This window comes from Amia ocellicauda, unplaced genomic scaffold (assembly GCF_036373705.1).
Source record: "Amia ocellicauda isolate fAmiCal2 unplaced genomic scaffold, fAmiCal2.hap1 HAP1_SCAFFOLD_99, whole genome shotgun sequence".
NCBI classification, from domain to species: domain Eukaryota; kingdom Metazoa; phylum Chordata; class Actinopteri; order Amiiformes; family Amiidae; genus Amia; species Amia ocellicauda.
Genome location: NW_027103024.1, coordinates 1 through 123722, shown reverse-complemented (window position 1 = coordinate 123722; position 123722 = coordinate 1). Strand labels below are relative to the sequence as shown.

The following is a 123722-nucleotide window of genomic DNA, read 5'->3' as shown; positions in this document are numbered from 1 at the left end:
AAATCAGGCAGATTTGGACTCAAACATATCTTTGCTTCACAACCACACATCAGCAGCGGAAAATCCCATATCAAGCAACATTATATATGCAAACTGGACGCGGTGCCGGTGGGTGTGATGGAAACGTGTCGCTGCTGAAACGCGTCTGCACTGAAATCCGCTGTGTCCGCCGCTGCCGGACGAGTTTCTAGGTGAACACAAGCTATGGCACCGTGACCCCCGGTCGTGTGCGCACTTTTATATTTTAGAGGCGAGGTTGACAATGTCCAATTTTAGCTGCTTATGTATAGAAATCAGCAAAACCCAATAGCTGTTTTTGTGTTGTTTTTGACAGTACAAAGTGCCGCTGTTGCCCAGTGCAACTCACTGACTGACTCCCTAACAGCAGCTCTATACAGGACATCCCATATTAACACTCACATCCTATTGGCTAATAACCAGGAATTGCTGTGACTTGGTTCCACACAATAACAAGCACTGAGTGCAACAAACCTCCGTACAAATGTTCACTCTTTCGGGCGCCCCTAGCATTTGCCTATTCCGATAGGGCCGGCCTTGGCTTCGCATGTAATACTCCTGTAAAGGATCATTTTAATGAAGACAAAAAAACGGACTTTGGCTACAGGCATGTGCAATGCCGTGTTTATGTGAGAGCTGTGACGCGCTGTAGCAGCAACTACATGTTTTCTACATCTCATCTCTAATGTGAGACAATAAATACATGCATGTGCAAATAGTGCTACATGTTCAATGAATCGCCAACATTGGAATCGGCAGGGACATGTATCTATGTATTTAATATTCGTTTAGTTATTTATTCCTGTAGTGTAAAATAAAAACCGCAAGAGTAGAAAAAGCATTTTTGCACGACCACGGTGTATTTCTGGACTCGATCATTGTAGCAGTGAATGACGTCATACAAACCCGCTGTGTCAATCACAGCCAATGGGCGGTGTCCAGTGCGCTTATTGGCCGACATTATACTTCAGCGTTTAGTGTCACCGTCTCACAAACACTGAAACCCCAGAGGAGATGAGATGTAGTAAACATGTAGTTGCTGCTACAGCGCGTCACAGCTCTCACATAAACACGGCATTGCAGGAGATGAGTGACGGCAGAAACAGCGCACAGTTAATAGCGCCCTTCCGCGCTGATGTTCCGTTGCCGGAGTAGCTCAGCTGGAGAGCAGCAGGGTGACGATCCGGAGGATCCGGGTTCGAGGTCTGGCCCGGCAATGTGTGACTTGACATCCAGCCAATGTTTTTTTATTTGCAGGACGATGTCAAGCAGCGACCATGATTGCACTGCGCTGTATAAGTCATGCTCGCACTGTCCCGGGCCTTTGCTTTTGTATGCAGGATAATCCATGCCAGAATTAAAAATGAATACACAGAGAAAATCATCAATGAATCAATACATGTTGAAATAAATAAATGAATACATCAATAAATAAATAGACATTTAGACAATAGACATAGGTCAATATGCAGCGGCTCGTTTGGAAAACCGAGCTCAACATCCTTCCCCAACAAATAGGCCACGACTTGCCGCAGCCCTGTAGACGGGGCGTCCATTTTCCACATGAATTTACTAGCTAAGAGTTGTATTGTTGTGCAGAAGCTATTTTTGACTTTGTTCTGAATCGCACTGTCTGTTACACGTGGCTCGAAGCCCAATGTTTGCGCTACAATGTTAACGTTCATATTTCACACTTTCTATTTTTGTCTTTTTTTTAGCCCAAGTGTCCAGGCTTTTCGCGCATGTAGACGATGTGCAAAAAGAAGCGCACTTTCCCGCTCCAGCGCCACGCTGTTATGTCATGCTGTAAATATAGTAGTACTGTGATGAGCCAGTCGGCTCTGTCACTGATTGAATTGGCTCTTATTAACCCTAATTGGACTGAGCATTGCGACCAATCACGGGATGTCATACCGGGAGCAGATGGGGATATAAGCAGTGCTCAGAAGACACAAGAGAGACTCTTTCTATGGCTAGCATTGCTTGTGTTGGTTTGTGTGCAGATAATAGGGGGCTGCTTGTTTTTACATGTGCAGTGTGCAGTGTGCAGTGTGCGCCAAATGCTGGGGAGCTGTTCAGTTGACGGGAGCTCTCTGACTCTATTTTAAATCTATATGTATTTGTTTGTGGGATTATGTGTATTTGATTACATGTTTTCATTGTTTAAACTTGATTTTATACAAGTCCTTGCCCATAGTAATAGTTTCTTTGCTTTAATTTATGAATTTATGGTTAGACTTAAACATACTGCTATTAATCAGTCTGTGTAACAGGGCCAAGTGAGTGAGTGATTGATTGATTGGATTGTGCTGATCCTATTAGCTATATTCCAATCAATTGATCTAAAACAACAATTAACCCGTTTTTTATTTTTTTTTGGCTTGTTGTGAATTTTGGCTTTACATTGAAGAGTTTGTATTGTGTTCCTTTTTTAGTTGAAATTGCTGTTGGAAGATCGTATTTTTTTTTCGCCACACTGCTCGGCCGCACCACTCGCACTGACTGAATCTTGTGTTGAGGTGTGTGTGCTGCACCAAACGGGAGCACCGGGACAATGTCATCATACGCAGCACATCAACACAACATTCATACTTTTTTTCTGTCTTGTATTCATTTATAAGAAATAAAAACATAAGAACAGACATCCTTTCTCAGACGGGACCCGGCACATTCGCGAACGACATCACTATTCTGTCCCTGTGCGCCGTGTTGATCTGGGTCCTGCTCCCAGGTCTGCCACCTCCCCTCCTGTCTGCTGTAGTCCACTTTCCAATGTGGGAGGTCTCTGCGGCTCGTATCAGACGCTCCCTCCTCTCCTCTCCCAGGGCAGGGTGATTAAGTGGGGACGCGTGTGAAGAGTGCAGGTGGACCCAGGTGAGTTGTGCGGTGGTGATTGGCTCAAAGAAACACAAATAATAAGGCACGCGTGCAAACAATCAAAATAATACTAAGTGAATAACAAATTAAACAATAAAGTGAAAGATAATCAACACACAAAATAATGGCAATATAGAACCAAACAAAATACACAAGCCATATTGCATAAAGTGAAGTGAAATATAAATATAATAAGTAATGGTGATTAAGGAGCTAATTAACACCGTCCGTGACATTTACATTGGTTGGGTGTGTGGATACCAGTAATAATTTTTGTTTTATTGAAATACAAAATAATTCTATTTTTCCGAAGTGCTGAACTTTAATACAGTCTAGAAAGATTAATATTTTTTGTCTTGGGCTATATTATTATTACCATAGTTTTTCTATTGTATAAGTATCTTGGAGTAGGGGCATCTCACCTGTCCTGTCCTGTAAGATTTGGGAGGGTAGGAATAGTGTAGTTATTTTCTCTGTTTACTTGTTGTGTGCCCCATTACTGTTAGTTCAGGTAGCCACTGTGAATTTAAATCCTGAACCCTACTTTGCCAAATAAGGTCACAGCTTTACTTTGGTATGTAAAAAAAAAAAGAAATAAGAAAAAAAAGAAAACGCAGGATAGGCACATACCTCAAATTTGGCACATACCCCCTGTGGCCCCCCTAACTGGCACCGTGGACAAAACACTGTCAGCACCCCCCCCACCACTAACATCATGGACAATACACCCCCCCGATGATGGCCCCGCTACGATTACAACTGGCCCCAGCCATGCCCCCCGAGATGAAAGGGGCTAGAACCACCGCTGAATGGCTTGTTAGTGAGTTTGACTTAGGATCATGTTTTTAGTGGTTTAATATCTGCAATATGAATAGCCTACAATCATTACACATAAGTTTGATTTAAAATAACTAATTAAAGGTTAGATATACTGTATAACTTTGAATACTATTCTATACGGAGACATTATGTATTCTTACCATGGCAACTTCGATATTCTTGTTTCTATTAACTTTTGCATGTAAAGATTACATATTGTGGTTATGGGATACTTCGTTGCATTTTTTGGCATGTTGTTGTCTTCTTTCATGTGTGACTTTTAACTTCATACCCTATAGGATCCAATAACTTTAAACAGTATAACAATAATAATATTATAAGAGAAGAACAGCTAATGTATTGTTTACATGCAAAACCTTGGAAAAACATACTATAGTAAGCAAATGTAAACTATGAGGAAATATAATATTTGCACCCACAGTATAATGGACTGGGGGATAATCAGTATTTAAAAACTTTAAACTTTCAATATTTCCTTAAGTGACATTACGTGTACATCTAGATTGGTGATTGTTTCGTTACTCTGTAGTATTTCCTTCTTTGTGTCATCCTGCCGAGCTCATGAATTCTTGCCAAGGATGTTTTTCCTTGACTCCTTTATTCTCCGCAGTGAGGCTGACTGGGACGAAGTATGGCTGTGGAGATGGGGGTGTGGGGCCTGCACGGTCATGGTCTCGCAATACCAGCCCCAGTCCAAGAGGATACTGTATATTTTCTGTGACATCTTCCGAGGAACAGTGCCTTCATTGAAACTGTGGCGACATAGAAACTAAAGCAATCTTCTGTCCTGTCTCGAAGCAGTACAAGGAGAAGCTGACATGGGAGACGTCAAACAGCAGCTAGATTATTTATTATTATTTGTAAACCTAATAAACTGCCTGGCTTGAAATGTCTCTATGGTGACATAGTGAAAAAAGGTGTTACGAGTTGGACGCCATGGCGTAACAAACTGAAAAAAACAGTTTTCGGCTAGAGAACATTTGACAGTACCTGATATTATGGCAACTGCCCTGTTTTGGAAATTACAACATTTAATATCTTTGGTTTATATTTACAATAGGGCTATTTAGAAACATTAAGGCAGATTGCATGCTTCTCCTGAAACCTCCGAAGTTTGCTTACTAATTACAGACTATAAAACATTTTTCACGACTTCAAAATCAATCAACAACTTTCGTTCAACAAACACAATACATTTTATTTAGCTTCATTGAGAGATTGACTAAAGTTAATCAAAGTAAAAACATTTCTGTGTGAATCTCAATTGTCAGATATAAGAGTAAAGTGGGTTACAGATAATCATATCATTATGTTATCTTTCAAGTCGGAAGCACTGCCCAAGGGGGAGGGGTTTCTGCGCACTTCCGTAGGAACCCGATCGAAACATCACTCTATCAAAGCTGGCATTGGCACCTGCGCGCGTCACTCAGAACAGGTCCCTTCCCACTTCCTGTTCTATAAAATGTGACGTCAGCGGAGGTTCATCCTCTTTTGCCTCTTCGCTGGACTCAGGAATGTAAGCTCTCTGTGTTTGTAATAAACATTCAAACTGCGTATTTCATCTGGCTAGCTGGCTCACTTCATAGTGTTGTTCACCACCGTTTTTCACTACACATAGTCTCTGTCTGGTGTGTGTTTAGTTATTATTGATAGCTAATCCCAATTCTGCCCCTTTCGGTTTCAGTTTCGTTCACAAGAAGACCGTTTAAAAAATAATAGTCGTATTTATATAGTTCTATATATATTCCGACTGCTTGCTGTGTTGGTTGTTTGTCCACAGGGCTTTTTCCTCCACAGCAGGAGTGCTAGCAGCGGCAGTAAAATCCATGAAGGTCTTCCTGTCATGCGATATGTTTATATTGTATATTGTTCAGCTCGGCTACTCTGCTGATTAGCCAGCTATGTATTATATTGTATTTTTCTCATTGGGTCTGTGACCCGCTCCTATTGGATCAGGGGTCCACTGCCATGATATTGCACGGAGGCCGCACAAGTGCTTGATTGCCTACACCAGACATTGTGCAAGTAGATTACGGCCTCGCTCCTAGCTGCACTAGTAGAGCAGCCGGCCTTGTTCTTGTAAGTGGAGGGCATAAGAGTTAACCTCTGTAGCCCCGCTTTGTATATGCTGATAGCAGACAGCTCCCGGTAGAGCGTGACTATGGTCCTCGCTCCTGGACGGCTCAGGTGCGGCCCTACGGGATCCCTGAGGTAACTGTCTGGAGTTGTGTTGCCTAGGCACACTTGCGGTGCACCTCGTGGCAGGCTCCCTTATCAGCTCGCTGCCTCTGCCCCTGCGACAGCTTTGTTATACAGCAACCCCTCCCCCTTGGGCAGTGCTTCCGACTTGAAAGATAACGATAGGTTGCGTATGCAATACAGTACACACAAACCATTATTTGAATAGGCACACAAAGCGCCAACTAAGCATGAATGATAGTATAAATGAAAAACACTTGTGGCTTTTGCTTTTTCATGTACAGGGCATAGCAGTTTGCAATAAAGTTTATTCATACATGTAGTAAACACACATACACACAGGCATCCAAATGTGTAAAGTATGCTTCCAACAAGGCCGACTTCATCTCCGCCTTCGCCTCCCACCACTCTCTGGATTTCCTTGCTCTCACTGAGACATGGATTTCCCCGGAGAACTCATCCACCCCTGCTGCCTTATCCTCTGTGTTTGTCCTGTCCCACTCCCCCTGTCTTACTGGGTGGGGGGGGAATAGGGCTCCTGATCTCCCCTTCTCTGCTCTTCTCTGTGCCACCCCCTTCTCTCTCCTCTATCGCCTCCAACAGCTTTGAATTCCCTCTCACCTCTTTCTTCTAGTTCTCTACTGTCCTCCTGGTCCACTCACCACCTTCCTGGATGAACTCGACTTTCTTCTCTCCTCCCTCCCCTCGCTGTCCTCACCTACCATCCTCTCCAAACCCTCCCACTCTGCCGGATTTCTTCCTCTCTTTTACTCCTTTAACTTCTCTCTTCGTCTCCACCCACTCACAGTGCAGGTTGCCAGTTAGACCTCATCTTGTCTAGAGGCTGTTCCCCTTCGCAACTCTTCGTGACACCCCTGGACATCTCAGACTCAGAATCACCACCGAGACGGCTCTCCTGGCAGTCACTGACTCCCCCCGGTGTGCTCGGGCGGCCTCCCTCTCCTCAGTCCTCATCCTCCTTGATCTCTCTGCAGCATTTGACACTGTCGATCACTCCATCCTCCTCTCCTACCTTGCTGACCTCGGTATCTCTGGAACTGCTCTCACCTGGATCTCCTCCTACCTCAACGACTGGACCTACCAAGTGACATGGCAAGGTTCCTCATCCACCCCCCAACCTCTCCTCATAGACGTACCCCAAGGCTCCATCCTGGGCCCGCTCCTGTTCTCTCTCTACACTCGCTCCCTGGGCCCCCTCATCGCATCCCATGGTTTCTCCTACCACTTCTATGCAGATGATGCCCAGATCTTCCTGTCTTTTCCCTCTTCTTACCCTCTCATCCCTTCTCGCATCTCTTCCTGTTTGTCTGCTATCTCCGCCTGGATGCAGTCACACCACCTCAAGCTCAACCTCTCTAAATCGGATCTCCTCTTTTTCCCCCACTCTTCCTCACCTTCTGCTGATCTCCCCATCTCAATCCCCTTGGAATCCACCACACTTTCTCCTGCTTCTTCCGCTAAAAATCTAGGAGTCATCCTTGATCCTGCGCTCTCCTACACCCAGCACATCACCACACTGACAGGCACCTGCAGATTCTTCCTGAGCAACATACGCCGAATCCGTCCCTTCCGCACCAACTTCTTGACTCAGCTGCTCGTCCAGTCACTGGTCCTCTCCCGCCTGGACTACTGCAACTCCCTCCTGGCCGGCCTGCCTGCAACTACTACCCGCTGCTCCAGCTCATCCAGAACTCTGCGGCTCACCTGGTAATCTCTTTCCCTCGCACACACTACTCCACTGCTCCGCTCCCGCCACTGGCTCCCGATACCGACACAATATTATTATTATTTTTTTTATTTCTTGGCAGACGCCCTTATCCAGGGCGACTTACAAAATAAGTGCAATACAAAGTGCAAGAATACAGTTAAATACAAGGCATCAAACATTACAGATTCAAATTTACATTAAACAAAGCAATTCAAGATATAATACATTTTACAACTTCCAATTTATACAGTTAAGTGCAGTAAGTGCGGACATACATCCTGGAAAGTAAAGCTAAGTGCTGTCAAGATGTAAGGTACAGTCAAGGGTTACGGGAAAGGGAGCAAGGAGGAAAATCAATCAATAATCCAAGAAGCATGACAAAATGCTATGAAGTGCTATCTAACGGGGATTAAAGGGACTAATATTACAAGTACTGTCTGAAAAGATGTCTTGAGTTAGCGCCGGAAGGATATATTAGTTGTAATATTAGTCCCTTTACTCTCCTGTAAGGTAGCACTTCACAACATTTTACCATGCTTCTTGCCTTGTATTACTAATACTTGTATTATTGATTTCCCCCTTGCTCCCTTTCCCGTAGCCCTTGACTGGGACCTAACATCTTGACAGCACTTAGCTTTCACTTTCCAGGATGTATGACTTTACTTATTGTATTTACTTGTGTAAATTGGAAGTTGTAAAATGTATTATGTTTTGAATTGCCTTGTATAATGTAAATTTTAATTTGTAATGGTTGATGCCTTGTACTGAATTGTATTCTTGCACTTTGTATTGCGCTTCTATTTTGTAAGTCGCCCTGGATAAGGGCGTCTGCCAAGAAAAAAAAATAATACTAATAATGTGTATTCCGAACATACAGTGAGGGGAAAAAAGTATTTGATCCCCTGCTGATTTTGTACGTTTGCCCACTGACAAAAAAATGATCAGTCTATAATTTTAATGGTAGGTGTATTTTAACAGTGAGAGACAGAATAACAACAAAAAAATCCAGAAAAACGCATTTCAAAAAGTTATAAATTGATTTGCATGTTAATGAGGGAAATAAGTATTTGATCCCCTATCAATCAGCAAGATTTCTGGCTCCCAGGTGTCTTTAATACAGGTAATGAGCTGAGGTTAGGAGCACTCTCTTAAAGGGAGCACTCTCTTAAACGTACAAAATCAGCAGGGAATCAAATACTTTTTTCCCTCACTGTAACCCATTATCAATACAAATAAGGGGAATGTTTTTTTTTCTTTCTCTCAATGTTATAACACTCCTCAAACAACAAAAATGCAGTAGAAGAAAAGACATTTGTGCTAGGAAAAAGAACAGAAAAAATTAGTCTACATCTCACCTTCTTTGTGGGTCTGGCCATAAGACTTCATCCACATCACATGCGATGTTGTCTTGAGCCAGGCAGCATGGAAAGTATCACTTGGAGTGCCATATCCAGGCCTGGCATGACCCCTGATCGAGGTCTCCACAAGCCTCCTCCATTGCCTGTAGAAGGGGTATGCGTTGGTGGGGCTGGCGATCATACACCTTCCAACGTCATACAGAGAAGAATTCTTCAATAGGATTCAAGAACGCAGATTATGGGGGCGATTGAGTGTGATGAAAAGTGGGTGACCTGTGAACCAATTGCGGACCACAGCAGCCCGGTGGAAACTAACATTGTCCCAGATGATAACGTACCTGGGCTGTTCTGGCACCCAGTCATTAGGGATTAGTCTGTTTGTGGAGGGTGTCCAGAAATGTGATGATGTGTGCAGTGTTGTATGGGCCAAGGATTGCATGATGGTGAAGGACCGCACACATTGTTACGTTGCCACCACATTGTCCTGGGATGTTGATGATTGCACGGTGTCCGATGATATTTCTGCCGTGGCCGCTTGTTTTTGCAAGGTTGAAACCTGCCTCGTCCACATATATTAGCTCACGATGCACTGAATCTGCTTCTAGCTCCATGACAAAACAATGTAGCACAGTATGAAAAGACAGGGATCAGTCAATATGATGTAGCACCATGCACTTCCAGATCCAGTACCAATGATAGGATAGTATATCTTACGTGCAGATATTCATATCTCAGTTGTTTTACACGGTCTGAGTTTTGTTCAAAAGGAACTCTGTATAGCTGCTTCATCCCAATTCTATTAAGTTTCAGTAGACGAGAGAGTGCAGAGAGACTCACTCTGTTGATGTTGTGGAATGTGTGTTATCTGCCATTATGTGGTCCTGCAGTTCTCTGAGTGTGATGCAGTTATTTTATATTTACAATGTGCGTCTCCTGCTCTGGGGTGAACAGTCGACCAGATACTGGTTTTCTTGCAGTCCTCTAAAAACATTTGAATGGTTTTATAGTTTTTCCCAATTGCATACACACTATTATACCACAATACTCCTAAACTGTTAACACAATGCCCATAATAAAAAGTCACATCTGCTAAACACACAGAGGGGAAAATTCTGGCCTAAAAACTATATACACAGCCCTCAAAATCAAAGAATTGGGTCAGAATCACACACACATACATCATATCTGTTTCTCACACTGAGCATTAAGAATACACTGTGTTTAGAAAAATAAAACTCTCTCCTCAAAATGGAAGATTCATGTAGGAAAACAAAAAGAATCCATCAACACAGACAGTAAAGAACTTTATATTATACAATGTTTGATCCTGGCCAGGCGTGGCACAGTGGTGTGTTGCCTTACAGCTCTAGGGGTCCCAGGTTCAAGACCCAGCTTGGGTTGCCTGTCTGTATGGAGTTTGCATGTTTTCCCCGGGTACATGTGGGTTTCCTCCCACCGTCCAACGACATGTGGGTTAGCTTAATTGGCCATACTAAATTGCCCTGTATGTGTGTGTTGCCCAGTGCTGGCCTGGCATCCTGCCCTGGGTGTGTTCCTGCCTTGCACCCTATGTGTGCTAGGATCAGCTCCAGCTTCCCTGCGACCCTAAGTGGTTTTGAAAATGGATGGATGCATGGATGATCCTGCCTACCCAAAAATTATCAATGTATTTATATATAACAAGCATAAAAATGCAATGACTGATAGCAGCCCACATGGTTATGTTTCCACCCCTTTGGCCAGGGACCTGCTCGCTGGCCAATGATGTTCCTTCCCCAGCACTGCCTCTTGAATCCTACCTCGTCCACATAGATGAACTCAATGTGGTCATCGCTGGCATCAAGCTTGAGTATTCTCTGACCATGTAGGAACAGTGATTAGAACATGGTGCATTACTGCACTTCCTGGACCTCTGTCTCTTCCAAGTGCACAATAGTACTGGAAACAGTTTCATACTCACTTGCATGTAAAAGTAGCACATCTCTTTCACACGATCAGAGTTCCTCTCAAATGGTACACGATATATTTGCTTCATGCTCATCCTGTGCCTTCTCAGCAAACGATCAATAGTGGATATTGAAACATGGTCTATGTTCTGAAACATCCCATTGTCCTCTATTATACACGTTTGGATTTCTCTGAGTCTAATCGCATTTTTTGCCAACACCATGTTGACTATTTCAGCCTCGTTTCTCCCACCAGCAGCTGGTCTTCTCAGCCCTGTATGCAAACAATACAATGTGATGTACAGACTTGCAGTACTCTTGTTGATATATGAAATCCAAATATTGTGCATGGTAAATTTATACCCACTCACCGGTTCGTAGTCCTGAATGTCCTGATGATTCCAGCCACAGTAAAGAGGCTCAAATTGGGCTGCACTCACTGCCCAGCTTTTCGCATACTCATCCCATGGTTGATTACACTATCAACCAGTGTGGCTCTTATTTCATTCAATATATTCCGTCGCCTTCATCGTCCTCTGTGTCTTCCCCTCCCTCTTCCCCTTTCTGCTCTTTGTGGCTCCATTTTTCTTGTACAATCATGAGTCCTCGTGTGACCTTTTTATATACTTGAGAGAACGAGGACAACTGAGTGAACAATTTGGTTAATTGGGTTTGCACAGGGTGGTGCGGTGGTTAGTGCTGCTACCTCACAACTCCATGGGTCATGGGATCTAGTCTGTTTGGAGTTTACATGTTCTCCCCGTGTCCGTGTGGGTTTTCTCCAGGCTCTGCAGTTTCCTCCCACTGTCCAAAGACATGCAGTTTAGGTTATGTTAAATTGCTGTGTATATGTTGCCCAGCGATGGCCTGGCATCCTGTCCTGGTTGTATTCCTGCCTTGTGCCCTATCACTGCCGGGATCGGCTCTGGCTGCCCCGCGACCCTCACAGGAATTGTGTGTTTTGAAAATGGATGGATGGGTTTGCAGACGTGAAGTGTGTTGTAGTACATTAGCACTTTGAGTTTTGTCTGATGACTCATGTATTGCACAAAAGGTACAGGTGTTTTCTCAATGACAATTGTGCCAACACATTGAGAGTTGCGAGTAATGTTTTGCAACATGAGTGAACTGGACTCACCAATTGAGTTGAAGCAAGGTGAAGGTGTGCATAGTCCTGCAGAAGTGGTTCTGGGATGTTAGCTTGAACCTCGGATCACTCTGTGCATGCTTTCGGTCACAGTGTATAAACGACTGAGAAACTGTAGTGAGAGATCCTTCTCATTATGAAAGTACAGTACATATTACTGTACCAGTAAGACTACAGCACTTACCGGTTTCCATCTCAAAATATCCCAATTATACCTGCAACAGTATAACAGCTCATATTTGATTGAACCCATTGCTCACTTGTTAAATACATTGCCTAAAAGTGTTAATTATTTCAGAGATAGTACTTCAAGAATCACTGTTAGTGTTTAAGCATTCAGAAAAACCTGAAAATTGTCACGAGTGGCAGTGAACAGTGGGTCCAGGGGTGTCGCAAATGGGAAACCCCACCATGCTCTCCCTGGCTTCACCATCAGGATTTATTTTGCCTGGGGCCCCCACATACCCTAGAATCACCTCTGACTGGGTCGCATGAAGTCTCGCTATGCCATCCCAACTGAGTTACACTCACTTATTTCCCCCTGCAGGTAAGGTCCCAGGACAGACGCCACCAGTAAATAAGAAAGGTCTTATTCTAGTCCATTAAATAAAATTCACCATGTACAATACAACAGGGGCAACTAGCAGGGCACCGTTCCCTCGATGTTTTTTTTACAATTAAAATTGCCTTTAATCACCTGGGCAAAAATAAAAATACAGAAACCTATACAAAAGCTGAAAATATAATAAACTATACTAAATTCCCAAATAAAACTAAGCCCAGACAATACCCCCTATATTCACAATCAAAAAACGTATGTATGAAACGATGGAGAATGGCGAGAGAATGGTCTCAATTACACAGTCCCAACCCGGCTCGGCCTCCGGTTCCGTCCCAGGCTAGAGATCCTCACAAACGAGCAGCTCGTCCGCACAAGCAGCCCCAATCCAGGACAAAGAGCAGTCTCAGGAGGAGGACACGCTCGCTCACTGGCAAGTGCTGCGATCACAAGCTCACAGGGATATTGAGTGCGTCCCTCTCACCCGTCCGCTATGTGCTTCTCCCTCCGGCTGCTGGTCCGGAGCCCCAAAGTGCCGTCTATCGCCGAGAAGCTGGAAACCGCAGAACCAAGAAGGCAAGTCCAGGAATACAGTCTTGTAGAAGCCAAGTCAATGTCTCTGGCCAGTAATAGTTCCTTAGATCCTCTTGTCGCTGTCGAGTCACTGCGTCCAGCGGCTAATGTTTCTCCAGGCAGCTCCCGATCTGCAGGGACCCGCTCCGACCCTGCGAGGAGTTAGTGCCTACCGGCTGGCACCCTCACAGCCGATATCCTCTCCTCTGTAACCCGTCCCGCAGTCACTGTCCCTGCTGGTGCTCCGCCGTGCCCCTTTGTTCTGGCAGGGCAGCCTTTATCTCCAGCTGAGTGTCCACAGGTGTAGTGGCCGTGAGGGAAGGCGGCCGCTGCTCAGTGATACAGGTGCGCCGCATCGGGGATCAAAGCTTCTGCCTGTTCAATAATAGTGAATATCAATAAAAGTCAATCAATCAGTGAATACAATCAATGAAAACAAACAATTTGAGAACATGACTCAATCAGTGAATAATTAAAATTAAATCAAATAAACAATAATAACAGTATAAGTGCAATAAAGAATCACATGGAGCCTTGGTACAGTCTGTGATTAATGCAACACTGTGGAGTAGTGCTTAGGGCTCTGGACTCATATTGTGGGTTTTGGGTTCAAATCCCAGGTGGGGCAGTGCTGTTGTACCCTTGAGCAAGGTACTTCACTTAGATTGCTCCAGTAAAATACCCAGTTGTATAGACCAACTCTGCCTCCTCCAGAACCGCTCCTTCTCATCCCTGGCACCTAAATGGTGGAACGACCTGCCCACCGAAGTCAAAACAGCAGAGTCCTTGACCTCATTCCGGCACTTACTCAAGACGCATCTCTTCCGACAGCACTTGTAATATTAGTCCTCTATCCCTGCTAGATAGCACTTCACAGTTTTATTATGCTTCTCGCGTTCTTGATTGTTTTACTCCTTGCTCCCTTTCCCGTAGCCCTTGACTGTGACCCTACATCTTGACAGCACTTAGCTTTCACTGTCAAGGATGTAGGAAGTCACTTACTGTACTTGTGTAAATTGTAAATTGAAATTTGTAAAATGTATTATTTTGAATTGCTGTTTTAGCTAAATTTAATTTGTAATGATTGATTGCCTTGTAGGAGGAGTAGAATTAGACACACGGAAAGGAACATAGAAACTCGCTGCCTAAATCCCACTGCTATTTATAAAATCACTATCCTCTTGCCAAATGCTAGCTTTATCAAAAGAAGGATCTGCAGATGAATTATTAAATAATTTCAACAATACACTAAGCACTGCTTTAGTAGCCCCATTAAGGACACGACAAATAAAAACCAACAAAACACTCACCGTGGTTCGACGAACAACCCGCGTTTTCTTTTTAATACAATAGCGACACTTACTAACCAGAAGGTAAAGCCTTCAGAGGTCATCCCCCCCAATTTCACCTGTAGTGACTTCGTGGATCATTTCAATAGCAAAGTTAACAGCATTAGAAAACAGATAGAACAGGAAACATACACAGATTTTATAGCTGACACATGCAGTCCTTCACAGCCCCTGCCTACCTTGGACTCGTTTAACGTAGTAAATCACCAGGAATTGGTCTCCTTAATTACTAAAATGAAAACAACAACCTGCGCACTAGACCCTATACGCACTAAACTGCTAAAACAATCTCTGCCATGAATTATTCACAGAATACACAATATTATCAATGTCTCTTTATTCTCAGGATCTGTTCCTGAATCATTTAAAATAGCTGTAATTAAACCACTTCTTAAGAAACCCAGTGTCGACCCTAACCAACTTAAACACTATCGACCTATCTCAAACCTTCCCTTCCTTTCTAAGGTTCTAGAGAAAGTAGTTGCAAACCAACTGCAAGCTTTTTTAACCGATAATCACCTTTATGAAGAATTTCAATCAGGCTTCCGTTCCGGCCTGAGTACAGAAACGGCCCTGTTAAAAGTATTGAATGACGTGTTTCAGTCCTCCAATGTAGGGCACACCAGTGTTATTATTTTATTAGACTTAAGTGCGGCTTTTGACACAATCGACCACAAAATCTTGATACACCGCTTAGAAAACCGTATTGGCCTATCTCGCAATGTGCTTTCATGGTTTAAATCATATCTGTCAAACAGACTCCAATATGCACAGATTAACGAGAACCACTCAAATTTAACTGAGGTTAAGTACGGAGTCCCACAGGGCTCAGTCCTCGGACCTGTACTTTTTTCATTGTACATGCTCCCTTTAGGTGATATCATTCGACGACATAATATTAACTTTCACAGTTACGCAGACGACACACAATTATATCTGTCAGTAAATCCTAACAACACCATAGACCTAGAAAAATGAATCTGCTGTCTGTCTGAGATTAAAACATGGATGACAAAAAAAATTCTTATGCTTAATTCTGACAAAACAGAAGTCATAATTTTAGGAGACAAAAATCGAACTGTTCATCATTCACTAACAAAACTGAGTAATGATAACTTTAATTTCTCCCCTAAGGGGATGGCATGAAACCTGGGTGTCATCTGTGATCATAATCTATCTTTTGAATCACACATTCAGAATGTGTCGAGATCTTCCTTCCTCCAGCTTAGAAACATTGCTAGACTAAGACAATTCCTCTCGTTACAGGACACTGAGAAATTGATACACGCATTTGTTACATCTAGATTGGACTACTGTAATGCCATTCTGTCAGGCAGCACAAACAGAGCTATTTGTGCACTTCAGTCCAAAATGCTGCTGCAAGAATCCTAACAAAAACATAAAAACATGAACACATCACTCCAGTATTGGCTTCTCTTCACTGGCTGCCCGTGCACTACAGGATAGACTTTAAAGTGCTCTTATTAACATGTAAAGCACTAAAGGGACTGGCACCTCCCTACCTGTCTGATGAGGCACAACCCATCCCAGAAGCACCTCACAATGGAGGGTCAACGGGGCATCCACACCCAAGGTTTGATGAGCCATCGCAACCCAAAGCCTGTTGATGGTCCAAACCCTCCACCCCCGATGGCCAGCGAGAGGCCTCCTCCACAGGGAAGACCACAGCCAGCAGCACCGATAAAGAACTTTCTGATCTCCTTGCTGCTGTAATAAGTATACTGCCTGGAGGGGAGGCAACCATTAGGCCTAGGCCCTAGGCCGTGGACCCCCAGAGATTCATTTTCTCCTACATGCCATTCTTAGGAGTTTTCTTGTTTTTCTCTCCTCCGTTCCTAAATGCTTTATTTACTTAAATGTTCACTCACTTTATTCTAGATCATGTAAAATGTTTACAGGTCTATATTTGATTTTATTGTATTTATGTTTTTTATTTTGCTGTACGTTTGTTGTATGTTTACCAGTCTGTAAAGCACTCTGTGGCTACCCTGCGAAGGTCGCTATACAAATAAAAATTGATTGATTGATTGATTGATTGATTGTACTTCACTGTATTTTTGCAGTTATGTTGTAAGTCGCCCTGGATAAGGGCGTCTGCCAAGAAATAAAAATATTAATAATAATAATAATAATAATAAATGGGTACAAATGTAAGTCGCCCTGGATAAGAGCGTCTGCTAAATGACAAATAATGTAATGTAAACTCTGCCACCTACTGTTTGACATGTTAAATAGATAAATTCTGTGATCAAATTGCATTTCAACGATACAAACCAAGACCAGTTAGGGGAATTAAGAATTAAATATTTGAGACCCAAAGAAAGTAGAGATTAACTTTAAAGCTTTCCTTTTATACAAGTTAAAATGGTATTTCCACAACACAGTCCTTAATTCCTGTCATTTCTTTGGGGATTGTGTGCTGGAAATAAATCACATTGACCATTTATAATGTGCTCTTTTTAGGGGTTTTAACAACTGATACAGAAAACATTGTCAATAATGTATAATATCCTTACAAAAATGAATTATCTATAGCTGTACTTTAAGATTTACTTGCTTATTTATTTGGTGATCCTATTTTTGAACCCAGAAACATTGTGGAAATATCTCAGGTTCATGTTTAACTTACAGTTTCTCTGCTGTTCCTATGGATGTTTTACACCATCCCCCTTAAAGTATTCTTTATTTATTAATATGCTGTAAATGCATTGTTTGCTAGGGCTGTTAAGAGGGACATGAAGTCTTTGAAAATTGATATGTTTCACTGACTATTCAAAATGTATCAACACTATTTTCCTGGAAATTACACAAAATTAAAGGTGAAAAATGCACGTTACTGAGACTAATGTGTTAATATATTTCTATATTGGATAATAATAATCATAGTAATGCAGTAAACTAGGTATTTTGAATAGATGAGTAATGCATTACATGCATTTGCTGGCAGTTTGTAATAGCAGGACTTTCTTTATGTTTGTACACTTATGTCCTCATTACTGGCATATTCCACTGAGGAGCTGTTTCCAATTGTCAACGGTGACTGTTGGGGTAAAATTGCCTCCTATGTATTGTATATACCCACTGTATAACTGTTAGAAAATATAGGAAACTTTCCAGTAAGTTACTAGTTAGGAACTGTGAGTTATTCATAACTTTACTTATTATCTATGTCTTATGCACACTGCTGAAATAGCTTGCAGAACTGCTTGTAATCCAAGCAGCTGTGGCAGACACAAAACATGTTGTTCGTACAGTATGTGCTACATTTTCCCCTTCCCGAAACACAAATATATTATGGGTTACACACATCCTCGGACAATAACATTCCCACGAGGCATGACATGTGCACCTGCTTGTGGGAACACTGCAAAATCAGTACTATTATGGTGTGTAACTACATATCGGGACTGCCCCGTAACTATCACTGAAGATGTTTGTTAGACTGTATAAAGGCTGTGTGAAACTTTCAATAAACTGAAGATAAACGAACAGACTACTTCTGTGTCTGTGCATTTTTCTTCCCGAGCGCTCGTCTCCTGCTGAAAAGTCTCCCCTGTAGCTGAAATGCTGACTGACCTGACTGCCCGATTCACTGGGATCCGAAGGGCTGCTTCAACTGAAGCGTTGTACCTTAACAGTGACCTTGACAGATTTCCCTTCAAATAACCGAGATGTTTGATAGAGTCAGTGGGACATTAGTTATAGAATCAATAGCAAACTGTGATCACAATATGGTCATCTTTGAGGCATTCTTTCTAGAAACAAGGCCCAAGTCTAAAGCAATGGTCTACAATTTTGGTCTACCTTGAAGGTATGAGGCGACACTTGGAAGAGGTAGACTGGAGCACACTGGATCAGATTCAGTTGAAAATGGATGGGTATATTTAAGAATATACTACTTGAGGCTCAGGAGAAATTTATACCAAAACTTAGCAAATTGAGGACCAAAAAACATTGGCCAAAATGGTTTAATGGAAGTATGCAAAAAAATTTGAAGAGAGAGAAAATGTGGTATAGCGCATACAAAAGGGATAGAGACTAAACAAAATACAAAGAATATGTTGAACTGCAAATAGATCTTAAGAAAGGGATCAGGAAAGCAAAGAGGGAAATAGAAAGAAACATAGCTCTATAACTAATGCAAAGAGCTTTTTTCAATACTACAACAGCAAGAGGTCAATAAAGGATGAAGTGAAACAGATAGAGGGCAAAAATTGAAGTATTTTGGAAAATGAACAAGATATGGTAAATGTTCTAAATGAGTATTTTAGAGGTTTTTACAAAAGAAAAAACAGATAACATGCCACAGGATAATAACCAGTCCAGTCAAACCCTAAGAGAGATCAGGAAAAATGAGGTGGAGGTACTACAGGGACTAGCAGAATTAAAAACAAACAAATCACCTAGGCCAGATGGTATATTTCCAACAGTACTTAAAGAAATGTGGGAAATTATTTACAGGCCGCTAACTCAAATATTCCAAAAGACACTTAGAACAGGGGATGTGCCAACTGACTGGAAGATAGCAAATGTCATACCAATCCACAAGAAAGGGGACAAAACTGAGCCAGGAAATTACAGACCAATCAGTCTCACCTGCATTACTTGTAAAATGTTGGAAAAAATGATTAGACAGAAATAGAGGAGCATTTTAATGAAAACCATATTCTTGGAGATAGTCAACATGGGTTTAGACGAGGCAGATCATGTCTTACAAATGTATTAGAGTTTTTTGAACATGCAACTGCAGCTGTAGATCATGTGAAAACACATGATATGATATACGTACATTTTCAAAAAGCTTCTGATAAGGTTCCACACCAAAGACTGATCCTCAAATTGGAAGCTGTAGGCATTCAGGGTAATGTAAGTAGTAGATTATGAACTGGTTGATGTAGAGGAAACAGAGGGTGTCGATTAGAGGAGTTGCTTCTATCTGGAGTGAGGTTGTTAGTGGAGATCCACAGGGATCAGTGTTAGGGCCATTGCTTTTAAATCAAGGGCAGTGATGTTCAGACTGTACGATGCACTAGTTAGAGCTGATGTCCTACTGAGATGTCCTACTGAGAGACTGAGGAACTGAACCTTTTCACCCTGGAACAGAGGAGACTACATGGGGACTTGATTCAAGTCTTCAAAATCATGAAAGGCATCGACCACATCAAACCAGAGGAGCTTTTCCAGATCAGCAGAGACACAAAAAGAAATTGGGCTTCAAAGCATTCAAGACGGAAAACAGGAGACACTTCTTCACACATAGAGTTGTCACAATCTGGAACAAACTCCCCAGTAGGGTTTCCAAAATCGGGGGAAAATTCCAGGCCAGGGTTTTTGGAGTTTAAATTTCATAAACCCTGGGTCCCCGGGGCATCTGTGATTGAAGCCAGATTATCTCATAGGCATATAAATTGAATAAATAATCAAAATGGAAACAAAATTAAATAAATAAAAAACACACTGTTAGACACATCAAACGTATGCTTGAACTCCTCGGATCTTAGTTTTCCCCCTTATTTTAATCATTAAACTACAACCTGGCCATATCATCAATGTTATTCTAAATAAGTAAAATAATACATGTCATTTTTGTGTCTGTATTTTATGTGAAGCTAAAATTAAACACGAACTCAGTTCATTCACAGAGTTATTATGTATTGATCATTTGTATGAACTGAAGTGACCTTGTAGAGCCCCCAGCTGTTTGCAATACGTTGTTTGCATACTTTTTGCATTTGTAGGAAGTAGAACCAAACCGAGCTTGGATCAGAACATTTTTTTTGAACTCCTCGTATTTTGCAACAGTGCTCAATTATATTGTAGGTTACGGAATGAACATCAATCTTCTCACCGAATGAAAAAACACAAGAGCTCACTGAGGCTCTGTGCACGCAAGTATGATTTTTGTTGGTTTGTTTCTCAGCCCCGGTTTTATACCCATGCCAAACCCGGGCTTGTGAGATTGACAAATCGTCCGGGTTGCCCGGGTTTTCGGTACCACGGGTCCCCGGGCTGGAAACACTACTCCCCAGTGATGTGGTTGAAGCTGAAAATTTGGGAACAATTAAAATCAGACTGGATAGGATCCTTGGATCACTTAGTTATTAATGGACACCAAACGAGCACGATGTGGCAAATGACCTCCTCTCGTTTGTAAACTTTCTTATGTTGTTATGTTAAATATTTGAAAAAGATTTGGAAATGCTTGTGCTCTGTGCAACGGAAATGATAACAGTGCTACTCTTGGGACAAGAAAAGGTTCACATATATGTCGCTTATGCTCACAATGTATTTAATTTACCAGCAATTCAATGAATTGTGCACTGTGCGGTAGATATACCAGATCACAGAGTGTGGAGGGGGTGATGTGGGGAAGTGTGGGCCCCTGCTTTGGACCCTGGGGCCCTGCAGAGGTCTGCGGCCCGGTGTGGGTGCCTAGGCTGGTGTTGGTGCCTGCTGACCACTGTCCACCCTTGACCAGGAGACGGCGCTACAATCAGGCCCTATTTAATGCATGGGATTACCGGCGCAGTTCTGTCCTATCAGAGTTGGTTTCTCTGCTTGAAGGTGGGACTAAGCAGACTGACAATCCAGAGAGCCTTTCACGGGTTCAATTACTGTAAAGACAAAGCGGGGGAAAGTAATAGCGAAGTTTGGAAACAGGACGGACATCAGCTCTCATCTCAAGAACCCCGATCCTGTGCTGTTGCTTCAGAGGAAACACTGCGCTGATCTAAGAGGATTTCACAGACGCAATGTCTCATTTCAAGGGATATATCAAAACTGCAAGCGCCTTGCTTCAGTCACTGCGTGAAAGAAGCTGCAATCTGTGGCCCGAAGGTGGACATTGCATTGCGCATATATGTCACTTTCCCAGTTGCGTGGCTGTGCAGGTCGCTCTGTGTGTAACCCGGCCTGTGCAGAACAGGGCGCCTCTACAGTGGGGCTGACAGACTGAGCGCTCACTCTGAAGCCCTTAAAGCACCACCTGGGTTTTGGTGACATCATCAAAGACTTGGCTTCCTGAAAATCCAGAGGAAAACACATGTAAGGTAGGCCCTCTCTCTAGACTTACAGCCTTGTATTGATGAATAGGGTTGTTCCGCTCATTTTACAGGAGGGGGTGCCAGCCTACTAGCTCTGCTGTTGATCGGGAGTTACAGGCCACTCGTGTGTGTTGTGGACTTGGACTGAGGGACACTTGTGCTGCTCGTTGCTTGTTGTGTTGGCGCTGATGTGATAAGCCATGCAGATCAAATGTTGATCCTTAATGATCAGTAGTGCGACTCTTCACCAGCAAAAGACAGCATCCAGGGAAAGCCACGCTGCCCGCCTCTCAGACTCGGGTCGGGTTGTAAAAGTGCGCAGTGTGAGCCTGGCTGAGGGACTGATTCTTTTGTGAGGCGATGCGAACCGATTGAGTGACTCGATTCAGTGTGTTTGGACACAAATGGAAATTGGGCTTCAAGCCATTCAAGACAGAAAACAGGAGACACTTGTTCACACAGAGAGTTATTACAATCTGGAACAGACTCCCCAGCGATGTGGTTGAAGCCACAATTTGGGAACATTCAGAAATAGACTGGATGTGATCCTTGGATCATTTAGTTATTAATGGACACCAAACGAGCTGATGGGTCGAGTGGCCTCTCGTTTCTGAACTGTATTATGTTGTTCTGATATGTGTTGGGTATGACGTCAGTTGTTGTCAGTTGCATACGTAACAGTTGCTGGAATTCGATTCTGTTTGCTCTGTGGATATTGCCTAATTAGAGCTGATAGTGTGTTTGGAGACGGAGTCGTACGGTTGATTGATTTTACCTCTGAGTAATTTCAGTGTTCCCGAGAGCCTTTTGGTTGTATTGAATTCAAAAGCATGGCAGCGATTGCAAACTTCAAGTTTTGTCTTGAAGACTCCGCAAGATTCAGGTAGGCCGTTTCATTAATCTATCTTTTTCTTTTCATTGCAGCAGGGTATGTATAGCCTACATTTTTTTAAATGACATATTGTGAATAATAATGTTCTTCACCAGTACAAGATCGTGTGAATTGCTCCTAAGCATAGGTGTGTAGCTACAAATTGAACCATTATTCTCGTTTATTGATTACTGTATGAGAGGATGTGAATATGGTGAACTGGATATGGTATAAATACAAAATAAACCTGGGTCATTTCAACGCCGAATGGTAGGGATTTTGAGCCGACGTCTAAAATGTATTGCTTTCATTATTTCGTAATCCTCGGCACAACCAAGACTCCTGTGGAAATGTTGTTGCTTTCAAATTATGTTGCAGGTGTAATTATGTCCCTGATGAGAAGGAGAAAAATGAGCGTCAGTTCCTGCTGGACTTAGAGTTCATCTGTGACAGGCTGCAGAAACTCCGCATTAGCGATGTGGTCCTGGCTAAGGTATGCAGCCCCCTGCTTGTCTAGGAGACCCTAGAGTTTTATTTTCATGTTTTTATATATAAATCCTTCTGATTGAGATGGTTACCTGCATTGTTCTGATGGATCTGTTTAATGCTGATCTTGGACATTTGTCTCATTTGTACTTTTTGTCAACTGCTGTCTAATTGCGATTGTTATTTAGATGACTGTATGTGTGTTACCTGCCTACAATTAAGAAGGCTCCCACAGTGGGTGATGACCCCGAGGTCATTAAGACCCAGGTATGTAGGAGCAGAGGACACGGTTCATGTTTGGGGGGGTGGGAATAATAATTTGCTAGTCTAGTAAAGGGGATTGTGGGTAAAATTTGAGCCCCACTGATGATCTATTTGTAGTGCATTGGTGTCTGGGCCACTGACCTCTACTGATGGAGAAGATGAACTGAGGGGCTGAGTACGCTCACATGCACCCACCTCTCCAGAACAAATAAAAACACGGACTTGGCCGAGGTTTGCAGAACTAACTCTTTTTCCTTCCTTCCCTCCTCCCCCCTTTCCCCTTCAACAGGAGCTCTTCCGCAGGGTGAGTGGTATTCTGAACAAGCTGACCCCACAGATGTTCCAGCCGTGGATGCGTCAAGTGAACGAGCTGACCATCGACACGGAGCAGCGACTCCAGGGTGTCATGGAGCTCATCTTCGAGAAGGCCGTCTCCGAACCCAACTTCTCCGCCTCATACGCCAATATGTGCCAGTGCCTTCTGAGGGTGAGAGAAGGAGGGTGACGGGGAGAGTGAAGTGAAAGAGGGAGGGAGGGAATGGTAGAGGATTGTGAAGATGCTATTTGTGTAAATTTGAACTTGTAAAATGTATTACGACTTGAACTGCTCTGTATTATTGCACTTTGTATTGCTCTTATATTGGACAAGGACATCTGCTAGGAAATAAATAATAATAATAATAATAATAATAATAATAATAATAATAATAATAATAATAATAATAATAATACATGGATCAGATTTGTTTAGCTCTGGAATTGTAATTTGTGGGAGTTCAGTTTTGAATGGACTAGCAGATGCCTGTCTTGTGATGCGCATATCAAGAGTTTTCACTCCGATACCTATTAAAGCTGGAAGCCAGCCTAGCACACCATCTTGCTTAGGGTTTATGTTGTTCCTGCTCCCCTTTCTGTAGCTCAAAGTCCCAGCCGTTGACAAGCCGGGAGAGACGGTGCCTTTCCGCTCTCTGCTTTTGAACCGCTGCCAGAAGGAGTTTGAGACGGAGGAGGATGGAGACGAGGTCTTGGAGAAGAAGCAGAAGTTGCTGGATGCATCCTTGGTGGTAGGAACATTTGAACGTATTTTTAGGGCTGCCTCGATTAATCAATTAATCGGGTCTATGAATCAACTAATTGAATTGACGATCAACATTTTTTCTATTTAATCGAGCTGATTTAAAAAACAAAAATGTCATAATAGTGATATACGGTTAACAGTAGAATCACAGAGTTTTTGAACCACCTACAACAGCCGATAGCTCTTTAAATGCTGTGGTATAATGAAAGGCAAACAATCAAATAAAACTAGCATAAGTAGTATTTACATTTAAATATGAACATAAAACATTCAAATGATTGGTATAAATAAGATCAAAGCACTTTGTTTTCTGAAGGCGTCCACAGCACAATCAAAACTAAAGAAACAAGTGTTTAATCACTCAATCTGACTACACCTGTAATGCTATACAATGCGTGTGTTTTTCAAGCACATGAAAGACTGTAGACTGTAGGTGAGGTAGAGATCGTGACAGCTAAAACGCTTCTTAGGCATATTTGATACATATATTTAGTAAAAGTAAAGAACGGGTCTGCACAGAGTATTCAGGAACCCAGAGTAATTAACATTAAATCAGTCAAACTGAGCAGCCCTGCGCTTGTATAGTGTTAATTATAATGATTTAGTGTTTTTTATTTAATATTCATTTATATATTTTTCTCCTTTCCCATTCAGCATTGTTCTACTGTATTATCAATGACTAGTATTTATTAAAGTATAACTGTGTGGCACAACCACTTAAAGACTGTAACACTTATTGTAATTTGAATCGACTGACAACCCAAGTATTTATTTTAAATATAAACAGGGTTTGTACGCTAGTCTGGATGTCTGGAAAAAGTCTGAAAAAAAAAAACTGATTTCCAGTGCTTGAAAATGCTTGTAGAATCATGCCTCTGTTATGATAGTATGTAATTAAGTGCCGTGTGTGCGCAGGGTGAGGAGTGGCAGCGTCTACGTGACGAGCTGCAGGAGGCCAAGTGCAAGGCCCAGCAGCGCTCACTAGGCAACATCAGGTTCATTGGGGAGCTGTTCAAGGTGAAGATGCTGATAAAGACCACCATGCACAATTGCATCGTCAAGCTGTTGAAGAACCACGAAGAGTCCCTGGAGTGCCTGTGCCTACTCCTCTCCACTATCGGCAAAGACCTGGACTTGGAAACCGCCAAGGTAAGGCAGTTCCGGCCGTCGTGCCAGACTGAGCCCTGGCTAAACATCCAGCAACGTGATGAGGCCTATTGACAGTGGTCTGAATAAGTGTTTCTGAGCATCTGCAGACGCCTTCTTGAAGGAATGCTGCTTCACTTGGTGGTATAAAGTTACTTTTGTACCTGCTGTCTGCTCAGTTTTCTAATCGACCTTTTCACCAGCCCCGCATGGACCAGTACTTCAGCCAGATGGAGCAGATCATCAAAGAAAGGAAGACCTCCTCTTGAATCCGCTTCATGCTGCAGGACGTCTTGGACCTGAGAAGAGTAAGTCATGAGTGTTGGGAGAATAGAAACCTTCCTTGCTTTCAGCTTCCCAGCCCCCCAATCCCTGTCTGCCTCTCGTTCTCTCTCTCTACCATGGTCACTGACTCTTTCTCCTCTTCTTCAGGATAACTGGGTGCCCAGGAGGGGTGACCAGGGTCCTAAGACAATCGACCAGGTCCACAAGGATGCAGAGCAGGAGGTGCACCGTGAGCAGATCAAGGTGCAGCAGAAGCTCATGATCAAGATGTACAACCGACGTGAAGTGAACTCCAGCGAAAGTGTCCTGTCACGCGTCGGTCAGGCCTGAGCAGAGCAGGCCAGGAAGAGAGGGCCTTTTGTGAAAGCACTAGAAATAGAAGCACCAGTCCTTCTCTGGCGAAGATGAAAGCATCAACATACAATCATTACATTTCTTTCCCTTCTCTGTCTAATCTACAAAATAAAATGAAAATGGATATCTATATCTATACTATATTGAATGGTGGTGCACTGTAGATCAGAGTGTGGAGGGAGGACTGTCTTCACAGCACCAGCTGCTGGTGGGTCAATCCTGTTTAAAATAATCTCGGTACAAAGAAGTACGTGGGGAGTGAAATATGTGTTATAATGTGGAGTTATTTCAAGTACAACAACGTTTCAGATACAAGCAGGCTACATATGTAGTTCAGACTACAGGACTTGCAGAAATAGTGTGATGATCACTGGCCAGAGATGTAAACTCAGTTTCACCGACCTCGGTTAGCACTAGTCTCGGAGTTCTCTACCTCATATAAAATCTGATAGTCAGAGACAAGTACTAAACTGTGTTTGTGAAGCCACCGGTAAGAAATTGTGAGCAGAAGCTCAATAGATGTACAGGGGGACAGGAACTGCTACAAATTAGAAAAAGGATGTTTTAAGACCAATTCAAATAGTATCTAATGAATGTAAGCAGTTCAGCATGTTAAATGCCTTTTAAATAATTGTAGCTTCAAAGCAGCTTTATAGCTTTTTTCTGGAAGGATTTATGAGAGGACTTTGAATTTGAGCTGACAGGAAGGTCAAAGGTCATCAGAAAGGGCATTTTCAGGTACATACATGGGTTCCTATATGTGCTCCATTGTAAGTATGAGCCTAAGTGCACTATGAAAGGAGTTATGAGTTAGTTCTCACTTTGATCTTAAGTAGAGGTCAATGGTCACAGTGGAGGACATTTGTGAACAGACCTCATATGAGTTACTATCTGAGTTCTGTAGCAATCATCAGCCTAAAGGAAGGGTCAAAGTTCAAGCATTTATTCAGAAGAACATATTTGGCACTTTATGACATGTATGATGACTGTGATGACTTTTGAAAGCTGTAAGCCAAAAATCAAAAAATCACCTTTGACCTGAAAGGAAAGGTCGGAGGTGAAGTTGAAGGTTGAAGAGCCGTTATTAATATTTTATATAAACTGTATTATGTTTTATATTAATAATAATATGCAGACAAGCAAAGTAAATGTATTATGGTAGCAACAACCATTTTGTAAGTTGTTCAGGGCATACCCTCTAGACATTCCTGTCAATAATAGAAAAGATCAAACTGCAGAGAGAGAGGGCCCACAGATGTTTGTTAAAAGTCTGTGGACTTAATCTTTTCTCCAGATAGGCAGGAACTGTTTTTGTTAATGAACGATTGACAGTTGTTAAATAAGATCCGTGGGATCGGACCTTTCCTAGTATATCAAAGGAAGACATCTGTTCTTTGAATCCCACACCTCTACCAAGGAAGACTACCATGAACATTACAAGGGTCAGAAATCTGACCTCAAGATAACACTCTGGCAAACCCCCAGTGACAGACTCCGGCCACAGACCCACATGTCCTGCAATGTATATAAGGCTGACCACTTGTGCTGTTCAATAAGTCTCTGCTGAGGTAGAGTGCTTCCATGCTGGGCCCCTTTCAGGCCTGGCATGTTAAATAAATAAATGTACCATCTATGCATCCAGACTGGGTTCTTCAAAGGTCATGCTTGGAAAGAGCCCATCTGGTTACATATATGTGTTCTATAGTGACAAACATTATATCTGCCACCCGTAAAGCGTTATAGGCTGTCAAATGTCAAAAAATTTTTTTTTACAGTATCCCATGATCCTTAGCTCCGATAGCAAGCTAGATAGCATTTTTGGAAGCTTCATACACACTTTTCTATCTATGTTCCATTCATATTACTCTTAAATGCATGCTGGAAGGAGAAATGAGATGTTCAACATCTGAAAACAAGTTCTAACATAAACAGCATGCAGTACTTGGCTCTCAGTGGGTCAAAGGATAGATATATATTCAGAAAGATAATCTATGGTTTACTATTAGTGTTAAATTGTAAGTATGGTGCTAAAAGTAAGCTATCAGCAGTTATTAGATGTAAAAAATGTTAGGGTCCTTGGGGGCCTCAAGAGGATCTGGACCTGGAGCAATAGCATACATTCTCAGATATTGTACAAAAAGTGTTTATCGTGATGTTTGAAAAACTGAAGGAGGAGACGCGTTTAAAAAAGTGGTCAGAAACGAGAAGACGGAAAAATTATTAAGAAACCAAGAAAGAACGAGATAACTAACTTAAATCCAATAACTATAACTAAATACAACTAGGATCAAAAATCGTTAACTATTAGTGTAACTATCCGAAAACCCATAACTAAACAACACTGCCCCTTACCAGGGGATTGAGAATGACTGGATGAAACCCAAGACAGCCTCCCAGGACCAGGATTGTGTGACAGCTGTTTCCTCTGAATCTGTCAGCATGACACATGTTAAAAAAAAGAGACTCATCCTGAGTTTTTGCTTTCCCTCACAGGAAAAGCACTGTAACTTCGAAGGTCACCTGGGATGGATTTCCTGGTATCACTCAACTTGAAGAGTGTAATTTTAGGACAGAATTGACCCATGTCTAAGGAGGTGTTCAGGCTGGCTTGTCCCCCACTAGGATGTCCAGAGTAAGGGATCCTGGCTCCTGCAGATGAGGAGGAGAGAATCAGGACAGTCAGGACCTCACACAGACGTCCAGAGGCCCAGAGTGGCCAACATGCTCTGTTGTGCACATCTGCCTTAAGCACAGAGAGCAGTCTTACACATCGCAGCTGTCTGGAATCAAGATACGGACCTGCCCTCCGCAAATCACCAAACCTCTTTGCTGGAATTTTTGTTTGGTGATGTTCCAATCCTGCAAAATATAAAAACATAGAAGCACTGAATGTCATTGCCAGAAATGATGGGACAGATGGGACTTCTCATTCCTGACGTTTAAATTACTAGACTAGATGGGGCGCTGTTGAGCATGGTTTCGGTGTAGACGTGTGAAGAGAGCTCCTGCGATATTTAGATTTTTTTTTCCAGCAAACAGGTTATTTTCTTTTATTTATTTTAAGCAATAAGCTGCAGTATATTATAAGTGTATTATTGTTTTAAAAACATGTCTAAACAAAAGAGCAAGAAGGGGCCAGCGACAGAGGCAACTCAACCCGAGTTAGATTCAGGCCTGACAGGGGGTGGCAATCCCTCACCAGAGAGTGGCGGAGACCTGGCCTTTCTTGTCGCAGCGGTGAGCAAAATACAGAGCTCCATTAAATCGTTTCAATCTGAGACGCGAGAGTCTATTGCTACTCTTCAGGGCTCCGTCGATTCGTATGGCAGCCGACTGCAGGAGGTAGAGAGATCTCTGAGCGACTGAAGACTCTGTATAGGAAGTTGAAGAAAGTGTGTTGTGATTATTATATAATGTTTTATATTAATACTAGCATTAGAAGTAGTTTTGTATACAGACTGAGCAGATTCGATTTAGCAGGACAAGTAAAGGGTCAACAAGGTCGATTTGTTAGAAACTCCTGTCAGTAATGAAAGATCACACAGTGCCGAAATAGCCTACAGCTGTCTGCTGAGAATTTGTTTATGACTTAATCGTTTCTCCAGATAGGCAGGAATTGTTTCTGTTAACGAGCGATTGACATTAGGTAAATGACGACCGTGGGATCGCATCTTCCTAGTGCACATCAAAGACGGACATCTGCTTTGGATCCATCACCTCTTCAGGGGAGAACAGATCATAAAACGGACCCGGACATGTATCTTCTGATTGGATGAACGGCCATAAGATGTTACGTCATTTTCCTATAAAGTTGTACTCATGTTTGTAAACATTAAGTCTCACTGAAGGAATTATTTCTGACGTGGAGCTTCCGAGCGGCTCGATTAAAGTTCTATTTGCTTTATCTCCACGACTTCTCCACTTATTTCCCATACGGTTCTACACATACATATATATATAACAGATCGGGCTTTTTTCTGGAAAACCATAACTCTGGTCTTGTCCAGATTGACTGCCAGGGCCCATTTCTGACAGTACTGCTCTAGTAGCGCCAGGTTCTGCTAAAGCCCCTGCTCTGTGGGCGACAGCAGCACCAGGTCGTCTGCGTAGAGCAGGAACTTGATCTCTGTGTCATGGAGAGTTAGGCCGTGGGCGTCAGACTGCTCCAACACTGTGGCCAACTCATTGATGTAGATGTTGCAGCCCTGTCTCACTCCCCGCCCCTGAGTGAAGAACTCTGTTCTTGAGTTGCCAATTTGAACTCTGCATTTGTTTTCAGAAAACATTGATTTAATGATGTCATAAACTTGACCCCCTACACCACTCTGTAGAAGTTTATAAAATAGTCCTTTGTGCCAGATTGAGTCAAATGCCTTTCTAAAGTCTACAAAACAGGCAAATATTTTTCCTTTATTGTTTTGGGTATATATATACATATATATATACGTATATATGTATATATACATATATATATATATATATATATATATACATATATATATATATATATATATATATATATATATATATATTATATATACATACATACATTCATACATGCTAGAAAGTCATTACTATGTTATCTTAAAGGCTAACTAAGCAGAACATATATCATTATAGAACAGAGTTCATAGGTCTACACATGGTTTTAGGGAACAGGCACGTAGGTCATACCGTTTGACATTGTCTCCAAGGTTCTCATCGTTAAAATAACAAAGTGAAATCAAACTACCTTATGGCCTCCTGACCTTCTAGCTTGACCTTATCTTTCTGGAGTATGCAAGAGAGAAAAACAGGTGTGAGAAAAGAATTTCTAACTTTCCTTCCATATATACATACATACATACATACATACATACATACATACATACATACATACATACACATACATACATACAGAAAATAAATAATAGAATTATGAATCACAATAAGATGTAATGAAGTACAGAAAAAGAAAATGTAATAAAAGGTGATCTTTAATACATACAAATAAAGAAAATAGGTTTACTATTTCCAGATTCCTTTTTTGAAATACAATGACATGCATTACAAACGAGTATTTACATTATAATTACAGCCGGTGCTCATGTGTCACTGTGTCCCTCAGGCTGTGGTAGGCGCTGACATATTGGGCAGCCAGGGTGGCTGTGTGTCCCTCCCCCAGGAGGACTGAGCGTTTTTCTTTTTTCTCAGTTTTGTCACAGGTTGGGTGGGCATCCATTATGTTGTTACAGAATGTGTCCCTTATTTTGGGCTAAAGTTTTCCGTGGAGGGGAACGTGAATCAGTTTGTACCATTTTTGGGAGGATCTGCCTTGTTGGGGCGGAGCTGTGATCCAGGTGAACAGCAGATCGGGCATAGGTGGGCATGTGGGCAGAGGAGTAGGAAGGCCGGTCAACCAAATAAGCTTGCTAAGGTACGCAGAAGCAGCAAACAGCCCCCCCATCCAGCCAGCCAGCCACTCTGGCTGGCAGTGACTGAGTGGTTGACAGACGGCAAGCAACGGAATGTACGTGCTCTGTGATGTCATAGCAGTCAGCTGAGAGAGGCTCGTGATGTCATCGCTGAGCTGGCTGGCTGGCGGGCTGGCTGGCTCTGTGTTTGTGTGTGTGTGTGTGTGTGTGTGTGTGTGTGTGTCTGTCTGTCTGTCTGTCAATTCATTTCAATTCAATTCAAAGGTGCTTTAATGGCATGATCTATCACAATATTGCCAAAGCAGATACAAATGTTCTATCAAACAAGACAAAACATTGCAATACAAGATTCAGTGGAACAAATATCAAACACATTGAAATAAAATTACGTAGAATATAAACCATATTTGTTGTTTGTATCAAAATTTGTGTCATGACATCAGAAAAATCACTGTTTTTATTTTGTTTTGCAAATGGAGTCCCACAGGCTGGTGTCTACACACTATCTCGCAGGCTGTGGCAGGTGGATACATATTGTGCTGCTAAGATGGCAGTGCGCTCCTCCTCTCCCAGCAGGACGGGGAGTTTGCAGCAATCGGGGATCATGTTGAACTCAGGGATTTGCATTTTGAATATTTTAAAGTATGTCTCCCTGATTTTTGTGTATTTAGGGCAGGACAGCAGGAAATGCGCCTCTGTTTCGACCTCCCCTAGGTCACACTGGCTGCACAGCCGCTCTTCTCTGGCAACCCAGAATTTTCTGTTGCGGCCTTTTTCAATGGCGAGGCTGTGGTCAGTGAGCCTGTATTTAGTTAGATTTTGTCTCTCTTTTATATTTTGGATTTTTAAGTATTCAGCCAATGTAATGTTTCTATTCTGGGCCCGGTAGCATTCTAATTTGTTTTGTAATTCTAATTCGTGTCTCCATTCTTTTGTGTATTTGCTTTTCAGGTACATGTCAATTTTCCCAATTGTTGTTGTTTTGGTCATTGTGTGTTCGGGCTCTGTGAGCCTCAGAGCCAGCCGGCCAAGGGGGTCCTTGTCTGGGGAGAGGTGGTTGCTCAGTGGAGCCTTGTATTGTTAGGACTGGGTCTCTGCTGTGTTTAGGTGCAGCCAGAACTTGGCTGCTCTTTCTTGTGCAGAGTGAAGAGTCCTAATTCGGCTCTGCAGGCGATGTTGGGGGCGTTTCTGTGTACGTGTAAGATGTTTTTAATAAATTCTAGGTGGAATATTTCCATGGGGCTTTTGTCCCAATTTTTGTTATTGAGGTTCATGAGGGGACCCCACACTTCGCTCCCATATAGCAGGATTGGTTAGATGATGGAGTTGAATATTTTAATCCAAATAGTTATTGGTATTGTTGTTTTCCCAAATCGTGTCTTTATGGCATAAAATGCCCGTCGTGCCTTGTCTTTTAATGCGTTTATATCCAGGCTGAAGCTCCCTGACACACTGATGGTCAGGCCAAGGTAGTTGTATCTGGTGCAGTGCTCAAATACAGTGCTGCCCAGAGTGAAGCAGTACCTGTTTCCCTGAGATCGGGCTTTTTTCTGGAAAACCATAACTCTGGTCTTGTCCAGATTGACTGCCAGGGCCCATTTCTGACAGTACTGCTCTAGCAGAGCCAGGTTCTGCTGAAGCCCCTGCTCTGTGGGCGACAGCAGCACCAGGTCGTCTGCGTAGAGCAGGAACTTGATCTCTGTGTCGTGGAGAGTGAGGCCGGGGGCGTCAGACTGCTCCAACACTGTGGCCAACTCGATGATGTAGATGTTGAACAGTGTTGGACTCAGACTGCAGCCCTGTCTCACTCCCCGCCTCTGAGTGAAGAACTCTGTTCTTGAGTTGCCAATTTGAACTCCGCATTTGTTTTCAGAATACATTGATTTAATGATGTCATAAACTATACCCCCTACACCACTCTGTAGAAGTTTATAAAATAGTCCTTTGTGCCAGATTGAGTCAAATGCCTTTCTAAAGTCTACAAAACAGGCAAATATTTTTCCTTTATTGTTTTGGGTATATTTATTTATGAGGGAGTGTAGAGTGTAAATATGATCGGTTGTGCGGTGTATTGGTAGGAAGCCAATCTGACTCTTATTCAGGACACTGTGCTCGGTAAGGAAGGCCAGTATCCGGGCGTTGATGATACTGCAGAACACCTTCCCCAGGTTACTGCTCACACAGATGCCCCGGTAGTTATTGGGGTCTAATTTGTCTCCACTTTTAAAAATCGGGGTGATCAATCCTTGATTCCAGACCTCAGGGAAACACCCGGCTCTCAGCACCAGGTTAAAGCGTTTGAGCAGAACCTCCTGCAGCTGCGGGCTGCTGTGCTTCAGCATCTCAGGGCTGATGCTGTCGGGGCCGCTGGCTTTCCTGGGTTTGAGGATTTTGAGTTGATGTTTTAGGTCCTGTATTTTGTAATTGGGTTATCTAAGGGATTTTGATTATTCTTAATGATTTCTTCCAATTTATTTAGGTTTTTTAATATTTTAACCTGTTCTGGGTTTGGATTGTTTTCAACATTTTGGTAAAGTTTTTCAAAGTGTGTTTTCCAGATTTCTCCATTTTGAATTGGTATTTCATTTTTTGTTTTTGGGGTATTTATTCTGCCCATATAGTGGTCTTTTTTCTTCCTGAAGAGTTGCTTGTAGTGCCGCAGGGCCTGGCAGTAGCTGGCCTGGTTGTCGGGCTCTCTGTGTTTAGTGTTGGAGAGATGTCTCAGGTGTTTCCTAGAAGTTTCACACTCCTGGTCACACCACTGTTCTTTTTTTCTTTTAGACGATTTTATATTTTGGTTTTTAATTGTTTTAATGTTTCATTTTAAAGCCAGTCTTTCAAATATTTCATTCAATGTTTTGGTGGCTGAGTTTATTCCGTTTTGGTTTATTTGATAGTGTGAGGATTGATATCTGTCTAACATGTTTTCAATCTCATCACTATTCAGGGCTCTTGTGTAGTTCTCTGTGCTGGGCTCTGACCATCTGTAACTGGGGGGCAGGGAGACCAGTTTTGTGGGAAGTTTGGCTCTGATTTGTGGCTGCGCTGATCTTTTTAGGTAAAGTGTTATTTGGCTGTGGTCTGATAGTGGAGATTGTTGTCTGACTATAAACGCATTGATGGCTTGTGGGTCCAGGTCACTTATGGCGTAGTCCACCACACTTCTGCCCAGAGCCGAGCAGTATGTGAATCTCCCCAGAGAGTCCCCCCTGGTCCTGCCATTGATGATATATAGACCCAGGCTTTTACATAGGCGCACTACCTGCTTCCCGCTCTTGTTTACCACGCTGTCCTGGCTGTGTCTCAGTGTGGAGGTGTGTGTGTGGCACAGCGGGGAGTCTCAGAACAGGTGTGTGTTCCCCTCTGCATTGATGTAGTCCATCTCTCTGCCAGTCCTGGCATTGAGATCGCCACACAGCAGTACAGAGCCCAGGGTCTGGAAGTGGCAGATTTCTTTTTGAATCTCTTGAAAGCCTTCCTCATTATAGTAGGGGGAGTCTGCGGGTGGCATATAAATTGCACATAGGTATATATCTGTGTTATTTTGTAGGGTGTCTTTTCTGATTTTCAACCGCAGGTGTGTGTCTCCTCTCTGTACTGGGCATAGGGCTGCTCGGAGCTCCTCCCTGTACCACACGATAATCCCCCCCGAGGCCCTGCCACACCTGACTTTGGGTTTTTTATAGGAGGGCACAATCAGCTCCCTGTATACATTGGGACAGGATGTAGACATATCTGCACAGCACCAAGTCTCTACAAGAATGAAAACATCTGAACTATTTACAGTGTTGATCAGTTCAGGGTTGATCAGTTCAGGGTCTGTGCTCTTCATTCCAAAAGTTGAGGAGCGTAAACCCTGGATATTCCAACTGCTTATTTTAAAGGACATGTTAATATATTTTATTATACTTGTCTCTTCTACATAAGAAAGTTTAATTTGTGGTCTACAACTGATATTATATTACTATTAATAATTATATATGGATATACATAATGTATAGAATTCTATTATTATTATTGGTAGCGTTATCACTCACAGATTTAATCTTTGCATCAAAATATCAGAATAATTAAATTACATTTTTTCTTACTCTCCATCTCCACAACCATATATATGTGTGTTGAGGCTCAGTTAACTCAGCAGTGTGGTACAGATGACACTGAGGAGTTGCCTTATCTGGGCCAGCTGGGCGGCATTGGGCCTCCAGGCTCTGGAAGCCGCTGCTGCGTGGCTGTGTGGCTGTGCTGGTCCCCGGCTGTCCGCTCTGCTGTGCTGGACGGGCCCTCTGGGGATGGGGGGTGGGGCCGCGGGGTCTCAGGGGCTGGGGCTGGAGTGGGGCCGGTGGCTGGGGATGCGGCCGGGGGCTGGGGGGTTTGCTCCTGGTCTCGAGGTGGGGGTGTGTGGGGTTTCGGCACAGGGTTGTGTCCTTGAGGACCTTTGCGAAGATCCTCACACCCGTCTTGTTGAGGTGGTCGTGGTCATACAGGTGATGTGGCTGGATGTCTCAGTGGTGTGCCAGGTGTACATTGGGGAGGAGGGCACATCTTCGGGACACATCTGCGTTGATGGCCTGGATGATGTGCAGGGGCATGTCTGTGCGCGGCAGCAGTGTGGAGATGGTGATTTTGGCAGTTGGGAATTCCTCTGTGGCTTTCGTTGCCACCTGTCTCAGGGCTGAGGCCACATCGCCCATGCGGGCACTCAGGTCGTTAGTGCCGGTGTGGATGAGGATGTGTTTGACCTGGCACAGCCTCCTCTTGGAGAGCAGCTCCAGGGCTCTCTGTGCTGTCGGGCACCAAAGCTTTTTCACTTTTCACCCAGGGAAGAGGCACCTCTCATCCAGGAACTTCCCATTGGAGTCGCTCAGAATGACCACCTCTGTGTTGACCTGCCACTCCGGGTTTGCGTCGGAAGTGGTGGGGGCAGCGGGTGTGTTTTGGGGGAGTGGCGTTTCAGGGGTTTGTGTATTAGTGGCAGGTCTGGTGATAGTGGGGGTGTCAGGAGTGGTGGGGAGTGTGGGTGGATCAGTGGGTGTGTCAGTGTTGGAGGTGTCAGGGGTTGGAGGTGTTGTGGGGTCAGTGCAGTGTAGTCTCTGTGCTCCAGTGATGTGTAGCTCCTCTCTTAGCTCCTCCAGCTGGCTCTGCAGGCTCCTTAGCTGGCTGTGCTGGGGTGTCCTGGTCAGCTCCTCCCTCGCTCTGCACAGCTCCGTCCTCAGGGTTTGACTCTGCTCCTCCAGGTCTCTCACTGCTGCTCTCAGCTCATGGATCTCAGCCTTGTGCTGCATCTTTAGTCTGTGCATCTCATCCCGGAGCTGCGCAAACTCCAGCTCCAGCACTGATAGGCATTCCTTTAGTGTTTTAATGTTGCTGGAGAGTTTTGGGTAGACAGGAGGGCAGTCTGTGGGAGATTGGGCACTGTCTGGCTCCGTGTGGCTGGGGGCAGACTGCAGGGTGGCCGGCTCTGGCACTTGTTTCTCTACCTCAGTCTGCTGCTTTGAGGTGTGGAAGCCGAGAGATAATTGGTCCAGGCTGCTCTCGCTGCCCTGCACCATGATGGTCCCATTGTGGTATACATTAAAAGTGAGCATCACACTGTCTGTGTCTTTCTCTACCAGCACTGAGATCTGCCTGCCTCTGCTAATGCCCCTCTTGTTGTTATTGGGGTATGTCTGGCACAGGGTTTTGTGAAAGGCGGTGTAGAACAGTAGATTGTTCTTGACCCTGTTTTCTCCTTTACCGGTGTAGTCTAGGATGAGGGTCTCAGGAGATGCTCTCATCACAGCTTGTTTGTAGTCCTTCTTAGCCTGTGTAGAGCGAATGTCTTCAGGGTATCGGATTTCAAAAGGCAGCTCTGCAGTCAGACTGCTGTTCGATAGATTTGTATCAGTCTCAGTGGCAGTTGGGCTCTCTCCTACTGTCACTCTATTCAAAGTGAGCTCTGCATTTTCATTAGCTGAGTCAACTACTGAGAATGCTTATTTATTTTATTTATATATATTGTTTTGTTTAATAATTTGTGTCTATAGGTGAAAGGTCTTACCTCCAATTCTTGTCTTCAGCTTTTCTTTTCTGACTTTTCTTCCTGAACTGTCTCTCTGCTTTCTACTTTTTGTGTTTTTATTAAAATTATTATTTTTTGAATACTTTTTCTTCTGAATTTCTATTCCATGTCTTCTGTGTATGTTTATAGTGCTATATATTCATTTGTAAATGACAAATTAAATCTGCTTATGTATAAAAACAAATGTTTTTTAGGAGCTCATATTCCTCTCTCTCTCTCTCTCTCTCTCTCTTTCTCTCTCTCCCTCTCAATTCAATTCATTTGTATTGTCAAAGCAATTGGACATACATACATATACATATATATATATATATATATATATATATATATATATATATATATATATATATATACACACATACATACATACATATATACATATACACGGAAAATGAATAATAGAATTATGAATCACGTAATCAAGTACAGAAAAAGAAAATGTAATAAAATGTGATCTTTAATACATACAAATAAAGAAAATAGGTTTACTATTTCCAGATTCCTTTTTTGAAATACAACGACATGCATTACAAACGAGTATTTACATTATATTTACAGTCGGTGCTCGTGTGTCACTGTGTCCCTCAGGCTGTGGTAGGCGCTGACATATTGGGCAGCCAGGGTGGCTGTGTGTCCCTACCCCAGGAGGACTGAGCGTTTTTCTTTTTTCTCAGTTTTGTCACAGGTTGGGTGGGCATCCATTATGTTGTTACAGAATGTGTCCCTTATTTTGGGCTAAAGTTTTCCGTGGAGGGGAACGTGAATCAGTTTGTACCATTTTTGGGAGGATCTGCCTTGTTGGGGCGGAGCTGTGATCCAGGTGAACAGCAGATCGGGCATAGGTGGGCATGTGGGCAGAGGAGTAGGAAGGCCGGTCAAGCAAATAAGCTTGCTAAGGTACGCAGAAGCAGCAAGCAGCCCCCCCATCCAGCCAGCCAGCCAGTCTGGCTGGCAGTGACTGGGTGGTTGACAGACGGCAAGCAATGGAATGTACGTGCTCTGTGATGTCATAGAAGTCAGCTGAGAGAGGCTCGTGATGTCATCGCTGAGCTGGCTGGCTGGCTGGCTCTGTGTGTGTGTGTGTGTGTGTGTCTGTGTCTGTCTGTTTTTCTGTTTGTCAGTCTGTCTGTTTGTCTCTCTCTCTCTCTCCCTCTCAATTCTATTCATTTGTATTGTCAAAGCAATTGGACATACATACATTCATACATATATATATATATATATATATATATATATATATATATATATATATATATACATACATACATACATGCTAGAAAGTCATTACTATGTTATCTTAAAGGCTAACTAAGCAGAACATATATCATTATAGAACAGAGTTCATAGGTCTACACATGGTATTAGGGAACAGGCACGTAGGTCATTCTGTTTGACATTGTCTCCAAGGTTCTCATTGTAAATAACAAAGAGAAATCAAACTACCTTATGGCCTCCTGACCTTCTAGCTTGACCTTATCTTTCTTAAGTATACAAGAAAGAAAAACAGTTGTGAGAAAAGAAATTCTAACTTTCCTTCCACACATACATACATACATACATACATACATACATACAAACCAGAGGCATGCAAAAAAATATAAAGAGGAAGAAAATGTTGTATAGCACATACAAAAGGGATGGTGATGAAACAAAATACATAGAATATGTTGAGCTGCAAAGAGATCTTAAGAAAGGGATCAGGAAAGCAAAGAGGGAAATAGAAAGAAACATAGCTCTTGGAGCTACAACCAATGCAATGAGCTTTTTTCAAAATTACAACAGCAAGCGGTCAATTAAGGAGGAGGTGAAACAGATAAAGAGCAAAAATGGAGGTATCTTGGAAAACGAACAAGATGTGTCAAATATTCTAAATGAGTATTTCACAGAGGTTTTTAGAAAAGAAGAAACAGATGACATGCCACAGGTTGACAATCAATCCAGTCAAACCCTAAGAGAGATCAGGATAAATGAGGAGGAGGTACTAAAGGGACTAGCAGAATTAAAATCAAACAAATCACCTGGGCCAGATGGGATATTTCCAACAGTACTTAAAGAAATGAGGGAAATTATGTATAGGCTGCTAACTCGATTATTCCAAATGACACTTAGAACAGGGGATGTTCCCACTGACTGGAAGACAGCAAATTTCATACCAATCCACAAGAAAGGGGACAAAACTGAGCCAGGAAATTACAGACCAATCAGTCTCACCTGCATCACCTGTAAAATGTTGGAAAAAATGATTAGACAGAAAATAAGAGGAGCATCTCAATGAAAACCATATTCTTGGAGATAGTCAACTTGGGTTTAGACGAGGCAGATCATGTCTTACTTACTTAATAAATTTTTTTGAACATGCAACTGCAGCTGTAGATCACGTGAAAGCATATGATATGATATACTTAGATTTCCAAAAAGCTTTTGATAAGGTTCCACACCAAAGACTGATCCTCAAATTGGAAGCTGTAGGCATTCAGGGTAATGTAAGTAGATGGATTATGAACTGGTTGATGTATAGGAAACAGATTAGAGGAGTCACTTCTAACTGGAGTGAGGTTGTTAGTGGAGTTCCACAGGGATCAGTACTAGGGCCTTTGCTTTTTCTAATCTATATTAATGATCTGGACTCTGGGATACTTAGCAACCTTGTCAAATTTGCAGATGATACTAAAATAGGTGGCTCAGCAGATACAATCTTGGCAGCACATGCTATTCAGAGGAACTTAGATAAATTCAGTTGTGGGCTGACACCTCGCAAATGAAATTCAATGTGGACAAGTGCAAGGTAATACATGCAGGAAACAAAAATGTCCACTATAATTACACTATGGGAGGTACAGATCTAGATGAAGTAATGCATGAGAAAGACCTAGGAATCTATGTGGATTCACTTTCTCCATCCAAACAATGTGGGGAAGCAATACAAAAGGCATACAGAATGCTAGGGTATATCGTCAAAAGTGTAGAATTTAAAACAAGGGAAGTAATGTTAAGACTGTACAATGCGCTAGTTAAACCTCATCTGGAATACTGTGTACAGTTCTGGGCACCACACTTCAAGAAGGATATTGCTGCTTTAGAGGCAGTTCAGAGGAGAGCAACCAGACTTATTCCAGATCTGAAGGGAAAGTCCTACTCGGAGAGACTGAGGGAACTGAACCTTTTCACCCTGGAACAGAGGAGATTACGTGGGGACTTGATCCAAGTCTTCAAAATCATGAAAGGTTCCTCAAACCAGAGGAGCTTTTCCAGATCAGCAGGGACACACACACCAGGGGAGAACAAATGGAAATTGGGCTTCAAGGCATTCAAGATGGAAAGTGGTAGAAGCTGAAAGTTTGGGAACATTTAAAAATAGACTGGATAGGATCCATGGATCACTTAGATATTAATGGACACCAAACGAGCATGATGGGTCGAATGGCCTCCTCTCGTTTGTAAACTTTCTTATGTTCTTATGTTCTTATGTTCTTATGAATGTTCCCTAAGCATGTTTCAAATGTTCCCTAATTTATGTTACAAATGTGCCTTAGCACCTCTCTCTCTCTGTCTCTCTCTCTCTCTCTCTCTCTCTCTCTCTCTCTCTCTCTCTGTCTCAATTCAGTGCATTTGTATTGTCAAAGCAATTGGACATGCATACATACATACATACATATATATGGAAAATAAACAATATGTGTACATCTCTGCATTAATGGTGCCCTAACAGATGTGCAAGTTACATGACAGACAGACAGACAAACACTCACACACACTTTCACACACACACACACACACACACACTTTCACAGACAGACAGACAGACAGACAGACAGACACACACACACACTATCACAGACAGACACACACACTTACAGACACACACACAGACACACTTTCACACACACACAGGGGAATAGGCACCCCACCCTGACACGTATAGAAGACTGGATAGGGAGATATAAATAGCAACGGGGAGACTCTTGTACTTGGTGTGGCTCTATCCATATAGTGGGGCCAGCAGCCACTTAGCAGGTGTAGCAATAGAAGCTCAGCCTGGGGAGACTGGATTTAGCATTTCCTCTCCATTTTGATAAGTATCCTTAATCATTTCTGCAAAATACTTCTATGATACCTATGTATGTTTTTTACTTGTACTATATTATACTATCAAGTATCAGTGTACACATACAATGTGACCTGTTACATTAATACAGAGGCCATGGAAGGCCAGATCAGTAATAGCCACTGTCCCCTGATATTACACTTTTTTACAATCACTTTGGCACTCATTTCAGAACCTTGATGTCATTTTTCAAAACTCTAGACACAAAACTCACACCCAATGATCAAAATGCACATTTTTCAATTGCTTGGATACAATACACATCAACCTCAGATCATTTGTTCATTGAACTAAAATGACACAACTTAACATCAAAGAATTACCATTTCAAAATGCAATTCACACATTACATCTGAGATCACTGTCTATTCATTTCATTACAAAGATCTAACTATCAATTGATACAGCTGCTCAAAATGATAAGTGACTGTTGCATTACTCTTAATTCATAGTTTTATGGAAACTGACGAAGAGTATTCCATGTTTCGATAATGAAAGTTTCAGGATAATGAGATCCATTGACACCAATAACCGAGGAGCATGAACCAGTTGGACTACATTATCTATGGATGTAATATTTCATCATCATTCATCATCATGTAGCACTTTTCCACACCATGTTTTCAGTGTGGAAGGAAAGTTGGAAATTCTTTCTCTAATACCTGTTTTTCTTTCTTGTATACTTAAGAAAGATAAGGTCAAGCTAGAAGGTCAGGCCAGAAGGTAGTTTGATTTCTGTTTTTTATTTACGATGAGAATCTTGGAGACAATGTCAAACAGTATGATTGAAGTGCCTGCTCCCTAATCCATGTGTTGATCTATGAACTCTGTCCTATAATGATATAAATTCTGCTTAGCTAACTTTTAAGATAACATAGTAATGACTTTCTGATTATAACCAGCTCTTTGATTTTTGTGTATAAAAGCTCTGACTGTTAAAATGAAGGCAGAGTGACTTTGGGATCTTCTTGAGTCACTGTTCCTCTCCACGCTGCGTGTATTAAAGGCATTGCAACTAACGCTCCAACCTGGTTGAAGATGATTGTTCTTCCACATCAGATTTGACATTACTGTATGTATGCAGGCCCTTGTAATTGCTTTTCCAATACTGCCAACTGGTTATTGATGATTGATTTCACATTGTGGTACGAGTATCGAGTGAAATGAGTGCTATCCACCCCAGCAACACAGTGATAACATGGAGCCGGCAGGTCATCCAGGTCACAATAGAGGTAAAGCAGTGGGAGGAGGAAGACGTGGTGGTCAAAGGAATGGAAGGGGACATGCACCCCTTCTGAGAGGTGGTCATGGGCCTCGTCATAGAGGAGGGCTTAGGGCTCACCAGAGAGGCAGCCATGGGCCTCATTTGAGAGGTGTTGGGGGAACGTGGTAGAGGACAAGGCCACGGACCAGACAGCGGCAGCAACAGCAAATAGTGTCCAGTGAAATCCGAGAAATAGTTGTAGAGCATGTTGTAAATCATGGCATGACCATGACTGAGGCAGCTACAATGATTCAATCAAACCTCAGAATCAACTCAGGATCAACTGTGGCCTCAATCATCAGAAATTTCCGTACTGAGAAGCGGCAAGTCTTCAGCATGCACAAAACATTAGGCTACTCTCAATTGTCAAATGACTGTATACTGCATACCAATGTGTAGCACAGAGTATAGTGTGCCTTTTGAAAGAAATGCAGACAGAGTGAAGCAGCTGATGACTGAATATGTTCAGGTATGTTCAGTTTCAAGATGCCTCTTGTGAAAAATGGTTGTGAGAACCTGAACCTGAACACAGGGCTGATGGAAATTTAGAAGTACGGTAATCAATCCTTTGTTTTGCTTTTTACACTAAGCCAGGTGAGGAACACTGCAGTTGACATTTTACTGTAGTTTTGTTCTTTTTTGTAGCTAATTATTGTTGCATGGATTCAAAGAAACCTATGGTGTGATTTGATTGTATTGTATTGTATTGTATTTCAGATTTTGTTCAATGATTCCACTGTGTCTGTAGTATTCTCTCTACTAGTCCTTTTACAGTGATGTATTTATGTGTAGTACCATAATGAAACATGTATCACATATTTTGTACTACAATATTTAATGATTGTACGAACAACTACACAGTGAAACTATCGGTATCTTCTGTTTTACTATGTTACTATGGTATTTCATGATAAATGAGTTATTTGAACCAACAAGTCTGCAAGTGCAAGGTTTCTTTAAAGATATGAATGCACAATGCAATGTCTTGAACATTGGACAGCCTGTGTTACAAGTGATGACCGTTTTGAGTTTTGTGTCTAGAGTTTTGAAAAATGACATCAAGGTTCTGAAATTAGTGACAAAGTGATTGTAAAAAACTGTATATTCATCCTATTTAATGTGCTCTTTTAAAATGTACTTTTCTTTTTTATGTTGCCATTTCTGTTCTACCAATGTTTCAGTTGTTAGCCAAAGATTGACAGAGTACATCTCATACACACAGGCCAGACAGCAAGGATTTCTTTTTGAAATTCAATTAAAAATGCTGCATGAACTCATCAATACGATTAGAGCTCCTGAAAGCAATATAACTAACTCACTCTACAGCATCTCATTAGCAGTGAAAAGAAACCAAGAAAGTTGGGACAGTCGACTGTTTACCACTATGTAACATCACCTTTTCTTTTAATAACACTTATTAAGCACTTGGGCACTGAAGACACCACTTGGTTAAGTTTAGCAAGCGGGATTTTCCCCCATTCATCCATTATGCATTTCCTCAGCTGCGCAACTGCACAGGGCCTTCGTTGTCTTAATTTGCACTAGTGCGCCACACATTCTCAATTTGGAGACAGGTCAGGACTGCAGGCAGGCCATGCTAGCACCCGCACTCTCTGCCTATGCAACCATGCGCTTGAAATCTGGGCAGAATGTGGTTTGGCGTTATCCTGTATGTATGTGTGTGTGTGTGTGTGTCTGTCTCTGTGTGAAAGTTAGTGTGTGTGTCTGTACGTGTGTGTGCCTGTCTCTGTGTGAAAGTGAGTGTGTGTGTGTGTATGTCTCTCTGTGAAAGTGTGTGTGTGTGGGGGTGTGACAGTGTGTGTGAGTGTCTGTCTGTCTGTCTGTCTGTTTGTCTGTCATATAACTCGCACATCTGTGAGGGCACCATTTTTGCAGAAGAGATGTACACATTTTGGAGCAACATATGCTGCCATCCAGACCTCATCTTTTCCAGTGACGTCCCTGCATTTTCAAAAAGATCACATTTTATTACATTTTGTTTATCTGTACTTTATTACATCTTATTGTGATTTATACTTGTAATGTTTCTTTTCCATATATATGTATGTACAGTGGGGGAAAAAAGTATTTGATCCCATGCTGATTTTGTACGTTTGCCCACTGACAAAGAAATGATCAGTCTATAATTTTAATGGTAGGTGTATTTTAACAGTGAGAGACAGAATAACAGCCAAAAAATCCAGAAAAATGCATTTCAAAAAAGTTATAAATTGATTTGCATGTTAATGAAGGAAATAAGTATTTGATCCCCTATCAATCAGCAAGATTTCTGGCTCCCAGGTGTCTTTCATACTCTGTTGAAGTGCTCCTAATCTCAGCTCGTTACCTGTATAAAAGACACCTGTCCACAGAAGCAATCAATCAATCAGATTCCAAACTCTCCACCATGGCCAAGACCAAAGAGCTGTCCAAGGATGTCAGGGACAAGATTGTAGACCTACACAAGGCTGGAATGGGCTACAAGACCATCACCAAGCAGCTTGGTGAGAAGGTGACAACAGTTGGTGCGATTATTCGCAAATGGAAGAAACACAAAATAACTGTCAGTCTCCCTCAGTCTGGGGCTCCATGCAAGATCTCACCTCGTGGAGTTTCAATGATCATGAGAACGGTGAGGAATCAGCCCAGAACTACATGGGAGGATCTTGTTAATGATCTCAAGGTAGCTGGGACCATAGTCACCAAGAAAACAATTGGTAACACACTATGCCATGAAGGACTGAAATCCTGCAGCGCCCGCAAGGTCCCCCTGCTCAAGAAAGCACATATACAGGCCCGTCTGAAGTTTGCCAATGAACATCTGAATGATTCAGAGGAGAACTGGGTGAAAGTGGTCTCAGATGAGACCAAAATCAAGCTCTTTGCCATCAACTCAACTCGCCGTGTTTGGAGGAGGAGGAATGACCCCAAGAACACCATTCCCACCATCAAACATGGAGGTGGAAACATTATGCTTTGGGGCTGTTTGTCTGCTAAGGGGACAGGACAACTGCACCGCATCAAAGGGACGATGGACGGGGCCATGTACCGTCAAATCATGGGTGAGAACCTCCTTCCCTAAGCCAGGGCATTGAAAATGGGTCAAATACTTATTTCCCTCATTAACATGCAAATCAATTTATAACTTTTTTGAAATGCATTTTTCTGGATTTTCTTGTTGTTATTCTGTCTCTCACTGCTAAAATACACCTACCATTAAAATTATAGACTGATCATTTCTTTGTCAGTGGGCAAACGTACAAAATCAGCAGGGGATCAAATACTTTTTTCCCCCACTGTACATACATATATATGGAAAAGAAACATTACAAGTATAAATCACAATAAGATGTAATAAAGTACAGATAAACAAAATGTAATAAAATGTGATCTTTTTGAAAATGCAGGGACGTCACTGGAAAAGATGAGGTCTGGATGGCAGCATATGTTGCTCCAAAATGTGTACATCTCTTCTGCAAAAATGGTGCCCTCACAGATGTGCGAGTTATATGACAGACAACAAGACAGACAGACAGACAGACACTCACACACACTGTCACACCCCCACACACACACACTTTCACAGAGAGACATACACACACACACACTCACTTTCACACAGAGACAGGCACACACACGTACAGACACACACACTAACTTTCACACAGAGACAGACACACACACACACACATACATACATACATACATATGGAAAAGAAACAATACATTTATAAATCACAATAAGATGTAATAAAGTACAGAAAAACTAAATGTAAGAAAATGTGATCTTTAATACACACAAATATGTATGGCTGGTCGGATGCGTCTTGGACTCGGGTTCCTCTTCATTACGTATAACGCTTTTGCCTTTTGCTAAAGCTTTCCGTGGAGGGGATCGTGGGTGAGTTTGTACCATTTTTGGGAGGCTCTGCCTTGTTGGGGCGGAGCTGTGATCCAGGTGAACAGCAGATCGGGCATAGGTGGGCATGTGGGCGGAGGAGGAAGGCCGGTCAAGCAAATAAGCTTGCTAAGGTACGCAGCAGCAGCAAGCAGCCCCCCCATCCAGCCAGCCAGCCAGTCTGGCTGGCAGTGACTGAGTGGTTGACAGACGGCAAGCAACGGAATGTACATGCTCTGTGATGTCATAGCAGTCAGCTGAGAGAGGCTCGTGATGTCATCGCTGAGCTGGCTGGCTGGCTGGCTCTGTGTGTGTGTGTGTGTGTGTGTGTATCTGTGTCTGTCTGTTTTTCTGTTTGTCAGTCTGTCTGTCTGTCTGTCTCTCTCTCAATTCAATTCATTTGTATTGTCAAAGCAATTGGACATACATACATACATATATATATATATGTAGCGTAAGGTACACTTATAAATTTCAATTAAAGAAGTGAATTCATAGTATCACCTTATCACGAATCCTGGAGTCTTTTAGAACTCAATTTCTGTAATAATTGGACGCAGACACCAATTCCAAAGATATAAATTGTCAAATTTATTTAAAAACAAAGACTAAATGTAGCACTACACTAATTATACAAAAGGGAAAAACTAATTAAAATTCAACTCTAGATCAACAAATCAAAGACAAATCACTTCCGTGACCAAATCAAAGACCATGGGATCACATAGGATAACACACAAATCGTTAAACAAAAAAGGTTATAAACACATTGACTACAATACCGGTTAGTAATTCTAGGAATCACTAAGAAACAGTTGAAAGTGCTAAATTGCAGTTTCAGAAGATGAAAAAAAACTGTAACTGATGGGATATGTAGTACTTTATACTCGAGTGGTCTATGCGATTACACCCTGTTGGTGTTATTAAGAACGCCAAGTACCAGAATGCAGAGCGGGACTGTTTTTTGTGCCGTGACTTGTCGGGGGAAAAACGCGCAGAAAAAACGGATGAGAAGGTGAAGGTAGTATGGCGGTGATGCACGCGTTGGTGAAGTGGGAAAGCGGGGTCGACAAAGACTCTTACAGCGTGATTCCCACTGCTTGCTTTCGCAATTTTGATTTATTCAGCATTGCTGATGATGACGAAGAGACGACTCGAAACTTCAGAGCAGAGTGGAGAGACATGAACAAACCTCCAAAAGGTGGATGGCCTGTCCATGAAGCGCAGATCATTATGACTGGTAAAAATGTTTATTTAAAAAAAAAAAACATTAAAGTCTTTACATGCTATTTGATATATACAATCACAGTATATTTGAAATGAATGTTTAAGTTATTAATGTGTTGTACTTCTAACATACTCTTATAACATGGTAGGTGGTGGTGAGGGCACTAAAAACTCGTCATACTTGACTGGCATTTGTAAGAACGATTTATTGTGTGTTGTGCTTTACAATAAAATCCCCCAAATCACAAAATAAATTAAACCAGATATAATTTAACTTCAGTTTTGATTCAGTGTTGGCTGTTCATCTTAATTTGTATGGTCAAAGCACAGTATTTTTATGACAAATAAATATAATCCCCAAATATCTGTGGACATAATGCAGGGTTTTATTTATTTTATTTTTATTTTAGGAAAAGAAGGTGAACTAAGAAGAAAACTTAATGACCTAACAAAAATGCCCTCTCCTAAAATGAAGAGAGTACCTAAAACAAACAAAAAACTTCAAATTTCAGATGATAGTGACCTTGATGAACCACAGTTACCGGTGAGATAATTACTGCAAATATTAAATAAATGTATTGCAGGATTGTTTTTTTTTAATCATTTTCATATATATATATATATATATATATATATATATATATATCATTTTAAACTCTTTTTCTCTCTGAATACAGCACAAAATAAGAAAGAAAACCGATGGAGCTTCAAGAATTAGATCCCATCACATTCTACAGACATTTAAAGAGTCCAGTGAAGTTGAGCTACAGCAAAAAGTTAAGCAGCTCGAAAAGGAAAACACAAGACTTAAAAATGAAAACCAATGTCTTCGAAACCGTATGGTTGATGGTAAGTTTTTTTATTTATAGCAAATAATTCCTTACCTTGATAAATGTTATTCTTAAGTAATTTAGATTCCAGAGTAATGTATTATAGTTGATCATACTGAAGTAATCTAGAACCACAATACAGACTCGTAATGTGCACTGTCTAATAGTTTAATAATACTGATTATTAAATAAAGTTTTTCAACATAACTTCATAATCCTACATTAATGACTATATGCATTACATTAGACCTGGTAATTGTTGTATTTTATCTTTTTTATTTTTTTCGTAGCTAATGTTAATGACCCACAAAAAGGTCAGTTTGCCAATAACATAGAGCAAGTCTCTCAAGTATAATTGCAGGCATTGATGGTTTTGTTTTCACTTTGTATTAAATATATTACTAGAAATGATTATCAATCAATTTTGGACAATCTGAAAAAAATTGTAACAAAAGCCACATTTATCAGCAATGAAGACAAAAGTGTGTCACCATCAAGTGGTTCTGACAGCCCCACAGCAAATTGTTCTGAATCTGACAAAGAATCACCAAAACAGGTGTAACACTCTTGGTCTACAATATTACAAAGACAAGGTAAAAATATATATATTGAAAACAAATATTGGTTGTAAACAATCTAATGATGCTACATTATCAGGTATATTCATAGTTATAGTTGATAATAAGAATGTAATTGAATTATGGGTGTCACAGATTCACTGACTTTATTATGTCTGTAAATTAATAAACTTAGAATTGAGACATACTGTGGTCTTTAATAACACATTTCTGTAACAAAATCACAGCCTCACTGATAATGTCTGAGTATTCCACTTAACATAATATAAGAATAGTTTGGGGATAAACTTGTTTTTTTACCATTGTCTTTTAGGTGGAAATATTCCCAGGCACTGGAGTTTACATTGACAAACTGTCCTGGATCCTTGCAGAGAGGTGCAGCACGAATACGTCATATGCAAGAACCCTGACGGTTGCTGTCTTTGACTTTCCAACATTACTAAAGAGCAATCTTCGTGGTGGTGGCAGAAAGAGAGATCCAACTTCGGAGACATTAAGATCCTCATTGATGTTATTGAGGATCATATACAGCTGCCTTCGGAAGGACACGACGTGTTTCAGTTGCGGGGCTTTGCAGCCCAGCGGGACCCTCTTAATGCCGGACATCAGCTGCCCGAGCCGGTGCGGATGAACAGAGGGACGTTAGACAGCGTTACCTTCCGGGCAGGAGCAGCGAGCGGCAACACCGGGGTGAAAGTGTCGTCTAACACTGTGCCATTAGCCACTAGCTGATTGAGCAGATCAGTGGTTTTTAAGAAGATAACAATGGCAGCAGACTTGATATTTTCACACCCTGCTACCTCCCCAACCGCTAACACACACTGCTCTAGGGGGCAGAACTGCACCGGAGCGATCTTGACTCCATGGCGTCGGGTCAGTTTTTCTTATCAAAGACGCATTCAGGGGGTCCGACCCCCCGACCCGGGAAGAACTACCGGTACTCCCCCCTCCCCTCCCCTGTTCCCCCACAATAAGAAAAGCACTGAAAACAGAAGACAAAATAAACAAACTGAAAAAAGTAAAGCAACAAAAAAACGCAGCCAAAGGACAGAGCTCTCAGCAGCACTCCCGCTCACTGCAGACCCCTCCCACACACTCCCAGCTGAGAGAGAGAGAGAGAGAGAGTGTTAGTGTCTGTCTGTCTCTCTCTCTCTGTAGATGCATCATAGGGAACATATGTAACAATCTCTCTTTTTGTTTACCAAAAATGAGAATTAATGTATTTCAAGTGGGTGTTGCCTTGGTTGGAAACGTTTTAAGATTATTTATGAAGTGTAAAGTGGATTTGTCTCAGTTCTCTGTAGTTTTCAATGTATGTGCCATTCAGTAGCGTTCATGTTACAGATATGCCCTATGCAGTGGTAGGGTCAATAAAATGTCAGTAAAACTTTATTTTAGCAATTATGGAGGGGAAGAACTGCAAATAGAGGGTCCCCACTAATTATCTAACTTACCAACAACGTTTAAAATTAGGTCTTGCGAAGCTGCCAAATAATGCTGTATAATCGTATGTGTCTTCATACAACGGCTGCTATAGTCTGATAGCTTTGATTATATATATATATATATATATATATTTTCTTGTGAACCACAAATGCTATTTGCTTGATTTTTACAGAGTATGTTATAAATACCATTCTTATGAAGCCTGACAAATTGTATGCTGTAATTATGAATATTTTCAAATCATTTGTTTGTTTTTCCTAACATGTTACAAATGTTCCCTATGTGAAAGATGCATTATATCTTAATAATGTCTAAACAATTAAAGATATACAGATTATTATTTTTGGTAAAGTTATAATACATTGCTATTAACTATGTGTGTCAGTAAAAGTTTAAATTTCCTAAAGGATTTTTATTGATCTTGCAAAATAAGTGTTTAGGGAACATTTGTAACATAGAGGTGGGTTAGCCACCGAGTAAGGGCAGCGGCTCCGGCTCCAGCACCATCACCATGTCGCTGGAAAAGCACTAAGTGAGCTCACAGTGAGCTCAGTGTAATGTCTGCTCTGGTGAGCTCACAGTGTGACCTAGTCGTGAGTTCACGTCTTCACTGGGTAGTCCTTGACAACTTAATTGACTCAAATCTTGGGCTTAATTGGTCAAAATGACCATTGGTTGAAGGTACTCAGGGACTGATGTGTAGAGAGACTTATTAAACCTGCAGGATTGTGGTTTTCCCAGATCAGAATTAACCAGATCACCACAAAGGAACATGGTAGGTGCTATTGCAACACACATTACACAAATACATTGAAATCCAAGTTTGCAGTGGTCCTTGGGCCATTGTGTGGTGATCCAGATCACTTCAGCAGGAATTTTGCAGCGGTCTGGACTACCTCTCTCTCTCTCTCTCTCTCAATTCAGTGCATTTGTATTGTCAAAGCAATTGGACATGCATACATACATACATACGTCTGATGAGTCTCGATTTCAGAGTCAGAATTTGGTGTATACAGAATGAGAACATGGATCCATCATGCCTTGTTACCACTGTGCAGGCTGGTGGTGGTGGTGTAATGGTGTGGGGGATGTTTTCTTGGCACACTTTAGGCCCCTTAGTGCCAATCGGGCATCGTTTAAATGCCACGGCCCATTGTTTCTGACCATGTCCATCCCTTTATGACCACCATGTACCCGTCCTCTGATGGCTACTTCCAGCAGGATAATGCACCATGTCACAAAGGTCGAATCATTTCAAATTGGTTTCTTGAACATGACAATGAGTTCACTGTACTAAACTGGCAACCACAGTCACCAGATCTCAACCCAATAGAGCATCTTTGGGATGTGGTGTGTAGCGTTATGTTGGGTGTATTTGGATAAGAGTATTTGGGCTCTGAGCTGAAGCACGGATCTAAAGAAGACCTCTCCCCCCCAAAGTTATCAGATTTCCTTAGCGCATCAGCTTGGAACTGGTTTGCATCAAAGTGACAGTTTTGGGGAGGATGGCACCGAGAAGAGGCCAAATAGTTTGTTATTCTGCTATGAGATGTCTGGAGAAAGGGGCCTGTTGGTGATAAAAACTCTTTGAAGTGGATGAGAGCTGAAATCCCGACATAGAGCTACGAACCCAGGCCAACCGGCATTTCCAAAAGATGGCATGGATTGACATCAGTCATAAATCAAGCCCCCCTCCAATAGGACACTGGGGGCTGAAACCGAAATCCAATCTCAAGAACTCAGGAACCAATCACCTGTTGATCTGACAGACTATAAAGGACAAACACGGCCTTTCTTTCTCTCTCTCTCTCACCTGAACCAGTAACTCGCTGCCACAGCATAACCTGTAGCTCTGTTGCCAGAACCGGAATCAGAAACCAACCAAGTCTTTGCCGGCAACAGAAGAGTTAAACTGGGAGAAGGAGATTGAGCCGTACGAAGAATTCTTTTAAAGGACTTTATTAAATAAAGAACTTTACAGACTGCACTGCCCGCCTGTGCCCACCTGATCAGTGGAGTTTTACAGCTGGACAATTGACTAAGTCGACTGAATACGAAAGTGTCAGTCATTTAAATAGCTATTTGAGTCTTAAGAAACTTGACCCTTGGAACAAACAGGGCCCTGCTTTCCTCAAAGACTTCATCTTCAAGTAACTACGGTGGAACCCCAGCTTACAAAGAAGATTTTGTGCACAACCTTGGAGCCTTCAAACCAGTGGAAAATCTGTTTGGAAACGACTCTACTTTCGCGAAACCCCAACTTCCAGGTGCATCGACTGAGTGGAAGTTCTTGGACAAAGCCGAACCGGACTGCCTTTGTTCCAACCACACGGAACTCGTGCCGTGTGCTGTTATCTGAGCCGGAAGCCAGAGAGGCCTATCTGCGACGAAGTTCACATAAGTTTAACAGTTTGGAGTTCATGATTCATGACATTTGAGAAATCAATTAGAAATGTTAATCTGTGATTCATAACTCTAGAATGTGTAATATCATTTAGTTTTCTTAAATATAAATGTGTGTTGCATTAAACTGTTTTGTTGATAATTTTAGAAATAAAATCTGTCAACGCCGAGAAATATCTTCTCATTCCTGTTTTACTGTTTATTCTGAAATTGACACAAGTTAATAGACATTAGATTAGTGGTGGCCCTGCCTATCCTTAATCATTGAATAATAATCAGTTAAGGGAAATTGTGGTAACAAGTAATGATAGGATCTTTCTTGGCACCTAAACGTAAATGAGACTGATATATATATATATATATATATATATATATATATATATATATATATATATATATATAATGAGAAGTTACCTGACATAAATACTAACCTGCGTAGTTATTTAATGTGTGACTAATAATACTAACGAGAGACTCACCTTCGTCTTACTAACCGGTATTGTAGTCAATGTGTTTATAACCTTTTTTGTTTAACGATTTGTGTGTTATCATATGCGATCCCATGGTCTTTGATTTGGTCACGGAAGTGATTTGTCTTTGATTTGTTGATCTAGAGTTGAATTTTAATTAGTTTTTCCCTTTTGTATAATTAGTGTAGTGCTACATTTAGTCTTTGTTTTGAATAAATTTGACAATTTATATCTTTGGAAATGGTGTCTGCGTCAAATTATTACAGAAATTGAGTTCTACAAGATTCCAGGATTCGTGATAAGGTGATACTATAAATACACTTCTATAATTGAAATTTATAAGTGTACCTTACGCTACATAATTGGTGCCCCGTGAGAGGAATCTTAGACTGAAAAGAACTAAGTTCTGTAATAGTTATTGGAGAGCTTTGTCCAGAAATCCAGATTCCAAAGGTTAGTAACAAGAAAACTTTTGTAGGCACGATACACTGTTTGTACTCTAGGGGACGCTCTAGAATTGCCCACGTGGTATGTGTATTTTTCTTTTTTTTTTTTTTTTTGCTGGAAGTTCTGTCAATACCCTCCAGCCTTTAAGAGACATCATGCAGCCAGGCCTCTTGGCTTGCGGCCACACCGTTCTGAACGCGCCCGATTTCATCAGATCTCGGAAGCTAAATGGAGCAGCGCCTGATCAGTACTTGGATGGGAGACCTCCTGGAAATACCAGGTACTGCAAGCTTTTTACGTCTCCTGGGTAACTTCATCGTAGATCTTAATACTCTCTTTCTGTCTGGAGGAGATATAATTGATGAAATGTACACGTACCCGGCTACTTTCAACACCCTTTGCTGCACTGATATTTTTTCCTCCATTATTCTTTTTCTTTTTTCTTTTTTCTGGAAGTTCCGTCAATATCCGCCAGCCTTTAAGAGACATCATGCAACCAGGCCTCTCGGCTTGCGGACACACAGTCCTGAACGCGCCCGATCTCGTCAGATCTCGGAAACTAAACGGGGCAGGACCTGGTCAGTACTTGGATGGGAGATCTCCAGGAAATACCAGGTGCTGCCAGCTTTTTACGTCTCCTGGGGAACTTCATCGTAGCTCTTAATACTCTCTTTCTGTCTGGAGAAGATATAATTGAAGAATTGTACACGTACCCGGCTACTTTCAACACCCTTTGCTGCACTGGTATTTTTCCCTCTATTTTTCTTTTTTTTTTTGCTGGAAGTTCCGTCAATACCCGCCAGCCTTTAAGAGACATCATGCAGCCAGGCATCTTGGCTTGCGGCCACACCATCCTGAACGCGACCGATCTCGTCAGATCTCGGAAGCTAAACGGGGCAGGACCTGGTCAGTACTTGAATGTGAGACCTCCTGGAAATACCTGGTGCTGCAAGCTTTTACGTCTCCTGGGAAACTTCATCGTAGCTCTTAATACTCTCTTTCTGTCTGGAGAAGATATAATTGAAGAATTGTACACGTACCCGGCTACTTTCAACACCCTTTGCTGCACTGGTATTTTTCCCTCTATTTTTCTTTTTTTTTTTGCTGGAAGTTCCGTCAATACCCGCCAGCCTTTAAGAGATATCATGCAGCCAGCCCTCTTGGCTTGCGTCCACACCGTCCTGAACGCGCCCGATCTCGACAGATCTCGGAAGCTAAACGGGGCAGGGCCTGGTCAGTACTTTGATGGGTGATCTCCTGGAAATACCAGGTGCTGCCAGCTTTTTACGTCTCCTGGGAAACTTCATCGTAGCTCTTAATACTCTCTTTCTGTCTGGAGGTGTTATAATTTAGGAATTGTACACGTACCCGGCTACTATCAACAGCCTTTGCTGCACTGATATTTTTCCCTCCATTTTTCTTTATTTTTATTTTTTTTTGCTGGAAGTTCCGTCAATACCCGCCAGCCTTTAAGAGACATCATGCAGCCTGGCCTCTTTGCTTGCGGCCACACTGTCCTGAACGCGCCCAATCTTGTGAGATCTTGGAAGCAAATCGTGGCAGGGCCTGGTCAGTATTTGGATGGGTGACCTCCTGGAAATACCAGGTACTGCAAACTTTTTACGTCTCCTGGGTTACTTCATCGTAGTTCTTAATTCTCTCTTTCTGTCAGGAGGAGATATAATTGAAGAATTGTACACGTACCCGGCTACTGTCAACACCCTTTGCTGCACTGATATTTTTCCCTCCATTTTTCATTTTTTTTTTTTTTTTGCTGGAAGTTACGTCAATACCCGCCAGCCATTAAGAGACATCATGCAGCCTGGCCTCTTGGCTTGCGGCCTCACCGTCCTGAACACGCCCGATCTCATCAGATCTCGGAAGCTAAACGGGGCAGGGCCTGATCAGTACTTGCATGGGAGACCTCCTGGAAATACCAGGTACTGCAAGCTTTTTACGTCTCCTGGGTAACTTCATTGTAGCTCTTAATTCTCTCTTTCTGTCTGGAGGAGATATAATTGAAGAATTGTACACGTACCCGGCTTCTTTCAACACCCTTTGCTGCACTGATATTTTTCCATCCATTTTTCTTTTTTTTTTTTTTTTTTTTGCTGGAAGTTCCGTCAATACCCGCCAGCCTTTAAGAGACATCATGCAGCCAGGCGTCTCGGCTTGCGGCCTCACCGTCCTGAACGCTACCGATCTTGTCAGATCTCGGAAGCTAAACGGGGCAGGGCCTGGTCAGTACTTGGATGGGTGACCTCCTGGAAATACCAGGTGCTGCAAGCTTTTTATGTCTCCTGGGTAACTTCATTGTAGCTCTTAATTCTCTCTTTCTGTCTGGAGGAGATATAATTGAAGAAATGTACACGTACCCGGCTACTTTCAACACCCTTTGCTGAACTGATATTTTTCCCTCCATTTTTCTTTTTTTATTTGCTGGAAGTTCCGTCAACACCCGTCTGCCTTAAAGAGACATCATGCAGCCAGGCCTCTCGGCTTGCGGCTACACCGTCCTGGACGCACCCCGTCTCGTCAGATCTCGGAACTTAAACGGGTCAGGGCCTGGTCAGTACTTGGATGGGAGACCTCCTGGAAATACCAGGTGCTGCAAGCTTTTTACGTCACTTGGGTAACTTCATCGTAGCTCTTAATACTCTCTTTCTGTCTGGAGGAGATATAATTGAAGAATTTTACACGTACCCCGCTACTTACAACACCCTTTGCTGCACTGATATTGTTCCCTCCATTTTTTTTTTTTTTTTTTTTTTTTTTGCTGGAAGTTCCGTCAATACCCACCAGCCTTTAAGCGACATCATGCAGCCAGGCCTCTCTGCTTTTGGCCACACCATCCTGAACGCGCCCGATCTCGTCAGATCTCGGAAGCTAAACGGGGCAGGCGACCGATTGTCATTTCTCACTACTTCTTTCTTAGCAGACGCCCTCTTCCTGTGCGACTTGCCAAGGCACAAGAGATTTTTATAATGGTGCAATTCAGAATCAAATTACCCACCAAGGCTTAGTACCAATGACGTGTTCAAGACGTTACACAGGTGCAGTGGAGAAATCTACAGGTCACGCACGTCCTGCAGCCCACATTGTGAGCTAATCATTGCAGACCAGGTATGGAGTCATCGTTAATGGCTCAGGGGAGGGGGGCTGTAAGGGAACATCAAGATACGATACGATACGATACGATACACCTCACCTCACCAGCGCAGCCCCGGCCGCTCCGCCTGGCGGCTGGCAGGGGGGAAGCATCTCTGCCCACTACTTCGGCGTATCGGGGATTGTAGTGGATTTCTGCTCCGTTTTCCAATGACACTTGGGATTACGGTTGATTGATTACCTCTCCGGATTTGCACATTCCCCCAGCATGCCTCTGCCCGGCATGGGGATGGGGTGAAGTGTCCCTGTCTGCCATGGTGGTACGGACGTTTGGTGAAAGAGAGGCGCTAGAGTCTCTCCAGGGAAGGCCCCCGGCCTCACCGCCAACGAGCAGGGAGTGGGACAGGCTTCCCGGCCCCAAACAGCGAGTCGCCTCGCTCCCCCGGCCCACCTGGGTACAAAGGCGGGTGCTCTCTAACCCAGCCCTTGTGTTCGCGACGGCAATACGTATAATAAAACTGGAACGATACAGAGAAGATTTGCATGGCCCCTGTGCAAGGATGACACGCAAATTCGTGAAGCGTTCCATATCTTGGTCAGTTTCTCGGTAGCGCGCCGGTTCCCATTGTCCTTGCGGGCATCTGGTGCTTGCGTCGCGGGCGGTTTCTCACACCGTGGGTATCTCTCCCTCTCGCGCCCGTGCTCGGTGGTGTCGAGTCCTCTCGCACTCCTGCGTCACAGCGGATCTCTCGACCCCGTTCGGCGCAAGCGAATTTTCCCTCCGTTTTTGTTCTTTCCACTGCTAGCGCTGCCTCTGTGAAGGCGGATGGTGCTTGTGAGAAGTCAACAGCGTGTCCACCGAAAAGGGTGTCTGACTCCTGGTTTTGGATCCGGAAGGGTTGATAACAGACCGAAACGGTTACAATATGATACTGCTTAGATTAATTGTGAATATGTATTGTGATCGTGCTCGGCTCAGGTGTGCGTTCAGTCCGCACACAAAACATTTCGGTCGCGAAACGTCTAATCAAATCGAATAAAATGGCGGGGATAGCATGTTTGATCCGTGTGCTATTGTTTTTCAACAATTGTAATGCCCTTTGTAACGTTTAACCACTTCGTTACATACAGCTTGTTATAGGATATTTTGAACTGAACCTATTTTGCTGTGAATTTATATTTACTGCGAATAGTTTATTGTGGCTGGTCTTGGTCTGTCTGCACTAAATAAATGATTTGTATCAAGGGATTATTTAGTTTGTCTGTGTACTTTTTTACCTAACCACTAAAGGCCACTCCTTGCACTTCACACATTTGCCCTTTTAATTACTCCCTTACTGACATACATTAACATGCAATGTGCGTGTGATAATAGTTTTAGCAGCCTGTTGCCATTCAGCTGAGACAATAACTAGTAAATCCTTTTATTTATTTTTTCATGTTGGTGCGCCGCGAAGGTTTTTGGTCTCAGCAAAGTGTGCCGTGGCATTACAACGCTTGGGAACCACTGGCTTGGCTTGTTGGGCATCCAGGTATGCACTGAGATTACGATCGGCACGATGATTGTCGTTCTCAGGAGAATTGTGTTTCTTTGCTGATCACGTTCTCTGTCGCTTTTTACACAGTTCTTACAAGTGGCACATTGGGGATGAGGAGCAGAGCATGCTGACACGCATAGCTGTGGACTTCTGCATGGCATGGGGCCACAGGTCATTCCAAGTATTTCAAGACGCCTGCAAATGTGTGGACACGTTGTGTTGGCCCAACCCTCACAGATTGTGCCAAGTCAAGTAGAGATGCATGTTGTGCTGTTCTAAAGTGACACGTCGTCAACGGCAAAAACATCTCTCAGAGTTCCTGGCTTGACTTGCCTCTGGAAGACAACAGGCTGGATATTTGCCGAAAGAAGCAAAGAGGACTAGACACCTCGCCTAGACGCAACTGCAGATTTCATTGTCATTTTACCATCATGGCCCTCGGTCAACAAGGCACCCAAACAGGGACTTGAACCCTGGACCCTCGGATTAAAAGTCTGATGCTCTACCGGCTGAACTACCCGGGCTTCAGTGAGGTGCTTCACAATGTGTTGGCTTCATGATATTTCCAGACCGCTTTCTGGACGGTTTAGAAAACTGGGCTCAGGGTGAAAAGGGTCACATGCATATGAGATGTGTGGGCAATGCGAGTTCTCCACAACAAATCCGAATTTCCGGGGTTTTTTCCTTGTCCTCATGCAATTCCAATGGCTTGACATTTGGGAGCTCGTCCAAAACCGATGTCAAACCATAATCACGCCTTTCTTCGAGCCGGAATTGAACCAGCGACCTAAGGAAGCCCGCTGCCTGAAACCTACAGTCCTCCACTCTACCAACTGAGCTATCAAAGGGAAGCTTCTCACCGTCTTCCTCTGGAAGTCTCTGTGGCCGTGCAAAGCCAAGAAGCACCGTGGCTTGGCTCAGTGGTTTTCAACCCGTGTACCGTGAGTACTACCCAATTGTGTCGTGAGATTTTTATCCCCTGAAAAATATTATGTCATTTTGTTTGGTCAACTTCATAAATCTTGTATCAAATCAAACTTATTCAAATGTGTGAAAATATTACATTTATACATCACCTGTAGAAAGCGTTTCATAACTGAAATGTTGTGTTTGCCGGACTGAACGCACACCTACACTGAGTTGCAGTGCTATCAGTTGTATCGTAAGGTACACTTATAAATTTCAATTTAAGAAGTGAATTTATAGTATCACCTTATCACGAATCCTGGAATCTTGTAGAACTCAATTTCTGTAATAATTGGACACAGACACCAATTCCAAAGATATAAATTGTTAAATTTATTCAAAACCAAAGACTAAATGTAGCACTACACTAATTATACAAAAGGGAAAAGCTAATTAAAATTCAACTCTAGATCAACAAATCAAAGACAAATCACTTCCGTGACCAAATCAAAGACCATGGGATCGCATATGATAACACACAAATCGTTAAACAAAAAAGGTTATAAACACATTAACTACAATACCGGTTAGTAAGACGAAGGTGAGTCTCTCGTTAGTATTGTTAGTCAGACATTAAATAACTACGCAGGTTAGTATTTATGTCAGGTAACTTCTCGTGATATATATATCAGTCTCATTTACGTTTAGGTGCCGAGAAAGATCCTATCATTACTTGTTACCACAATTTCCCTTAACTGATTATTATTCAATGATCAAGGATAGGCAGGGCCACCAATAATCTAACGTCTATTGACTTGTGTCAATTTCAGACTAAACAGTTAAACAGGAATGAGAAGATATTTCTCGGGGTTGACAGATTTTATTTCTAAAATTATCAACAAAACAGTTTAATGCATCACACATTTATATTTAAGAAAACTAAATGATATTACACATTCAAGAGTTATGAATCACAGAATAACATTTCTAATTGATTTCTCAAATGTCATGAATCATGAACTCCAAACTGTTAAACTTATCTGAACTTCGTCGCAGAGAGGCCTCTCTGTCTTCGGGCTCAGATCACAGCACACGGCACATGGTCCGTGTGGTTTGGAACAAAGGCAGTGCGGTTCGGCTTTGTCCAAGAACTTCCACTCAGTCGATGCACCTGGAAGTTGGGGTTTCGCGAAATTAGAGTCTTTTCCAAACAGATTTTCCACTGGTTTGAAGGCTCCAAGGTTGTGCACAAAATCTTCTTTGTAAGCAGGGTTCCACCGTAGTTACTTGAAGACAAAGTCTTTGAGGAAAGCAGGGCCCTGTTCGTTCCAAGGGTCAAGTTTCTTAAGACTCAAATAGCTATTTAAATGACTGAACACTTTCATATACATTCGACTTACTCAATTGTCCAGCTGTAAAACTCCACTGATCAGGTGGGCACAGGCGGGCATGCGCAGTCTGTAAAGTTCTTTATTTAATAAAGTCCTTTAAAAGAATTCTTCGTACGGCTCAATCTCCTTCTCCCAGTTTAACTCTTCTGTTGCTGGCAAAGACTTGGTTGGTTTCTGGTTCCGGTTCGGGCAACAGAGCTACAGGTTGAGCTGTGGCAGCGAGTTACTGGTTCAGGTGAGAGAGAAAGAGAGAGAGAGAGAGAGAGAGAGAGAGAGAGAGACTGTGCACTGTTCCTTATAGTCTGTCAGATCAATAGGTGATTGGTTCTTGAGTTCTTGAGATTGGATTTCGGTTTCAGCCCCCAGTGTCCTAATGGAGGGGGGCTTGATTTATGACTGATGTCAATCCATGCCATCTTTTGGAAATGCCGGTTGGCCCGGGTTCGTAGCTCTATGTCGGGATTTCGGCTCTCGTCCACTTCAAAGAGTTTTTATCACCTACAGGCCCCTTTCTCCAGACATCTCATAGCAGGTTTCAACCTATTTGGCCTCTTCTCGGTGCCATCCTCCCCAAAACTGTCACTTTGTCTCATTTGGCTTTGGTTTCCCCCCTCTGTGTTGAATAATCGGGCTCTAAATAGCCCCGGCGTTTCTCCTGCAGTTCTTCGTTCTTTCCACTGCTAGTGCTGCCTTTGTGAAGGCAGATGGTGCTTGTGAGAAGTCAACAGCGTGTCCACCGAAAAGGGTGTCTGACTCCTGGTTTTGGATCCGGAAGGGTTGATAACAGACCGAAACGGTTACAATATGATACTGCTTAGATTAACTGTGGATATGTATTGTGATCGTGCTCGGCTCAGGTGTGCATTCAGTCTGCACACAAAACATTTCGGTCGCGAAACGTCTAATCAAATCGAATAAAACGGCGGGGATAGCATGTTTGATCCGTGTGCTATTGTTTTTCAACAATTGTAATGCCCTTTGTAACGTTTAACCACTTCGTTAAATACAGCTTGTTATAGGATATTGTGAACTGAACCTATTTTGCTGTGAATTTATATTTACTGCGAATAGTTTATTGTGGCTGGTCTTGGTCTGTCTGCACTAAATAAATGATTTGTATCAAGGGATTATTTAGTTTGTCTGTGTACTATTTTACCTAACCACTAAGGGCCACTCCTTGCACTTCACACATTTGCCCTTTTAATTACTCCCTTACTGACATACTTTAACATGCAATGTGCATGTGATAATAGTTTTAGCAGCCTGTTGCCATTCAGGTGAGACAATACCTAGTAAATCCTTTTTTTTTTTTTTCATGTTGGTGCGCCGCGAAGGTTTTTGGTCTCAGCAAAGTGTGCCGTGGCATTACAACGCTTGGGAACCACTGGCTTGGCTTGTTGGGCATCCAGGTATGCACTGAGATTACGATCGGCACGATGATTGTCGTTCTCAGGAGAATTGTGTTTCTTTGCTGATCACGTTCTCTGTCGCTTTTTACACAGTTCTTACAAGTGGCACATTGGGGATGAGGAGCAGAGCATGCTGACACGCATAGCTGTGGACTTCTGCATGGCATGGGGCCACAGGTCATTCCAAGTATTTCAAGACGCCTGCAAATGTGTGGACACGTTGTGTTGGCCCAACCCTCACAGATTGTGCCAAGTCAAGTAGAGATGCATGTTGTGCTGTTCTAAAGTGACACGTCGTCAACGGCAAAAACATCTCTAAGAGTTCCTGGCTTGACTTGCCTCTGGAAGACAACACTTGCCCAGGCTGGATATTGAAAAGGGTCACATGCATATGAGATGTTTGGCCAATGCGAGTTTTCCACAGCAAATCCGAATTTCCGGTGTTTTCTCCTTGTCCTCATGCAATTCCAATGGCTTGACATTTGGGAGCTCGTCAAAAAACCGATGTCAAACCATAATCACGCCTTCCTTCGAGCAGGAATTGAACCAGCGACCTAAGGATGCCCGCTGCCTGAAACCTACAGTCCTCCACTCTACCAACTGAGCTATCAAAGGGAAGCTTCTCACTGTCTTCCCCTGGCAGTCTCAGTGGCCGTGCAACGCCAAGAAGCACCGTGGCTTTGCTCAGTGGTTTTCAACCCGTGTGCCGTGAGGACTACCCAATTGTGTCGTGAGATTTTTATCCCCTGAAAAATATTATGTCATTTTGTTTGGTCAACTTCATAAATCTTGTATCAAATCAAACTTATTCAAATGTGTGAAAATATTACATTTATACATCACCTGTAGAAAGCGTTTCATAACTGAAATTTTGTGTTTGCCGGACTGAACGCACACCTACACTGAGTTGCAGTGCTATCAGTTGTATCGTAAGGTACACTTATAAATTTCAATTTAAGAAGTGAATTTATAGTATCACCTTATCACGAATCCTGGAATCTTGTAGAACTCAATTTCTGTAATAATTGGACACAGACACCAATTCCAACGATATAAATTGTTAAATTTATTCAAAACCAAAGACTAAATGTAGCACTACACTAATTATACAAAAGGGAAAAGCTAATTAAAATTCAACTCTAGATCAACAAATCAAAGACAAATCACTTCCGTGACCAAATCAAAGACCATGGGATCGCATATGATAACACACAAATCGTTAAACAAAAAAGGTTATAAACACATTAACTACAATACCGGTTAGTAAGACGAAGGTGAGTCTCTCGTTAGTATTGTTAGTCAGACATTAAATAACTACGCAGGTTAGTATTTATGTCAGGTAACTTCTCGTTATATATATATCAGTCTCATTTACGTTTAGGTGCCGAGAAAGATCCTATCATTACTTGTTACCACAATTTCCCTTAACTGATTATTATTCAATGATCAAGGATAGGCAGGGCCACCAATAATCTAACGTCTATTGACTTGTGTCAATTTCAGACTAAACAGTTAAACAGGAATGAGAAGATATTTCTCGGGGTTGACAGATTTTATTTCTAAAATTATCAACAAAACAGTTTAATGCAACACACATTTATATTTAAGAAAACTAAATGATATTACACATTCTAGAGTTATGAATCACAGAATAACATTTCTAATTGATTTCTCAAATGTCATGAATCATGAACTCCAAACTGTTAAACTTATCTGAACTTCGTCGCAGAGAGGCCTCTCTGTCTTCGGGCTCAGATCACAGCACACGGCACATGGTCCGTGTGGTTTGGAACAAAGGCAGTGCGGTTCGGCTTTGTCCGAGAACTTCCACTCAGTCGATGCACCTGGAAGTTGGGGTTTCGCGAAATTAGAGTCTTTTCCAAACAGATTTTCCACTGGTTTGAAGGCTCCAAGGTTGTGCACAAAATCTTCTTTGTAAGCAGGGTTCCACCGTAGTTACTTGAAGACAAAGTCTTTGAGGAAAGCAGGGCCCTGTTCGTTCCAAGGGTCAAGTTTCTTAAGACTCAAATAGCTATTTAAATGACTGAACACTTTCATATACATTCGACTTACTCAATTGTCCAGCTGTAAAACTCCACTGATCAGGTGGGCACAGGCGGGCATGCGCAGTCTGTAAAGTTCTTTATTTAATAAAGTCCTTTAAAAGAATTCTTCGTACGGCTCAATCTCCTTCTCCCAGTTTAACTCTTCTGTTGCCGGCAAAGACTTGGTTGGTTTCTGGTTCCGGTTTGGGCAACAGAGCTACAGGTTGAGCTGTGGCAGCAAGTTACTGGTTCAGGTGAGAGAGAAAGAGAGAGAGAGAGAGAGAGAGAGAGAGAGAGAGAGACTGTGCACTGTTCCTTATAGTCTGTCAGATCAATAGGTGATTGGTTCTTGAGTTCTTGAGATTGGATTTCGGTTTCAGCCCCCAGTGTCCTAATGGAGGGGGGCTTGATTTATGACTGATGTCAATCCATGCCATCTTTTGGAAATGCCGGTTGGCCCGGGTTCGTAGCTCTATGTCGGGATTTCGGCTCTCGTCCACTTCAAAGAGTTTTTATCACCTACAGGCCCCTTTCTCCAGACATCTCATAGCAGGATTCAACCTATTTGGCCTCTTCTCGGTGCCATCCTCCCCAAAACTGTCACTTTGATGCAAACCAGTTCCAAGCTGATGAGCAAAGGAAATCTGATAACTTTGGGGGTGGAGAGGTCTTCTTTAGATCAGTGCTTCAGCTCAGAGCCCGAATGCTCTTATCAAAATACACCCAACATAATGCTACACAGTGGAACTGCAAGGCAATTGATTAAAGGGACATGTGGTGAATTCCTTTTTATCTTTATACTGTTGTTGGATGTCTCCTGTTCCTCTAAGTCTCATTTGGCCCTGGTTTTCCCCCTCTGTGTTGAATAATCGGGCTCTAAATAGCCCCGGCGTTTCTCCTGCAGTTCTTCGTTCTTTCCACTGCTAGCGCTGCCTTTGTGCAGCTTGTTATAGGATATTGTGAACTGAACCTATTTTGCTGTGAATTTATATTTACTGCGAATAGTTTATTGTGGCTGGTCTTGGTCTGTCTGCACTAAATAAATGATTTGTATCAAGGGATTATTTAGTTTGTCTGTGTACTTTTTTACCTAACCACTAAGTGCCACTCCTTGCACTTCACACATTTGCCCTTTTAATTACTCCCTTACTGACATACTTTAACATGCAATGTGCGTGTGATAATAGTTTTAGCAGCCTGTTGCCATTCAGGTGAGACAATACCTAGTAAATCCTTTTTTTTTTTTTTCATGTTGGTGCGCCGCGAAGGTTTTTGGTCTCAGCAAAGTGTGCCGTGGCATTACAACGCTTGGGAACCACTGGCTTGGCTTGTTGGGCATCCAGGTATGCACTGAGATTACGATCGGCACGATGATTGTCGTTCTCAGGAGAATTGTGTTTCTTTGCTGATCACGTTCTCTGTCGCTTTTTACACAGTTCTTACAAGTGGCACATTGGGGATGAGGAGCAGAGCATGCTGACACGCATAGCTGTGGACTTCTGCATGGCATGGGGCCACAGGTCATTCCAAGTATTTCAAGACGCCTGCAAATGTGTGGACACGTTGTGTTGGCCCAACCCTCACAGATTGTGCCAAGTCAAGTAGAGATGCATGTTGTGCTGTTCTAAAGTGACACGTCGTCAACGGCAAAAACATCTCTCAGAGTTCCTGGCTTGACTTGCCTCTGGAAGACAATACTTGCCCAGGCTGCATATTTGCCGAAAGAAGCAAAGAGGACTAGACACCTTGCCTAGACGCAACTGCATATTTCATTGTCACCTGGAAGGCCATCCAGGCTTTTCACCATCATGGCCCTCGGTCAACAAGGCGCCCGAACAGAGACTCGAACCCTGGACCCTCAGATTAAGAGTCTGATGCTCTACCGGCTGAGCTACCCGGGCTTCAGTGAAGTGCTTCATGATTGTTCCAGACCGCTTTCTGGCCGGTTTAGAAAACTGGGCTCAGGGTGAAAAGGGTCACATGCATATGAGATGTTTGGGCAATGCGAGTTCTCCACAGCAAATCCAAATTTCCGGTGTTTTCTCCTTGTCCTCATGCAATTCCAATGGCTTGACATTTGGGAGCTCGTCCAAAACCGATGTCAAACCATAATCACGCCTTCCTTCGAGCCGGAATTGAACCAGCGACCTAAGGATGCCCGCTGCCTGAAACCTACAGTCCTCCGCTATACCAACTGAGCTATCGAAGGGAAGCTTCTCAACGTCTTCCCCTGGCAGTCTCAGTGGCCGTGCAAAGCCAAGAAGCACCGTGGCTTGGCTCAGTGGTTTTCAACCCGTGTGCCGTGAGGACTACCCAATTGTGTCGTGAGATTTTTATCCCCTGAAAAATATTATGTCATTTTGTTTGGTCAACTTCATAAATCTTGTATCAAATCAAACTTATTCAAATGTGTGAAAATATTACATTTATACATCACCTGTAGAAAGCGTTTCATAACTGAAATGTTGTGTTTGCCGGACTGAACGCACACCTACACTGAGTTGCAGTGCTATCAGTTGTATCGTAAGGTACACTTATAAATTTCAATTTAAGAAGTGAATTTATAGTATCACCTTATCACGAATCCTGGAATCTTGTAGAACTCAATTTCTGTAATAATTGGACACAGACACCAATTCCAAAGATATAAATTGTTAAATTTATTCAAAACCAAAGACTAAATGTAGCACTACACTAATTATACAAAAGGGAAAAGCTAATTAAAATTCAACTCTAGATCAACAAATCAAAGACAAATCACTTCCGTGACCAAATCAAAGACCATGGGATCGCATATGATAACACACAAATCGTTAAACAAAAAAGGTTATAAACACATTAACTACAATACCGGTTAGTAAGACGAAGGTGAGTCTCTCGTTAGTATTGTTAGTCAGACATTAAATAACTACGCAGGTTAGTATTTATGTCAGGTAACTTCTCGTTATATATATATCAGTCTCATTTACGTTTAGGTGCCGAGAAAGATCCTATCATTACTTGTTACCACAATTTCCCTTAACTGATTATTATTCAATGATCAAGGATAGGCAGGGCCACCAATAATCTAACGTCTATTGACTTGTGTCAATTTCAGACTAAACAGTTAAACAGTAATGAGAAGATATTTCTCGGGGTTGACAGATTTTATTTCTAAAATTATCAACAAAACAGTTTAATGCAACACACATTTATATTTAAGAAAACTAAATGATATTACACATTCTAGAGTTTTGAATCACAGAATAACATTTCTAATTGATTTCTCAAATGTCATGAATCATGAACTCCAAACTGTTAAACTTATCTGAACTTCGTCGCAGAGAGGCCTCTCTGTCTTCGGGCTCAGATCACAGCACACGGCACATGGTCCGTGTGGTTTGGAACAAAGGCAGTGCGGTTCGGCTTTGTCCGAGAACTTCCACTCAGTCGATGCACCTGGAAATTGGGGTTTCGCGAAATTAGAGTCTTTTCCAAACAGATTTTCCACTGGTTTGAAGGCTCCAAGGTTGTGCACAAAATCTTCTTTGTAAGCAGGGTTCCACCGTAGTTACTTGAAGACAAAGTCTTTGAGGAAAGCAGGGCCCTGTTCGTTCCAAGGGTCAAGTTTCTTAAGACTCAAATAGCTATTTAAATGACTGAACACTTTCATATACATTCGACTTACTCAATTGTCCAGCTGTAAAACTCCACTGATCAGGTGGGCACAGGCGGGCATGCGCAGTCTGTAAAGTTCTTTATTTAATAAAGTCCTTTAATAGAATTCTTCGTACGGCTCAATCTCCTTCTCCCAGTTTAACTCTTCTGTTGCCGGCAAAGACTTGGTTGGTTTCTGGTTCCGGTTCGGGCAACAGAGCTACAGGTTGAGCTGTGGCAGCGAGTTACAGGTTCAGGTGAGAGAGAAAGAGAGAGAGAGAGAGAGAGAGACTGTGCACTGTTCCTTATAGTCTGTCAGATCAATAGGTGATTGGTTCTTGAGTTCTTGAGATTGGATTTCGGTTTCAGCCCCCAGTGTCCTAATGGAGGGGGGCTTGATTTATGACTGATGTCAATCCATGCCATCTTTTGGACATGCCGGTTGGCCCGGGTTCGTAGCTCTATGTCGGGATTTCGGCTCTCGTCCACTTCAAAGAGTTTTTATCACCTACAGGCCCCTTTCTCCAGACATCTCATAGCAGGATTCAACCTATTTGGCCTCTTCTCGGTGCCATCCTCCCCAAAACTGTCACTTTGATGCAAACCAGTTCCAAGCTGATGAGCAAAGGAAATCTGATAACTTTGGGGGTGGAGAGGTCTTCTTTAGATCAGTGCTTCAGCTCAGAGCCCGAATGCTCTTATCAAAATACACCCAACATAACGCTACACAGTGGAACTGCAAGGCAATTGATTAAAGGGACATGTGGTGAATTCCTTTTTATCTTTATACTGTTGTTGGATGTCTCCTGTTCCTCTAAGTCTCATTTGGCCTTGGTTTTCCCCCTCTGTGTTGAATAATCGGGCTCTAAATAGCCCCGGCGTTTCTCCTGCAGTTCTTCGTTCTTTCCACTGCTAGCGCTGCCTTTGTGCAGCTTGTTATAGGATATTGTGAACTGAACCTATTTTGCTGTGAATTTATATTTACTGCGAATAGTTTATTGTGGCTGGTCTTGGTCTGTCTGCACTAAATAAATGATTTGTATCAAGGGATTATTTAGTTTGTCTGTGTACTTTTTTACTTAACCACTAAGGGCCACTCCTTGCACTTCACACATTTGCCCTTTTAATTACTCCCTTACTGACATACTTTAACATGCAATGTGCGTGTGATAATAGTTTTAGCAGCCTGTTGCCATTCAGGTGAGACAATACCTAGTAAATCCTTTTTTTTTTTTTTCATGTTGGTGCGCCGCGAAGGTTTTTGGTCTCAGCAAAGTGTGCCGTGGCATTACAACGCTTGGGAACCACTGGCTTGGCTTGTTGGGCATCCAGGTATGCACTGAGATTACGATCGGCACGATGATTGTCGTTCTCAGGAGAATTGTGTTTCTTTGCTGATCACGTTCTCTGTCGCTTTTTACACAGTTCTTACAAGTGGCACATTGGGGATGAGGAGCAGAGCATGCTGACACGCATAGCTGTGGACTTCTGCATGGCATGGGGCCACAGGTCATTCCAAGTATTTCAAGACGCCTGCAAATGTGTGGACACGTTGTGTTGGCCCAACCCTCACAGATTGTGCCAAGTCAAGTAGAGATGCATGTTGTGCTGTTCTAAAGTGACACGTCGTCAACGGCAAAAACATCTCTCAGAGTTCCTGGCTTGACTTGCCCAGGCTGGATATTTGCCGAAAGAAGCAAAGAGGACTAGACACCTTGCCTAGACGCAACTGCATATTTCATTGTCACCTGGAAGGCCATCCAGGCTTTTCACCATCATGGCCCTCAGTCAACAAGGCGCCCGAACAGGGACTCAAACCCTGGACCCTCAGATTAAAAGTCTGATGCCCTCCTGGCTGAGCTACCCGAGCTTCAGTGAAGTGCTTCACAATGTGTTGGCTTCATGATTGTTCCAGACCGCTTTCTGGCCGGTTTAGAAAACTGGGCTCAGGGTGAAAAGGGTCACATGCATATGAGATGTTTGGGCAATGCGAGTTCTCCACAGCAAATCCAAATTTCCGGTGTTTTCTCCTTGTCCTCATGCAATTCCAATGGCTTGACATTTGGGAGCTCGTCCAAAACCGATGTCAAACCATAATCACGCCTTCCTTCGAGCCGGAATTGAACCAGCGACCTAAGGATGCCCGCAGCCTGAAACCTCCAGTCCTCCGCTCCACCAGCTGAGCTATCAAAGGGAAGCTTCTCACCGTCTTCCCCTGGCAGTCTCAGTGGCCGTGCAAAGCCAAGAAGCACCGTGGCTTGGCTCAGTGGTTTTCAACCCGTGTGCCGTGAGGACTACCCAATTGTGTCGTGAGATTTTTATCCCCTGAAAAATATTATGTCATTTTGTTTGGTCAACTTCATAAATCTTGTATCAAATCAAACTTATTCAAATGTGTGAAAATATTACATTTATACATCACCTGTAGAAAGCGTTTCATAACTGAAATGTTGTGTTTGCCGGACTGAACGCACACCTACACTGAGTTGCAGTGCTATCAGTTGTATCGTAAGGTACACTTAAAAATTTCAATTTAAGAAGTGAATTTATAGTATCACCTTATCACGAATCCTGGAATCTTGTAGAACTCAATTTCTGTAATAATTGGACACAGACACCAATTCCAAAGATATAAATTGTTAAATTTATTCAAAAACAAAGACTAAATGTAGCACTACACTAATTATACAAAAGGGAAAAGCTAATCAAAATTCAACTCTAGATCAACAAATCAAAGACAAATCACTTCCGTGACCAAATCAAAGACCATGGGATCGCATATGATTACACACAAATCGTTAAACAAAAAAGGTTATAAACACATTAACTACAATACCGGTTAGTAAGACGAAGGTGAGTCTCTCGTTAGTATTGTTAGTCAGACATTAAATAACTACGCAGGTTAGTATTTATGTCAGGTAACTTCTCGTTATATATATATCTGTCTCATTTACGTTTAGGTGCCGAGAAAGATCCTATCGTTACTTGTTACCACAATTTCCCTTAACTGATTATTATTCAATGATCAAGGATAGGCAGGGCCACCAATAATCTAACGTCTATTGACTTGTGTCAATTTCAGACTAAACAGTTAAACAGGAATGAGAAGATATTTCTCGGGGTTGACAGATTTTATTTCTAAAATTATCAACAAAACAGTTTAATGCAACACACATTTATATTTAAGAAAACGAAATGATATTACACATTCTAGAGTTTTGAATCACAGAATAACATTTCTAATTGATTTCTCAAATGTCATGAATCATGAACTCCAAACTGTTAAACTTATCTGAACTTCGTCGCAGAGAGGCCTCTCTGTCTTCGGGCTCAGATCACAGCACACGGCACATGGTCCGTGTGGTTTGGAACAAAGGCAGTGCGGTTCGGCTTTGTCCAAGAACTTCCACTCAGTCGATGCACCTGGAAATTGGGGTTTCGCGAAATTAGAGTCTTTTCCAAACAGATTTTCCACTGGTTTGAAGGCTCCAAGGTTGTGCACAAAATCTTCTTTGTAAGCAGGGTTCCACCGTAGTTACTTGAAGACAAAGTCTTTGAGGAAAGCAGAGCCCTGTTCGTTCCAAGGGTCAAGTTTCTTAAGACTCAAATAGCTATTTAAATGACTGAACACTTTCATATACATTCGACTTACTCAATTGTCCAGCTGTAAAACTCCACTGATCAGGTGGGCACAGGCGGGCATGCGCAGTCTGTAAAGTTCTTTCTTTAATATAGTCCTTTAATAGAATTCTTCGTACGGCTCAATCTCCTTCTCCCAGTTTAACTCTTCTGTTGCCGGCAAAGACTTGGTTGGTTTCTGGTTCCGGTTCGGGCAACAGAGCTACAGGTTGAGCTGTGGCAGCGAGTTACTGGTTCAGGTGAGAGAGAAATAGAGCGAGAGAGAGAGAGAGAGAGAGAGAGAGAGAGAGAGAGAGAGAGAGAGAGAGAGAGAGAGAGAGAGAGAGAGAGAGAGAGAGAGAGAGAGAGAGAGAGAGAGAGAGAGAGAGAGAGAGAGAGACTGTGCACTGTTCCTTATAGTCTGTCAGATCAATAGGTGATTGGTTCTTGAGTTCTTGAGATTGGATTTCGGTTTCAGCCCCCAGTGTCCTAATGGAGGGGGGCTTGATTTATGACTGATGTCAATCCATGCCATCTTTTGGAAATGCCGGTTGGCCCGGGTTCGTAGCTCTATGTCGGGATTTCGGCTCTCGTCCACTTCAAAGAGTTTTTATCACCTACAGGCCCCTTTCTCCAGACATCTCATAGCAGGATTCAACCTATTTGGCCTCTTCTCGGTGCCATCCTCCCCAAAACTGTCACTTTGATGCAAACCAGTTCCAAGCTGATGAGCAAAGGAAATCTGATAACTTTGGGGGTGGAGAGGTCTTCTTTAGATCAGTGCTTCAGCTCAGAGCCCGAATGCTCTTATCAAAATAAACCCAACATAACGCTACACAGTGGAACTGCAAGGCAATTGATTAAAGGGACATGTGGTGAATTCCTTTTTATCTTTATACTGTTGTTGGATGTCTCCTGTTCCTCTAAGTCTCATTTGGCCTTGGTTTTCCCCCTCTGTGTTGAATAATCGGGCTCTAAATAGCCCCGGCGTTTCTCCTGCAGTTCTTCGTTCTTTCCACTGCTAGCGCTGCCTTTGTGCAGCTTGTTATAGGATATTGTGAACTGAACCTATTTTGCTGTGAATTTATATTTACTGCGAATAGTTTATTGTGGCTGGTCTTGGTCTGTCTGCACTAAATAAATGATTTGTATCAAGGGATTATTTAGTTTGTCTGTGTACTTTTTTACCTAACCACTAAGGTCCACTCCTTGCACTTCACACATTTGCCCTTTTAATTACTCCCTTACTGACATACTTTAACATGCAATGTGCGTGTGATAATAGTTTTAGCAGCCTGTTGCCATTCAGGTGAGACAATACCTAGTAAATCCTTTTTTTTTTTTTCATGTTGGTGCGCCGCGAAGGTTTTTGGTCTCAGCAAAGTGTGCCGTGGCATTACAACGCTTGGGAACCACTGGCTTGGCTTGTTGGGCATCCAGGTATGCACTGAGATTACGATCGGCACGATGATTGTCGTTCTCAGGAGAATTGTGTTTCTTTGCTGATCACGTTCTCTGTCGCTTTTTACACAGTTCTTACAAGTGGCACATTGGGGATGAAGAGCAGAGCATGCTGACACGCATAGCTGTGGACTTCTGCATGGCATGGGGCCACAGGTCATTCCAAGTATTTCAAGACGCCTGCAAATGTGTGGACACGTTGTGTTGGCCCAACCCTCACAGATTGTGCCAAGTCAAGTAGAGATGCATGTTGTGCTGTTCTAAAGTGACACGTCGTCAACAGCAAAAACATCTCTCAGAGTTCCTGGCTTGACTTGCCTCTGGAAGACAACACTTGCCCAGGCTGGATATTTGCCGAAAGAAGCAAAGAGGACTAGACACCTTGCCTAGACGCAACTGCATATTTCATTGTCACCTGGAAGGCCATCCAGGCTTTTCACCATCATGGCCCTCGGTCAACAAGGCGCCCGAACAGGGACTCGAACCCTGGACCCTCAGATTAAAAGTCTGATGCTCTAACACACAAATCGTTAAACAAAAAAGGTTATAAACACATTAACTACAATACCGGTTAGTAAGACGAAGGTGAGTCTCTCGTTAGTATTGTTAGTCAGACATTAAATAACTACGCAGGTTAGTATTTATGTCAGGTAACTTCTCGTTATATATATATCAGTCTCATTTACGTTTAGGTGCCGAGAAAGATCCTATCGTTACTTGTTACCACAATTTCCCTTAACTGATTATTATTCAATGATCATGGATAGGCAGGGACACCAATTATCTAACGTCTATTGACTTGTGTCAATTTCAGACTAAACAGTTAAACAGGAATGAGAAGATATTTCTCGGGGTTGACAGATTTTATTTCTAAAATTATCAACAAAACAGTTTAATGCAACACACATTTATATTTAAGAAAACTAAATGATATTACACATTCTAGAGTTATGAATCACAGAATAACATTTCTAATTGATTTCTCAAATGTCATGAATCATGAACTCCAAACTGTTAAACTTATCTGAACTTCGTCGCAGAGAGGCCTCTCTGTCTTCGGGCTCAGATCACAGCACACGGCACATGGTCCGTGTGGTTTGGAACAAAGGCAGTGCGGTTCGGCTTTGTCCAAGAACTTCCACTCAGTCGATGCAGCTGGAAGTTGGGGTTTCGCGAAATTAGAGTCTTTTCCAAACAGATTTTCCACTGGTTTGAAGGCTCCAAGGTTGTGCACAAAATCTTCTTTGTAAGCAGGGTTCCACCGTAGTTACTTGAAGACAAAGTCTTTGAGGAAAGCAGGGCCCTGTTCGTTCCAAGGGTCAAGTTTCTTAAGACTCAAATAGCTATTTAAATGACTGAACACTTTCATATACATTCGACTTACTCAATTGTCCAGCTGTAAAACTCCACTGATCAGGTGGGCACAGGCGGGCATGCGCAGTCTGTAAAGTTCTTTATTTAATAAAGTCCTTTAAAAGAATTCTTCGTACGGCTCAATCTCCTTCTCCCAGTTTAACTCTTCTGTTGCCGGCAAAGACTTGGTTGGTTTCTGGTTCCGGTTCAGGCAACAGAGCTACTGGTTGAACTGTGGCAGCGAGTTACTGGTTCAGGTGAGAGAGAAAGAGAGAGAGAGAGAAAGAGAGAGAGAGAGAGAGAGAGACTGTGCACTGTTCCTTATAGTCTGTCAGATCAATAGGTGATTGGTTCTTGAGTTCTTGAGATTGGATTTCGGTTTCAGCCCCCAGTGTCCTAATGGAGGGGGGCTTGATTTATGACTGATGTCAATCCATGCCATCTTTTGGAAATGCCGGTTGGCCCGGGTTCGTAGCTCTATGTCGGGATTTCGGCTCTCGTCCACTTCAAAGAGTTTTTATCACCTACAGGCCCCTTTCTCCAGACATCTCATAGCAGGATTCAACCTATTTGGCCTCTTCTCGGTGCCATCCTCCCCAAAACTGTCACTTTGATGCAAACCAGTTCCAAGCTGATGAGCAAAGGAAATCTGATAACTTTGGGGGTGGAGAGGTCTTCTTTAGATCAGTGCTTCAGCTCAGAGCCCAAATGCTCTTATCAAAATACACCCAACATAATGCTACACAGTGGAACTGCAAGGCAATTGATTAAAGGGACATGTGGTGAATTCCTTTTTATCTTTATACTGTTGTTGGATGTCTCCTGTTCCTCTAAGTCTCATTTGGCCTTGGTTTTCCCCCTCTGTGTTGAATAATCGGGCTCTAAATAGCCCCGGCGTTTCTCCTGCAGTTCTTCGTTCTTTCCACTGCTAGCGCTGCCTTTGTGCAGCTTGTTATAGGATATTGTGAACTGAACCTATTTTGCTGTGAATTTATATTTACTGCGAATAGTTTATTGTGGCTGGTCTTGGTCTGTCTGCACTAAATAAATGATATGTATCAAGGGATTATTTAGTTTGTCTGTGTACTTTTTTACTTAACCACTAAGGGCCACTCCTTGCACTTCACACATTTGCCCTTTTAATTACTCCCTTACTGACATACTTTAACATGCAATGTGCGTGTGATAATAGCTTTAGCAGCCTGTTGCCATTCAGGTGAGACAATACCTAGTAAATCCTTTTTTTTTTTTTTCATGTTGGTGCGCCGCGAAGGTTTTTGGTCTCAGCAAAGTGTGCCGTGGCATTACAACGCTTGGGAACCACTGGCTTGGCTTGTTGGGCATCCAGGTATGCACTGAGATTACGATCGGCACGATGATTGTCGTTCTCAGGAGAATTGTGTTTCTTTGCTGATCACGTTCTCTGTCGCTTTTTATACAGTTCTTACAAGTAGCACATTGGGGATGAGGAGCAGAGCATGCTGACACGCATAGCTGTGGACTTCTGCATGGCATGGGGCCACAGGTCATTCCAAGTATTTCAAGACGCCTGCAAATGTGTGGACACGTTGTGTTGGCCCAACCCTCACAGATTGTGCCAAATCAAGTAGAGATGCATGTTGTGCTGTTCTAAAGTGACACGTCGTCAACGGCAAAAACATCTCTCAGAGTTCCTGGCTTGACTTGCCCAGGCTGGATATTTGCCGAAAGAAGCAAAGAGGACTAGACACCTTGCATAGACGCAACTGCATATTTCATTGTCACCTGGAAGGCCATCCAAGCTTTTCACCATCATGGCCCTCGGTCAACAAGGCGCCCGAACAGGGACTCGAACCCTGGACCCTCAGATTAAAAGTCTGATGCTCTACCGGCTGAGCTACCCGGGCTTCAGTGAAGTGCTTCACAATGTGTTGGCTTCATGATTGTTCCAGACCGCTTTCTGGCCGGTTTAGAAAACTGGGCTCAGGGTGAAAAGGGTCACATGCATATGAGATGTTTGGGCAATGCGAGTTCTACACAGCAAATCCGAATTTCCGGTGTTTTCTCCTTGTCCTCATGCAATTCCAATGGCTTGACATTTGGGAGCTCGTCCAAAACCGATGTCAAGCCATAATCACGCCTTCCTTCGAGCCGGAATTGAACCAGCGACCTAAGGATGCCCGCTGTCTGAAACCTACAGTCCTCCGCTCTACCAACTGAGCTATCGAAGGGAAGCTTCTCACCGTCTTCCCCTGGCAGTCTCAGTGGCCGTGCAAAGCCAAGAAGCACCGTGGCTTGGCTCAGTGGTTTTCAACCCGTGTGCCGTGAGGACTACCCAATTGTGTCGTGAGATTTTTATCCCCTGAAAAATATTATGTCATTTTGTTTGGTCAACTTCATAAATCTTGTATCAAATCAAACTTATTCAAATGTGTGAAAATATTACATTTATACATCACCTGTAGAAAGCGTTTCATAACTGAAATGTTGTGTTTGCCGGACTGAACGCACACCTACACTGAGTTGCAGTGCTATCAGTTGTATCGTAAGGTACACTTATAAATTTCAATTTAAGAAGTGAATTTATAGTATCACCTTATCACGAATCCTGGAATCTTGTAGAACTCAATTTCTGTAATAATTGGACACAGACACCAATTCCAAAGATATAAATTGTTAAATTTATTCAAAAACAAAGACTAAATGTAGCACTACACTAATTATACAAAAGGGAAAAGCTAATTAAAATTCAACTCTAGATCAACAAATCAAAGACAAATCACTTCCGTGACCAAATCAAAGACCATGGGATCGCATATGATAACACACAAATCGTTAAACAAAAAAGGTTATAAACACATTAACTACAATACCGGTTAGTAAGACGAAGGTGAGTCTCTCGTTAGTATTGTTAGTCAGACATTAAATAACTACGCAGGTTAGTATTTATGTCAGGTAACTTCTCGTTATATATATATCAGTCTCATTTACGTTTAGGTGCCGAGAAAGATCCTATCGTTACTTGTTACCACAATTTCCCTTAACTGATTATTATTCAATGATCAAGGATAGGCAGGGCCACCAATAATCTAACGTCTATTGACTTGTGTCAATTTCAGACTAAACAGTTAAACAGGAATGAGAAGATATTTCTCGGGGTTGACAGATTTTATTTCTAAAATTATCAACAAAACAGTTTAATGCAACACACATTTATATTTAAGAAAACTAAATGATATTACACATTCTAGAGTTTTGAATCACAGAATAACATTTCTAATTGATTTCTCAAATGTCATGAATCATGAACTCCAAACTGTTAAACTTATCTGAACTTCGTCGCAGAGAGGCCTCTCTGTCTTCGGGCTCAGATCACAGCACACGGCACATGGTCCGTGTGGTTTGGAACAAAGGCAGTGCGGTTCGGCTTTGTCCAAGAACTTCCACTCAGTCGATGCACCTGGAAATTGGGGTTTCGCGAAATTAGAGTCTTTTCCAAACAGATTTTCCACTGGTTTGAAGGCTCCAAGGTTGTGCACAAAATCTTCTTTGTAAGCAGGGTTCCACCGTAGTTACTTGAAGACAAAGTCTTTGAGGAAAGCAGGGCCCTGTTCGTTCCAAGGGTCAAGTTTCTTAAGACTCAAATAGCTATTTAAATGACTGAACACTTTCATATACATTCGACTTACTCAATTGTCCAGCTGTAAAACTCCACTGATCAGGTGGGCACAGGCGGGCATGCGCAGTCTGTAAAGTTCTTTATTTAATAAAGTCCTTTAATAGAATTCTTCGTACGGCTCAATCTCCTTCTCCCAGTTTAACTCTTCTGTTGCCGGCAAAGACTTGGTTGGTTTCTGGTTCCGGTTCGGGCAACAGAGCTACAGGTTGAGCTGTGGCAGCGAGTTACTGGTTCAGGTGAGAGAGAAAGAGAGAGAGAGAGAGAGAGAGAGAGAGAGACTGTGCACTGTTCCTTATAGTCTGTCAGATCAATAGGTGATTGGTTCTTGAGTTCTTGAGATTGGATTTCGGTTTCAGCCCCCAGTGTCTTAATGGAGGGGGGCTTGATTTATGACTGATGTCAATCCATGCCATCTTTTGGAAGTGCCGGTTGGCCCGGGTTCGTAGCTCTATGTCGGGATTTCGGCTCTCGTCCACTTCAAAGAGTTTTTATCACCTACAGGCCCCTTTCTCCAGACATCTCATAGCAGGATTCAACCTATTTGGCCTCTTCTCGGTGCCATCCACCCCAAAACTGTCACTTTGATGCAAACCAGTTCCAAGCTGATGAGCAAAGGAAATCTGATAACTTTGGGGGTGGAGAGGTCTTCTTTAGATCAGTGCTTCAGCTCAGAGCCCAAATGCTCTTATCAAAATACACCCAACATAACGCTACACAGTGGAACTGCAAGGCAATTGATTAAAGGGACATGTGGTGAATTCCTTTTTATCTTTATACTGTTGTTGGATGTCTCCTGTTCATCTAAGTCTCATTTGGCCCTGGTTTTCCCCCTCTGTGTTGAATAATCGGGCTCTAAATAGCCCCGGCGTTTCTCCTGCAGTTCTTCGTTCTTTCCACTGCTAGCGCTGCCTTTGTGCAGCTTGTTATAGGATATTGTGAACTGAACCTATTTTGCTGTGAATTTATATTTACTGCGAATAGTTTATTGTGGCTGGTCTTGGTCTGTCTGCACTAAATAAATGATTTGTATCAAGGGATTATTTAGTTTGTCTGTGTACTTTTTTACCTAACCACTAAGGGCCACTCCTTGCACTTCACACATTTGCCCTTTTAATTACTCCCTTACTGACATACTTTAACATGCAATGTGCGTGTGATAATAGTTTTAGCAGCCTGTTGCCATTCAGGTGAGACAATACCTAGTAAATCCTTTTTTTTTTTTTTCATGTTGGTGCGCCGCAAAGGTTTTTGGTCTCAGCAAAGTGTTCCGTGGCATTACAACGCTTGGGAACCACTGGCTTGGCTTGTTGGGCATCCAGGTATGCACTGAGATTACGATCGGCACGATGATTGTCGTTCTCAGGAGAATTGTGTTTCTTTGCTGATCACGTTCTCTGTCGCTTTTTACACAGTTCTTACAAGTGGCACATTGGGGATGAAGAGCAGAGCATGCTGACACGCATAGCTGTGGACTTCTGCATGGCATGGGGCCACAGGTCATTCCAAGTATTTCAAGACGCCTGCAAATGTGTGGACACGTTGTGTTGGCCCAACCCTCACAGATTGTGCCAAGTCAAGTAGAGATGCATGTTGTGCTGTTCTAAAGTGACACGTCGTCAACGGCAAAAACATCTCTCAGAGTTCCTGGCTTGACTTGCCTCTGGAAGACAACACTTGCCCAGGCTGGATATTTGCCGAAAGAAGCAAAGAGGACTAGACACCTTGCCTAGACGCAACTGCATATTTCATTGTCACCTGGAAGGCCATCCAGGCTTTTCACCATCATGGCCCTCGGTCAACAATGCGCCCGAACAGGGACTCGAACCCTGGACCCTCAGATTAAAAGTCTGATGCTCTAACACACAAATCGTTAAACAAAAAAGGTTATAAACACATTAACTACAATACCGGTTAGTAAGACGAAGGTGAGTCTCTCGTTAGTATTGTTAGTCAGACATTAAATAACTACGCAGGTTAGTATTTATGTCAGGTAACTTCTCGTTATATATATATCAGTCTCATTTACGTTTAGGTGCCGAGAAAGATCCTATCATTACTTGTTACCACAATTTCCCTTAACTGATTATTATTCAATGATCAAGGATAGGCAGGGCCACCAATAATCTAACGTCTATTGACTTGTGTCAATTTCAGACTAAACAGTTAAACAGGAATGAGAAGATATTTCTCGGGGTTGACAGATTTTATTTCTAAAATTATCAACAAAACAGTTTAATGCAACACACATTTATATTTAAGAAAACGAAATGATATTACACATTCTAGAGTTTTGAATCACAGAATAACATTTCTAATTGATTTCTCAAATGTCATGAATCATGAACTCCAAACTGTTAAACTTATCTGAACTTCGTCACAGAGAGGCCTCTCTGTCTTCGGGCTCAGATCACAGCACACGGCATATGGTCCGTGTGGTTTGGAACAAAGGCAGTGCGGTTCGGCTTTGTCCAAGAACTTCCACTCAGTCGATGCACCTGGAAATTGGGGTTTCGCGAAATTAGAGTCTTTTCCAACAGATTTTCCACTGGTTTGAAGGCTCCAAGGTTGTGCACAAAATCTTCTTTGTAAGCAGGGTTCCACCGTAGTTACTTGAAGACAAAGTCTTTGAGGAAAGCAGGGCCCTGTTCGTTCCAAGGGTCAAGTTTCTTAAGACTCAAATAGCTATTTAAATGACTGAACACTTTCATATACATTCGACTTACTCAATTGTCCAGCTGTAAAACTCCACTGATCAGGTGGGCACAGGCGGGCATGCGCAGTCTGTAAAGTTCTTTCTTTAATATAGTCCTTTAATAGAATTCTTCGTACGGCTCAATCTACTTCTCCCAGTTTAACTCTTCTGTTGCCGGCAAAGACTTGGTTGGTTTCTGGTTCCGGTTCGGGCAACAGAGCTACAGGTTGAGCTGTGGCAGCGAGTTACTGGTTCAGGTGAGAGAGAAAGAGAGAGAGAGAGAGAGAGACTGTGCACTGTTTCTTATAGTCTGTCAGATCAATAGGTGATTGGTTCTTGAGTTCTTGAGATTGGATTTCGGTTTCAGCCCCCAGTGTCCTAATGGAGGGGGGCTTGATTTATGACTGATGTCAATCCATGCCATCATTTGGAAATGCCGGTTGGCCCGGGTTCGTAGCTCTATGTCGGGATTTCGGCTCTCGTCCACTTCAAAGAGTTTTTATCACCTACAGGCCCCTTTCTCCAGACATCTCATAGCAGGATTCAACCTATTTGGCCTCTTCTCGGTGCCATCCTCCCCAAAACTGTCACTTTGATGCAAACCAGTTCCAAGCTGATGAGCAAAGGAAATCTGATGACTTTGGGGGTGGAGAGGTCTTCTTTAGATCAGTGCTTCAGCTCAGAGCCCAAATGCTCTTATCAAAATACACCCAACATAACGCTACACAGTGGAACTGCAAGGCAATTGATTAAAGGGACATGTGGTGAATTCCTTTTCATCTTTATACTGTTGTTGGATGTCTCCTGTTCCTCTAAGTCTCATTTGGCTTTGGTTTCCCCCCTCTGTGTTGAATAATCGGGCTCTAAATAGCCCCGGCGTTTCTTCTGCAGTTCTTCGTTCTTTCCACTGCTAGCGCTGCCTTTGTGAAGGCAGATGGTGCTTGTGAGAAGTCAACAGCATGTCCACCGAAAAGGGTGTCTGACTCCTGGTTTTGGATCCGGAAGGGTTGATAACAGACCGAAATGGTTACAATATGATACTGCTTAGATTAACTGTGGATATGTATTGTGATCGTGCTCGGCTCAGGTGTGCGTTCAGTCTGCACACAAAACATTTCGGTCGCGAAACGTCTAATCAAATCGAATAAAATGGCGGGGATAGCATGTTTGATCCGTGTGCTATTGTTTTTCAACAATTGTAATGCCCTTTGTAACGTTTAACTACTTCGTTAAATACAGCTTGTTATAGGATATTGTGAACTGAACCTATTTTGCTGTGAATTTATATTTACTGCGAATAGTTTATTGTGGCTGGTCTTGGTCTGTCTGCACTAAATAAATGATTTGTATCAAGGGATTATTTAGTTTGTCTGTGTACTTTTTTACCTAACCACTAAGGGCCACTCCTTGCACTTCACACATTTGCCCTTTTAATTACTCCCTTACTGACATACTTTAACATGCAATGTGCGTGTGATAATAGTTTTAGCAGCCTGTTGCCATTCAGGTGAGACAATACCTAGTAAATCCTTTTTTTTTTTTTTCATGTTGGTGCGCCGCGAAGGTTTTTGGTCTCAGCAAAGTGTGCCGTGGCATTACAACGCTTGGGAACCACTGGCTTGGCTTGTTGGGCATCCAGGTATGCACTGAGATTACGATCGGCACGATGATTGTCGTTCTCAGGAGAATTGTGTTTCTTTGCTGATCATGTTCTCTGTCGCTTTTTACAAAGTTCTTACAAGTGGCACATTGGGGATGAGGAGCAGAGCATGCTGACACGCATAGCTGTGGACTTCTGCATGGCATGGGGCCACAGGTCATTCCAAGTATTTCAAGACGCCTGCAAATGTGTGGACACGTTGTGTTGGCCCAACCCTCACAGATTGTGCCAAGTCAAGTAGAGATGCATGTTGTGCTGTTCTAAAGTGACACGTCGTCAACGGCAAAAACATCTCTCAGAGTTCCTGGCTTGACTTGCCTCTGGAAGACAACACTTGCCCAGGCTGGATATTTGCAGAAAGAAGCAAAGAGGACTAGACACCTTGCCTAGACACAACTGCATATTTCATTGTCACCTGGAAGGCCATCCAGGCTTTTCACCATCATGGCCCTCGGTCAACAAGGCACCCGAACAGGGACTCGAACCCTGGACCCTCAGATTAAAAGTCTGATGCTCTACCGGCTGAGCTACCCGGGCTTCAGTGAAGTGCTTCACAATGTGTTGGCTTCATGATTGTTCCAGACCGCTTTCTGGCCGGTTTAGAAAACTGGGCTCAGGGTGAAAAGGGCCACATGCATATGAGATGTTTGGGCAATGCGAGTTCTCCACAGCAAATCCGAATTTCCGGTGTTTTCTCCTTGTCCTCATGCAATTCCAATGGCTTGACATTTGGGAGCTCGTCCAAAACCGATGTCAAACCATAATCACGCCTTCCTTCGAGCCGGAATTGAACCAGCGACCTAAGGATGCCCGCTGTCTGAAACCTACAGTCCTCCGCTCTACCAACTGAGCTATCGAAGGGAAGATTCTCACTGTCTTCCCCTGGCAGTCTCAGTGGCCGTGCAAAGCCAAGAAGCACCGTGGCTTGGCTCAGTGGTTTTCAACCCGTGTGCCGTGAGGACTACCCAATTGTGTCGTGAGATTTTTATCCCCTGAAAAATATTATGTCATTTTGTTTGGTCAACTTCATAAATCTTGTATCAAATCAAACTTATTCAAATGTGTGAAAATATTACATTTATACATCACCTGTAGAAAGCGTTTCATAACTGAAATGTTGTGTTTGCCGGACTGAACGCACACCTACACTGAGTTGCAGTGCTATCAGTTGTATCGTAAGGTACACTTATAAATTTCAATTTAAGAAGTGAATTTATAGTATCACCTTATCACGAATCCTGGAATCTTGTAGAACTCAATTTCTGTAATAATTGGACACAGACACCAATTCCAAAGATATAAATTGTTAAATTTATTCAAAAACAAAGACTAAATGTAGCACTACACTAATTATACAAAAGGGAAAAGCTAATTAAAATTCAACTCTAGATCAACAAATCAAAGACAAATCACTTCCGTGACCAAATCAAAGACCATGGGATCGCATATGATAACACACAAATCGTTAAACAAAAAAGGTTATAAACACATTAACTACAATACCGGTTAGTAAGACGAAGGTGAGTCTCTCGTTAGTATTGTTAGTCAGACATTAAATAACTACGCAGGTTAGAATTTATGTCAGGTAACTTCTCGTTATATATATATCAGTCTCATTTACGTTTAGGTGCCGAGAAAGATCCTATCGTTACTTGTTACCACAATTTCCCTTAACTGATTATTATTCAATGATCAAGGATAGGCAGGGCCACCAATAATCTAACGTCTATTGACTTGTGTCAATTTCATACTAAACAGTTAAACAGGAATGAGAACATATTTCTCGGGGTTGACAGATTTTATTTCTAAAATTATCAACAAAACAGTTTAATGCAACACACATTTATATTTAAGAAAACTAAATGATATTACACATTCTAGAGTTATGAATCACAGAATAACATTTCTAATTGATTTCTCAAATGTCATGAATCATGAACTCCAAACTGTTAAACTTATCTGAACTTCGTCGCAGAGAGGCCTCTCTGTCTTCGGGCTCAGATCACAGCACACGGCACATGGTCCGTGTGGTTTGGAACAAAGGCAGTGCGGTTCGGCTTTGTCCAAGAACTTCCACTCAGTCGATGCAGCTGGAAGTTGGGGTTTCGCGAAATTAGAGTCTTTTCCAAACAGATTTTCCACTGGTTTGAAGGCTCCAAGGTTGTGCACAAAATCTTCTTTGTAAGCAGGGTTCCACCGTAGTTACTTGAAGACAAAGTCTTTGAGGAAAGCAGGGCCCTGTTCGTTCCAAGGGTCAAGTTTCTTAAGACTCAAATAGCTATTTAAATGACTGAACACTTTCATATACATTCGACTTACTCAATTGTCCAGCTGTAAAACTCCACTGATCAGGTGGGCACAGGCGGGCATGCGCAGTCTGTAAAGTTCTTTATTTAATAAAGTCCTTTAAAAGAATTCTTCGTACGGCTCAATCTCCTTCTCCCAGTTTAACTCTTCTGTTGCCGGCAAAGACTTGGTTGGTTTCTGGTTCCGGTTCGGGCAACAGAGCTACAGGTTGAGCTGTGGCAGCGAGTTACTGGTTCAGGTGAGAGAGAAAGAGAGAGAGAGAGAAAGAGAGAGAGAGAGAGAGAGAGAGAGACTGTGCACTGTTCCTTATAGTCTGTCAGATCAATAGGTGATTGGTTCTTGAGTTCTTGAGATTGGATTTCGGTTTCAGCCCCCAGTGTCCTAATGGAGGGGGGCTTGATTTATGACTGATGTCAATCCATGCCATCTTTTGAAAATGCCGGTTGGCCCGGGTTCGTAGCTCTATGTCGGGATTTCGGCTCTCGTCCACTTCAAAGAGTTTTTATCACCTACAGGCCCCTTTCTCCAGACATCTCATAGCAGGATTCAACCTATTTGGCCTCTTCTCAGTGCCATCCTCCCCAAAACTGTCACTTTGATGCAAACCAGTTCCAAGCTGATGAGCAAAGGAAATCTGATAACTTTGGGGGTGGAGAGGTCTTCTTTAGATCAGTGCTTCAGCTCAGAGCCCAAATGCTCTTATCAAAATACACCCAACATAACGCTACACAGTGGAACTGCAAGGCAATTGATTAAAGGGACATGTGGTGAATTCCTTTTTATCTTTATACTGTTGTTGGATGTCTCCTGTTCCTCTAAGTCTCATTTGGCCTTGGTTTTCCCCCTCTGTGTTGAATAATCGGGCTCTAAATAGCCCCGGCGTTTCTCCTGCAGTTCTTCGTTCTTTCCACTGCTAGCGCTGCCTTTGTGCAGCTTGTTATAGGATATTGTGAACTGAACCTATTTTGCTGTGAATTTATATTTACTGCGAATAGTTTATTGTGGCTGGTCTTGGTCTGTCTGCACTAAATAAATGATTTGTATCAAGGGATTATTTAGTTTGTCTGTGTACTTTTTTACCTAACCACTAAGGGCCACTCCTTGCACTTCACACATTTGCCCTTTTAATTACTCCCTTACTGACATACTTTAACATGCAATGTGCGTGTGATAATAGTTTTAGCAGCCTGTTGCCATTCAGGTGAGACAATACCTAGTAAATCCTTTTTTTTTTTTTTCATGTTGGTGCGCCGCGAAGGTTTTTGGTCTCAGCAAAGTGTGCCGTGGCATTACAACGCTTGGGAACCACTGGCTTGGCTTGTTGGGCATCCAGGTATGCACTGAGATTACGATCGGCACGATGATTGTCGTTCTCAGGAGAATTGTGTTTCTTTGCTGATCACGTTCTCTGTCGCTTTTTACACAGTTCTTACAAGTGGCACATTGGGGATGAAGAGCAGAGCATGCTGACACGCATAGCTGTGGACTTCTGCATGGCATGGGGCCACAGGTCATTCCAAGTATTTCAAGACGCCTGCAAATGTGTGGACACGTTGTGTTGGCCCAACCCTCACAGATTGTGCCAAGTCAAGTAGAGATGCATGTTGTGCTGTTCTAAAGTGACACGTCGTCAACGGCAAAAACATCTCTCAGAGTTCCTGGCTTGACTTGCCTCTGGAAGACAACACTTGCCCAGGCTGGATATTTGCCGAAAGAAGCAAAGAGGACTAGACACCTTGCCTAGACGCAACTGCATATTTCATTGTCACCTGGAAGGCCATCCAGGCTTTTCACCATCATGGCCCTCGGTCAACAAGGCGCCCGAACAGGGACTCGAACCCTGGACCCTCAGATTAAAAGTCTGATGCTCTAACACACAAATCGTTAAACAAAAAAGGTTCTAAACACATTAACTACAATACCGGTTAGTAAGACGAAGGTGAGTCTCTCGTTAGTATTGTTAGTCAGACATTAAATAACTACGCAGGTTAGTATTTATGTCAGGTAACTTCTCGTTATATATATATCAGTCTCATTTACGTTTAGGTGCCGAGAAAGATCCTATCGTTACTTGTTACCACAATTTCCCTTAACTGATTATTATTCAATGATCAAGGATAGGCAGGGCCACCAATAATCTAACGTCTATTGACTTGTGTCAATTTCATACTAAACAGTTAAACAGGAATGAGAACATATTTCTCGGGGTTGACAGATTTTATTTCTAAAATTATCAACAAAACAGTTTAATGCAACACACATTTATATTTAAGAAAACTAAATGATATTACACATTCTAGAGTTATGAATCACAGAATAACATTTCTAAATGATTTCTCAAATGTCATGAATCATGAACTCCAAACTGTTAAACTTATCTGAACTTCGTCGCAGAGAGGCCTCTCTGTCTTCGGGCTCAGATCACAGCACACGGCACATGGTCTGTGTGGTTTGGAACAAAGGCAGTGCGGTTCGGCTTTGTCCAAGAACTTCCACTCAGTCGATGCAGCTGGAAGTTGGGGTTTCGCGAAATTAGAGTCTTTTCCAAACAGATTTTCCACTGGTTTGAAGGCTCCAAGGTTGTGCACAAAATCTTCTTTGTAAGCAGGGTTCCACCGTAGTTACTTGAAGACAAAGTCTTTGAGGAAAGCAGGGCCCTGTTCGTTCCAAGGGTCAAGTTTCTTAAGACTCAAATAGCTATTTAAATGACTGAACACTTTCATATACATTCGACGTACTCAATTGTCCAGCTGTAAAACTCCACTGATCAGGTGGGCACAGGCGGGCATGCGCAGTCTGTAAAGTTCTTTCTTTAATATAGTCCTTTAATAGAATTCTTCGTACGGCTCAATCTCCTTCTCCCAGTTTAACTCTTCTGTTGCCGGCAAAGACTTGGTTGGTTTCTGGTTCCGGTTCGGGCAACAGAGCTACAGGTTGAGCTGTGGCAGCGAATTACTGGTTCAGGTGAGAGAGAAAGAGAGAGAGAGAGAGAGAGAGACTGTGCACTGTTCCTTATAGTCTGTCAGATCAATAGGTGATTGGTTCTTGAGTTCTTGAGATTGGATTTCGGTTTCAGCCCCCAGTGTCCTAATGGAGGGGGGCTTGATTTATGACTGATGTCAATCCATGCCATCTTTTGGAAATGCCGGTTGGCCCGGGTTCGTAGCTCTATGTCGGGATTTCGGCTCTCGTCCACTTCAAAGAGTTTTTGTCACCTACAGGCCCCTTTCTCCAGACATCTCATAGCAGGATTCAACCTATTTGGCCTCTTCTCGGTGCCATCCTCCCCAAAACTGTCACTTTGATGCAAACCAGTTCCAAGCTGATGAGCAAAGGAAATCTGATAACTTTGGGGGTGGAGAGGTCTTCTTTAGATCAGTGCTTCAGCTCAGAGCCCAAATGCTCTTATCAAAATACACCCAACATAACGCTACACAGTGGAACTGCAAGGCAATTGATTAAAGGGACATGTGGTGAATTCCTTTTTATCTTTATACTGTTGTTGGATGTCTCCTGTTCCTCTAAGTCTCATTTGGCCTTGGTTTTCCCCCTCTGTGTTGAATAATCGGGCTCTAAATAGCCCCGGCGTTTCTCCTGCAGTTCTTCGTTCTTTCCACTGCTAGCGCTGCCTTTGTGCAGCTTGTTATAGGATATTGTGAACTGAACCTATTTTGCTGTGAATTTATATGTACTGCGAATAGTTTATTGTGGCTGGTCTTGGTCTGTCTGCACTAAATAAATGATTTGTATCAAGGGATTATTTAGTTTGTCTGTGTACTTTTTTACCTAACCACTAAGGGCCACTCCTTGCACTTCACACATTTGCCCTTTTAATTACTCCCTTACTGACATACTTTAACATGCAATGTGCGTGTGATAATAGTTTTAGCAGCCTGTTGCCATTCAGGTGAGACAATTCCTAGTAAATCCTTTTTTTTTTTTTTCATGTTGGTGCGCCGCGAAGGTTTTTGGTCTCAGCAAAGTGTGCCGTGGCATTACAACGCTTGGGAACCACTGGCTTGGCTTGTTGGGCATCCAGGTATGCACTGAGATTACGATCGGCACGATGATTGTCGTTCTCAGGAGAATTGTGTTTCTTTGCTGATCACGTTCTCTGTCGCTTTTTACACAGTTCTTACAAGTGGCACATTGGGGATGAAGAGCAGAGCATGCTGACACGCATAGCTGTGGACTTCTGCATGGCATGGGGCCACAGGTCATTCCAAGTATTTCAAGACGCCTGCAAATGTGTGGACACGTTGTGTTGGCCCAACCCTCACAGATTGTGCCAAGTCAAGTAGAGATGCATGTTGTGCTGTTCTAAAGTGACACGTCGTCAACGGCAAAAACATCTCTCAGAGTTCCTGGCTTGACTTGCCTCTGGAAGACAACACTTGCCCAGGCTGGATATTTGCCGAAAGAAGCAAAGAGGACTAGACACCTTGCCTAGACGCAACTGCATATTTCATTGTCACCTGGAAGGCCATCCAGGCTTTTCACCATCATGGCCCTCGGTCAACAAGGCGCCCGAACAGGGACTCGAACCCTGGACCCTCAGATTAAAAGTCTGATGCTCTAACACACAAATCGTTAAACAAAAAAGGTTATAAACACATTAACTACAATACCGGTTAGTAAGACGAAGGTGAGTCTCTCGTTAGTATTGTTAGTCAGACATTAAATAACTACGCAGGTTAGTATTTATGTCAGGTAACTTCTCGTTATATATATATCAGTCTCATTTACGTTTAGGTGCCGAGAAAGATCCTATCGTTACTTGTTACCACAATTTCCCTTAACTGATTATTATTCAATGATCAAGGATAGGCAGGGCCACCAATAATCTAACGTCTATTGACTTGTGTCAATTTCAGACTAAACAGTTAAACAGGAATGAGAAGATATTTCTCGGGGTTGACAGATTTTATTTCTAAAATTATCAACAAAACAGTTTAATGCAACACACATTTATATTTAAGAAAACTAAATGATATTACACATTCTAGAGTTATGAATCACAGAATAACATTTCTAATTGATTTCTCAAATGTCATGAATCATGAACTCCAAACTGTTAAACTTATCTGAACTTCGTCGCAGAGAGGCCTCTCTGTCTTCGGGCTCAGATCACAGCACACGGCACATGGTCCGTGTGGTTTGGAACAAAGGCAGTGCGGTTCGGCTTTGTCCAAGAACTTCCACTCAGTCGATGCAGATGGAAGTTGGGGTTTCGCGAAATTAGAGTCTTTTCCAAACAGATTTTCCACTGGTTTGAAGGCTCCAAGGTTGTGCACAAAATCTTCTTTGTAAGCAGGGTTCCACCGTAGTTACTTGAAGACAAAGTCTTTGAGGAAAGCAGGGCCCTGTTCGTTCCAAGGGTCAAGTTTCTTAAGACTCAAATAGCTATTTAAATGACTGAACACTTTCATATACATTCGACTTACTCAATTGTCCAGCTGTAAAACTCCACTGATCAGGTGGGCACAGGCGGGCATGCGCAGTCTGTAAAGTTCTTTATTTAATAAAGTCCTTTAAAAGAATTCTTCGTACGGCTCAATCTCCTTCTCCCAGTTTAACTCTTCTGTTGCCGGCAAAGACTTGGTTGGTTTCTGGTTCCGGTTCGGGCAACAGAGCTACAGGTTGAGCTGTGGCAGCGAGTTACTGGTTCAGGTGAGAGAGAAAGAGAGAGAGAGAGAAAGAGAGAGAGAGAGAGAGAGAGAGACTGTGCACTGTTCCTTATAGTCTGTCAGATCATTAGGTGATTGGTTCTTGAGTTCTTGAGATTGGATTTCGGTTTCAGCCCCCAGTGTCCTAATGGAGGGGGGCTTGATTTATGACTGATGTCAATCCATGCCATCTTTTGGAAATGCCGGTTGGCCCGGGTTCGTAGCTCTATGTCGGGATTTCGGCTCTCGTCCACTTCAAAGAGTTTTTATCACCTACAGGCCCCTTTCTCCAGACATCTCATAGCAGGATTCAACCTATTTGGCCTCTTCTCGGTGCCATCCTCCCCAAAACTGTCACTTTGATGCAAACCAGTTCCAAGCTGATGAGCAAAGGAAATCTGATAACTTTGGGGGTGGAGAGGTCTTCTTTAGATCAGTGCTTCAGCTCAGAGCCCAAATGCTCTTATCAAAATACACCCAACATAACGCTACACAGTGGAACTGCAAGGCAATTGATTAAAGGGACATGTGGTGAATTCCTTTTTATCTCTATACTGTTGTTGGATGTCTCCTCTTCCTCTAAGTCTCATTTGGCCTTGGTTTTCCCCCTCTGTGTTGAATAATCGGGCTCTAAATAGCCCCGGCGTTTCTCCTGCAGTTCTTCGTTCTTTCCACTGCTAGCGATGCGTTTGTGCAGCTTGTTATAGGATATTGTGAACTGAACCTATTTTGCTGTGAATTTATATTTACTGCGAATAGTTTATTGTGGCTGGTCTTGGTCTGTCTGCACTAAATAAATGATTTGTATCAAGGGATTATTTAGTTTGTCTGTGTACTTTTTTACCTAACCACTAAGGGCCACTCCTTGCACTTCACACATTTGCCCTTTTAATTACTCCCTTACTGACATACTTTAACATGCAATGTGCGTGTGATAATAGTTTTAGCAGCCTGTTGCCATTCAGGTGAGACAATACCTAGTAAATCCTTTTTTTTTTTTTTCATGTTGGTGCGCCGCGAAGGTTTTTGGTCTCAGCAAAGTGTGCCGTGGCATTACAACGCTTGGGAACCACTGGCTTGGCTTGTTGGGCATCCAGGTATGCACTGAGATTACGATCGGCACGATGATTGTCGTTCTCAGGAGAATTGTGTTTCTTTGCTGATCATGTTCTCTGTCGCTTTTTACAAAGTTCTTACAAGTGGCACATTGGGGATGAGGCATAGCTGTGGACTTCTGCATGGCATGGGGCCACAGGTCATTCCAAGTATTTCAAGACGCCTGCAAATGTGTGGACACGTTGTGTTGGCCCAACCCTCACAGATTGTGCCAAGTCAAGTAGAGATGCATGTTGTGCTGTTCTAAAGTGACACGTCGTCAACGGCAAAAACATCTCTCAGAGTTCCTGGCTTGACTTGCCTCTGGAAGACAACACTTGCCCAGGCTGGATATTTGCCGAAAGAAGCAAAGAGGACTAGACACCTTGCCTAGACACAACTGCATATTTCATTGTCACCTGGAAGGCCATCCAGGCTTTTCACCATCATGGCTCTCGGTCAACAAGGCGCCCGAACAGGGACTCAAACCCTGGACCCTCAGATTAAAAGTCTGATGCTCTACCGGCTGAGCTACCCGGGCTTCAGTGAAGTGCTTCACAATGTGTTGGCTTCATGATTGTTCCAGACCGCTTTCTGGCCGGTTTAAAAAACAGGGCTCAGGGTGAAAAGGGTCACATGCATATGAGATGTTTGGGCAATGCGAGTTCTCCACAGCAAATCCGAATTTCCGATGTTTTCTCCTTGTCCTCATGCAATTCCAATGGCTTGACATTTGGGAGCTCGTCCAAAACCGATGTCAAACCATAATCACGCCTTCCTTCGAGCCGGAATTGAACCAGCGACCTAAGGATGCCCGCTGTCTGAAACCTACAGTCCTCCGCTCTACCAACTGAGCTATCGAAGGGAAGCTTCTCACCGTCTTCCCCTGGCAGTCTCAGTGGCCGTGCAAAGCCAAGAAGCACCGTGGCTTGGCTCAGTGGTTTTCAACCCGTGTGCCGTGAGGACTACCCAATTGTGTCGTGAGATTTTTATCCCCTGAAAAATATTATGTCATTTTGTTTGGTCAACTTCATAAATCTTGTATCAAATCAAACTTATTCAAATGTGTGAAAATATTACATTTATACATCACCTGTAGAAAGCGTTTCATAACTGAAATGTTGTGTTTGCCGGACTGAACGCACACCTACACTGAGTTGCAGTGCTATCAGTTGTATCGTAAGGTACACTTATAAATTTCAATTTAAGAAGTGAATTTATAGTATCACCTTATCACGAATCCTGGAATCTTGTAGAACTCAATTTCTGTAATAATTGGACACAGACACCAATTCCAAAGATATAAATTGTTAAATTTATTCAAAAACAAAGACTAAATGTAGCACTACACTAATTATACAAAAGGGAAAAGCTAATTAAAATTCAACTCTAGATCAACAAATCAAAGACAAATCACTTCCGTGACCAAATCAAAGACCATGGGATCGCATATGATAACACACAAATCGTTAAACAAAAAAGGTTATAAACACATTAACTACAATACCGGTTAGTAAGACGAAGGTGAGTCTCTCGTTAGTATTGTTAGTCAGACATTAAATAACTACGCAGGTTAGTATTTATGTCAGGTAACTTCTCGTTATATATATATCAGTCTCATTTACGTTTAGGTGCCGAGAAAGATCCTATCGTTACTTGTTACCACAATTTCCCTTAACTGATTATTATTCAATGATCAAGGATAGGCAGGGCCACCAATAATCTAACGTCTATTGACTTGTGTCAATTTCAGACTAAACAGTTAAACAGGAATGAGAAGATATTTCTCGGGGTTGACAGATTTTATTTCTAAAATTATCAACAAAACAGTTTAATGCAACACACATTTATATTTAAGAAAACTAAATGATATTACATATTCTAGAGTTTTGAATCACAGAATAACATTTCTAATTGATTTCTCAAATGTCATGAATCATGAACTCCAAACTGTTAAACTTATCTGAACTTCGTCGCAGAGAGGCCTCTCTGTCTTCGGGCTCAGATCACAGCACACGGCACATGGTCCGTGTGGTTTGGAACAAAGGCAGTGCGGTTCGGCTTTGTCCAAGAACTTCCACTCAGTCGATGCACCTGGAAATTGGGGTTTCGCGAAATTAGAGTCTTTTCCAAACAGATTTTCCACTGGTTTGAAGGCTCCAAGGTTGTGCACAAAATCTTCTTTGTAAGCAGGGTTCCAACGTAGTTACTTGAAGACAAAGTCTTTGAGGAAAGCAGGGCCCTGTTCGTTCCAAGGGTCAAGTTTCTTAAGACTCAAATAGCTATTTAAATGACTGAACACTTTCATATACATTCGACTTACTCAATTGTCCAGCTGTAAAACTCCACTGATCAGGTGGGCACAGGCGGGCATGCGCAGTCTGTAAAGTTCTTTATTTAATAAAGTCCTTTAATAGAATTCTTCGTACGGCTCAATCTCCTTCTCCCAGTTTAACTCTTCTGTTGCCGGCAAAGACTTGGTTGGTTTCTGGTTCCGGTTCGGGCAACAGAGCTACAGGTTGAGCTGTGGCAGCGAGTTACTGGTTCAGGTGAGAGAGAAAGAGAGAGAGAGAGATAGAGAGAGAGAGAGAGAGAGAGAGAGACTGTGCACTGTTCCTTATAGTCTGTCAGATCAATAGGTGATTGGTTCTTGAGTTCTTGAGATTGGATTTCGGTTTCAGCCCCCAGTGTCCTAATGGAGGGGGGCTTGATTTATGACTGATGTCAATCCATGCCATCTTTTGGAAATGCCGGTTGGCCCGGGTTCGTAGCTCTATGTCGGGATTTCGGCTCTCGTCCACTTCAAAGAGTTTTTATCACCTACAGGCCCCTTTCTCCAGACATCTCATAGCAGGATTCAACCTATTTGGCCTCTTCTCGGTGCCATCCTCCCCAAAACTGTCACTTTGATGCAAACCAGTTCCAAGCTGATGAGCAAAGGAAATCTGATAACTTTGGGGGTGGAGAGGTCTTCTTTAGATCAGTGCTTCAGCTCAGAGCCCAAATGCTCTTATCAAAATACACCCAACATAACGCTACACAGTGGAACTGCAAGGCAATTGATTAAAGGGACATGTGGTGAATTCCTTTTCATCTTTATACTGTTGTTGGATGTCTCCTGTTCCTCTAAGTCTCATTTGGCCTTGGTTTTCCCCCTCTGTGTTGAATAATCGGGCTCTAAATAGCCCCGGCGTTTCTCCTGCAGTTCTTCGTTCTTTCCACTGCTAGCGCTGCCTTTGTGCAGCTTGTTATAGGATATTGTGAACTGAACCTATTTTGCTGTGAATTTATATGTACTGCGAATAGTTTATTGTGGCTGGTCTTGGTCTGTCTGCACTAAATAAATGATTTGTATCAAGGGATTATTTAGTTTGTCTGTGTACTTTTTTACCTAACCACTAAGGGCCACTCCTTGCACTTCACACATTTGCCCTTTTAATTACTCCCTTACTGACATACTTTAACATGCAATGTGCGTGTGATAATAGTTTTAGCAGCCTGTTGCCATTCAGGTGAGACAATACCTAGTAAATCCTTTTTTTTTTTTTTCATGTTGGTGCGCCGCGAAGGTTTTTGGTCTCAGCAAAGTGTGCCGTGGCATTACAACGCTTGGGAACCACTGGCTTGGCTTGTTGGGCATCCAGGTATGCACTGAGATTACGATCGGCACGATGATTGTCGTTCTCAGGAGAATTGTGTTTCTTTGCTGATCATGTTCTCTGTCGCTTTTTACAAAGTTCTTACAAGTGGCACATTGGGGATGAGGAGCAGAGCATGCTGACACGCATAGCTGTGGACTTCTGCATGGCATGGGGCCACAGGTCATTCCAAGTATTTCAAGACGCCTGCAAATGTGTGGACACGTTGTGTTGGCCCAACCCTCACAGATTGTGCCAAGTCAAGTAGAGATGCATGTTGTGCTGTTCTAAAGTGACACGTCATCAACGGCAAAAACATCTCTCAGAGTTCCTGACTTGACTTGCCTCTGGAAGACAACACTTGCCCAGGCTGGATATTTGCCGAAAGAAGCAAAGAGGACTAGACACCTTGCCTAGACGCAACTGCATATTTCATTGTCACCTGGAAGGCCATCCAGGCTTTTCACCATCATGGCCCTCGGTCAACAAGGCGCCCGAACAGGGACTCGAACCCTGGACCCTCAGATTAAAAGTCTGATGCTCTAACACACAAATCGTTAAACAAAAAAGGTTATAAACACATTAACTACAATACCGGTTAGTAAGACGAAGGTGAGTCTCTCGTTAGTATTGTTAGTCAGACATTAAATAACTACGCAGGTTAGTATTTATGTCAGGTAACTTCTCGTTATATATATATCAGTCTCATTTACGTTTAGGTGCCGAGAAAGATCCTATCGTTACTTGTTACCACAATTTCCCTTAACTGATTATTATTCAATGATCATGGATAGGCAGGGACACCAATTATCTAACGTCTATTGACTTGTGTCAATTTCAGACTAAACAGTTAAACAGGAATGAGAAGATATTTCTCGGGGTTGACAGATTTTATTTCTAAAATTATCAACAAAACAGTTTAATGCAACACACATTTATATTTAAGAAAACTAAATGATATTACACATTCTAGAGTTATGAATCACAGAATAACATTTCTAATTGATTTCTCAAATGTCATGAATCATGAACTCCAAACTGTTAAACTTATCTGAACTTCGTCGCAGAGAGGCCTCTCTGTCTTCGGGCTCAGATCACAGCACACGGCACATGGTCCGTGTGGTTTGGAACAAAGGCAGTGCGGTTCGGCTTTGTCCAAGAACTTCCACTCAGTCGATGCACCTGGAAGTTGGGGTTTCGCGAAATTAGAGTCTTTTCCAAACAGATTTTCCACTGGTTTGAAGGCTCCAAGGTTGTGCACAAAATCTTCTTTGTAAGCAGGGTTCCACCGTAGTTACTTGAAGACAAAGTCTTTGAGGAAAGCAGGGCCCTGTTCGTTCCAAGGGTCAAGTTTCTTAAGACTCAAATAGCTATTTAAATGACTGAACACTTTCATATACATTCGACTTACTCAATTGTCCAGCTGTAAAACTCCACTGATCAGGTGGGCACAGGCGGGCATGCGCAGTCTGTAAAGTTCTTTATTTAATAAAGTCCTTTAAAAGAATTCTTCGTACGGCTCAATCTCCTTCTCCCAGTTTAACTCTTCTGTTGCCGGCAAAGACTTGGTTGGTTTCTGGTTCCGGTTCGGGCAACAGAGCTACAGGTTGAGCTGTGGCAGCGAGTTACTGGTTCAGGTGAGAGAGAAAGAGAGAGAGAGAGATAGAGAGAGAGAGAGAGAGAGAGAGAGACTGTGCACTGTTCCTTATAGTCTGTCAGATCAATAGGTGATTGGTTCTTGAGTTCTTGAGATTGGATTTCGGTTTCAGCCCCCAGTGTCCTAATGGAGGGGGGCTTGATTTATGACTGATGTCAATCCATGCCATCTTTTGGAAATGCCGGTTGGCCCGGGTTCGTAGCTCTATGTCGGGATTTCGGCTCTCGTCCACTTCAAAGAGTTTTTATCACCTACAGGCCCCTTTCTCCAGACATCTCATAGCAGGATTCAACCTATTTGGCCTCTTCTCGGTGCCATCCTCCCCAAAACTGTCACTTTGATGCAAACCAGTTCCAAGCTGATGAGCAAAGGAAATCTGATAACTTTGGGGGTGGAGAGGTCTTCTTTAGATCAGTGCTTCAGCTCAGAGCCCAAATGCTCTTATCAAAATACACCCAACATAACGCTACACAGTGGAACTGCAAGGCAATTGATTAAAGGGACATGTGGTGAATTCCTTTTCATCTTTATACTGTTGTTGGATGTCTCCTGTTCCTCTAAGTCTCATTTGGCCTTGGTTTTCCCCCTCTGTGTTGAATAATCGGGCTCTAAATAGCCCCGGCGTTTCTCCTGCAGTTCTTCGTTCTTTCCACTGCTAGCGCTGCCTTTGTGCAGCTTGTTATAGGATATTGTGAACTGAACCTATTTTGCTGTGAATTTATATTTACTGCGAATAGTTTATTGTGGCTGGTCTTGGTCTGTCTGCACTAAATAAATGATTTGTATCAAGGGATTATTTAGTTTGTCTGTGTACTTTTTTACCTAACCACTAAGGGCCACTCCTTGCACTTCACACATTTGCCCTTTTAATTACTCCCTTACTGACATACTTTAACATGCAATGTGCGTGTGATAATAGTTTTAGCAGCCTGTTGCCATTCAGGTGAGACAATACCTAGTAAATCCTTTTTTTTTCTTTTTCATGTTGGTGCGCCGCGAAGGTTTTTGGTCTCAGTAAAGTGTGCCGTGGCATTACAACGCTTGGGAACCACTGGCTTGGCTTGTTGGGCATCCAGGTATGCACTGAGATTACGATCGGCACGATGATTGTCGTTCTCAGGAGAATTGTGTTTCTTTGCTGATCATGTTCTCTGTCGCTTTTTACAAAGTTCTTACAAGTGGCACATTGGGGATGAGGAGCAGAGCATGCTGACACGCATAGCTGTGGACTTCTGCATGGCATGGGGCCACAGGTCATTCCAAGTATTTCAAGACGCCTGCAAATGTGTGGACACGTTGTGTTGGCCCAACCCTCACAGATTGTGCCAAGTCAAGTAGAGATGCATGTTGTGCTGTTCTAAAGTGACACGTCGTCAGAGTTCCTGGCTTGACTTGCCTCTGGAAGACAACACTTGCCCAGGCTGGATATTTGCCAAAAGAAGCAAAGAGGACTAGACAGCTTGCCTAGACGCAACTGCATATTTCATTGTCAACTGGAAGGCCATCCAGGCTTTTCACCATCAGGGCCCTCGGTCAACAAGGCACCCGAACAGGGACTCGAACCCTGGACCCTCAGATTAAAAGTCTGATGCTCTACCGGCTGAGCTACCCGGGCTTCAGTGAAGTGCTTCACAATGTGTGGGCTTCATGATTGTTCCAGACCGCTTTCTGGCCGGTTTAGAAAACTGGGCTCAGGGTGAAAAGGGTCACATGCATATGAGATGTTTGGGCAATGCGAGTTCTCCACAGCAAATCCGAATTTCCGGTGTTTTCTCCTTGTCCTCATGCAATTCCAATGGCTTGACATTTGGGAGCTCGTCCAAAACCGATGTCAAACCATAATCACGACTTCCTTCGAGCCGGAATTGAACCAGCGACCTAAGGATGCCCGCTGTCTGAAACCTACAGTCCTCCGCTCTACCAACTGAGCTATCGAAGGGAAGCTTCTCACCGTCTTCCCCTGGCAGTCTCAGTGGCCGTGCAAAGCCAAGAAGCACCGTGGCTTGGCTCAGTGGTTTTCAACCCGTGTGCCGTGAGGACTACCCAATTGTGTCGTGAGATTTTTATCCCCTGAAAAATATTATGTCATTTTGTTTGGTCAACTTCATAAATCTTGTATCAAATCAAACTTATTCAAATGTGTGAAAATATTACATTTATACATCACCTGTAGAAAGCGTTTCATAACTGAAATGTTGTGTTTGCCGGACTGAACGCACACCTACACTGAGTTGCAGTGCTATCAGTTGTATCGTAAGGTACACTTATAAATTTCAATTTAAGAAGTGAATTTATAGTATCACCTTATCACGAATCCTGGAATCTTGTAGAACTCAATTTCTGTAATAATTGGACACAGACACCAATTCCAAAGATATAAATTGTTAAATTTATTCAAAAACAAAGACTAAATGTAGCACTACACTAATTATACAAAAGGGAAAAGCTAATTAAAATTCAACTCTAGATCAACAAATCAAAGACAAATCACTTCCGTGACCAAATCAAAGACCATGGGATCGCATATGATAACACACAAATCGTTAAACAAAAAAGGTTATAAACACATTAACTACAATACCGGTTAGTAAGACGAAGGTGAGTCTCTCGTTAGTATTGTTAGTCAGACATTAAATAACTAGGCAGGTTAGTATTTATGTCAGGTAACTTCTCGTTATATATATATCAGTCTCATTTACGTTTAGGTGCCGAGAAAGATCCTATCGTTACTTGTTACCACAATTTCCCTTAACTGATTATTATTCAATGATCAAGGATAGGCAGGGCCACCAATAATCTAACGTCTATTGACTTGTGTCAATTTCATACTAAACAGTTAAACAGGAATGAGAAGATATTTCTCGGGGTTGACAGATTTTATTTCTAAAATTATCAACAAAACAGTTTAATGCAACACACATTTATATTTAAGAAAACTAAATGATATTACACATTCTAGAGTTATGAATCACAGAATAACATTTCTAATTGATTTCTCAAATGTCATGAATCATGAACTCCAAACTGTTAAACTTATCTGAACTTCGTCGCAGAGAGGCCTCTCTGTCTTCGGGCTCAGATCACAGCACACGGCACATGGTCCGTGTGGTTTGGAACAAAGGCAGTGCGGTTCGGCTTTGTCCAAGAACTTCCACTCAGTCGATGCAGCTGGAAGTTGGGGTTTCGCGAAATTAGAGTCTTTTCCAAACAGATTTTCCACTGGTTTGAAGGCTCCAAGGTTGTGCACAAAATCTTCTTTGTAAGCAGGGTTCCACCGTAGTTACTTGAAGACAAAGTCTTTGAGGAAAGCAGGGCCCTGTTCGTTCCAAGGGTCAAGTTTCTTAAGACTCAAATAGCTATTTAAATGACTGAACACTTTCATATACATTCGACTTACTCAATTGTCCAGCTGTAAAACTCCACTGATCAGGTGGGCACAGGCGGGCATGCGCAGTCTGTAAAGTTCTTTATTTAATAAAGTCCTTTAAAAGAATTCTTCGTACGGCTCAATCTCCTTCTCCCAGTTTAACTCTTCTGTTGCCGGCAAAGACTTGGTTGGTTTCTGGTTCCGGTTCGGGCAACAGAGCTACAGGTTGAGCTGTGGCAGCGAGTTACTGGTTCAGGTGAGAGAGAAAGAGAGAGAGAGAGAGAGAGAGACTGTGCACTGTTCCTTATAGTCTGTCAGATCAATAGGTGATTGGTTCTTGAGTTCTTGAGATTGGATTTCGGTTTCAGCCCCCAGTGTCCTAATGGAGGGGGGCTTGATTTATGACTGATGTCAATCCATGCCATCTTTTGGAAATGCCGGTTGGCCCGGGTTCGTAGCTCTATGTCGGGATTTCGGCTCTCGTCCACTTCAAAGAGTTTTTGTCACCTACAGGCCCCTTTCTCCAGACATCTCATAGCAGGATTCAACCTATTTGGCCTCTTCTCGGTGCCATCCTCCCCAAAACTGTCACTTTGATGCAAACCAGTTCCAAGCTGATGAGCAAAGGAAATCTGATAACTTTGGGGGTGGAGAGGTCTTCTTTAGATCAGTGCTTCAGCTCAGAGCCCAAATGCTCTTATCAAAATACACCCAACATAACGCTACACAGTGGAACTGCAAGGCAATTGATTAAAGGGACATGTGGTGAATTCCTTTTTATCTTTATACTGTTGTTGGATGTCTCCTGTTCCTCTAAGTCTCATTTGGCCTTGGTTTTCCCCCTCTGTGTTGAATAATCGGGCTCTAAATAGCCCCGGCGTTTCTCCTGCAGTTCTTCGTTCTTTCCACTGCTAGCGCTGCCTTTGTGCAGCTTGTTATAGGATATTGTGAACTGAACCTATTTTGCTGTGAATTTATATTTACTGCGAATAGTTTATTGTGGCTGGTCTTGGTCTGTCTGCACTAAATAAATGATTTGTATCAAGGGATTATTTAGTTTGTCTGTGTACTTTTTTACCTAACCACTAAGGGCCACTCCTTGCACTTCACACATTTGCCCTTTTAATTACTCCCTTACTGACATACTTTAACATGCAATGTGCGTGTGATAATAGTTTTAGCAGCCTGTTGCCATTCAGGTGAGACAATACCTAGTAAATCCTTTTTTTTTTTTTTCATGTTGGTGCGCCGCGAAGGTTTTTGGTCTCAGCAAAGTGTGCCGTGGCATTACAACGCTTGGGAACCACTGGCTTGGCTTGTTGGGCATCCAGGTATGCACTGAGATTACGATCGGCACGATGATTGTTGTTCTCAGGAGAATTGTGTTTCTTTGCTGATCACGTTCTCTGTCGCTTTTTACACAGTTCTTACAAGTGGCACATTGGGGATGAAGAGCAGAGCATGCTGACACGCATAGCTGTGGACTTCTGCATGGCATGGGGCCACAGGTCATTCCAAGTATTTCAAGACGCCTGCAAATGTGTGGACACGTTGTGTTGGCCCAACCCTCACAGATTGTGCCAAGTCAAGTAGAGATGCATGTTGTGCTGTTCTAAAGTGACACGTCGTCAACGGCAAAAACATCTCTCAGAGTTCCTGGCTTGACTTGCCTCTGGAAGACAACACTTGCCCAGGCTGGATATTTGCCGAAAGAAGCAAAGAGGACTAGACACCTTGCCTAGACGCAACTGCATATTTCATTGTCACCTGGAAGGCCATCCAGGCTTTTCACCATCATGGCCCTCGGTCAACAAGACGCCCGAACAGGGACTCGAACCCTGGACCCTCAGATTAAAAGTCTGATGCTCTACCGGCTGAGCTACCCGGGCTTCAGTGAAGTGCTTCACAATGTGTTGGCTTCATGATTGTTCCAGACCGCTTTCTGGCCGGTTTAGAAAACTGGGCTCAGGGTCACATGCATATGAGATGTTTGGGCAATGCGAGTTCTCCACAGCAAATCCGAATTTCCGGTGTTTTCTCCTTGTCCTCATGCAATTCCAATGGCTTGACATTTGGGAGCTCGTCCAAAACCGATGTCAAACCATAATCACGCCTTCCTTCGAGCCGGAATTGAACCAGCGACCTAAGGATGCCCGCTGCCTGAAACCTACAGTCCTCCGCTCTACCAACTGAGCTATCGAAGGGAAGCTTCTCACCGTCTTCCCCTGGCAGTCTCAGTGGCCGTGCAAAGCCAAGAAGCACCGTGGCTTGGCTCAGTGGTTTTCAACCCGTGTGCCGTGAGGACTACCCAATTGTGTCGTGAGATTTTTATCCCCTGAAAAATATTATGTCATTTTGTTTGGTCAACTTCATAAATCTTGTATCAAATCAAACTTATTCAAATGTGTGAAAATATTACATTTATACATCACCTGTAGAAAGCGTTTCATAACTGAATTGTTGTGTTTGCCGGACTGAACGCACACCTACACTGAGTTGCAGTGCTATCAGTTGTATCGTAAGGTACACTTATAAATTTCAATTTAAGAAGTGAATTTATAGTATCACCTTATCACGAATCCTGGAATCTTGTAGAACTCAATTTCTGTAATAATTGGACACAGACACCAATTCCAAAGATATAAATTGTTAAATTTATTCAAAAACAAAGACTAAATGTAGCACTACACTAATTATACAAAAGGGAAAAGCTAATTAAAATTCAACTCTAGATCAACAAATCAAAGACAAATCACTTCCGTGACCAAATCAAAGACCATGGGATCGCATATGATAGCACACAAATCGTTTAACAAAAAAGGTTATAAACACATTAACTACAATACCGGTTAGTAAGACGAAGGTGAGTCTCTCGTTAGTATTGTTAGTCAGACATTAAATAACTACGCAGGTTAGTATTTATGTCAGGTAACTTCTCGTTATATATATATCAGTCTCATTTACGTTTAGGTGCCGAGAAAGATCCTATCGTTACTTGTTACCACAATTTCCCTTAACTGATTATTATTCAATGATCAAGGATAGGCAGGGCCACCAATAATCTAACGTCTATTGACTTGTGTCAATTTCAGACTAAACAGTTAAACAGGAATGAGAAGATATTTCTCGGGGTTGACAGATTTTATTTCTAAAATTATCAACAAAACAGTTTAATGCAACACACATTTATATTTAAGAAAACGAAATGATATTACACATTCTAGAGTTTTGAATCACAGAATAACATTTCTAATTGATTTCTCAAATGTCATGAATCATGAACTCCAAACTGTTAAACTTATCTGAACTTCGTCGCAGAGAGGCCTCTCTGTCTTCGGGCTCAGATCACAGCACACGGCACATGGTCCGTGTGGTTTGGAACAAAGGCAGTGCGGTTCGGCTTTGTCCAAGAACTTCCACTCAGTCGAAGCACCTGGAAGTTGGGGTTTCGCGAAATTAGAGTCTTTTCCTAACAGATTTTCCACTGGTTTGAAGGCTCCAAGGTTGTGCACAAAATCTTCTTTGTAAGCAGGGTTCCACCGTAGTTACTTGAAGACAAAGTCTTTGAGGAAAGCAGGGCCCTGTTCGTTCCAAGGGTCAAGTTTCTTAAGACTCAAATAGCTATTTAAATGACTGAACACTTTCATATACATTCGACTTACTCAATTGTCCAGCTGTAAAACTCCACTGATCAGGTGGGCACAGGCGGGCATGCGCAGTCTGTAAAGTTCTTTATTTAATAAAGTCCTTTAAAAGAATTCTTCTTACGGCTCAATCTCCTTCTCCCAGTTTAACTCTTCTGTTGCCGGCAAAGACTTGGTTGGTTTCTGGTTCCGGTTCGGGCAACAGAGCTACAGGTTGAGCTGTGGCAGCGAGTTACTGGTTCAGGTGAGAGAGAAAGAGAGAGAGAGAGATAGAGAGAGAGAGAGAGAGAGAGAGAGACTGTGCACTGTTCCTTATAGTCTGTCAGATCAATAGGTGATTGGTTCTTGAGTTCTTGAGATTGGATTTCGGTTTCAGCCCCCAGTGTCCTAATGGAGGGGGGCTTGATTTATGACTGATGTCAATCCATGCCATCTTTTGGAAATGCCGGTTGGCCCGGGTTCGTAGCTCTATGTCGGGATTTCGGCTCTCGTCCACTTCAAAGAGTTTTTATCACCTACAGGCCCCTTTCTCCAGACATCTCATAGCAGGATTCAACCTATTTGGCCTCTTCTCGGTGCCATCCTCCCCAAAACTGTCACTTTGATGCAAACCAGTTCCAAGCTGATGAGCAAAGGAAATCTGATAACTTTGGGGGTGGAGAGGTCTTCTTTAGATCAGTGCTTCAGCTCAGAGCCCAAATGCTCTTATCAAAATACACCCAACATAACGCTACACAGTGGAACTGCAAGGCAATTGATTAAAGGGACATGTGGTGAATTCCTTTTCATCTTTATACTGTTGTTGGATGTCTCCTGTTCCTCTAAGTCTCATTTGGCCTTGGTTTTCCCCCTCTGTGTTGAATAATCGGGCTCTAAATAGCCCCGGCGTTTCTCCTGCAGTTCTTCGTTCTTTCCACTGCTAGCGCTGCCTTTGTGCAGCTTGTTATAGGATATTGTGAACTGAACCTATTTTGCTGTGAATTTATATTTACTGCGAATAGTTTATTGTGGCTGGTCTTGGTCTGTCTGCACTAAATAAATGATTTGTATCAAGGGATTATTTAGTTTGTCTGTGTACTTTTTTACCTAACCACTAAGGGCCACTCCTTGCACTTCACACATTTGCCCTTTTAATTACTCCCTTACTGACATACTTTAACATGCAATGTGCGTGTGATAATAGTTTTAGCAGCCTGTTGCCATTCAGGTGAGACAATACCTAGTAAATCCTTTTTTTTTCTTTTTCATGTTGGTGCGCCGCGAAGGTTTTTGGTCTCAGTAAAGTGTGCCGTGGCATTACAACGCTTGGGAACCACTGGCTTGGCTTGTTGGGCATCCAGGTATGCACTGAGATTACGATCGGCACGATGATTGTCGTTCTCAGGAGAATTGTGTTTCTTTGCTGATCATGTTCTCTGTCGCTTTTTACAAAGTTCTTACAAGTGGCACATTGGGGATGAGGAGCAGAGCATGCTGACACGCATAGCTGTGGACTTCTGCATGGCATGGGGCCACAGGTCATTCCAAGTATTTCAAGACGCCTGCAAATGTGTGGACACGTTGTGTTGGCCCAACCCTCACAGATTGTGCCAAGTCAAGTAGAGATGCATGTTGTGCTGTTCTAAAGTGACACGTCGTCAGAGTTCCTGGCTTGACTTGCCTCTGGAAGACAACACTTGCCCAGGCTGGATATTTGCCAAAAGAAGCAAAGAGGACTAGACAGCTTGCCTAGACGCAACTGCATATTTCATTGTCAACTGGAAGGCCATCCAGGCTTTTCACCATCAGGGCCCTCGGTCAACAAGGCACCCGAACAGGGACTCGAACCCTGGACCCTCAGATTAAAAGTCTGATGCTCTACCGGCTGAGCTACCCGGGCTTCAATGAAGTGCTTCACAATGTGTGGGCTTCATGATTGTTCCAGACCGCTTTCTGGCCGGTTTAGAAAACTGGGCTCAGGGTGAAAAGGGTCACATGCATATGAGATGTTTGGGCAATGCGAGTTCTCCACAGCAAATCCGAATTTCCGGTGTTTTCTCCTTGTCCTCATGCAATTCCAATGGCTTGACATTTGGGAGCTCGTCCAAAACCGATGTCAAACCATAATCACGACTTCCTTCGAGCCGGAATTGAATCAGCGACCTAAGGATGCCCGCTGCCTGAAACCTACAGTCCTCCGCTCTACCAACTGAGCTATCGAAGGGAAGCTTCTCACCGTCTTCCCCTGGCAGTCTCAGTGGCCGTGCAAAGCCAAGAAGCACCGTGGCTTGGCTCAGTGGTTTTCAACCCGTGTGCCGTGAGGACTACCCAATTGTGTCGTGAGATTTTTATCCCCTGAAAGATATTATGTCATTTTGTTTGGTCAACTTCATAAATCTTGTATCAAATCAAACTTATTCAAATGTGTGAAAATATTACATTTATACATCACCTGTAGAAAGCGTTTCATAACTGAAATGTTGTGTTTGCCGGACTGAACGCACACCTACACTGAGTTGCAGTGCTATCAGTTGTATCGTAAGGTACACTTATAAATTTCAATTTAAGAAGTGAATTTATAGTATCACCTTATCACGAATCCTGGAATCTTGTAGAACTCAATTTCTGTAATAATTGGACACAGACACCAATTCCAAAGATATAAATTGTTAAATTTATTCAAAAACAAAGACTAAATGTAGCACTACACTAATTATACAAAAGGGAAAAGCTAATCAAAATTCAACTCTAGATCAACAAATCAAAGACAAATCACTTCCGTGACCAAATCAAAGACCATGGGATCGCATATGATAACACACAAATCGTTAAACAAAAAAGGTTATAAACACATTAACTACAATACCGGTTAGTAAGACGAAGGTGAGTCTCTCGTTAGTATTGTTAGTCAGACATTAAATAACTAGGCAGGTTAGTATTTATGTCAGGTAACTTCTCGTTATATATATATCAGTCTCATTTACGTTTAGGTGCCGAGAAAGATCCTATCGTTACTTGTTACCACAATTTCCCTTAACTGATTATTATTCAATGATCAAGGATAGGCAGGGCCACCAATAATCTAACGTCTATTGACTTGTGTCAATTTCAGACTAAACAGTTAAACAGGAATGAGAAGATATTTCTCAGGGTTGACAGATTTTATTTCTAAAATTATCAACAAAACAGTTTAATGCAACACATATTTATATTTAAGAAAACTAAATGATATTACACATTCTAGAGTTATGAATCACAGAATAACATTTCTAATTGATTTCTCAAATGTCATGAATCATGAACTCCAAACTGTTAAACTTATCTGAACTTCGTCGCAGAGAGGCCTCTCTGTCTTCGGGCTCAGATCACAGCACACGGCACATGGTCCGTGTGGTTTGGAACAAAGGCAGTGCGGTTCGGCTTTGTCCAAGAACTTCCACTCAGTCGATGCACCTGGAAGTTGGGGTTTCGCGAAATTAGAGTCTTTTCCAAACAGATTTTCCACTGGTTTGAAGGCTCCAAGTTTGTGCACAAAATCTTCTTTGTAAGCAGGGTTCCACCGTAGTTACTTGAAGCAAAGTCTTTGAGGAAAGCAGGGCCCTGTTCGTTCCAAGGGTCAAGTTTCTTAAGACTCAAATAGCTATTTAAATGACTGAACACTTTCATATACATTCGACTTACTCAATTGTCCAACTGTAAAACTCCACTGATCAGGTGGGCACAGGCGGGCATGCGCAGTCTGTAAAGTTCTTTATTTAATAAAGTCCTTTAAAAGAATTCTTCGTACGGCTCAATCTCCTTCTCCCAGTTTAACTCTTCTGTTGCCGGCAAAGACTTGGTTGGTTTCTGGTTCTGGTTCGGGCAACAGAGCTACAGGTTGAGCTGTGGCAGCGAGTTACTGGTTCAGGTGAGAGAGAAAGAGAGAGAGAGAGAGAGAGAGAGAGAGAGAGACTGTGCACTGTTCCTTATAGTCTGTCAGATCAATAGGTGATTGGTTCTTGAGTTCTTGAGATTGGATTTCGGTTTCAGCCCCCAGTGTCCTAATGGAGGGGGGCTTGATTTATGACTGATGTCAATCCATGCCATCTTTTGGAAATGCCGGTTGGCCCGGGTTCGTAGCTCTATGTCGGGATTTCGGCTCTCGTCCACTTCAAAGAGTTTTTATCACCTACAGGCCCCTTTCTCCAGACATCTCATAGCAGGATTCAACCTATTTGGCCTCTTCTCGGTGCCATCCTCCCCAAAACTGTCACTTTGATGCAAACCAGTTCCAAGCTGATGAGCAAAGGAAATCTGATAACTTTGGGGGTGGAGAGGTCTTCTTTAGATCAGTGCTTCAGCTCAGAGCCCAAATGCTCTTATCAAAATACACCCAACATAACGCTACACAGTGGAACTGCAAGGCAATTGATTAAAGGGACATGTGGTGAATTCCTTTTTATCTTTATACTGTTGTTGGATGTCTCCTGTTCCTCTAAGTCTCATTTGGCCCTGGTTTTCCCCCTCTGTGTTGAATAATCGGGCTCTAAATAGCCCCGGCGTTTCTCCTGCAGTTCTTCGTTCTTTCCACTGCTAGCGCTGCCTTTGTGCAGCTTGTTATAGGATATTGTGAACTGAACCTATTTTGCTGTGAATTTATATTTACTGCGAATAGTTTATTGTGGCTGGTCTTGGTCTGTCTGCACTAAATAAATTATTTGTATCAAGGGATTATTTAGTTTGTCTGTGTACTTTTTTACCTAACCACTAAGGGCCACTCCTTGCACTTCACACATTTGCCCTTTTAATTACTCCCTTACTGACATACTTTAACATGCAATGTGCGTGTGATAATAGTTTTAGCAGCCTGTTGCCATTCGAGACACACACGAGATTACGATCGGCACGATGATTGTCGTTCTCAGGAGAATTGTGTTTCTTTGCTGATCATGTTCTCTGTCGCTTTTTACAAAGTTCTTACAAGTGGCACATTGGGGATGAGGAGCAGAGCATGCTGACACGCATAGCTGTGGACTTCTGCATGGCATGGGGCCACAGGTCATTCCAAGTATTTCAAGACGCCTGCAAATGTGTGGACACGTTGTATTGGCCCAACCCTCACAGATTGTGCCAAGTCAAGTAGAGATGGATGTTGTGCTGTTCTAAAGTGACACGTCGTCAACGGCAAAAACATCTCTCAGAGTTCCTGGCTTGACTTGCCTCTGGAAGACAACACTTGCCCAGGCTGGATATTTGCCGAAAGAAGCAAACAGGACTAGACACCTTGCCTAGACGCAACTGCATATTTCATTGTCACCTGGAAGGCCATCCAGGCTTTTCACCATCATGGCCCTCGGTCAACAAGGCACCCGAACAGGGACTCGAACCCTGGACCCTCAGATTAAAAGTCTGATGCTCTACCGGCTGAGCTACCCGGGCTTCAGTGAAGTGCTTCACAATGTGTTGGCTTCATGATTGTTCCAGACCGCTTTCTGGCCGGTTTAGAAAACTGGGCTCAGGGTGAAAAGGGTCACATGCATATGAGATGTTTGGGCAATGCGAGTTCTCCACAGCAAATCCGAATTTCCGGTGTTTTCTCCTTGTCCTCATGCAATTCCAATGGCTTGACATTTGGGAGCTCGTCCAAAACCGATGTCAAACCATAATCACGCCTTCCTTCGAGCCGGAATTGAACCAGCGACCTAAGGATGCCCGCTGCCTGAAACCTACAGTCCTCCGCTCTACCTACTGAGCTATCGAAGGGAAGCTTCTCACCATCTTCCCCTGGCAGTCTCAGTGGCCGTGCAAAGCCAAGAAGCACCGTGGCTTGGCTCAGTGGTTTTCAACCCGTGTGCCGTGAGGACTACCCAATTGTGTCGTGAGATTTTTATCCCCTGAAAAATATTATGTCATTTTGTTTGGTCAACTTCATAAATCTTGTATCAAATCAAACTTATTCAAATGTGTGAAAATATTACATTTATACATCACCTGTAGAAAGCGTTTCATAACTGAAATGTTGTGTTTGCCGGACTGAACGCACACCTACACTGAGTTGCAGTGCTATCTGTTGTATCGTAAGGTACACTTATAAATTTCAATTTAAGAAGTGAATTTATAGTATCACCTTATCACGAATCCTGGAATCTTGTAGAACTCAATTTCTGTAATAATTGGACACAGACACCAATTCCAAAGATATAAATTGTTAAATTTATTCAAAAACAAAGACTAAATGTAGCACTACACTAATTATACAAAAGGGAAAAGCTAATCAAAATTCAACTCTAGATCAACAAATCAAAGACAAATCACTTCCGTGACCAAATCAAAGACCATGGGATCGCATATGATAACACACAAATCGTTAAACAAAAAAGGTTATAAACACATTAACTACAATACCGGTTAGTAAGACGAAGGTGAGTCTCTCGTTAGTATTGTTAGTCAGACATTAAATAACTACGCAGGTTAGTATTTATGTCAGGTAACTTCTCGTTATATATATATCAGTCTCATTTACGTTTAGGTGCCGAGAAAGATCCTATCGTTACTTGTTACCACAATTTCCCTTAACTGATTATTATTCAATGATCAAGGATAGGCAGGGCCACCAATAATCTAACGACTATTGACTTGTGTCAATTTCAGACTAAACAGTTAAACAGGAATGAGAAGATATTTCTCGGGGTTGACAGATTTTATTTCTAAAATTATCAACAAAACAGTTTAATGCAACACAAATTTATATTTAAGAAAACTAAATGATATTACACATTCTAGAGTTATGAATCACAGAATAACATTTCTAATTGATTTCTCAAATGTCATGAATCATGAACTCCAAACTGTTAAACTTATCTGAACTTCGTCGCAGAGAGGCCTCTCTGTCTTCGGGCTCAGATCACAGCACACGGCACATGGTCCGTGTGGTTTGGAACAAAGGCAGTGCGGTTCAGCTTTGTCCAAGAACTTCCACTCAGTCGATGCACCTGGAAGTTGGGGTTTCGCGAAATTAGAGTCTTTTCCAAACAGATTTTCCACTGGTTTGAAGGCTCCAAGGTTGTGCACAAAATCTTCTTTGTAAGCAGGGTTCCACCGTAGTTACTTGAAGACAAAGTCTTTGAGGAAAGCAGGGCCCTGTTCGTTCCAAGGGTCAAGTTTCTTAAGACTCAAATAGCTATTTAAATGACTGAACACTTTCATATACATTCGACTTACTCAATTGTCCAGCTGTAAAACTCCACTGATCAGGTGGGCACAGGCGGGCATGCGCAGTCTGTAAAGTTCTTTATTTAATAAAGTCCTTTAAAAGAATTCTTCGTACGGCTCAATCTCCTTCTCCCAGTTTAACTCTTCTGTTGCCGGCAAAGACTTGGTTGGTTTCTGGTTCCGGTTCGGGCAACAGAGCTACAGGTTGAGCTGTGGCAGCGAGTTACTGGTTCAGGTGAGAGAGAAAGAGAGAGAGAGAGAGAGACTGTGCACTGTTCCTTATAGTCTGTCAGATCAATAGGTGATTGGTTCTTGAGTTCTTGAGATTGGATTTCGGTTTCAGCCCCCAGTGTCCTAATGGAGGGGGGCTTGATTTATGACTGATGTCAATCCATGCCATCTTTTGGAAATGCCGGTTGGCCCGGGTTCGTAGCTCTATGTCGGGATTTCGTCTCGTCCACTTCAAACAGTTTTTATCACCTACAGGCCCCTTTCTCCAGACATCTCATAGCAGGATTCAACCTATTTGGCCTCTTCTCGGTGCCATCCTCCCCAAAACTGTCACTTTGATGCAAACCAGTTCCAAGCTGATGAGCAAAGGAAATCTGATAACTTTGGGGGTGGAGAGGTCTTCTTTAGATCAGTGCTTCAGCTCAGAGCCCAAATGCTCTTATCAAAATACACCCAACATAACGCTACACAGTGGAACTGCAAGGCAATTGATTAAAGGGACATGTGGTGAATTCCTTTTTATCTTTATACTGTTGTCGGATGTCTCCTGTTCCTCTAAGTCTCATTTGGCCCTGGTTTTCCCCCTCTGTGTTGAATAATCGGGCTCTAAATAGCCCCGGCGTTTCTCCTGCAGTTCTTCGTTCTTTCCACTGCTAGCGCTGCCTTTGTGAAGGCAGATGGTGCTTGTGAGAAGTCAACAGGGTGTCCACCGAAAAGGGTGTCTGACTCCTGGTTTTGGATCCGGAAGGGTTGATAACAGACCGAAACGGTTACAATATGATACTGCTTAGATTAACTGTGGATATGTATTGTGATCATGCTCGGCTCAGGTGTGCGTTCAGTCTGCACACAAAACATTTCGGTCGCGAAACGTCTAATCAAATCGAATAAAACGGCGGGGATAGCATGTTTGATCCGTGTGCTATTGTTTTTCAACAATTGTAATGCCCTTTGTAACGTTTAACCACTTCGTTAAATACAGCTTGTTATAGGATATTGTGAACTGAACCTATTTTGCTGTGAATTTATATTTACTGCGAATAGTTTATTGTGTCTGGTCTTGGTCTGTCTGCACTAAATAAATTATTTGTATCAAGGGATTATTTAGTTTGTCTGTGTACTTTTTTACCTAACCACTAAGGGCCACTCCTTGCACTTCACACATTTGCCCTTTTAATTACTCCCTTACTGACATACTTTAACATGCAATGTGCGTGTGATAATAGTTTTAGCAGCCTGTTGCCATTCAGGTGAGACAATACCTAGTAAATCCTTTTTTTTTTTTTTCATGTTGGTGCGCCGCGAAGGTTTTTGGTCTCAGCAAAGTGTGCCGTGGCATTACAACGCTTGGGAACCACTGGCTTGGCTTGTTGGGCATCCAGGTATGCACTGAGATTACGATCGGCACGATGATTGTCGTTCTCAGGAGAATTGTGTTTCTTTGCTGATCACGTTCTCTGTCGCTTTTTACACAGTTCTTACAAGTGGCACATTGGGGATGAAGAGCAGAGCATGCTGACACGCATAGCTGTGGACTTCTGCATGGCATGGGGCCACAGGTCATTCCAAGTATTTCAAGACGCCTGCAAATGTGTGGACACGTTGTGTTGGCCCAACCCTCACAGATTGTGCCAAGTCAAGTAGAGATGCATGTTGTGCTGTTCTAAAGTGACACGTCGTCAACGGCAAAAACATCTCTCAGAGTTCCTGGCTTGACTTGCCTCTGGAAGACAACACTTGCCCAGGCTGGATATTTGCCGAAAGAAGCAAAGAGGACTAGACACCTTGCCTAGACGCAACTGCATATTTCATTGTCACCTGGAAGGCCATCCAGGCTTTTCACCATCATGGCCCTCGGTCAACAAGGCGCCCGAACACGGACTCGAACCCTGGACCCTCAGATTAAGAGTCTGATGCTCTAACACACAAATCGTTAAACAAAAAAGGTTATAAACACATTAACTACAATACCGGTTAGTAAGACGAAGGTGAGTCTCTCGTTAGTATTGTTAGTCAGACATTAAATAACTACGCAGGTTAGTATTTATGTCAGGTAACTTCTCGTTATATATATATCAGTCTCATTTACGTTTAGGTGCCGAGAAAGATCCTATCGTTACTTGTTACCACAATTTCCCTTAACTGATTATTATTCAATGATCAAGGATAGGCAGGGCCACCAATAATCTAACGTCTATTGACTTGTGTCAATTTCATACTAATCAGTTAAACAGGAATGAGAAGATATTTCTCGGGGTTGACAGATTTTATTTCTAAAATTATCAACAAAACAGTTTAATGCAACACACATTTATATTTAAGAAAACTAAATGATATTACACATTCTAGAGTTATGAATCACAGAATAACATTTCTAATTGATTTCTCAAATGTCATGAATCATGAACTCCAAACTGTTAAACTTATCTGAACTTCGTCGCAGAGAGGCCTCTCTGTCTTCGGGCTCAGATCACAGCACACGGCACATGGTCCGTGTGGTTTGGAACAAAGGCAGTGCGGTTCGGCTTTGTCCAAGAACTTCCACTCAGTCGATGCAGCTGGAAGTTGGGGTTTCGCGAAATTAGAGTCTTTTCCAAACAGATTTTCCACTGGTTTGAAGGCTCCAAGGTTGTGCACAAAATCTTCTTTGTAAGCAGGGTTCCACCGTAGTTACTTGAAGACAAAGTCTTTGAGGAAAGCAGGGCCCTGTTCGTTCCAAGGGTCAAGTTTCTTAAGACTCAAATAGCTATTTAAATGACTGAACACTTTCATATACATTCGACTTACTCAATTGTCCAGCTGTAAAACTCCACTGATCAGGTGGGCACAGGCGGGCATGCGCAGTCTGTAAAGTTCTTTATTTAATAAAGTCCTTTAAAAGAATTCTTCGTACGGCTCAATCTCCTTCTCCCAGTTTAACTCTTCTGTTGCCGGCAAAGACTTGGTTGGTTTCTGGTTCCGGTTCGGGCAACAGAGCTACAGGTTGAGCTGTGGCAGCGAGTTACTGGTTCAGGTGAGAGAGAAAGAGAGAGAGAGAGAAAGAGAGAGAGAGAGAGAGAGAGAGACTGTGCACTGTTCCTTATAGTCTGTCAGATCAATAGGTGATTGGTTCTTGAGTTCTTGAGATTGGATTTCGGTTTCAGCCCCCAGTGTCCTAATGGAGGGGGGCTTGATTTATGACTGATGTCAATCCATGCCATCTTTTGGAAATGCCGGTTGGCCCGGGTTCGTAGCTCTATGTCGGGATTTCGGCTCTCGTCCACTTCAAAGAGTTTTTATCACCTACAGGCCCCTTTCTCCAGACATCTCATAGCAGGATTCAACCTATTTGGCCTCTTCTCGGTGCCATCCACCCCAAAACTGTCACTTTGATGCAAACCGGTTCCAAGCTGATGAGCAAAGGAAATCTGATAACTTTGGGGGTGGAGAGGTCTTCTTTAGATCAGTGCTTCAGCTCAGAGCCCAAATGCTCTTATCAAAATACACCCAACATAACGCTACACAGTGGAACTGCAAGGCAATTGATTAAAGGGACATGTGGTGAATTCCTTTTTATCTTTATACTGTTGTTGGATGTCTCCTGTTCCTCTAAGTCTCATTTGGCCCTGGTTTTCCCCCTCTGTGTTGAATAATCGGGCTCTAAATAGCCCCGGCGTTTCTCCTGCAGTTCTTCGTTCTTTCCACTGCTAGCGCTGCCTTTGTGCAGCTTGTTATAGGATATTGTGAACTGAACCTATTTTGCTGTGAATTTATATTTACTGCGAATAGTTTATTGTGGCTGGTCTTGGTCTGTCTGCACTAAATAAATGATTTGTATCAAGGGATTATTTAGTTTGTCAGTGTACTTTTTTACCTAACCACTAAGGGCCACTCCTTGCACTTCACACATTTGCCCTTTTAATTACTCCCTTACTGACATACTTTAACATGCAATGTGCGTGTGATAATAGTTTTAGCAGCCTGTTGCCATTCAGGTGAGACAATACCTAGTAAATCCTTTTTTTTTTTTTTCATGTTGGTGCGCCGCGAAGGTTTTTGGTCTCAGCAAAGTGTTCCGTGGCATTACAACGCTTGGGAACCACTGGCTTGGCTTGTTGGGCATCCAGGTATGCACTGAGATTACGATCGGCACGATGATTGTCGTTCTCAGGAGAATTGTGTTTCTTTGCTGATCACGTTCTCTGTCGCTATTTACACAGTTCTTACAAGTGGCACATTGGGGATGAAGAGCAGAGCATGCTGACACGCATAGCTGTGGACTTCTGCATGGCATGGGGCCACAGGTCATTCCAAGTATTTCAAGACGCCTGCAAATGTGTGGACACGTTGTGTTGGCCCAACCCTCACAGATTGTGCCAAGTCAAGTAGAGATGCATGTTGTGCTGTTCTAAAGTGACATGTCGTCAACGGCAAAAACATCTCTCAGAGTTCCTGACTTGACTTGCCTCTGGAAGACAACACTTGCCCAGGCTGGATATTTGCCGAAAGAAGCAAAGAGGACTAGACACCTTGCCTAGACGCAACTGCATATTTCATTGTCACCTGGAAGGCCATCCAGGCTTTTCACCATCATGGCCCTCGGTCAACAAGGCGCCCGAACAGGGACTCGAACCCTGGACCCTCAGATTAAAAGTCTGATGCTCTAACACACAAATCGTTAAACAAAAAAGGTTATAAACACATTAACTACAATACCGGTTAGTAAGACGAAGGTGAGTCTCTCGTTAGTATTGTTAGTCAGACATTAAATAACTACGCAGGTTAGTATTTATGTCAGGTAACTTCTCGTTATATATATATCAGTCTCATTTACGTTTAGGTGCCGAGAAAGATCCTATCGTTACTTGTTACCACAATTTCCCTTAACTGATTATTATTCAATGATCAAGGATAGGCAGGGCCACCAATAATCTAACGTCTATTGACTTGTGTCAATTTCAGACTAAACAGTTAAACAGGAATGAGAAGATATTTCTCGGGGTTGACAGATTTTATTTCTAAAATTATCAACAAAACAGTTTAATGCAACACACATTTATATTTAAGAAAACTAAATGATATTACACATTCTAGAGTTATGAATCACAGAATAACATTTCTAATTGATTTCTCAAATGTCATGAATCATGAACTCCAAACTGTTAAACTTATCTGAACTTCGTCGCAGAGAGGCCTCTCTGTCTTCGGGCTCAGATCACAGCACACGGCACATGGTCCGTGTGGTTTGGAACAAAGGCAGTGCGGTTCGGCTTTGTCCAAGAACTTCCACTCAGTCGATGCACCTGGAAGTTGGGGTTTCGCGAAATTAGAGTCTTTTCCAAACAGATTTTCCACTGGTTTGAAGGCTCCAAGGTTGTGCACAAAATCTTCTTTGTAAGCAGGGTTCCACCGTAGTTACTTGAAGACAAAGTCTTTGAGGAAAGCAGGGCCCTGTTCGTTCCAAGGGTCAAGTTTCTTAAGACTCAAATAGCTATTTAAATGACTGAACACTTTCATATACATTCGACTTACTCAATTGTCCAGCTGTAAAACTCCACTGATCAGGTGGGCACAGGCGGGCATGCGCAGTCTGTAAAGTTCTTTATTTAATAAAGTCCTTTAAAAGAATTCTTCGTACGGCTCAATCTCCTTCTCCCAGTTTAACTCTTCTGTTGCCGGCAAAGACTTGGTTGGTTTCTGGTTCCGGTTCGGGCAACAGAGCTACAGGTTGAGCTGTGGCAGCGAGTTACTGGTTCAGGTGAGAGAGAAAGAGAGAGAGAGAGAAAGAGAGAGAGAGAGAGAGAGAGAGAGACTGTGCACTGTTCCTTATAGTCTGTCAGATCAATAGGTGATTGGTTCTTGAGTTCTTGAGATTGGATTTCGGTTTCAGCCCCCAGTGTCCTAATGGAGGGGGGCTTGATTTATGACTGATGTCAATCCATGCCATCTTTTGGAAATGCCGGTTGGCCCGGGTTCGTAGCACTATGTCGGGATTTCGGCTCTCGTCCACTTCAAAGAGTTTTTATCACCTACAGGCCCCTTTCTCCAGACATCTCATTGCAGGATTCAACCTATTTGGCCTCTTCTCGGTGCCATCCTCCCCAAAACTGTCACTTTGATGCAAACCAGTTCCAAGCTGATGAGCAAAGGAAATCTGATAACTTTGGGGGTGGAGAGGTCTTCTTTAGATCAGTGCTTCAGCTCAGAGCCCTAATGCTCTTATCAAAATACACCCAACATAACGCTACACAGTGGAACTGCAAGGCAATTGATTAAAGGGACATGTGGTGAATTCCTTTTTATCTTTATACTGTTGTTGGATGTCTCCTGTTCCTCTAAGTCTCATTTGGCCTTGGTTTTCCCCCTCTGTGTTGAATAATCGGGCTCTAAATAGCCCCGGCGTTTCTCCTGCAGTTCTTCGTTCTTTCCACTGCTAGCGCTGCCTTTGTGCAGCTTGTTATAGGATATTGTGAACTGAACCTATTTTGCTGTGAATTTATATTTACTGCGAATAGTTTATTGTGGCTGGTCTTGGTCTGTCTGCACTAAATAAATGATTTGTATCAAGGGATTATTTAGTTTGTCTGTGTACTTTTTTACCTAACCACTAAGGGCCACTCCTTGCACTTCACACATTTGCCCTTTAAATTACTCCCTTACTGACATACTTTAACATGCAATGTGCGTGTGATAATAGTTTTAGCAGCCTGTTGCCATTCAGGTGAGACAATACCTAGTAAATCCGTTTTTTTTTTTTTCATGTTGGTGCGCCGCGAAGGTTTTTGGTCTCAGCAAAGTGTGCCGTGGCATTACAACGCTTGGGAACCACTGGCTTGGCTTGTTGGGCATCCAGGTATGCACTGAGATTACGATCGGCACGATGATTGTCGTTCTCAGGAGAATTGTGTTTCTTTGCTGATCATGTTCTCTGTCGCTTTTTACAAAGTTCTTACAAGTGGCACATTGGGGATGAGGAGCAGAGCATGCTGACACGCATAGCTGTGGACTTCTGCATGGCATGGGGCCACAGGTCATTCCAAGTATTTCAAGACGCCTGCAAATGTGTGGACACGTTGTGTTGGCCCAACCCTCACAGATTGTGCCAAGTCAAGTAGAGATGCATGTTGTGCTGTTCTAAAGTGACACGTCGTCAACGGCAAAAACATCTCTCAGAGTTCCTGGCTTGACTTGCCTCTGGAAGACAACACTTGCCCAGGCTGGATATTTGCCGAAAGAAGCAAAGAGGACTAGACACCTTGCCTAGACGCAACTGCATATTTCATTGTCACCTGGAAGGCCATCCAGGCTTTTCACCATCATGGCCCTCGGTCAACAAGGCGCCCGAACAGGGACTCGAACCCTGGACCCTCAGATTAAGAGTCTGATGCCTTACCGGCTGAGCTACCCGGGCTTCAGTGAAGTGCTTCACAATGTGTTGGCTTCATGATTGTTCCAGACCGCTTTCTGGCCGGTTTAGAAAACTGGGCTCAGGGTGAAAAGGGTCACATGCATATGAGATGTTTGGGCAATGCGAGTTCTCCACAGCAAATCCGAATTTCCGGTGTTTTCTCCTTGTCCTCATGCAATTCCAATGGCTTGACATTTGGGAGCTCGTCCAAAACCGATGTCAAACCATAATCACGCCTTCCTTCGAGCCGGAATTGAACCAGCAACCTAAGGATGCCCGCTGCCTGAAACCTACAGTCCTCCGCTCTACCAACTGAGCTATCGAAGGGAAGCTTCTCACCGTCTTCCCCTGGCAGTCTCAGTGGCCGTGCAAAGCCAAGAAGCACCGTGGCTTGGCTCAGTGGTTTTCAACCCGTGTGCCGTGAGGACTACCCAATTGTGTCGTGAGATTTTTATCCCCTGAAAAATATTATGTCATTTTGTTTGGTCAACTTCATAAATCTTGTATCAAATCAAACTTATTCAAATGTGTGAAAATATTACATTTATACATCACCTGTAGAAAGCGTTTCATAACTGAAATGTTGTGTTTGCCGGACTGAACGCACACCTACACTGAGTTGCAGTGCTATCAGTTGTATCGTAAGGTACACTTATAAATTTCAATTTAAGAAGTGAATTTATAGTATCACCTTATCACGAATCCTGGAATCTTGTAGAACTCAATTTCTGTAATAATTGGACACAGACACCAATTCCAAAGATATAAATTGTTAAATTTATTCAAAAACAAAGACTAAATGTAGCACTACACTAATTATACAAAAGGGAAAAGCTAATCAAAATTCAACTCTAGATCAACAAATCAAAGACAAATCACTTCCGTGACCAAATCAAAGACCATGGGATCGCATATGATAACACACAAATCGTTAAACAAAAAAGGTTATAAACACATTAACTACAATACCGGTTAGTAAGACGAAGGTGAGTCTCTCGTTAGTATTGTTAGTCAGACATTAAATAACTACGCAGGTTAGTATTTATGTCAGGTAACTTCTCGTTATATATATATCAGTCTCATTTACGTTTAGGTGCCGAGAAAGATCCTATCGTTACTTGTTACCACAATTTCCCTTAACTGATTATTATTCAATGATCAAGGATAGGCAGGGCCACCAATAATCTAACGTCTATTGACTTGTGTCAATTTCAGACTAAACAGTTAAACAGGAATGAGAAGATATTTCTCGGGGTTGACAGATTTTATTTCTAAAATTATCAACAAAACAGTTTAATGCAACACACATTTATATTTAAGAAAACTAAATGATATTACACATTCTAGAGTTATGAATCACAGAATAACATTTCTAATTGATTTCTCAAATGTCATGAATCATGAACTCCAAACTGTTAAACTTATCTGAACTTCGTCGCAGAGAGGCCTCTCTGTCTTCGGGCTCAGATCACAGCACACGGCACATGGTCCGTGTGGTTTGGAACAAAGGCAGTGCGGTTCGGCTTTGTCCAAGAACTTCCACTCAGTCGATGCACCTGGAAGTTGGGGTTTCGCGAAATTAGAGTATTTTCCAAACAGATTTTCCACTGGTTTGAAGGCTCCAAGGTTGTGCACAAAATCTTCTTTGTAAGCAGGGTTCCACCGTAGTTACTTGAAGACAAAGTCTTTGAGGAAAGCAGGGCCCTGTTCGTTCCAAGGGTCAAGTTTCTTAAGACTCAAATAGCTATTTAAATGACTGAACACTTTCATATACATTCGACTTACTCAATTGTCCAGCTGTAAAACTCCACTGATCAGGTGGGCACAGGCGGGCATGCGCAGTCTGTAAAGTTCTTTATTTAATAAAGTCCTTTAAAAGAATTCTTCGTACGGCTCAATCTCCTTCTCCCAGTTTAACTCTTCTGTTGCCGGCAAAGACTTGGTTGGTTTCTGGTTCCGGTTCGGGCAACAGAGCTACAGGTTGAGCTGTGGCAGCGAGTTACTGGTTCAGGTGAGAGAGAAAGAGAGAGAGAGAGAGAGAGAGAGAGAGAGAGAGACAGAGACTGTGCACTGTTCCTTATAGTCTGTCAGATCAATAGATGATTGGTTCTTGAGTTCTTGAGATTGGATTTCGGTTTCAGCCCCCAGTGTCCTAATGGAGGGGGGCTTGATTTATGACTGATGTCAATCCATGCCATCTTTTGGAAATGCCGGTTGGCCCGGGTTCGTAGCACTATGTCGGGATTTCGGCTCTCGTCCACTTCAAAGAGTTTTTATCACCTACAGGCCCCTTTCTCCAGACATCTCATAGCAGGATTCAACCTATTTGGCCTCTTCTCGGTGCCATCCTCCCCAAAACTGTCACTTTGATGCAAACCAGTTCCAAGCTGATGAGCAAAGGAAATCTGATAACTTTGGGGGTGGAGAGGTCTTCTTTAGATCAGTGCTTCAGCTCAGAGCCCTAATGCTCTTATCAAAATACACCCAACATAACGCTACACAGTGGAACTGCAAGGCAATTGATTAAAGGGACATGTGGTGAATTCCTTTTTATCTTTATACTGTTGTTGGATGTCTCCTGTTCCTCTAAGTCTCATTTGGCCTTGGTTTTCCCCCTCTGTGTTGAATAATCGGGCTCTAAATAGCCCCGGCGTTTCTCCTGCAGTTCTTCGTTCTTTCCACTGCTAGCGCTGCCTTTGTGCAGCTTGTTATAGGATATTGTGAACTGAACCTATTTTGCTGTGAATTTATATTTACTGCGAATAGTTTATTGTGGCTGGTCTTGGTCTGTCTGCACTAAATAAATGATTTGTATCAAGGGATTATTTAGTTTGTCTGTGTACTTTTTTACCTAACCACTAAGGGCCACTCCTTGCACTTCACACATTTGCCCTTTAAATTACTCCCTTACTGACATACTTTAACATGCAATGTGCGTGTGATAATAGTTTTAGCAGCCTGTTGCCATTCAGGTGAGACAATACCTAGTAAATCCGTTTTTTTTTTTTTCATGTTGGTGCGCCGCGAAGGTTTTTGGTCTCAGCAAAGTGTGCCGTGGCATTACAACGCTTGGGAACCACTGGCTTGGCTTGTTGGGCATCCAGGTATGCACTGAGATTACGATCGGCACGATGATTGTCGTTCTCAGGAGAATTGTGTTTCTTTGCTGATCATGTTCTCTGTCGCTTTTTACAAAGTTCTTACAAGTGGCACATTGGGGATGAGGAGCAGAGCATGCTGACACGCATAGCTGTGGACTTCTGCATGGCATGGGGCCACAGGTCATTCCAAGTATTTCAAGACGCCTGCAAATGTGTGGACACGTTGTGTTGGCCCAACCCTCACAGATTGTGCCAAGTCAAGTAGAGATGCATGTTGTGCTGTTCTAAAGTGACACGTCGTCAACGGCAAAAACATCTCTCAGAGTTCCTGGCTTGACTTGCCTCTGGAAGACAACACTTGCCCAGGCTGGATATTTGCCGAAAGAAGCAAAGAGGACTAGACACCTTGCCTAGACGCAACTGCATATTTCATTGTCACCTGGAAGGCCATCCAGGCTTTTCACCATCATGGCCCTCGGTCAACAAGGCGCCCGAACAGGGACTCGAACCCTGGACCCTCAGATTAAGAGTCTGATGCCTTACCGGCTGAGCTACCCGGGCTTCAGTGAAGTGCTTCACAATGTGTTGGCTTCATGATTGTTCCAGACCGCTTTCTGGCCGGTTTAGAAAACTGGGCTCAGGGTGAAAAGGGTCACATGCATATGAGATGTTTGGGCAATGCGAGTTCTCCACAGCAAATCCGAATTTCCGGTGTTTTCTCCTTGTCCTCATGCAATTCCAATGGCTTGACATTTGGGAGCTCGTCCAAAACCGATGTCAAACCATAATCACGCCTTCCTTCGAGCCGGAATTGAACCAGCAACCTAAGGATGCCCGCTGCCTGAAACCTACAGTCCTCCGCTCTACCAACTGAGCTATCGAAGGGAAGCTTCTCACCGTCTTCCCCTGGCAGTCTCAGTGGCCGTGCAAAGCCAAGAAGCACCGTGGCTTGGCTCAGTGGTTTTCAACCCGTGTGCCGTGAGGACTACCCAATTGTGTCGTGAGATTTTTATCCCCTGAAAAATATTATGTCATTTTGTTTGGTCAACTTCATAAATCTTGTATCAAATCAAACTTATTCAAATGTGTGAAAATATTACATTTATACATCACCTGTAGAAAGCGTTTCATAACTGAAATGTTGTGTTTGCCGGACTGAACGCACACCTACACTGAGTTGCAGTGCTATCAGTTGTATCGTAAGGTACACTTATAAATTTCAATTTAAGAAGTGAATTTATAGTATCACCTTATCACGAATCCTGGAATCTTGTAGAACTCAATTTCTGTAATAATTGGACACAGACACCAATTCCAAAGATATAAATTGTTAAATTTATTCAAAAACAAAGACTAAATGTAGCACTACACTAATTATACAAAAGGGAAAAGCTAATCAAAATTCAACTCTAGATCAACAAATCAAAGACAAATCACTTCCGTGACCAAATCAAAGACCATGGGATCGCATATGATAACACACAAATCGTTAAACAAAAAAGGTTATAAACACATTAACTACAATACCGGTTAGTAAGACGAAGGTGAGTCTCTCGTTAGTATTGTTAGTCAGACATTAAATAACTACGCAGGTTAGTATTTATGTCAGGTAACTTCTCGTTATATATATATCAGTCTCATTTACGTTTAGGTGCCGAGAAAGATCCTATCGTTACTTGTTACCACAATTTCCCTTAA

General features: G+C 42.6%; 28 non-coding genes and 8 pseudogenes across 28 annotated transcripts; 11 read left to right on the top strand and 25 right to left on the bottom strand.

Annotated features, from left to right (window-relative positions):
* The first annotated feature begins 23374 nt into the window (after positions 1 to 23374).
* LOC136746367 (small nucleolar RNA SNORD66) lies at positions 23375 to 23451 on the top strand. Its single transcript, XR_010816385.1, has one exon. It is a non-coding gene; the product is annotated as a small nucleolar RNA SNORD66 (small nucleolar RNA).
* Positions 23452 to 46816: 23365 nt separating this feature from the next.
* On the top strand, positions 46817 to 46931 carry LOC136746361 (U5 spliceosomal RNA). The gene has a single exon (XR_010816379.1). It is a non-coding gene; the product is annotated as a U5 spliceosomal RNA (small nuclear RNA).
* A 7528-nt stretch (positions 46932 to 54459) lies between these two features.
* Positions 54460 to 54578, top strand: LOC136746347 (uncharacterized; annotated as a pseudogene).
* Positions 54579 to 54794: 216 nt separating this feature from the next.
* Positions 54795 to 54913, top strand: LOC136746357 (uncharacterized; annotated as a pseudogene).
* Positions 54914 to 55122: 209 nt separating this feature from the next.
* LOC136746341 (uncharacterized) lies at positions 55123 to 55241 on the top strand (annotated as a pseudogene).
* Positions 55242 to 55449: 208 nt separating this feature from the next.
* LOC136746344 (uncharacterized) lies at positions 55450 to 55568 on the top strand (annotated as a pseudogene).
* A 217-nt stretch (positions 55569 to 55785) lies between these two features.
* LOC136746354 (uncharacterized) lies at positions 55786 to 55904 on the top strand (annotated as a pseudogene).
* Positions 55905 to 56119: 215 nt separating this feature from the next.
* LOC136746339 (uncharacterized) lies at positions 56120 to 56238 on the top strand (annotated as a pseudogene).
* Positions 56239 to 56456: 218 nt separating this feature from the next.
* Positions 56457 to 56575, top strand: LOC136746370 (uncharacterized; annotated as a pseudogene).
* Positions 56576 to 56784: 209 nt separating this feature from the next.
* On the top strand, positions 56785 to 56903 carry LOC136746351 (uncharacterized; annotated as a pseudogene).
* Positions 56904 to 57882: 979 nt separating this feature from the next.
* LOC136746364 (U6 spliceosomal RNA) lies at positions 57883 to 57989 on the top strand. The gene has a single exon (XR_010816382.1). It is a non-coding gene; the product is annotated as a U6 spliceosomal RNA (small nuclear RNA).
* A 1394-nt stretch (positions 57990 to 59383) lies between these two features.
* On the bottom strand, positions 59384 to 59456 carry trnak-uuu (transfer RNA lysine (anticodon UUU)). The gene has a single exon. It is a non-coding gene; the product is annotated as a tRNA-Lys (tRNA).
* A 235-nt stretch (positions 59457 to 59691) lies between these two features.
* Positions 59692 to 59780, bottom strand: trnay-gua (transfer RNA tyrosine (anticodon GUA)). Its single transcript is given in 2 exon segments — positions 59692 to 59727; positions 59744 to 59780. It is a non-coding gene; the product is annotated as a tRNA-Tyr (tRNA).
* Positions 59781 to 63164: 3384 nt separating this feature from the next.
* trnay-gua (transfer RNA tyrosine (anticodon GUA)) lies at positions 63165 to 63253 on the bottom strand. The gene is given in 2 exon segments: positions 63165 to 63200; positions 63217 to 63253. It is a non-coding gene; the product is annotated as a tRNA-Tyr (tRNA).
* A 3258-nt stretch (positions 63254 to 66511) lies between these two features.
* Positions 66512 to 66584, bottom strand: trnak-cuu (transfer RNA lysine (anticodon CUU)). The gene has a single exon. It is a non-coding gene; the product is annotated as a tRNA-Lys (tRNA).
* A 219-nt stretch (positions 66585 to 66803) lies between these two features.
* On the bottom strand, positions 66804 to 66892 carry trnay-gua (transfer RNA tyrosine (anticodon GUA)). Its single transcript is given in 2 exon segments — positions 66804 to 66839; positions 66856 to 66892. It is a non-coding gene; the product is annotated as a tRNA-Tyr (tRNA).
* Positions 66893 to 70116: 3224 nt separating this feature from the next.
* trnak-uuu (transfer RNA lysine (anticodon UUU)) lies at positions 70117 to 70189 on the bottom strand. Its single transcript has one exon. It is a non-coding gene; the product is annotated as a tRNA-Lys (tRNA).
* Positions 70190 to 70424: 235 nt separating this feature from the next.
* Positions 70425 to 70513, bottom strand: trnas-gga (transfer RNA serine (anticodon GGA)). The gene is given in 2 exon segments: positions 70425 to 70460; positions 70477 to 70513. It is a non-coding gene; the product is annotated as a tRNA-Ser (tRNA).
* A 6051-nt stretch (positions 70514 to 76564) lies between these two features.
* Positions 76565 to 76637, bottom strand: trnak-uuu (transfer RNA lysine (anticodon UUU)). The gene has a single exon. It is a non-coding gene; the product is annotated as a tRNA-Lys (tRNA).
* Positions 76638 to 76872: 235 nt separating this feature from the next.
* trnay-gua (transfer RNA tyrosine (anticodon GUA)) lies at positions 76873 to 76961 on the bottom strand. Its single transcript is given in 2 exon segments — positions 76873 to 76908; positions 76925 to 76961. It is a non-coding gene; the product is annotated as a tRNA-Tyr (tRNA).
* A 6264-nt stretch (positions 76962 to 83225) lies between these two features.
* Positions 83226 to 83298, bottom strand: trnak-uuu (transfer RNA lysine (anticodon UUU)). The gene has a single exon. It is a non-coding gene; the product is annotated as a tRNA-Lys (tRNA).
* Positions 83299 to 83533: 235 nt separating this feature from the next.
* On the bottom strand, positions 83534 to 83622 carry trnay-gua (transfer RNA tyrosine (anticodon GUA)). Its single transcript is given in 2 exon segments — positions 83534 to 83569; positions 83586 to 83622. It is a non-coding gene; the product is annotated as a tRNA-Tyr (tRNA).
* Positions 83623 to 92297: 8675 nt separating this feature from the next.
* Positions 92298 to 92370, bottom strand: trnak-uuu (transfer RNA lysine (anticodon UUU)). The gene has a single exon. It is a non-coding gene; the product is annotated as a tRNA-Lys (tRNA).
* Positions 92371 to 92605: 235 nt separating this feature from the next.
* On the bottom strand, positions 92606 to 92694 carry trnay-gua (transfer RNA tyrosine (anticodon GUA)). The gene is given in 2 exon segments: positions 92606 to 92641; positions 92658 to 92694. It is a non-coding gene; the product is annotated as a tRNA-Tyr (tRNA).
* A 5972-nt stretch (positions 92695 to 98666) lies between these two features.
* On the bottom strand, positions 98667 to 98739 carry trnak-uuu (transfer RNA lysine (anticodon UUU)). The gene has a single exon. It is a non-coding gene; the product is annotated as a tRNA-Lys (tRNA).
* Positions 98740 to 98974: 235 nt separating this feature from the next.
* Positions 98975 to 99063, bottom strand: trnay-gua (transfer RNA tyrosine (anticodon GUA)). Its single transcript is given in 2 exon segments — positions 98975 to 99010; positions 99027 to 99063. It is a non-coding gene; the product is annotated as a tRNA-Tyr (tRNA).
* Positions 99064 to 102307: 3244 nt separating this feature from the next.
* On the bottom strand, positions 102308 to 102380 carry trnak-uuu (transfer RNA lysine (anticodon UUU)). The gene has a single exon. It is a non-coding gene; the product is annotated as a tRNA-Lys (tRNA).
* A 226-nt stretch (positions 102381 to 102606) lies between these two features.
* On the bottom strand, positions 102607 to 102695 carry trnay-gua (transfer RNA tyrosine (anticodon GUA)). Its single transcript is given in 2 exon segments — positions 102607 to 102642; positions 102659 to 102695. It is a non-coding gene; the product is annotated as a tRNA-Tyr (tRNA).
* Positions 102696 to 105941: 3246 nt separating this feature from the next.
* On the bottom strand, positions 105942 to 106014 carry trnak-uuu (transfer RNA lysine (anticodon UUU)). Its single transcript has one exon. It is a non-coding gene; the product is annotated as a tRNA-Lys (tRNA).
* Positions 106015 to 106249: 235 nt separating this feature from the next.
* On the bottom strand, positions 106250 to 106338 carry trnay-gua (transfer RNA tyrosine (anticodon GUA)). The gene is given in 2 exon segments: positions 106250 to 106285; positions 106302 to 106338. It is a non-coding gene; the product is annotated as a tRNA-Tyr (tRNA).
* A 3121-nt stretch (positions 106339 to 109459) lies between these two features.
* On the bottom strand, positions 109460 to 109532 carry trnak-uuu (transfer RNA lysine (anticodon UUU)). The gene has a single exon. It is a non-coding gene; the product is annotated as a tRNA-Lys (tRNA).
* A 235-nt stretch (positions 109533 to 109767) lies between these two features.
* On the bottom strand, positions 109768 to 109856 carry trnay-gua (transfer RNA tyrosine (anticodon GUA)). The gene is given in 2 exon segments: positions 109768 to 109803; positions 109820 to 109856. It is a non-coding gene; the product is annotated as a tRNA-Tyr (tRNA).
* An 8997-nt stretch (positions 109857 to 118853) lies between these two features.
* On the bottom strand, positions 118854 to 118926 carry trnak-cuu (transfer RNA lysine (anticodon CUU)). The gene has a single exon. It is a non-coding gene; the product is annotated as a tRNA-Lys (tRNA).
* Positions 118927 to 119161: 235 nt separating this feature from the next.
* Positions 119162 to 119250, bottom strand: trnay-gua (transfer RNA tyrosine (anticodon GUA)). Its single transcript is given in 2 exon segments — positions 119162 to 119197; positions 119214 to 119250. It is a non-coding gene; the product is annotated as a tRNA-Tyr (tRNA).
* A 3262-nt stretch (positions 119251 to 122512) lies between these two features.
* trnak-cuu (transfer RNA lysine (anticodon CUU)) lies at positions 122513 to 122585 on the bottom strand. The gene has a single exon. It is a non-coding gene; the product is annotated as a tRNA-Lys (tRNA).
* A 235-nt stretch (positions 122586 to 122820) lies between these two features.
* On the bottom strand, positions 122821 to 122909 carry trnay-gua (transfer RNA tyrosine (anticodon GUA)). Its single transcript is given in 2 exon segments — positions 122821 to 122856; positions 122873 to 122909. It is a non-coding gene; the product is annotated as a tRNA-Tyr (tRNA).
* Between the last annotated feature and the right edge of the window lie 813 nt (positions 122910 to 123722).